This window comes from Mobula hypostoma, chromosome 5, assembly GCF_963921235.1.
Source record: "Mobula hypostoma chromosome 5, sMobHyp1.1, whole genome shotgun sequence".
In the NCBI taxonomy this organism is placed as follows: domain Eukaryota; kingdom Metazoa; phylum Chordata; class Chondrichthyes; order Myliobatiformes; family Myliobatidae; genus Mobula; species Mobula hypostoma.
Window position 1 is genome coordinate 120,214,050 of NC_086101.1, and position 110,731 is coordinate 120,324,780.

Consider the following 110,731-nt stretch of genomic DNA (forward strand, 5'->3'; position numbering starts at 1 on the left):
CCAGAGTTCAGGGTGTGAGTGGAGGAGGAGAGGTTGTGTAACTTAACTGATTGGGTCTGTTAGTCAGAAAGTCCAAGGTCCAATTGCAGAGGGATGAGCTGATACCAAGCTGGTGAAGTTTGGCGATCAGCTTGGAGGGGATCACAGTATTGAATGCTGAACTAATGTCAATGAACAGCATTCTAGCGTAAGAGTTGGGGCTGTCCAGGTGGGTCAGGGCAGAGTGAAGTACCATGGAGATGGCATCCTCCGTTGACGTGTTGGTGCGATAGGCAAATTGATGGGGGTCCAGGGTAGTGGGCAGACAGGATTTCAGATGTGATAGAACTGGTCTCTCAAAGCACTTTGCAATGATGGGGGTGAGTGCAGCTGGGCGGAAGTCATTCAGGACCGTGGCAGTGGAATGCTTCAGCACTGGCACAATGGTGGCGATCTTGAAGCTTGTGGAGACAACTGCCTGGGCCAGGGAGAATAAAAATGCCCTTGAAGACCCCGGCCAACTGCCCTGCACAGACTCTGAGCACACGACCAGGTATTCCATCCTGGACCAGCTGCCTTCCGTACATTCACCCTGCTCAGGGTGGCGCAAACATCGGAGGTGGAAAGTGAGGGAGACAGTTCACCAGGTGGGAGATCCGCTTTGAGGGTGACTTCCTTGTTCTCTCAGTCAAAGCAAGCGTAGAAGTAATTGAGCTCATCAGGGAGGGAAGCAGAGCTGGAAGGGGGCACAGTACTAGGTGGTTTGAAGTCTGTAATGACCTGTATGTTATGCCACATGTGCCGGGGGTCCGAGGAGTTGAAATGCTCCTCGATTCTCTGTTTGCATATGTGTTTAGCCTGAGAGATTCCCCTCCTCAGGTTGGCCCTGGCTGAGCTGCAAACCTCCCGGTCTCCAGACCTGAAGGCTGAATCTCTGGCTTTGAGCAGGAGGCGAACCTCTCTGTTCATCCATGGTTTCTGACTAAGGAAAACTTTTATTTGTTTTTATGATGTCACTCTATCCACACACTTGTTGATGTGCTCAGGGACAGAGTTGGTATATAAGTCGATGTTAACCTGAGAGTCTGTGGTGGCATGGGCAGCAAATGTGCTCCAGTCTGTGTGCTGGAATTGGTGCTGAAGAGCAGAGTCAGCCCCCTCCAGCCAGATCTTAATAGTCCTCATTGTGGGTTTCACACGTTTAATGATCGGGCTATACTTGGGAAACAGAAACAATGAAAGATGGTCAGCCAGATTTGTGTAGACATGATCTAAGAAGGTATCCACCCTGATTTGCCTAAAGATAGCAAACACTTCCTCTTGAATGGTACAAAAGGGACGGGTTGCACCTTAATAAGCGGGGCACCAGCATTCTGGCAGGCAGGTTTGCCTCTGCAACATGGGTGTGTTTAAACTAAGTAGTGGTGCGGGGGGAGAGGGGACGAACTGGAAACATAAGGATGGAGATAAAGGGAAAGTGAGAATAGGAAAAGTTCAGAAAGACAGCAGAATCAACAGAACAGAAAGCTCAAGAAGGGATCGTACAGTATGGCCAAGTGAAATAGGAATTGATATGGGAGGTGAGGGGAGTAATGAATTAAAAGTATTGTATATGAATGCACGGAGTATAAGAAATAAAGTGGACGAGCTTGAGGCACAGTTGGAAATTGGTAAGTATGATGTTGTGGGAATAACAGAGACATGGCTTCAAGTGGACAGGGCCTGGGAAATGAATATTCAAGGGTATACGTCCTATCGAAAGGACAGACTGATGGGCAGAGGGGGTGGGGTGGCTCTGTTGGTGAGGAATGATATTCAGTCCCTTGCGAGGGGGGACATAGAATCAGGATACGTAGAGTCAGTATGGATAGAACTGAGAAATTCTGAGGGTAGAAAGACCCTAATGGGAGTTATCTACAGGCCCCCAAACAGTAGTCTGGATGTAGGGTGTAAATTGAATCAAGAGTTAGAATTGGCATGTCGCAAAGGTAATGCTACAGTTGTTATGGGGGATTTCAACATGCAGGTAGACTGGAGGAATCAGGTTGGTACTGGACCCCAAGAAAGTGAGTTTGTGGAGTCCCTCCGAGATGGATTCTTAGAACAGCTTGTACTGGAGCCTACCAGAGAGAACACAATTCTAGATTTAGTGTTGTGCAATGAACCGGATTTGATCGGGGACCTCGAGGTAAAGGAGCCATTGGGAGGTAGTGACCATAATATGATAAGTTTTAATCTACAATTTGAGAGGGAGAAGAGAAACTCAGAAGTGTCAGTATTACAGTTGAACAAAGGGAACTATGGTGCTATGAGGGAGGAGCTGGCCAAAGTTCAATGGAACAATACCCTAGCAGGGATGACAGTGGAACAGCAATGGCAAGTGTTTCTGGGAATAATGTGGAAGGTGCAGGATCAGTTCATTCCAAAAAGGAAGAAAGATCCTAAGGGGGGTAAGGGGAGGCCGTGTCATGGTCCGGTCCGTGAAGTCCGTATTCCGGTTCACGGTCCGGTCCATCGACCCTTGCTCCAGGTTTTCCTGTTTACCCTGTTTCTGTTCTTGTTTAGCTCTAATTGAGGCAGCTGATGCTCGTTGGGGCTGGCTGCATAAATACCCTCAGAGACCAGGAGATGGTTGCTGGATTGTTCTTGTCCTTACTCCTTGTATCCCTTCCTCTGCCTTCTGTTTCCTCGCCTGAAGCCCTGCCTTGTCTTGCCGGTAACTTACGCCTCGCCTGAAGTTCTCGTCTCACCTTACTTTGCCAGAAGCCATGTCTTGTCTTGCCGGTGACTCTCGCCTCTCCTGAAGTTCTCGTCTCGCCTTGCCTTGCCTGAAGCCTTGCCTTGTCTTGCTGGTAACTCTCGCCTCGTCTCACCTGCAGTCTTGTCCTGGAGCCACCCTGTACCTAGCTCCATTCCTGTACCTAGCTCCATTCCTGTCCCTTGCCTCCACCCAGGTAAGCCAAGCTGTCTTGCCGTTACCTGTGGTTAGTTCTGTCCCTTCCTTCTGTCGGGTGGTGATCCGCGCCCTGCCCAGGAGTACCGCACCCTGCCCAGGAGGAGCCTGCCTAGCCTCAAGCCTGAAGACTCCAGCCTCCTGCCTAGCCTCAAGCCTGAAGTCTCTAGCCTCTAGCCTCTTGCCAAGCCAAGTGAAGTCTCTAGCCTCTAGCCTCTTGCCAAGCCAAGCCAAGTCTCTAGCCTTTAGCTTCAAGCCCGAAGTCTCCAGCCTCGTCCTCCCTGCCAGCCAAGTCTCATCCTTGCCTAGTTCTGGGGTCCGAGCCATAGGCAAGACCCAGGTACTGGGTCCTTGTCCAGTCTCTGGCTCGGAGTCCAAGCCCAGGCCCCTAGCTCTTTTGTCCAGTCCTGTTCCAGGTTCCTGGTTTTCCTGTCCATGTCCTTGCCATCTCCCTGTATCCTAGTCCCGTCCCTAGTACATCAGTGTCTGTGTCTTGCACTTGGGTTCGTTCCCAGCCCCTGCCTTATGACAGGCCGTGGCTGACAAGGGAAGTAATGGACAGTATAAAAATAAAAGAGAAGAAGTATAACATAGCAAAGATGAGTGGGAAGCCGGAGGATTGGGAAACTTTTAAAGAGCAACAGAAGGTAACTAAAAAGGCAATACGTGGAGAAAAAATGAGGTACAAAGGTAAAGTAGCCAAGAATATAAAGGAGGATAGTAAAAGCTCCTTTAGGTATGTGAACAGAAAAAAATAGTTAAGACCAAAACTGGGCCCTTGAAGATAGAAACGGGTGAACTTATTATGGTGAATAAGGAAAGGGCAGATGAGTTGAACAGGTACTTTGGATCTGTCTTCACTAGGGAAGGCACAAACAATCTCCCAGATATAATAGTGGCCAAAGGACCTAGGCTAATGGATGAACTGAAGGAAATTTATATTAGGCAGGAAATGGTGTTGGATAGACTGTTGGGTCTGAAGGCTGATAAGTCCCCGGGACCTGATGGTCTAGATCCCAGAGTATTTAAAGAGGTGGCTTTAGAAATCGTGAACGCATTGGTAATCATTTTCCAATGTTCTATAGATTCAGGATCAGTTTCTGTAGATTGGAGGGTGGCTAATGTTGTCTCTCTCTTCAAGAAGGGAGGAAGAGAGAAAACAAGGAATTATAGACCGGTTAGCCTGACATCGGTGGTGGGAAAGAAGCTGGGGTCAATTATAAAAGATGAAATTACGACACATCTGGATAGCAGTAATAGGATCGGTCTGAGTCAGCATGGATTTACGAAGGGGAAATCGTGCTTGACTAATTTTCTGGAATTTTGGACAAGGGAGAGCCAGTGGATGTAGTGTTCCTGGACTTTCGGAAAGCCTTTGATAAAGTCCCACATAGGAGATTAGTGGGCAAAATTAGGGCACATGTTGTTGGGGGCAGAGTACTGACATGGATTGAAAATTGGCTGGCTGACAGAAAACGAAGAGTAGTGATTAATGGGTCCCTTTCGGAATGACAGGCGGTAACCAGTGGGGTACCGCAGGGTTCAGTGCTGGGACCACAGCTGTTTACAATATATATTGATGATTTAGATGAGGGAATTAAAAGTAACATTAGCAAATTTGCTGATGACACAAAGCTGGGTGGCAGTGTGAAATGTGAGGAGGATGTTATGAGAATGCAGGGTGACTTGGACGGGCTGGGTGAGTGGGCAGATGCAGTTTAATGTGGCTAAATGTGAGGTTATCCACTTTGGTGGTAAGAGCAGGAAGGCAGATTATTATCTAAATGGAGTCATTAGGAAAAGGGGAAGTACAACGAGATCTAGGTGTTCTTGTGCATTAGTCACTGAAAGCAAGCATGCAAGTACAGCAGGCAGTGAAGAAAGCTAATGGCATGCTGGCCTTCATAACAAGGGGAATTGAGTATAAGAGCAAAGAGGTCCTTCTGCAGCTGTACAGGGCCCTGGTGAGACCACACCTGGAGTACTGTGTGCAGTTTTGGTCTCCAGATTTGAGGAAGGACATTCTTGCTATTGAGGGAGTGCAGCGTAGGTTCACAAGGTTAGTTCCCGGGATGGCGGGACTGTCATATGTCGAAAGATTGGAGCGACTGGGCTTGTATACTCTGGAACTTAGAAGGCTGAGAGAGGATCTTATTGAAACATATAAGATTATTAAGGGATTGGACATGCTGCAGGCAGGAAGCATGTTCCCGCTAATGGGTGAGTTCAGAACCAGAGGCCACAGTTTAAGAATAAGGGGTAGGCCATTTAGAACGGAGTTGAGGAAAAACTTTTTCACTCAGAGAGTGGTGGAGATATGGAATGCTGTGCCCCAGAAGGCTGTGGAGGTCAAGTCCCTGGATGCTTTCAAGAAAGAGATGGATGGAGCTCTTAAAGATAGTGGAATCAAAGGTTATGGGGATAAGGCAGGAACTGGATACTGATTGTGGATGATCAGCCATGATCACAGTGAATGGTGGTGCTGGCTCAAAGGGCCGAATGGCCTACTCATGCACCTATTGTCTATTGTCTATTTTGTAATCTGTACAGGGTCCATGACCTCATTTCTGTTTTGCCTCACTTCTATAGACTGTCTCCTGAGTAACTACTGATGCAAAAAGTCCACTCAAGATCATCCCCATCTCTTTTGGCTTCATGCATAGATTACCATTCTAAACTTCCAGGAGACCAATTTTGTCCCTTGCAATCCTTATGCTCTCATCATATCTGTAAAATCCCTTAGGATTCTCCTTCACCTTGTCTTCTAGGGCAATGTCATGCCTTCTTTTAGCCCTCCTGATTTCTTTCTAAAGTGTTCTCTTGCATTTCTTTTTCTAAGTACTTTCTTTGTTCTTACCTGCCTATGCCTGCTCTACATCTCTTTGATGGGAGTTCCAGTGAATATGTAAAAAGTTATAAATATGAGAGGACATGGCTTTAGGGTGAAAGGGGAAAGGTTTAGGAGGAATATCTTCACTCAGAGAGCGGTGGGAGTGTGGAACGAGTTGCCATCTGACATGGTAAATGTGGGCTCACTCTTAAGTTTTAAGAATAAATTGGATAGGTACATGGATGGGAGAGGTCTGGAGGGTTATGGACTGGATGCAGGTCAATGGGACTAGCGGAGTAATGTTTCGGCACAGACTAGAAGAGCCGAATGGCCTGTTTTCTGTGCTGTAGTGTTCTATGGTTCTATGGTTAAAATCACCTACCCTGATATCATTCAGAAAAAACATTATCATTTTTTAATGCATGCATTACTAAATGACAATAAAAGGGGACTGCGTGTCCTCATAATCATAATCATAATAATAATATAACAATCTTATGTGTCTTGCAATAGTCTGTGATCTCTCTACAAATTTGTTGCTCTAAATCCCATGGACTTTTGGTTGGTCTGTAATATTATGATTATAATTATGAGGACATGCAGTCCTCTTTTATTGTCATTTAGTAGTGCATGCATTAAGAAATAATACAATGTTTTTCCAGAATGATATCACGGAAACACATGACAAACCGACTGAAAAACTGACAAAAAACACATAATTATAACATATAATTACAACAGTGCAAAGCAATACCGTAATTTGATAAGAACAGACCATGGCACAGTAAAAGTCTCAAAGTCTCTCGAAAGTCCCATCATCTCATGCAGACGGTAAACCTCCAGCGCCGCCAACTTGCCGATGAAGCATACTGGAAGCATCCGACCACAGTCCAACTCCGAGTCCGTCCGAAAACTCCGAGCCTCCAACCAGCTCTCCGACACTGAGCACCGAGCACCATCTCTGCTGAGCCCTTCGACCCTGGCCCCGGCAACAGGCAATAGGCAATGCCGAGGATTTGGGGCCTTCCCCTCCGGAGATTCTCGATCGCACAGTAGCAGCGGCAGCAAAGCAGGCATTTCAGAAGTTACTCCAGGTATTCCTCCGTGTTTCTCACGGCTGTCTCCATCAAATCCAGATTGTGCACTGCCCCATAGTTACACGTACGATATTCATTTGGAACGGCTGCGCGCACTGCGTCGCGCCACCATTTTCTCCTCCCTTTTAATTAGCCCCATTAACATGATCAAACCTTTTTTATTCCTCATTTCCACTCATAATGCCTTACTGGATGAGTTCTCCAGTCTGTCCTGACTGAGCACTGCTGTGACATTTTCCCCGACAACTAGCAACACCCCTCCCCCTTTAATCCCTCCTGCTCTGTTAGTCCAAAATAGCATAACTCCGGAATATTGAGCTGCCAATCCTGCCTCTCCTGCAGCTAAATCTCACTAATGGCTAAAATATCATAATTCCATGTGTTGATCCATGCCCTGAACTCACCTGGTCTCTCCTACAATACTTCTTGCATTGAAATATATGCTGCTCAGGATGTTAGTCACACCATGCTCAATCTTTTGATTCCTGATTTTGCCTGAGGTCTCACCAATGTCTGTTTCCACAACCTCTCCACTAACTGTTCTGACACTCTGGTTCCCCTCCCCCTACAACTCTAGTTTAAACCCCACCGTGCTGCACTAGCAAAGCCTCCCGCTAGGGTGTTAGTCCTGGTTTAGGCGCAAAGCGTCCTTTCTGTACTGGTCCCACCTTCACTGGAAGAGAGCCCAATGATCCAAAAATTTGACATGCTCCCTCCTGCACCAACTACTTAGCCACATGTTAAACTATATGTTCTTCCTATTTCTGGTCTGACAAGCACGTGGCATGGGTAGCAATCCTGACATTATAACCCTGGAGTCTTGTCCGTTAACTTCGTACCTGAGCTTATTTTGCAGAACCTCATCACTCTTCCTACCCACATCATTGGTACCTACATGGACCATGACCTCTGGATGCTCACCCTCCCACTTAAGAATGCTGAGGACTTGATCTGGGACGCACCGGAGCCTGGCACCCAGGATGCATCAGACCATCCTGGAATCTCCCACAGAACCTCCTTTCTCTTCCCCTACCTAATGCATCCCCTATCACCACAGGTCACAACTTCTCCCCCTCTTCCCTTCTTGAGTCACAGAGACAGAGATCTGACCCACTGTGATTTTCCTCGGCTAGGTCATCCCCACAGCAGTGCTCTGGCTGAGGGATGGCCACAGAAGTACTCTGCACTGGCTGTATAACCATCCCCCACACCCCCACCGCCTCCCGCACCTTGGGTGCAACAACTTCTCTATATAACCTATCGAACATCCTCTCAGCCTCCTGAATGATCCGGACTTCATCCAGTTCCAGCTCCAACTCCTTAACACAGAATGTTAGAAGCTGCAGCTAGATGCACTTCTCTCGGGTGAAACTGTCAGGGACACCAGAGGTCTCCCTGTCTTTCCACATCCCGCAAGAGGAGCATTCAAGTATCCTTCCTGGCATACCTACTGTTCTAACTGTGCAAATATAAAGAAGGAAAACAATAAATAAACTGAGAGAAAAAATATCTGCCTACGGCTTTTTTGCCTTCCCTCACTGAAGCCTTACCTTCCTGAAGCCTTGGAGAGCAAATACCTCAAAATACCCAATCTATCACTGCCTGCTCCAACAAAGGCCACTCTGAATTCCCCTGTCTTATTGTAATTTGTTCTTGCCAATCAATTCTGATCGCTGATTGGCCACTGTAGGAAATACAAAACCGCCACAAATCGATGCCTTATGCACTGAGTGAGCTAAGACTTCTCACATTTCGGGTCACTGATCCCCGCTGTCAAGGGAGGAGGTGTGGAAGAAAGAGATGTGGAGGGAGGAGGTGTCAAGGGAGGAGGGGAGGTTGGGCATGTCAATGGACAAACAAGGTGTAGAAGGAGGAGGTGAGGGGGGAGGAGATGTTGAGGGAGGAAATGTGGAGGGAAGAGATGAGGTGGGAGGGGTTGTTGAAGGAGGAATTGTGGATGGTGTAGATGTCAAAGGAGGTGAGGGTGGTGGGCATATTGATGGACAGAGGAAGTGTGGAGTGAACGGGTACAGACGGAGGAGATGGAGGGAGGTAATGAGGAGGACTGGAGTGAGTAGATGTGGAGAGAGGAGGTAGTAACAAGGGGATGGAGGGAGGTGATGAAGGGGAGGAGTGGAGTGAGTAGATTTGCACAGAAGAGGTACAGAGAGGGGAGGGAGGGAGGTAGTGGGGGAGGACTAGGGTGAAGTATGGAGAGGTGAAGTACAGATGGAGAGGATGGAGGGAGGTAGTGAGGGGAAGGAGTGGAGTGAGTAGATGTGGAGAGAAGGTGAGAAGGAGGGGATAAAGAGAGATGGTGAGTGGGAGAAGTGGAGTGAGTAGATGTAGAGAGTGGAGAAACTGACGGAGGAGATTGCAGGGAGGTGGTGGGGAGAGAGTGAGTAGACATGGAGAGAGGAGATTCAGATGGAGCAGATAGTGGGAGGTGGAGAGAGAGGAGTGGAGGAAATCTATGTCGAGAGATGAGGTACTGGAGGAAGGGATGGATGGAGGTGGTAGGGAGAGAGTAAGTAGCCATGGAGAGAGGAGGTTGATACAGAGTGGAAGGAGGAGGGAGGTGGTGGGGGGGACAGGAGTGAGTATGATTAGTGAGAGGAGGTACAGATGGAGGGGATAGAGGGAGGTAGTGGGAGGAGTGGAGTGAGTAGATGTGGAGAGGAGGTACAGATGGAGGGGATAGAGGGAGGTGGTGGGAGGAGTGGAGTGAGTAGATGTGGAGAGGAGGTACAGATGGAGGGGATAGAGGGAGGTTGTGGGAGGAGTGGAGTGAGTAGATGGGGAGAGGAGATACAGATGGAGGGGATAGAGGGAGGTGGTGGGAGGAGTGGAGTGAGTAGATGTGGAGAGGAGGTACAGATGGAGGGGATAGAGGGAGGTAGTGGGAGGAGTGGAGTGAGTAGGCATGGAGAGGAGGTACGGATGGAGGGGATGAAGTAAGGTTGTGACAGGATTAGCATGAGTAGACATGGAGAGAGGAGGTACAGATGGAGGAATTAGAGGGAGGTGGAGGGAGAGGAGTTGAATGTAGATGTGGAGAATTGTGCTGAAGGAGGGCGTGGAGGAAGTTGTCGAGAGGAGGAATGGAGTGGAGGTAAAGAGTGGGTATGGTGGAAGGTTGTCAGGGGGAGTGGAGTGTGTAGATGCAGTGAGAAAAGGTACAGATGGAGGGATGGAGGGTGTTGATGAGGGGAGGAGTCAAATGATTAGATTTGGAGAGATGATGTAAAAAGGAGGTAGTGGAGGGAACTGCTGAGGATAGTGGAGTGAGTGGATGTGGAGGGAGGGAAACAGGCAGAAAAGAGGAGGGTACTGGTGATAGGGAGGAGGGGAGAGAGTATGTTTGGTGAGAGGAGGCACAGACAGAGGGGATTGAGGGAGGTGGTGGGATGAGTAGATGTCAGGAAATGAGGTACTGATGAGGGGATGGAGGGAGATGGCAAGGGAAGGAGTGGAGTGAGAAAGTGTGGAAAGAAGAGGTACAAATGGAGAAAATGGAGGGGTTGTGAGGGGAGTGGAGGTGTAGAGAGGAGGTAAAGATGGAGGGGTTGGAGTGAGGTGGTGAGGGGGATTGAGTGAGTAGGTGGGGAGCGAGGAGGTACAAACAGAGGAATGGAGGGAGGTGGGAGCAGAGAAGTAATTCAGAGTGGAGGTACAGACAGAGGGGGAAGGGAGGTGGTGGAAAGAGTGGAGAAGCTGTGGAGAGAGGAGGTACAGGCAAAGGGGATTGAGGGAGGTGGTGGGAGGAGTGGAGTGAGTAGATGTTAAGATAGGAGATAGAGACAGCAGGTGGAGGGAGATGGCGAGGGGAGGAGCGGAGGGAGTAGGTATAGAGTGAGGTGGTACAGGTGGAGGAGATGGAGGGAGATGGCGAGGGGAGGAGTGGAGGGAGTAGGTGTAGAGTGAGGTGGTACAGATGAAGAGAGATGGCGAGGGGAGGAGTGGAGGGAGTAAGTGTAGAGTGAGGTGATACAGATGGAGGAGATGGAGTGAGGTTGTGAGGAAATCAGCATGAGTAGATTTTGAGAGATGAGGTATTGGCAGAGGAGGTGGATGGAATTGTTGCGGGGACTGGAATGAGTAGCTGTGAAGAGAGGAGGTACAGAGGGAGGTGCTGAGGGAAAGGAGTGAAATAAGTAGATGTGGCGAGATGAAGGAGAGATGGATTGGGTGGAGGGAGGAGGAGTGGATGGAGTTGATGTGGAGAGAGGGTTACAGCTGGAGGGTATGGAGGGAGTTGATGAGGGGAGGAGTGGAGTGGGTAGGTTTGGAGAGAGGGGATACTGATGGAGGGGATGGAGAGAGGTTTTGAGATGTGGTAAGAAGAGGTACAGATGGAGGGAGTTGTTGAGGGGAGTGGAATGAATATGTGTAGAGAAGAGGTACAGACAGAGGGGATAGAGAGAGGTGGTGAAGGGGAGGAGTGGAGTGAGTAGGTTTGGAGAGAGGAGACACAGAAGGGATGGAGGGAGGAGTGGAGTGAACAGGTGTTGAGAGATGAGGAAGGAATGGAAAGAGTTGGTGGGGGGAGGAGTGGAGTGAGTATGTGTGGAGAGGAGAGGTAGAGAAGAGGGTGGTGGTGAGAGCAATGGACTGAGTAGATGTGGAGAGAGCAGGTACAGGCAGATGAGATGGAGAGAGGTTATGAGGGGAGTGGAATGAGTTGGGTTGGAGGGCTACAGTGTGCATTGTGTAGGATCACTGCTGGGACAGTTACCAAGGGCTTTACAGTGCCTCACCATGAGGAGGTCAGAGCAGAGTGTCCAGAAGGCCTGAAGTAGTTCAGTGAGGAAGTTAAATAGGAACTATGAAATGCAGGGTGAAATCATGAGTAAACATTGACAGTAAACGGAAATAGAAACTTATTCTGGGTTTATTGACCAAAATGCCAAAAATATATTCCGAGAATGTAAACAGGAAAAGGGCTCATGGGAGGGCGCTGACTTGGAGGCAGCAGCCATGGCTGATGCAGCAGTAATAGTTCTTTCTGTCATCGTCACCAAGGAGGATGCTGCTGGGCAGTGACGGACGCTGCCGAGAGCCCCTGATCGAGGAGGAGCTGAATGCACAGAGTGGGTCTGTCATTTTATACTGCAAAACTTATCAATAAGCTTCACCGCCTTGGCCTCCATACCGCCTTGTGTAACTGGGTCCTCGAATTTCTCACTTGCAGACCCCAGTCAGTTTAATCAGCAACATCTCCTCCCTAGACTCCATCAGCACAGGTGCACCCCAAGGCTGTGTGCTTAGCCCCCTGTTCTACTTGCTTTACACTTGTGACTGGGTGGCTAGGCACAGCTCCAATGCCATATTCAAGTTTGCTGATGACACCAATATCACAGGCCAAATCAAAGGGTGGGACAAATCAGCATGTAGAAGGGAGATTGGAAATCTGGCTCAGTGGCGCCATATCAATAACGTCTTATGCTATGTCAGCAAAACCAAGCAGCTGAGGAAACCGGATGTCTATGAGTCAGATCTCATTGAGGGATCAGAAGTGGAGAGGGTCAGCAACTTTAAATTCCTCAGCATTATCATTCAGAGGGTCCAGCAAGTCAGTGTCACTACAAAGAAAGCGCAGCACTGCCTTACTTTCTCAGGAGTTTGCAAAGATTTGGCATGTTGACTAAAACTCTGACAAACTTCTTTCGATGTGTAGTGGAGAGTATATTGACTGGTTGCATCACAGTCTGGTCTAGAAAAACCAATGCCCTTGAACATAAAAGTGTACAAAAAGTAATGGATCCAGCCCAATCCATCACAGATAAAGCCCTCCCCACTAATGAGCACGTCTATGAGGTGCGCTGTCGCAGGAAAGTAGCATCCATCAACGAGGACCCCCACCACCCAGGCCATGATCTCTTCTTGCTGGTACCATTAGGAAGATGATACAGGAGCCTCAGGACCCACACCACCTGGATCAGGAACAGTTATTGCCCCTCAACCATCAGGCTCCTGAACCAGAAGGGATAACTTCACTCAACTTCACTCACCCATCACTGAACTGTTCCCACAGTCCATGGACTCGTTTTCAAGGACTCTGCATCTCATGTTCCCAATATTTATTGCTTATTTATTAATAATGATCTTTTTGTACTTGTACAGTTTGCTGTCTTTTGAACACTGGATGAGGGAGGTCATTCATTGATGCTATTGTGTTCTTTATATTTACCTTGAAGGCCTGCAAGGAAATGAAACTCATGATTATATATGGTGACATCTATATGGTTGATAATAAATTTACTTTGAACTTTGTCAGTTAGATGAAATGATTATTGTATGACAGACCTTCCTGTGGAAGTCAAATCAATTTGGGTGAGCTGAGCACCAACAAAGGCCAGAGACCCTCCTCGAAAGCCTCTGCATTCATAGGGCAGAAAACAGTTGTCACACTGTTGGGCAAGTCGGGAATTAAGATCTCAGGATTGTGTGTGACTGGAGTTGAGCGGTCATCCTGGAGACATTAGACAGGACAAATATGATCCGCTGTAATAGGGTGCTATGTGAATTCAGTATATTATTTTGCTGATACAGTGAGGAATGAGCTTAAGAGAAGTTAATTTTGGACTGCACTTTGTGCAACGGGAAAGGGTTGGACGATGAGCCTGTTGACAAAAGCCCACTTGGGTTTGCAACGGATGTGGCTTGGTATGAAATTTCTACTTCTCATGCAACCAGAGGAGACTCAAGTGGTTTTGCAGATACTGGATATCTTGATCAGCACACATAAAATGCTGGAGGTTGGGCAGCATCTATGGAGGGGAATAAAGAGTTGACATTTCAGGCCTAGACCCTACAACAGGGCCGCTATGAGGTGATTTGGTTGTGGTTGTTTGGAGGAACACATGGGGAGATTTGATGGTGTCTCTCGGCTAAATGAAGAATTGATGCATAACTTGGAAAATATATCTCCATAGAGTCACAGAGCACAAAAACCGGCCCATAGAGATCATGACAACCATCAACCACACATTGTCAATGACCCCACTCAATTTTCTCCACATTCATAATCAGAATCAGGTTTCTATCACTGACCATTGAGTGTGACTTTTCAGGTGCCTGCTTCCCTCCTGACGGCAGTAATGAGAAGGGGGCATGTCCTTCATGATGAGGGTCCTAAGGGATGGATGCCGTCTTCTTGAGTCATCACATCTTGTCCTTAATGTGCTCGATGGTGGGAGGTTTGTGCCCATGTATCTGCAGCCTCTTGCCATCCATCGGAGCCTCCATGCCAGGCTGTGATGCAAACAGTCAGAATGCTCACCACCGCACTTCTGTAGAAATTTGTAGGAGCCTTTGGTGACAGACCAAATCTCCTCAAGACCCTAACAAAGTAGAACCACTGCCGCGTCTCCTTCATGACGGCGTCAACACGTTAAGCCCAGGACAGAGCGCATCAGCACTCCCCAGGTCCTTCCACTTGCTGGGGGCAGTTGATGGCAGCCAATTAGCCTACTGACCAGAGGGCTTCTGGGGCGTGGGAGAAAAGCCACAGGGTCACGGGGAGAACATGCAGAACTCCACACGCAGGGCAGATCAGGATCAAAGCTGTGCCACAACAGCGGCTTTCCCAGCTGCTCGTTCTGCTGCAAAGCTCTAAAGGCTCAAGAGGAAAAGTTCATCCATGGCTGACCCGAGAAGTCAAAGGCAACTTTAAGTCAAAGGAGAAAGCTTGTAAAGCCATTAGAAGAGGCTGGAGGCCCCAGGATCTGAAGAAATCAGAGCTTAATGAAGATTGTGGAGCAGCAAATATTGTGTCACAGATGGGAAGCAGAGCACGGTGGTGTAAGACAGCTTCCTCATCAGTAGGAAGTGGCCAATGGATTTCCTTGGGGTTGTTTTTCTAAACCTTTGCTCAACTTACGAAATATTAATGACTTGGATGTGTTGGGAGAAGACAATTTCCAAAATGACGCAAAACTGTGAGTAATGGTGTATGGTGGCAGCAACGGAGAGGCAGCAGAGTGGGCAGATGATGTTTAATGTGGACAGTCTGGAGGATGTAGAGGGGCTCCAGGGATAGGGGAGTCAGTGAGAAAATGGGTGCAGCCCCATAGCTCCCTGAATGTGATGTACTAAGCTGATAAGGAAGGCATGTTTTTGTCAGACAAGGCATTGAATTCAAGAGTCAGGAAATTGCATTACAGTATAAAATTCCAGTTAAGCCATATCTAGAATATTGCATTCACTTCTGGTTGCCCCATTACAGGAAGTATGTGCAACCTTTGGACAGGGTCCAGAAGAGGTTTACAAAGATGCTGCCAGGATCAGAAAACGTGCAAGACGGCTTGAACAAAGTTGGGTTTGTTTTCTCTTGGAGTGCGAGAGGCCGAGGGGAAACTTGATAGAGGTTCATGTAATTATGAGAGTCATCGATAACTGGGTCGAAATGACTACTATTAGAGGGCAACACACATCAAAGTTGCTGGTGAACGCAGCAGGCCAAGCAGCATCTATAGGAAGAGGCGCAGTCGACGTTTCAGGCCAAGACCCTTCGTCAGGACTATTAGAGGGCATACATTTATGATGACTGCGCAAAATTCAAAGGAGATGTGTAGTGCACATTTTTTTGTCCTTATAGTGGTGGTGTCCGGAATGCGCTGCCAGAGTTTCTAATGAAGGCAGACACAATAGAGGAGCTTAAGAAGCTCTTAGCTAGGTGCATGAATGTGGAAAGAATGGAGGGGTATGGACATTGGGTAGACTGAAGGGATTAGTTTAGTTCAAAGTATATTTATTATCAGACTATGTACACTAAAAACAACCTTGAGATTTTTCCCCTTACAGGCAGCCACAAAACAAAGAAACCCAATAGAATGCGTTAACAAAAAAGTGTAGAAAAATGCCAGTCATGCAAACAATGAAAGTAGGGAAATAGCATTCAGAACTGAAGTTCACGAAAGTGAGTTTCTAGCCACGAAGCCGGTCGTCACTGCAGCTGATCCAGTAGCCTGTTAGTTGCAGGCCACAGCCCCAGTTCAGTGCAGAGATGAGTAAACCTTGTATAGCAGCGAGCAGAACACCAGCCCGTCCCTCACCTTTGTCTCTGACCACCACCCCCCTCCCCCAACCTTTTCAATCTGGCCTAGTGCTTAATTCAGGCAAACTTCACGTTGTCCCTTGCTCTTGGACTCAAGCCCTACCAGTTCACTATGCGCCCAGGTCCAGGTCCCACCGTATCCAGCCTTTCCGATCTGGTGTGGCACTTAAATCAGCCAAACAGCAGGTCATTCCTTGCTCTTGGGCTCGGGTCCCGCTTCCTCGACTCCACCTCACCTTCCCTCAGTTCTGCCACTTCAAATCGCCTCAACGTCCACTCCAGCAACGGCCAAACATTGGCTCATTCTTCACTCTCATGCAAGGGCCAAGCTGCCTCGAATCGGCCTATACATGCCATACCGCAAGCACCCTGCACCTTTGAGATTTCAGTTCACACTGCAAAAATGCCAGGTTTCAAAGCTACATTTTAATGTCAGAGAAATGTATAAATATACATTCTGAAATGCTTTTCCTTTGCAACCGTTCATGAAAAACAGAGGAAGTGCCCCAAAGAATGAACAACAGTTAAATGTTAGAACCCCAAAGTCCCCTCCCAGCTCCCCTCCCCCCACCAGCAAAAAAAAGCGTCGGCACCCGCCACAGAGCTCTCAAGTGTGCAGCAAAAACAATGGTGGAGACACAGACTTCAAAGACTATGCGGTCACCCGGTATTCTACATACCACAGGTTCGCTCGCTCCCTAATAAGGAAGAAAAGGATGTCTCCATTTCACAGTGACAGGGGAGACATAACAAACAACTCACTGGTCTACGATGTTAAAAGTCCATTACGTCGCTTTTTCCAAGCTCTGTGCCCAAAGATCTCAGGTCTCTGGGCACACAGCCAAAGATCTGCCAGCTCCCACGACACACCGGTCTGGGATACAAACCTTTGATCTGCCCGTCTCCAGAGCCCCGAGATCCTAGGCCTCCAAAGGCGAGCCGAGCTCGTAGGCCGCACCCTTGGCCTATTGGATAATGGCCAGTCGTGACACCCTGAGAGCGGGTCCCTTTCCCTCAGAGAACTGAAGTCAGTGTGTAACTCCAGGTCAGGGTTTTCAAAAGAACCCTGAAAGGGAAAAATAGAGATAATAAAGATGGAAATAGAGCTGTTTCTGAAGATGCAAGCAAAGGAGTCGCCGTTTAGTGCCATCTTGACTAAGCTCCACCTCCCAGTTGTACAGATGGTTGAAAGGCTCATCTCTGAAGGGGAAGTTACAGGATTTTGATTGCAGTCCTGGTGAAGGGTCTCTGCCAGAAACGCTGGTTGTTTACTCTTTTCCATCGATGCTGCCTAGCCTGCTGAGCTCCTCCAGCAGTTTGTGTGTGTTGCTTTGGACTTTCAGCAGCTGCAGATTTCCTTGTGTTACTGATAGCAGTGATCACTTTTGAGAAAAAAGTGTGGTCAATAGTGTAAATTATAGCTTTGTTTGCCGCCAGCAAATCGTCACTGTGCTTCACTAGTGCCATCTTAAACCGGAACACTTAATTACTAGGCATTTATTTACTAATTTAATCACAACTTGTGGGCTGAAGGATCTGTACTTTGCTACACTGTCCTATATACGGTTCTATGCTTGTACAGTTTGAAAAGCTGTAGCAACAGCCAACGTTGGTGCTGTACTGTCCTATGTTTTTTATTTACGTTATTTTATTTAGAGATACAGTGTGCAACAGGCCTTTCTGGCCCACTAAGCTGCATTGCCCATCAACTCACCTGTTTAACACTAGCCTAACCAGGGGATAATTTACAATGACCAATTAACCTACTAATCGGTACATCTTTGGACCGTACGAGGAGACTGGAGTACCCAGAGGAAACCCACGCATTCAGGAGGACATATAAACTCCTTACAGACGCTGTTGGAAATTAACTCGGATCTCCGGAATACCGGAGCTGCAATTGTGCCACACTAATCACCGTGGTACTCTGGCAACCATGGCATCGTCTATGACTTGGTGGATGGAATAACACGAGGTCACTCAGTTTAGAAGAAAGTTGAGTGGGAATTCAGAGGCCAGTCAAAGTTTGGGTGCATGTATAGCAACTGTAAGATTTGAGTGAGAAGGAGGGAGACCTTGTTGGGTTCTCAAGGGCCCTGTCAAGACTACATCTGCAACATTGAGCAAGGTCGTGTCTCCCTGCTGAAGGAAGGGAATACTCGGGACAGAGGTTTGACCAGCATGATTGCCAGGATAGTGGGCTTGGTGCGTGAGGAGGGACGAGACAGAATGGGCCTGTACTCCGCAGAGTTTACAAGAATGAGCTGTGATCTCATTGAAACATGGGAAATCCTTAAAGGGTGGTGGTTCACCTGGATGGGATGTCACTGTCTCAGAATCAGATGTCACCACCCGGGGTTGAAGAGTGTCTTCACCCCAGAGGAAGGTGAATCCTTGGAAGCCTCCATTTGAGCGACTCAGTCAGAATGCATCCAGAATAGACAGGGAGTGGTTGTACGAAGAAATGCAATGGGATTGGAACAGGAAAATGGGTAAATTAATGGGTTGTGATCTTACCAAGTGTTGGAGCAGGAGGTAAATGACCAACTCCTGCTCCCATTCCTGAAATGATGGAATGAGGTTATCATATGAGAAGTGTCTGATGGCTCTGGACCTGAATCCACTGGAGTTTAGATTAGGTTAGATTATGAGGACGCTCAGTCCTCATTTATTGTCATTTAGAAATGTATGCATTAAAAAAATAATACAATGTTTCTCCAGAAAGATAATACAGAAGCACAGGACAAACCAAGACTAAAACTGACAAAATCACATAATTATAACATATAGTTACAACAGTGCAAAGCAGTACCGTAAATTGATAAGGAGCAGACCATGGGCATGGTAAAAAAAAGTCTCAAGTCCCAATAGCTCCATCATCTCACACAGACGGAAGAAGGGAGAAACTCTCCCTTCCATGAATCTGCAAGCTCCGCAAACTTGCCGATGCATTGGAAGCACCCAACTGCAGCCCACTCTGAGTCCGTCCGAAAACTTTGAGCCTCCGACGAGCCCTCCGACACCGAGCACCGAGCACCATCTCTGCTGAGCGCTATGACCCTGCCCCGGCCGCCGAGCAACAAGCAAAGCCAAGGACTCCCTCTGGAGATTCTGGATCACACAGTAGCAGCGGCAGTGAAGCGGGCATTTCAGAAGTTTCACCAGATGTTCCTCCGTGCTCTCATGTCTGTCTCCATAAAATCAGGATTGTGCATGGCACCCTACTTGACAGATAACAGATATCATTCACCGGAGTGGCCGCTGTGAGCTGCATCGCGCCGCCATCTTCTCCTCCCGACTACTCCTCCATGTAGTTTTCATTGAAACCTATCAAATATTGAAAGGCCTAGTGAACGTGGAGAGGATGTTTGCCATAGTGGGGGAGTCTAGGACCAGAGGCAACAGCCTCAGACCAGAAGGACATCCCTTGAGTACAGAGACAAGGAGGAATTTCTTTAGCTAGAGGGTGGTGAGTCTGTGGAACTCACTGCCAGAGATAGCTGTAGAGACCAAGTAGGTATGGATAGGCATCAACATTTATAGGGAGAAGGCTAGACAGTGGGTTTGTAGGGGATAATAAATCAGCCATGATGGAATGATGAAGCAGGCTTGATGGGTCAAACAGCCTGATTCTGCTCTTATGTCTGATGGCATGTCTTATGTTAGGCTGAAAGTAAAGAGGAAATACAACTCTATTTACTGCACCCTAATAGTGTGCAGAGACAAAGAGGTCCCATACCACCTGGTTCAAGAACATCCATTTGATTCTTGAACCCTAAAGGCACAAGCTTAATCAGTGGGGATTAGTGACATTGTTCACTTTGCACAAAAATCGACTTCGTTGCCCTTTCTTCGAATTGTGTTCTTTCTTGTAAAGTGTGTTTATAATTTATATCTAGTTTACATTTGTCTTGTGAAAGTTGTGCCTGTGATATCCTGTGCTTCTGCAAGTAAATCTTTCATTGTACGTGTGCATACAGTACATGGACTCGTGCAGATGACAATAAACTCAAACCCAAATTCGAATTCTCAACTTGTCACATATGCCTGTTAGGCTGCATTCTCCAGATACCTTACAAGGTAACTGTAGCCTTCAGCCAGGAGCAGATGTCATCAGGTGGTTCCCAACCTTCACAGAGTGTTTCGACCCTCAACCACGACACTCTCCAGCTGGTGCGCCGGCAGTGGCATCCGCTCCTGGCTTCCAGCTTCCCTCCTCTCGCCTTACCCAAATCCAACAAGAGGCTCGTTCTGCCTCTTCCCCCATCCTACAAGCTGCTTGTTTTTTGCTCCTTTCGTCCAAGACCAGAGCTGACAACAACCCCCATGCTGATTTGGCTGGGAAACCTCTGCAGCCGATCTCCACAGGGAACAAACATGCCTGCCATCCCTTGCCTTTACACCCCTGCACTAAGGGCTGGTATTTCAAGGCCTTTCTCTCGTGGGCCTCTTCCCATCTCTCCTCCCATGGCACAGTCAGTTCAACCAGAATTATTTTCCAGTCTTCCGTTGACCACAGTACAATGTCCGGGCGTAGGTTGTGTGCACCACATCCGGGAGCTGCAGCCTCCTTCCCACATCAACCCTCATCTCCCAGGACCTGGCCGTCAGCAGCAGATTGGGCTTTGGTTGTTTGGTTATGAAAGGCCTGGCTCCCTCTTTGATGAAGGTGATGGCTTTCCTCAAATCTGTGCCAGCCGTCCTCTTCTTGCATCTCTCTCGCTCTAGTGTGTCGGCAAGAGTCAGAAGCACCTTACCATGGCGCCACCTATACCGTCCTTGAGTTAGAGCTGTTTTACACCCAGACAGTATATGAGCCAGTGTCCCCTTTTCACCACAGAGCTTACGGTTTGGGTCCTCTCTCATCCCCCATGTGTACAGGTGTAATGGCGAAGGAAGGATGTCATACACGGATTGCAAGAGGAAGGAAATACGGAAGGGCTCCAGTCTCCATAACTCTGCCCATGAGATCTTGTGCTTGGGTAGATCCCATTTTGTCCAGGCACCCTGGGACCCTTGTTCCACTGCCTTTGAAATCCGCTTCTCTTCCTCACAGATCCGTACTTCTGCCTGTATCATGTCTCACCTGTTCCTTATGCTTGTGTTTCCCTACTGCTGGAAGTGAACTGAGCCGAGGCCTTGCCGCCTGACGCAGGGGTTGCCGATGATGTCTCGCAGCTTCAGAGAACACACTGCCTCTCCACAGCTGCGTTGGCTGCCCACTTGCACCCAGATCTGGTTGTAACGCCTGCTTGCTTTACCAAGACGTCATTAGAATCTCTCAAGCTTAACAAGGCTCTGCATTTTGCCACCTTGAATTCCTCCACAACAGTTGACAGGGGAAGCTGCAGTTGCCCAGATCGAATATAGAGGCCCACTGAAGAGAAGCTTGGGGGAACTCCCAACCATGTCTGCATCTGCAGGTGCTTGTTGGTTTTCCTCTCGATGCCCCCTACGGCAGTCATGGGGAACTCATAAAGTGTGAAGAGCCAGAGAAGGCTGTATTGGTACAGCCAGGTCTTGAATTTACTGGGAAGTCCAGATTTGTTGATCTTCTTCAGCCATTCCTCTGTCTGCTTCACAGCATTGGTGACATTAGCCCCATCTAATCAGTGACACATTAAACCACTTCCTCAAGCATTTTTTTGGGTTATCTTCAATGGAAGGGATGATGTCACCCTGAACTTGGAGGCTAAACTTGCTAGTAACTTTGCCCTTTCTGATCACCATACACCTGGATTCCTTGGCCTTGAAGGACAGCCTCGCCCAAGTGGCTACATTACCCAGGGTTTCCAATACCCATCTTGCTTGGACATGTGACACAGTTGTTATAATGATGTCATCCATGAACCCTCGTAGAGCCGGCTGAACAATATCCGACTCCAGCGTCGGGCCACGGGTTACATCTTCTGCTGCTGATAACAGGAGGTTCATTTTAATAAATAGGGTGGGGGAGATGGTGCACCCTGTTGGAATCCCCTTCTGGAGGTCCTGCCAACTAGTTGTGAAATGGGCTGATGTAAATCTGAGTTTGAATCCTCCTAGGTAGCTGGTGATCATGACATCCTTCCTTCGCCATTACACCTGTACACATGGGGGATGAGAGAGGACCCAAACTGTAAGCTCTGTGGTCAAAAGGGGACACTGGCTCATATACCATCCGGGTGTAAAACAGCTCTAACTCAAGGACGGTATAGGTGGCGCCATGATAAGGTGCTTCTGGCTCTTGCTGACACACTAGAGCGAGAGAGATGCAAGAAGAGGGCGGCTGGCACAGATTTGAGGAAAGCCATCACCTTCATCAAAGAGGGAGTCAGGCCTTTTGTAACCAAACAACCAAAGCCCAATCTGCTGCTAACGGCCATGTTCTGGGGGATGAGGGTCGATGTGGGACGGAGGCTGCAGTTCCCGGATGTGGTGCACACAACCCTATGCCCAGACATTGTATTGTGGTCAACTGAAGACTGGAAAATAATGCTGGTTGAGCTGACTGTGCCGTGGGAGGAGGGATGGGAAGAGGCCCATGAGAGAAAGGCCTTTAAGTACCAGCGCTTAGTGCAGGGGTGTAAAGATGAGGGATGGCAGGCATGGTTGTTCCTTGTGGCAATCAACTGCAGAGGTTTCCCAGCCAAATCAGCATGGCGGTTGTTGTCAGCTCTGGGCTTGGACAAAAGGAGCAAAAAACAAGCAGCTTGTAGGATGGGGGAAGAGGCAGAACGAGCTCTTGTTGGATTTGGGTAAGGCGAGAGGAGGGAAGCTGGAAGCCAGGAGCGGATGCCACTGCCGGCGCACCAGCTGGAGAGTGTCGTGGTTGAGGGTCGAAACACTCTGTGAAGGTTGGGAACCACCTGATGACATCTGCTCCTGGCTGAAGGCTACGGTTACCTTGTGAGGTATCTGGAGAATGCAGCCTAACAGGTGTATGTAACAAGTAATCTCTGGTTTGTACCAGTGGCTTCCAGGAAAGACTGGATGGCAACCAAGGAAGGTCGCTGACACTGGCCTGATCTCCAGGAAAGACTGGCACGGGCTCACAAGGCTAGTTGTGGGCAGCACTTGCAAGAGGGCACCACTCAAGCTACAATTGAACACAAAGAGCAATACCCCCAGAGTCTCCTAAGAGGGGGGAAGGATGAGAGACTCAACTGGACGGTCATACTGGCAATGACCAGGACAGGAAACACGACTATGAGGAAGCTAAAGCAAACAACACTGACCAGAGAGGAACTCACGGTAAGGTGTCATTGCATGAAAGGCTGCAAAAACATCAGAGGGCTCAAGATACATCAGAGCAGGTCTAGATGTGGATCAATGGTGACCCAAGTGCAGCACACAGACTTAGTGTCCAGTTAAATGAAGGAGAATTCCAGCCAGGAAGCACCCCACAGAGCCAAAGATCTCTCCGCACTTGAGTGACCTCAGGACCAAACAACAGACCAAGTGAGTTCCTCTTTGACTACCCCAATCCATTCATCAAGGAAAGACAGGATCAAATGGCCTAGACCGTCAGACAACGTCGCCTGGATGCATTTCGATGATGATCTAGACAGCATCCTGGAAGTTGCCTTAGCAGGTCCAGTACACAGAAAGATCGACTCACTCACAGTCATAGCGTACAATCTAGCTAAGGAATGATTTGGCCCAATGGAGCAGAGAAACTATCCTGAGTTACCGCGGCAACCAAATAGGAGGGAAAGGGAGGTTTGTCGCTTGAGAGGCGAATTAAAGACGCTCAACAAGAGGTTTAAAACCAGCTCACTGGCAGAAAAAGGTATCAAGGACTTAACCAGTATGCTGTGGGAAAAGCTGTGCAAACTCCGGAGGGTGGAACATTTGCGACAGCAAAGAAGGAAGAAAGAGAAAAGGCGAGCGCAGTTTGTGAGAGATCCATTCAGCTTCACCAGCACTCTTCTCGGCCAACAAAAATCTGGTATACTATCCAGCTCGAAGCCACAGGTAGAGGAGTTCCTGTGGGAGGCACACAGCGACCCACGGAGGGGTCAGGGACTAGGAACCATCCGGGCTGTGCGTAGACCGTCAATTGAGCTGAATATGAAGGAGCCTACATGGCAGGAAACCCAAGACATCATCCGGAAAGCTAAAGCATCAGCTGCCCCAGGCCCAGGCGGCATACCTTATAATGACTTGGCCCCGTGAAATCATTGGCACAGAAACCTCAAAACAATTATCACCTCCTACCCCCGCCCCCGCCTCTCCCAGCGATGTTAGACCATAAGACACTACTTGGCCCACTGGGCCTGCTGCATTTTCCCCCATTCAAACTCATTCTCCTGCTTCCTCCTGTGTGTTGAACCATTGCTGGAAGAAGCTCTGAAGACAGCAGAGGGGATGGAGTGCCCTCTGCCTGGAGCCTTCAGAGTGCATTACCAGGACTCACACAGCACAGAAACAAGCCATTCGGCCCAACTCCTCATGTTGACCAAATTGGCCTACTGAGCTAGTCCCATTGCCTGGGTTTCACTCATATCCCTCTAAATCTTTCAAATCCATGTACTTGTGCATGTCTCTTCTGACTGCCAGAATGGTACCCACATCTATCACTTCCTCTGTATCCCTCAGATCCCCTTTAAGCCTCTGTCCTCTCACCCCTGGCTTTTCTGTCCTGCAAACATCCACTTTCAAGTACCTGGGGTGCACCTGGATGACAGACTTGAGTGCAGCACCAAGACAGAGGCTGTGTACAAGAAGGACCAGAGTTGCCTCTACTTCCTGAGGAGACTGAGATCCTTTGGAGTATGCAGGCCTCTCCTTCACATGTTCTATCAGTCTGTTGTAGCCAGTACAATCTTCTAATTAGTGGTGTGCTGGGGCAATGGCATCAACACAGGCAATGCCAACAGTCTCAACAAACTGATTAGAAAGGCTGGCACGAGGAAATCTGCAGATCCTGAAAATTCAAGCAACACACACAAAACATGCTGGTGAACGCAGCAGGTCAGAAACGTTGACTGCACCTCTTACTAAAGATGCTGCCTGACCTGCTGCGTTCACCAGCATGCTTTGCGTGTGTTGCTGGAAAGGCTGGGTCTGTTATAGGAGTCAATCTGGACACACCGGAGGCTGTGGCAGAACAAAAGACCCTATGGAAATTCCTGGCAATTCGGGACAATGTTTCTCACCCTCTGCGTGCCACCTTGGCAGAACAGAAGAGCACTTTCAGTAATAGAGTAAGACAACTGAATAGCTCCATAGAGCGCTATATGAAGGAATTCTTACCCTCGGCCATTCAGCTCTATAATGAACCAACAGGAGGAGTGATGACCTCCTCCTGTTAGACTATTTCTGGTAAGGTATTTTTTATTCTTTCTACTCTTCTTCTAGTATTTATATCTCAGCACTTGTATTGCTACTGTGACACTGTAATTTCCTTTGGCATCAATAAAGTATTTATCTGCCTTATTTATGCAATCTTGTGATCATATATACCTCTTTCAGGCCACTCCTCAGCACCCTGCGCTGAGGAAAACAGTCCCGACCCATCCTCATAACCGCAGCCCTCCGGGGTCAGTATCACCGCCTTTGGCTCTCTTTTTCCAACCACACCACTGGCGAGGTGGCTGTGGCCCGAAGGAGGGAAGGACGGAGCTGCCTTGACTGGCTTTGTGGTGGCGGTGAACGAACCGGCTCTAGGGATACACATTTTTTTCCCAGTCTTGGTAAAGGGTCCCGGCCCGAAACGTCAACTGGTTACTCTTTAGGATGTTTCCAGGCCGGCTGAGATCCTCCCGCTTTTTTGAGCGCATTGCTGAGGGTTCAGCTCCTCGGCGTCACCCTCAGCAGTCTACCTGCGGCGGACGTGTCTGCTCGCGAGAGCAATCACGGCGACCAAATCCGCCTTCCCGCGGAGGCAACCCCCTCCACCCCCCACCCCCATGGCGGTAATCGCTGCAGAGACGGTCTCCGAGAGAGCTGACCTCCTCACCCCCGCGATGCTGCTGTTAGCATAACAGTTGTGATCGCCCGGCCTCTCCCCGCATGGCTTCCTGGACCGAGCGCTACAAATCAGATGTTTCCTGTCTAGCGACACATCAGCGCGGAACTTGCCGTGCTGCCCCAGGCATCGGACGCCCCGACCCGGCTGCCCCTGCCACTGATGCCTTGGGGCAACGTCCGGGCGGTCTGGAGGGTGGAGCAGGGAGACCGGGAAGATCAGAGCGACTGAGCGAAGGTGAGAGTTTAAACGGTCCTACACCGGTGCGGGAGAACTGTTGTTTGGCGCAGTTCGAACTCTTGCAAGCTCATCTCTTTCTGCCCGTCCTCTTGGCAGGTACATGAGCACTGTTGCGTTTCTAAATGTCTCCACTTTGCCTTTATTCCAAGAGACATCCCATACTCCCCAGGCACGCAGCCGCTCGACCATTTCCTGAGGAAGGGTTCACTAGCCCTGGCTGCTAGCGAGCTGATTCCCCCGGGAGCTCCGCGGCAAGTTGTCCACCACTCCCCCGGCCGGCCCAAAAGTTCAGCGACCGCTCACTGGGTTTGTGGGTTTCATTGCAGAAACCGTCACCGCACGCAAGGAATGGGGCCGTTCAGCCCGCCGACTCGGTGCGGGACAGAGCAGTCTGAGGGGGTGGGTGGGAGGGGGAACAGTCTCCCGTTGTTTCGGGGCGTGCGTGGGAGCTTTCGCACAGCGGGAGGGAGAAAGGAGACGTCGGCTGTCAGCTGGTGAGACAGAGGGAGCGGTCTGACGCTGTTATGGAGCTGGTTTCACAGAGGTGAGGAGTGGAGGGAGTGTATGCAGTGAGGGGTGTGGCGGGGGGGGGGGGGTTGTTCGCACCGGTGGAGAAGCTGTATGCTGCTCACACAGTGTCCGACCTGTCACCGCCTCAGGTCCCTGTCGGTCCTTCTATCCCTCCACCTCTGGTGGACCAGGAACGCTGACGTCCTGTGCCTCTCGCAATTAACGCTCAGGACCTGAGTGTTGATGAGAAGCTCAGTGTTTATCCCCTACACCGCACCCTCCCTTGAGAAGGTGGGAGTGAGACACCTCCCGCAGTGCTATTAGGTAGAGCGTTCCTGGGTTTAGACCAGCCTTTCTCAAACTTTCTGCCTTGGAGGAATCCTTAAAGTAATCTTCAAGTCTCAGGGAACCCCTGTGTAAACATTATTATATGTAGATAAGTTGTAGATGTGACAATCCAAAAATAATTGTCTATGCTCTTTAGAATAAAGCATGGATTTTTACCCAGCCTTTCTTGAAATTAATCTCTTCCTTTCCCTTTCATAAATTTTTAAAAACTCTAAGGCAAACATAATGCTTTTCTGTTAAATAACTGGCTTGAACCAAAACGAGATTTAATTTTTCTGAAGGTAGGCTTGGAAGATTTAATTTAAGTAAAGCTTGTAAATTGATTTTAATTAATGCTATTTATAACATGAAAATTTATTGACAATGTTAAATAATAAAGTTACTAAAAACCATAAGCCAAAGCAATATGAGTAAAAATATAGCCTAAAGCACAATTTATACAAGACTTTGAAAAAAAATGTTTTCTTACTAAGTGATATGATCAGGTTCATGTGAAACCTGTGCTTGTTTTTTTGCTGCACAAATACTCAATTCTGGGTTGAACTTGAGATAAGCACACGCAGATTTCACCATCAACTGAAATGCAATGATCTCTATCCTTGCTCTTAATGCTTGTTACACCAGAAAAAGCTTGCTCAAACATGTTAGAAGTTGAAAACTGCAGCAAAACATTCATTTCTTTCCTATGAATGGCAGGATGCTCTTCTTCCACAGAAATCCAGAACTTGTCCAGTGGCAGGTCAGTAAATCTCATCTTGAGTGCATGATCAGACTGCAGCTCAGAAAGTTCCTCCTCTTCTCTCAAAGTCAAGTTCTCAGACTAAGCAGAAGATTCAGAGAGAGGGTCCCTCCACCCTGTCAAACACTTGTGTCGAAAGGGAGGAAAATGCTCTTGAATTTTGTCCTGCAGTTCTTCCAGGTGGTTTTCAGTAAGACTTGAGACTTCTTCACGCTCAAGCCCAAACAGCAGTGGAAATGTTTCACGATTTCCTTTTGAAAAATAATTTTTCCAAAGATTCAGTTTACTTTCAAGTCCAAGAATCTTATCACTTGAAATCAAAATGTTTTTTCCAGGGCCTTGCAGAGGTTTGTTCAACAGGATCATATGATGAAAACTGTCTGTTAAGTAGGCTAGTTACTGCAGCCATTCTTCATCTTTAAAGCACTCGGCAAAATCTGGCCTTCTATTTTCTCGAAAGGACTCCTGCAATTCACCTTTCAGCTCAAACACCCTGTTGAGAATTCTTTCTCTGCTAAACCACTGAATTTCTGTATGTAGCAGGAGATTGGTGTGCCCTTTGTCCTGGTTTTCACACATTTTTTTAAAACATTCTAGAGTGAAGTGGTCTTTGTTTAATAAAGTTAACCATTTTTGTAGCATCATCCAGAACATTTTTCATTTCATTTCCAATAGTTTCTGACATCAGCACCCCTCTGTGAAGAAAGCAGTGTGTTGTGGCAACGTCAGGATTTTCTATTTTTTGCAACAACAAAGTGACAGGCCAGCAGCTGAGTACTGGCACATAAAAACTCCTTAAGAATGAAAATTTCCCTCCAATTTTCTACTATACCAGTAGAGTTTGTCTGCTCCCATAAGTCAGTCAGTGGTGTGTAAGGGAAAGCTGGGGGAGGTAATTCGGGAGGGAGAGGCTGACATCACAGCCCAAGTTGGGCAAGCCTATTCAATGCACCACACTCCACATCAGCCTACCATCCTCCCCTCTGTGCTGTAGCCCTCTGTAGTTTAGACCCAGTGACAGTGAGATGTTTCCAAGTCAAAGCAGTGGGGAAGCTGAAGAGGTTCCCTTCATCTGATGTCCTTGACCTTCTGGGTGGGAGAGGTGGCAGTTTTGGGATGGGGCGTTGAAGTGACTTGTTGCAATGCATTTTGTAGATAGTTCACACTGCAGCCACTAGACGCCGGGGCTGGAGGGAAGGGGTGAATGGGGTTACCGATGGAGCAGGCTGCTTTGTCCCAAAGCTTCTTGAGAGGTGTTCAGGGTTGAAATCCTGGCAAGTGGTACCTTCCTGCGAGGGGGTGACTTGGAGTTATCATGAGGTGAGGAGCCCCCAGTCTTGCTGCTGCGGTGTTTACGTGATGGGTCCAGCTGGGTGTCTGGCCAACACACACAAAATGCTGGAGGAACTCAACAGGCCAGGCAGCTTCTATGGAAAAGTGCGGTAACAGTCGACATTTTCGGCCGAGAGCTGAGCCCCAGGCTGATGTGGTGTGGGGTAGTCACATAATCACAGTTTCACACAGAATGGAAACGGGCCCTGCGGCCCATCTCCTCCATGCTGACCATTGAGGGCATTTGACCCATGGCCCTCTGAATCGGATTACAGTACTGGCTCAGCATGCGTAGATAGTCACCACCAGGGATGAGCTGTGGTTACACGGCTCGCTCCTGGTTTCCGGATAAGTAGTCCTTGCCTCATCCTGGGGTATCACCTTACGGTTTCAAACTGGAATATCCAATTTCCCCCTCCTCCTCTCTCAGCAACCAGCATCCCACTGGAAGCAATACCCCACCATTAAGTGTCTGTCCTTCCTCATCGATGCTCCAAGCTCCAGCCTTCTCCCTGCCCCTGTCTAAACCTCTTTTACCCACCCCTTCTCAGACTGGGTAGCTTCGCGATTCCAAACTCCTCTCCTCTGCCAAGTGCCTTGTGGTGGTATTGCCTCACTGTGCGCTCTCCCCACCCCCCCCCCCCCACGCCGAACAGGAGCAGTTTCTCTACTCTTCACTCAAGGGGCTCCATTCAGCCCATCAGAGAAACAGACCATGCTCTTTGTCCCAACAAGTCAGTGCCGACCATCACACTAATTGCATTTCATCTCCCCTTCCCCCAGACTACACACACACACACACACACACACACACACACACCTCTCCCCTGCCAGGGGTGGGGATTGAACCCAGGACTCTGGAGTGCTTTTACCTGGTAAGTCACTGTACCAGCCACTCAGCTGATGCAGTGACAGATACACAAGAGTAGATTCCAGCCGCACATTGTGCCAATGTGCAGGTTATATTTCCCATAGCTGTTTCTCACAACGTCCCACGAGGCCATTCCACACCCCCAGTCCGTGCTAGCTCTCAGATCATCCCCATCCTTGCATGTTTCCAGGGAACACACTTTCCCACCGGAAACTGGGTTTGAGCTGATGGCTGGTGCAGTAAATGTAGACCATTTGGCCCTGCATAGTGGGTTACCTTAGGTCCCACACCCTGTTCAATCGCCCATCCAACACCCGGTCCGGTAGTTGGGATAAATCAGAGTGGGAGGCAGGAGGGTGGGGTTCAGCATCGATAAAGACCATAAACCCAAGATCCCTGCTTCCCGATCTACCCCTCCATGAGCCCACTTCCCTCTCCCTGTGATTCCAGGAGCACGTTCCACTCCCTGCCCTGGGACAGCAGTCAGGAGCAATTCACATATTTGGTTGCTGGTTGCACCAGAAAGATAACCAGCAGTGCAAGTTATATATCTGCTGGTTACTCGCTGACGACTACCGGTTCCTAGTCCTCCTGTTCTCCCAGTTACGCAGTGAACATTCTCCTGGTTATCTAGAGATGTCTGTGCTGATTACTGAGCACGGGATTATGCTGACTGCACAGTTACCAGTTCTGCTGGTTAGTCAGTGATGGCTCTGATGATTACTAGTTTCACTGATTCATAGTGATTATTTTGCTGCTTACTTAGTTGTGATTATGCTGGTTATTAGTTATGGTTACTGAGCATTGGATTGTGCTAGTTACACTGTTCCTAGTTCTGCTGGTTGCAGTGCAAGTTCTGCTGGTTACTCAGTGTCGATGGTAATCAGAATATGGATTAGAATGTCCCCTCCGAGCAGAAGCTCGTTTGGGTCAAACCCAGGGGTAAGGTCACTGTTTTCAGTGGGGAACCAATCTCGAAGATCCCACTTAACCGGCCACCACACCCCCACCCTTCAACTAGAGGAGCATTTCATTATCAACAGAGTTAAAGCTGGGGGAGTTAATACAGTGCAGCAGGACAACCAGGGGAATAGAGCACATTCGGCCCATCATATCTGTGCTGAACATGATGCTAAATGAAACCAAATCTCTTCAGCCTGCACGTGATCCGCATCGCTCCAATACCCTGCACGTTCATGTGTCTGTCCAACGGCCCCTTAAGAACCTCCACACCACCCCTGGCAGCATATTCCATGCACCCATCATTCTTTGTCGAAAACCTGACCCATACCTCTCCTTTAAATGTTCCCTCTCTCATTTTAGGGTAGGAAAAAGTTTGCCTACCCTAGCTATGCCTCTCCTAATCATATAAGCCTCCATCTGGTTTTTCCTCAGCCTCTGATAAGGACACCCCAAATTTATCCAACCTTCCCTGAAACCCAGTGGCCAGCTGGTGGGATAGTGGCATCAGTGCTGGACTTCGGAGCGAAGGCTCCTGAGTTCGAATCCAGCCAGCTCCCTTGCACGTTTTCCATCCGTGCTGGGTTGAGCGTCAAGCTAGCAACCTAGCAACTCTGCCTCGTAAAAATAAGAAAGCCTGCTTTTAAAAAAAAATGCCTCAAAGAGGGCTTTCTTCTTCTTCTTCTTCTTCTGAAACCCAATAAGCTAGGCCTTAACTGTGATCTGGAGGGAAAGGAGCAAAGAGTGTCCCCTTGTACATTCCATGCACTGCCAGTTTCCTGTAGGACATGAGCTGATTGTCCAATGCCCACATCTCTCCTGCAGAGGTCCACAGTGTACAACATAGAACAATTCATATTGTGCCAATCTCAATACCAACTTATACTAAATGTCCTCCTGTGTAATGCCGATATTGCTTTGTTCTCCTCTTACTCATAGATCCATCTAAGAGCCTCATAGAATCCATCAAACTGCCTGCCTTGCTAACCCATTCCAGGCAGCGATCACTCTCTGTGTTAATAAGACATGCTCCTCTCATTGTCCTTAAACTTACCCTTTCAGCTTGAAAGCACACCCTCCTTGTTTGACATTTCTACCCCCAGGAAAAGATTCTGACTGTATATCTAATCTATTCCTTATAATTAAAGAAAACTCTACCAGGTCTCCCCTCGGCCTATGGTGCTCTATGGCAGGGTTTTTTATGCCATAGACCTCTACCATTCATCAAGGGGTCCATGGACCGTTGTTGGGAACCCCTGCCCTGGAAGAACAAACCAATCGTGTCCAACCTCCTTATAGCTTATGCCTTCTAATCCAGTAATCCATGTCTTCACCTTCTCGACATTATTCCTATAATAGGAATGGCCAGAACTGCATACAGTACTCCTAAGTGTGGTCTAATTAAAGTTTTATATAGATTTCCTGACCTTATACTCAACACTCCTAACAATGGGGGCAAGCACCTTATCCACTCATGTAGTCACTTTCAGTGAACTATGAACTATGGCCTCAAGATCCCCCTGTACCTCAACATTGTTAAGGACTCTACTATTAACTGTAAACCTTCTCCTTTCATGTGATCTCCCTTCTGCCGTCTGCGTGAGATGATGAGGCTATCGGAACTTTGAGTCTTTTTTTACCGTGCCCATGGTCTGCTCTTTATCAAATTATGGTATTGCTGTGCACTGTTGTAACCATATATTATAATTATGTGGTTTTGTAAGTTTTAGTCTTGGTTTGTTCTGTGTTTCTTGTGATATCATTCTGGGGGAACGTTGTATTATTTTTTAATGCATGCATTTCTAAATGACAATAAACGAGGACTGAGTGTTCTCATAATCTAATCTAATCTCCCAAAGTGTAGCATTTGTGTGACGTGACAAGTGTAACCCTCAGATTGAATTCCTTCCAGTGTGACACACACAGTGCTGGAAGAGCTCAGCAGCTCAGTGTCACGTACCCCGTGACGGGGATTAAGAAACCAGCAGAGATGGAAACCACTTTGGAGTCCAGTATTGCTATAAACTACTAATATTTATCAGTAACTACACAATACAGTAATATAAATGCAGATCTATCAAACAGGTTAGCAATGATTATATATAAAAGTAAGTGTGGAATATATATGTATGAAAACCAAGCTTCTTTAAGTCTAGGGGTAAAAAGATACAGTCTTACGATGTAATGTTCAGTTCAGTTCGTGATATTTAGTTGAGTAGTGATGGGGAGAGAATGAGAGAGAGAGAGAGAGAGTGTGAGTGAGTGAGTGAGTGAGTTGAGTTGAGTCGAGTCCTCAGGTGAGCTGATGCCGCTGATCTTCTCGTCGTCCTCCGAAATCCTTTACAAGTCACCGACTGTGACTCTAACCAGGGGGACCGGTCTTCTGTGGTGGAGCTATCACCCAGGCGAGGGTGGACACATAGACAACTCCCCACCAGTCAACCCCTTCTCCTCAAACTGGAATAGCAATTTGGATCGATCCGCCTGATCGATCCTCCAAAACCCACTTTCTCTGCGGGCACAACAATGCTCATTCAGTGTCCAGATCATGTGTCTGAGGTCTGTATCATCTGACTTCCCATTTATTTCTCTGTGCTGAGCATCACCTGTCATTCAAAGAGTCCCTCCCTCCTTTGTCTGTGAAGAAATGCACAAGCAGGCAACCAGTCCTTGAAAGTAACATCAACAACCTGCTGTCAGTCACCATAGCAACCTTCGAGCTGCTCGGTGCCGTCTCCAAACCCAACTCAGTCAAAATCCAAAGTTACTACCAGTGCCTTAAAGTGATAGTCCAACCGTCAATCTTCGTCTCTCTCTCTCTCTCTTTTCAAAAGCAACACATCGGTGGTAAATAACTGTCTCTCTCTGCCTCACTTCAAACAGTTAATAGGGGCGCTCCTGGATCCCCTCGCATCAGACAGCATCTGTGGAAAAGGGTCAACAGTTGATATTTTTGGCTGAGATCCTTCTTCAGGGCTGGAAAGGAGAGGGAAAAATTAGAGTAAGAAGGTGGGGGTGGGACAGGAAGAAGTACAAAGTAGAAGGCGATTGGTGAAATCAGGAGAGGAGGAAGGGGTGAAGTAAAAGAGCTGGGAAGTTAATTAATGAAAGAGATAAAGGGCTGGAGGGGAATCTGATAGGAGAGGATATAAGGCTATGGAAATAAGGTAAGCAGGAGCACCAGAAGGAGGTGATGGGCAGGTAAGGAGAGAAGGTGAGAATGGGAAACAGGTATGGGGAATGAAGGAGGTGGGGGTAATTACCAGAAGTTCGAGAAATCAATGTTCATGCCATCAGGTTGGAGATGACCCAGACAGAATACAAGATGTTGCTCCACAAGGCTGAGTGTGGCCTCAATGCAGCAGTAGAAGAGGCCATGGACTGACATGTCAGAATGGAAATTGGAAGTAGAATTGAAATGGATGACCACCAGGAGGTTCCACTTTTTCTGGCAGACAGAGCGTAGGTGGTCGGCGAAGTGGTCTCCCAATCTACCTCGGGTCTCACTAATATACACTGGGAGCACCAGAGACAATAGGCGATCCCAACAGACTCACAGGTGAAGTGTTGCCTCACCTGGAAGGATTGTTTGGGGCCCTGAATGGTGGTGAGGGAGGAGATGCAGGGGCAGGTGAGGCCCTTGTTCTGCTTGCAAGAATAAGTACCAGATTCAGAATCAGGTTTAATATCACCGGCATGTGTCGTGAAGTTTAACTACAGCAGCAGTACAATGAGGTATATGATAAATAAATATAGAGAAGAAATCTGAATTACAGTAAGTACATATATGCCTATTAGATAGTTAAGTTAAAATAAGCAGTGTGAAAAAAAACAAATAAAGAAGTAGAGAGGTAGTGTTCATGGGTTCAATGTCCATTTAGAAATCAGATGGCAGAGGGGAAGAAGCTGTTCCTGAATCACTGAGTGTGTGCCTTCAGGTTCCTGTACCTCCTCCCTGATGGTAACAGTGAGAAGAGAGCACGTCCTGGGTGGGGGAGGGGGGTCTGTAATGATGGACGCTGCATTCCTAAGGAGGAAGATCAGTGGGGAGGGATGAGTGGACATCCTATGTGATCGGAGACCCCAGCCCAAGGCATCAGCTGCTGGAATAATTCTCTTCTTTGGACTTTCGTTCCCCACCTTTACCCCACCAGTGATGGGACCTCCTGCGTCCTGGTGTGTCCCTTGCAGCACCGGAGTTGCAGGCTTCTTCCTGCTGCATCCGGCACTGGTCCTGACCGCCAGTACAGAGTTTAGTCAGGCACCCCAGATGTGGGCTGTGACACACAAACAACTGTCCACAGCCCCTGGTTTGCCGGTTTCGCTGAGGTTATCTGTTCACAGAAGGGGAAAAGATCGTTATCTGTCACTTTGAGCTACTGACTTCCTCAGTGTTACATGATCAAGGCTCATTTTACTCGGAACTTATCCGCAGACCAAATATCTGTCAAAATGCTCACTATATCCTGGGACTTCACCTCCACAATTTTCGGTTGGGGCGGGGGAGGGGAAAGAGAATCTCAGTGATTCTTGATCCTCTGGCAGAAGAGATTAGAAAGTAGAACATAGAATGCAGAACGTTGCAAGTAAACACAGAACATAAAACATAGAATGGTACATTACAAAAACAAGCCCTTCAGCCCACAATGCATCTGCAGAACACAATACCGGATAAAACTATCGTGATCCACATCTCCACGCATTCTTGTGCCTCTTAAACATATGGGTCACATCTGGTTCCACCACTGGTAACTCGTTCCAGGTACCCACCACTCTCTTTTTCAAAATTAAGATTAATAAAAATTTTTTATTAAGTTTCAAAATTAAGCATACTAATAGGAATGACACATAGAGATCAGGATTACAATAATAACAGTTAACGTGAACAAGCACAGATTCCAAGTAACAAATATAGTTTAGCCTCCCAATCTCAAGTAACTGACCCACCACTCTCTGTGTAAATATGTAAATTTACAGGAGCATCCAGGTGTACCTCTTCTGGACCTTCTCCAAAGCCTTCATCTCCTTCCTGCAATTAGGTGACCAGTACTACAAATGGATGTTGTACTGTATAAGACATTGGTGAGGCCTAATTTGGAGTATTGCGTGCAATTTTGGTCACCAACCTACTACAGGGAAGATGGAAATAAGGTTGAAAAAATACAGAGAAAATCTATAAGGATGTTGCCGGGTCTGGAAGACCCAAGTTATAACGAAAGATTGAATAGGTTAGGACTTTATTCCTTCCAACATAGAAGATTGAGAGGAGATTTTGATAGAGGTATACAAAATTATGAGGGGTATAGATAAGGTAAATGCAAGCAGGCTTTTTCCACCGAGGTTGGTGGGACTACAACTAGGGTTAAGGGTGAAAGGAGAAAAGTTTAAGGGGAACATGAGGGGAAACATCTTTACTCAGAGGGTCATGAGAGTGTGAAATAACCTGCCAGCACAAGTGGTGCGTGCGAGTTTGATTTCAATGTTTAAGAGAAGTTTGGATAGGTACATGAATGGTACGGGTTTGGAGGGATATGGTCTGGGTGCAGGTTGATGCAGTCTAAATGGTTGGGCATGGACTAGATGAGCCGAAGGGCTTGTTTCTGGGCTGTACTTTCCTATGACTCTATAATGGTACACAGTACTCCTGAAGTTTTATAGAGCTGTGACGTGACTGCTTCTCATCTTTCTCTGAACTAGATCATCCTTGATTCTGAAATCGTGACCCTGGTTCTAGCTAGTCCCACGGCATTGGGGAACCTCCACTCAGTACCTCCCCACCTCTATTAGCTCTCCCTCTCTGTTTCAATAGGATCACTCATCAGATGCCAATGTGTATAAACTCAAAGTGCTCACCTCTGTTCACACACCCTGGAATCATCCCATGCACCGTCCCTACCCTTTTCCAAGCACGAACTGTCCTTTCCTATTTAAGGCCAAACCTGTGTGCTGTAAACCCATTCGGATCTGACCACAACGTATAAGAAGCCAATATGTTTGGCAATGGCGTTAGATCTGCATTGCAATGTAGTCCAGTTGGCAGAACATGATGGTCACTGGTAACCCCTGCATTTCCTACCCCCCCCCAAATGCCCCAGGAGCAAGGCACAGTTGGTTACCCACCCATCCTTCGTCACTACATCAGCTCCAACAAAGATCTACTGCTGGATACATCTTCCCCTGTCCTCCCTTTTCAGCATTTCAGGGGGACCATTCACTTCACCTGGTCCACTCCTTCTTTCCTACCAATCACCCCCTTCTCTGAGAACTTCCCTGAACAACCACAGGTGATGCAATCCCTGTCCTTTCACTTCTTCCCACCCCACCAGGGGGTCCATGGATCCCTTGATTATTGGTAGGGGTTCATCGCATTAAAAAAGTTGGGAAGCCCTGCTCCCCACCATCCCATGATCCAAACCGCCTCTCCAAGGGAAGCAGTGGTCCACTTCTTCCAATCTAGTGTCCTGCACTCATTGCTTGCAGTGTGGCTTCCTCAACACCAGATAAACCAAACACAAGTTAAATAAGAGCAGCAAACGGTCATCTACCCTGCCAAGCCTGCTCCACCAATTAATAAGATCACGGCTGGTCTGGACTCAGATTTAGCCTATAATCCTTAATTTCCTTGCTAACAAAAATCTATCAAACTGTGTCTTAAATATATTTAATGACTAGATTCTATGGCTCCCCTGGGTAGAGAATTCTACAGATTCACTACTCTCTGGGAAAAGCACTTTTTTCTCTGCCTTAAATCTATTTCCCTAGCAAGTGTAGTCCAAGGTGGACACAATTTTTCCTCATAACCTAACCATCTCTCCGGAATTTCTGGAATCATTCTTGTGAACCTCCTCCAAAACCAGTATATCTTCCCAGAAGTAAGGAGAACAGAACTGCACGTAGCATTCCAGATACAGCTTCACCATTGGTTTGATTGCTTTGTGGAACAATCGCCTAAGTCACAGGGGTGACCCTGAACTTACCAATCCCCTGTCACTTTCATCCCCCATCCCACCCTCACCCCCCACCTCGGTCCATCAGTCTGTGACCTTTACCTCCTGCGATTTTCATACACAACAGTTTCTAGAGCTTACAGAGAAGGGTACGAAAACCAAACAAAAAACAAATCCAGCGAGCAATGGCTCTGTGGGAGAAAACTCTCTGTTAATGAGAGAGGTCAGAGTAGAATAGCCAGACTGGATCAGACTGACAAGAAGGTGACAATAACTCAAATAACCACAATTTACAACACTGGTGTGCAGAAGAGCATCTCTGGATGCACAACCTATTGAACCTTGAGGTGGATGTTCTAGAAGATCACAAATATACACTCCATGGCCACTTTATTAGGTACAGGAGGACATAGGATCAGAAAATATAGAATCCTTGGGGTAGAGTTAAGAAACTGCAAGGGTAAAAAGACCCTGATGGGGTATACTGACTTCCAACAGTAGCCAGGATGTGGGATACAAATTACAATGGGGGAGTGAAAAGGCATGTAAAAAGGGCAATGTTGCGATAAACATGGGGAATTTCAGCATGCAGATAGAGTGGGAAAAACTGGCTTGTCCTGAATCCCAAGAGAAGGAATTTGTAGAAAGCCAATGTGATGCAGCTTTAGAAAAGCCTGTGGTTGAGTCAACTAGGGAAAAGGCAATTCTGGATTTGGTGCTGTGTAATGAACCAAATTTGTTTAGGGAGCTTAAGGTAAAGGAACCCTTAGGGAGCAGTGACCACAATATGAAGAGGATTCACACTGCAGTTTGGGGGGGGTGGGGAAGGAAGATAAAGTCAGATGTATCAGTATTACAGTGGAGTAAAGGAAATTACAGAAGCATGAGAGAAGAGCTGGGCAAAATTTATTGGAAGGGCATAAGGGCATACTAGCAGGGATAACGGCAGAACTGCAATGGCTGGAATTTCTAGGGAGCAATTCAGAAGGAGCAGGATAGATACATCCCAAAGATTAGGATAGATCTCATTGAACCCTATCAAATGTTGAATTGCCCTGATGGAGTGGATGTGGAGAGGATGATTCCTATGGTGGGGGAGTCTGTGTCCAGTGGACTCAGCCTCAGAACAGAGGGGTCATCCTTTTAGAATGGATATGAGGAAGGGTTTTGTTTTTTAGCCAGGGAGTAGTAGATCTGTGGAATTCATTGCTACAGGTGGCTGTGGAGGCCAAGTCATTAGGCATATATAAGGCAGAAGTTGATAGATTCTTGATTATTCAGGTCATGAGGGTTACAGGGAGAAAGCAGGAGATTGGGGCAGAGAGACAAATGGATCAGCCATGATGAAATGACAGAGCAGACTCGATGGGCCAAATGGCCTAATTCTGTTCTGTATCTTATGGTCTAACAGGAGGGTGAAGTATCCATGGCTAACAAGAGAAGTCAACAACAGCATAAAAGCAAAAGAGAGGGGATAGAATATAGCAAAAGTTAGTGGGAAATTAATATATAGAATGAATATATATAGGAATAATGGGGGAATTTAATAAATATTTCACATCAGTCTTCACTATGTAAGATACTAGCAGTATGCCAGAAAGGAGAGAGTGTCATGGAGCAGAACTGAGTGTCGTAGCTATTACTAAGGAGAAAGTGCTTTGAAAACTGAAAGCCTTTTCTGGTTGGCTGCTGTTGAATAGTGGTGTTCCACTGGGGTTTGTGTTGGGATCGATTCTTTGAACATTTTATGCCAATGGTTTGGAATTGATGGTCTTGTGGCAAAGTTTGCAGACGATATGAAGATAGGTGGAGTGGTGGGTAATATTGAGGAAGCAGAGAGACTACAGAAGGACTTAAACGGATACACTTTGGGAAATGCATGGCATGCACTTTGGTGGAAGAAATAAAATCATGGACTATTTTCCAAGAACTCCCTAAAGGTTAGTTTACAGATTGAGTCGGTAGTGAGGAAAGCAAAGGCAATGTCAAGATTCAATTTTGAGAGGACTAGAATATAAAGGCAAAGGTGTAATGTTGAGGCTTTATAAGGCACTGATGAGGCCTCACATGGAGTATTGTGAGCAGTTTTGGGCCCCTTATCTGAGGAAAGATGTACAGTGTTGGAGATGGCCCAGAGGATATTTTCAGAATGGCAGGCGGTGACTAGTGGGGTACCGCAAGGCTCAGTGCTGGGACCCCAGTTGTTTACAATATATATTAATGACTTGGATGAGGGAATTAAATGCAGCATCTCCAAGTTTGCGGATGACACGAAGCTGGGTGGCAGTGTTAGCAGTGAGGAGGATGCTAAGAGGATGCAGGGTGACTTGGATAGGTTGGGTGAGTGGGCAAACTCATGGCAGATGCAATTTAATGTGGATAAATGTGAAGTTATCCACTTTGGTGGCAAAAATAGGAAAACAGATTATTATCTGAATGGTGGCCGATTAGGAAAAGGGGAGGTGCAACGAGACCTGGGTGTCATTATACACCAGTCATTGAAAGTGGGCATGCAGGTACAGCAGGCGGTGAAAAAGGCGAACGGTATGCTGGCATTTATAGCGAGAGGATTCGAGTACAGGAGCAGGGAGGTACTACTGCAGTTGTACAAGGCCTTGGTGAGACCACACCTGGAGTATTGTGTGCAGTTTTGGTCCCCTAATCTGAGGAAAGACATCCTTGCCATAGAGGGAGTACAAAGAAGGTTCACCAGATTGATTCCTGGGATGGCAGGTCTTTCATATGAAGAAAGACTGGATGAACTGGGCTTGTACTCGTTGGAATTTAGAAGATTGAGGGGGGATCTGATTGAAACGTATAAGATCCTAAAGGGATTGGACAGGCTAGATGCGGGAAGATTGTTCCCGATGTTGGGGAGGTCTAGAACGAGGGGTCACAGTTTGAGGATAGAGGGGAAGCCTTTTAGGACCGAGGTTAGGAAAAACTTCTTCACACAGAGAGTGGTGAATCTGTGGAATTCTCTGCCACAGCAAACTGTTGAGGCCAGTTCATTAGCTATGTTTAAAAGGAAGTTAGATATGGCCCTTGTGGCTACAGGGGTCACGGGGTATGGAGGGAAGGCTGGGTTCTGAGTTGGATGATCAGCCATGATCATAATAAATGGCGGTGCAGGCTCGAAGGGCCGAATGGCCTACTCCTGCACCTATTTTCTATGTTTCTATGTTTCTATGTTTCTATATTCACGAGGATGATCTTGGGAATGACAGGGCTGGCACTGAGAAGTGTTTGATGGCTCTGGGCCTGTATTTGCTGAAGTTCAGAAGAACCTCATTGAAACCTATCAAATATCGAAAGGTCCAGAGTGGATGTAGAGCAAATGTTTCCTGTAGTGGGTAAGTCTAGGACTCGAGGGCACATCCTCAGACTAGAGGGACATCCATTTACAACAGAGATGAGGAGGAATTTGTTTAGCCAGAGGGTAGTAACCTGTGAAATTCATTGCTGGGATGACTGTGGAGGTCAAGTCACTGGGTATATTTGAAGCAGAGGTGAAAAGTTCTTGATTAGTTGGGGCATCAAGGCAGATGAACAGAGTTGAAAGGGTTAATAAATGAGCCATGATGAAGCGGTGCAGGAGATTCGACGAGCCGATTGGTGTAATTCTGCTCCTGCATCTTATGGTGTAACGAAGTGGCCACTGTGTGTACATTTCCTTTTTCCCTCCTCCCTCACAGATGATTTACATGGTCTCCTTGCATCACATGGATATATCCAACTTTGCTTCATCTCTCTCAGGGCCCCAGTGAGGTCTGCTTTCACAAGCAAAGCATTGCATTCTCACCAGCCACATTCATTCACACCTAACTCCCATTCTGACCTGACATCAACACGTGGTCATACTCAAATAACACTGTTATATTTCCTTGCATCACAGCTATGCATTTTCTAATAATGCGAGTCTGAAGTGCCAACTCTATAAATACCTTTCTGAGAAGGTGCAAGAGTCTCGTCTCAGGGAAGATGGCTGGAATCAGTAGGTGTCACTCATCTCCCTTCTGAGTTCAAACCGAAACCATTCCAGTGACATAGTGAGTCAAGGCCCACAAGTAGGGCAAAACATCTAGATTCTGATCAGCTGCTAGCATACCAGGCTGAAATAAATTCAAAGTAGATTTATTTATCAACGTACAGTGCCTATAAAAAGTATTCACCCCGCACCACCACCACCCCACCCCCCTGGAAGTTTTCATGTTTGATTACGATGAATCACTGTGGATTTAATTTGACTTTTTGAAACTGATCAACAGAAAAGACTTTTTCAAGTCAAAATGAAAGCAAGTTTCCACAAATTGGGTCAAAATTTATCACAATTATTAAACACAAAATAATTGATTGCATAATTATTCACCCCCTGGAAGCCAGTATTTAGTAGATGCACCTTTGGCAGCAATTACAGCCTTGAGTCTGTGTGGATAGGTCTCTATCAGCTTTGCACATCTGGACAGTGCAATTTTTCCACTTTCTTCTTCACAAAACTTCTGAAGCTCTGTCAGATTGCATGGGAATTGTGAGTGATTAGCCTTTTTCCAAGTCCAGCCACAAATTCTCAATTGGATTGAGGTCTGGACTCTGGCTTGGCTACTCCAGGACATTAACTTTTTAAGCCATTCCTATATAGCTTTTGCTTTATGCTTGGGGTCATTGTCTTCCTGGAAAATAAATCTTCTCCCAAGTTGCAGTTTCTTGCAAACTGCATCAGGTTTTCCTCCAGGGTTTCCTTGTATTTTGCTGCATTCACTTCACCCTCTACCTTCACAAGCCTTCCAGGACCTACTGCAGTGAAGCATCCCCATCACATGATGCAGCCACACCGTGCTTCTCGGTAGATGGTGTACTTTGATGTGCGGTATTTGGCTTATGCCAAATAAAGCAGTTAGTCTGATGGCCAACAAGCTCAAATAGAACCTTCTTCCAACTGACTTCAGAGTGTCCCACAGACTCGAGCCAAGATTTCATGTGAGTTTCTTTCAGTGGCTTTCTCTCTGTCACTGTCCCATAAAGCTGTAACTGGCGAAGCACCTGGGCAACAGTTGTTGTAGGCACAGTCTCTCCCATATCAGCCACTGAAGCTTAAAACTCCAACAGAGTTGTCATAGGTCTCTTGATGACCTCCCTCACTAGTCCCTCCCTTACATGATCACTCAGTCCTAGAGGACAGCCTCTGCTAGGCAGATTTACAGCTGTATCACACTCCTTCCATTTCTTAATGATTGACTTAACCGTATTCCAAGTGACTTGGAAATTTTCTTGTATCCATCTCGTGACTTGTGCTTTTCAATAACTTTTTGTGGAGTTGCTTGGAGTGTTCTTTTGTCTTCATGGTGTAATTTTTGCCAAGACACCAACTCACCAGCACTTGGACCTTCCAGATACAGGTGTATTTTCATTACAATCAATTGAAACACCTTGACCGCACACAAGTGATCTCCAATTAACTAATTTATGTGACTTCTAAAACCAATTGGCTGCACCAGTGATGATTTGTTGTGTCATATTAAAGGGGGTGAATACTTAAGCAATCAATTATTTTGTGTTTTATATTTGTAATTAATTTTAATCACGCTGTAGAGACACAAAAGAGTTTTTTTTTGTGTTGATTATTGTCAAACAAAAGTCAAATTATATTCACTGTGATTCAATGTTGTAAAACAATAAAACGTAAAAACTTCCAAGGGGGTACGAATACTTTTTATAGGCACTGTATGTATGCAGTATACAACCCAGAGATTTGTCTTCCCACAGACAGCCACGAAACAAAGAAACACTGTGGAACCTGTTCAAAGAAAAGCATCAAATGCCCAACATGCAACAAGTAAAGAACAAATTGCACTAATGTCAAAAAACGAGGGAAGAACACAGAATATAAAACATCAAACCACAAATATACACAGTAATACAGCAGCAAGCAGCAAGGTACAAACGCTGTGGGGCCTTCTCAGGCAGTGCGAAAAGAAATGCTGGTGAGAATAACACAGAGAGATGGAGTTAAGGGGCAGACACCATCTGCAGGCTGTTTGTGGCTTCATATTCCGGTGTCTGTAGTCTCTAGTGGCTCTGAGAATTAAGAGACCAAAACTTAAATTTACAGACTAACATGCACAAAATACTGAAGGGGCTCAGCAGGTCAGACAGCTTCTTTGGAGGGAAATTAAAAGTCACACCAGTGACTGTTACACACCAGCTCACACCAGTGAACCAGAGAACATGTAACCAGCCCTACCTGCAGTTCCCTTGGATGTTGGCAAGGTCTGACTTGAAGATACTTTCCAAATCACACCAGACAATGGTTGATGCAACCAGCACCCCCACCCCTTCATTCAAGGCACTGTCTGTATCCCATCATTCAAAGTTTAAAGTACATTTATTATCAGAGTATGTGTACGATATACAACCTTGAAATTACCCTCCTAACAGGCAGTCACAAAACAAAGAAATCCAATAGAAGCCTTTAAAAGAAGGCCGTCAAACACCCAATGTGCAGAAAAAACAAATTAAGCGAACGATAAAGATATGCAAGTAACATACAGAACTGAAGTTCACAAAAGTGAGTTCACAGCCACAAAGCTAGTCATCACTGCAGCCGATCCAGGAGCCTATTAGTTGCAGGCCACAGCCTCGGTTTAGTACAGAGTATACCTCGTAAGCAGTGAGCTGAACGTTGGCCTGTACCTTGCCTCTGATCCCGACTCCCTGGCCTTTTCAATCTGGCCTGGTGCTTAAACTGGCCAAACAGTCCTCGCTCTCGGAACTGGGCCCTGCTGCTTTAATACAGTCTTGGGCCCAGGCTCCGTCACCTCACTTCAGCCTGTACCCAACCTTTCCAATTCAGCTTGGTACTTAAGTCGGAAAAACATTGGCTTGTTCCTTGCTCTCAGGCCCAGGACATGTCGCCTCAACTCAGCCTTGCCTCGGATCCGTCGCTTCAGGTCCACTCTGGCTCATTCCCCACCCTCAGGCCTGGACCCTTCCGGCTCACCTCATCTCAGTTCTGCCTCTTTGAATGGCCTCTGTGGCCAGATATTAGCTCATTCCCTACTCTCAGGCCTGGGCCCCCACCACCTCAATATGACCCATACACCCCTTGCCCGCAACCATCTTGCACCTTCAGAATTTCAGTTCACTCTGCAAAAATGCCAGGTCATACAGGCGGTCCAAAAGCTCGGCTCCGAAAGGGAAGTTACGGGCTATTGATTGCAGTAATTATTTCTGAGAAAAAGTGTGATTAATAAAGTATTTAATAGTTGTGTTTGCTGTCAACAAGTCGTCACTGTGCTCCACCAGCGCCATCTGAGATCATTGCAAGCGGATTCGATGAACGGCGGTCACTGAGGGAAAGGCTTGTGAGTGCACCTTACCAGTGATTATACTAATTCATCCATGGATCATTGAGAATCAGTCTGGCCCTGGTGAAACTGTGTTGTTAAGTTATAGTATAGTGTCCGAGTAGTTGAGTACAGTGTTCAGTCTGTTGGGACCATAGGGAGCAATCTCACTGGCCCCACTCTGTGTCTCCTTATCTCCTTGAGCCACAGGTTGGAACATACCTGTCGGCTTGTGAGCATGGCTGACAGCTAGGTCACAGCGCTTGCAGCAAGGAAACAGTTAAATTCCCACAGGGTCTATATCCCGTGTGGGCTGGTCATGATATCTAGGTGACTGGATGTGAGATCTGTCCTGTGCGTCTCTCTGTACCAACAGTTCCCATTGTAAATATGCTTGGGCCGGCAGGACATGCTGAGGAAAGAAAGGTACGTGAAGGCCACAAAATTATAGGAGAGCTGGCTGATTCCTGTATGGGGCGTGTGCCCACTCCCTGTACACGACAGGTGCCGATTCTGTTCAGGACAGGTGTCCGATTCTATAAGGTTAGGTGACCACTCCCTGCACAGGACAGGTATCTGATTCCTGCACAGAACAGGTGTCTAATTCCTGTACACTAGAGATGACCACTTCCTGCACAGGACAGGTGACCACACTCTGTATGGTGACCGGAGGACCTGAGATGCAAGGGAAGATTGAATAGGTTAGGACTTCGGCAGGACTGAAGGCTTTCAGCCCAAAACATCGACTGAACTTTTTTTCCATAGACATTGCCTGGCCTGCTGAGTTCCTCCAGCATTTTATGCGTGTTGCTCAGATTTCCAGCATCTGCAGATTTTCTGTTATTTATAGGTTAGAACTTTATTCCTTGGAATGTAGAAGAATGAGAGGAGATTTGATAGAGGTATACAAAATTATGAGGGGTATAGAGAGGGTAAATACCAGCAGGCTTTCTTCCACTGAGGGTGGGTGGGACTGCAACTATATGTCATTGGTTAAAGGTGATAGTGAAAAGTTAAGGGGAACATGAGAGGAAACCTCTTCACTCAGAGGACCATGAGAGTGTGGAATGAGCTGCCAATGCATGTGATTTTGATTTCAATGTTTAAGAGAAGTTTGGATAGGTACATGGATGGTAGGGGTATGGTTCCAATCTAGGTTAATGGGAGTAGGCAGATTAAATGGATTGGCATAGACAAGATGGACCGAAGGGCTTGTTTCTGTGTTTTACTTTTCTGTGACTATGACAAATATCCAAATTATGTGTTGGACAAGTAACCACCTCCTGTAAAGAGAAGTTTCCCATCTCATTTACTTTAAGTACTTGCTTGCTGCAGGTTTGTCAGCAGTTGTTTTTGTCATTACAGGCTGTTGCAGATCTCCTCTGCTCCCGTCCATTCTGGTACTCTCTTTGACGGAGCTTGCTCAGATGAGCCCTGTGACTCATTACTGTACTGCCTGTTGTTGAATCAGTCCAAGTGTCAACGCACTGGTGCCTTTATCAAAGTCTTTTCTCCAGTCTGTGTTTACTGTCTGTTTCTGTTTCTGACAGAGGAAGTGTAGATCACTTTGCAATAATCGGAACCGTCAACAACCTGGGCTCTGACGGCCACTAAAAACACTACCGCTGCTTCCTTTGGGGAACAGAGCACCAAAGTGTGACCTCTCACAGGACAGTATTTGCAATCGTCACCACTGCCTGAAGGGCTCCCAGCTGTAGACACCAGGGCTGATCTGCTGACCCTAAACACTTCCCAATAGAAAGTGCAGCTGAACCTGTCTGGGAACAAACTGCATTCAGACTCATGGATGGCCTCTGCTCCACCACAGCATCTCATGCTGCATGGGTCAGCTGTCGAGTCTCATGCTCCTGCAGCCTCTCCGAGTCACCCTTCCACCCACAAACCTAGTGCAAAATATGGCGATAAATTGCAATGCAAAACCAGTTTAGTCAATGACACCATGCTAGTACTGGTTGCTTCAACTTTCCTTGAGACTCTGCTTGTAATGAAAGGGAGACCACAGTTTCTCCACTATGTTGCTCAACTGGACAACTTCTCTTGGAGCCTGTCAGCGACCCAGACGCTGATGGGACACGTTGCTCCTTCACATTTGAGTTCTCACTCTTTGCCTCCTCTGACCTCTGGGACTGCCAGTTCCACAATGAGTTTATCACTGCCACACATCGTGAAACATGTCCTTTTGTGGCAGCAGTACAGTGCTCATAGATTGATTCATGGACCATTTATAAATCTGTTCCTTAATTCATTGAGTGTGGGTCTTCAGCCTCCTGTATCTTTACCTTAATGGTAATAATGAGAAGAGGATACGTCCCGGATAGTGAGGGTTCTTTCCATCTTCCTGAGGCACCACCTCTCCACATCCGCTCTGTCAAGGCCCTTCAACATCCGACAGGGTTTCAATGAAATCCACCCTCGTTCTTCTAAACTCCGTTCTCCATTGAATAAAAGACCCATCAACTGCTCCTCATATGTTAAGCCTTTCATTCCTGGACATGACAAAATCTGCAGATGCTGGAAATCTAAGCAACACACCCAAAATGCTGGAGGAACTCAGCAGGCCAGACAGCATTTATGGAAAAGAGTGAACAGTCAATGTTTTGGAAAAGACCCTTCAACATCATTCCCAGAATCATTTTCGTGAACCTCCTTTAATCCCTCCAATGTCAGCACATCCTTTCTTAAACAAGGGGTGCAAAACTGCTCATAGTAAACCAAGGGAGGCCTCACCAGTGCCTTATAAAGCCTCGACATTACATCCTTGCTTTTATACAGTATTCTAGTCCTCTCAAAGTGAATGTTAACATTGCATTTGCCTACCTCACCACCATCTAAACATGAACAGTAAGTTAAACACGAAAACTCATGAAGTCCCTTGGTACCTCCGATATTAGAATTTTCTCCTCATTTAGAAAATAGTCCACACCTTTACTCCCTTCTGCCAAAATGCATGACCATATACAGTCGGCCCTCTGTATCCACAGGTTCCGCATCTGCGGATTCAACCAACCGCGGTTTGGGATGGGAAAAAAACCCGGAAGTTCTCTCTCCAGTACTCGTTGTTTGAGCACAGATCCTGACATTAGTACTATTGAGCCTCCTCCAAAGCGTCCTTATTCCCTAAACAAAACAGTGTAACAACTATTTACATAGCAGTTCCATTGTATTAGGTATTATAAGTACTGTAATCTAGAGATAATTAAAAGCATTACTCGTCTGAGCATTGTTCGCCTCGTGTCTCGTTCGTTCCCTACGTGTGTTGTGAGCGAGAGGAAGGAGTTTAAGGCTAGTAGGGGGTGGCTGGTTAGCTATGTAAAGCACTACAGCCTCAAGAACCTAAAGATCACGGGAGAATTGGCATCGGCTGATGCCGAGGCAGCATCAGCGTTCCCAGAAGAGCTACGATGGTTGTGTCTGTACTGAACAGATATAGACTTTCTTTTTTCTTGTCATTATTCCCTAAACAATACAGTATAACTATTTACACAGCATTTACATTGTATCAGGTATTATAAGTAATCCAGAGATGATTTAAAGTATACGGGAGGATGTGCGTAGGTTATATGCAAATACTACGCCATTTTATATACAGGACTTGAGCATCCGTGGAATTTGGTATCCGCGGGGGGTCCCGGAACCAAACCCCCACGGATACGGAGGGCCGACTGTACGTCCCAACTCTTTATGACATTTGCCGCTTTTTTGCCCAATTTCCTAAACTGTCCATGTCGTTCTGCAGCCTCCCTGTATCCTCAACACTACACCTGCCCCTCAACCTATCTTTGTATATTCTGCAAACTTGACCACAAAGCCATCAATTCTATCATCCAAATCATGGATATACAACTTAGCAATCAGCCAATGCTCTATTCATGCTAGTATCTTATCTGTAGTACCATGAGCTCTTATCTTGTTAAGCCTCATGTGCAGAACCTTATTAAAGACCTTATGAAAATCCAAGTACACAACATCCAACGATTCTCCTTTATCTATCCTGCTTGTTATTTTCTCAAAGAATTCCAACAGATTTGTCAAGCAAGACTTTCCCTTAAGGAAACCATGTTCACAATGGCCTATTTTATCATGTGACTCTTACTACCTCAAAAGCACATCCTTAACAATCAACTCCAACATCTTCCCAACCACTGAGGTCAGGCTAACTGGCCAATAATTCCCTTTCTTCTGCCTCCCTCTCTGTTTGAAGAGTGGAGTGAAATTTGCAATTTTCCAGTCCTCTGGAATCATTCCAGAACCCAATGATTCTTGGGATATTGTTACTAATGCCTCCACAATCTCTTCAGCTACCTCATTCAGAACCCTGGGGTGTACACCATCTGGTCCAGGTGACTTACCTACCTTCAGACCTTTCAGTTTCCCAAGCACCTTCTCTAGTAATAGCAACTGCACTTACCTCTGTCCCCTGACACATTCAACTACCAGATGAAGACTGATGCAAAATACTTATTCAGCTTGCCTACCAATCCCCAATTACTACCTCTCCAATGGTCCAATATCCATTCTCGCCTCTCTTACACTTTATATATTTGAAGAAACTTTCAGCATCCTCTTTGATTTGTTAGTGAGATTATCTTCATATTTCATCTTCCCTCCCTGTGATTTTTTTAGTTAGAGACGTTCCCCCCTCCCCCATAGAGAAGTACAGCACAGAAACAGGCCCTTCAGCCCATCTAGTCCTTGTTGAAACCATTTAAACTGGCTAATCCCATCGACCTGCCCCCCCCCCCATATCCCTACTATCCATGTACCTGTCCAAACTTCTCTTAAACTTTGAAAATTGAGCTTGCGTGCGTCACTTGTGCTGGCAGCTCATTCCACACTCTCACAGCCCTCTGAGTGAAGGTTTCCCCTCATGATCCCCTTAAATTTCTCACCTTTCACCCTTAACCCATGACTTTGCTTGTAAAGTCCCACCCAACCTCAGTGGAAAAAACTTGCTTGCATTTACCTTGTCTATTCCCCTCATAATTTTGTTTACCTCTATCAATTCTCCTCTCAATCTTCTAAGTTCTAAATAATATAATCCTAACCTATTCAATCTTTCCTGATAAGTCAGGACCTCCAGGCCCGGTAACAAATTTTCCCTGTACTCTTTCAACCTTGTTTACATCTTTCCTGTAGGTAGGTGACCAAAACTGCACACAATACTCTAAATTAGGCCTCCCCAAAATCACATATAACTTCAACATAACATCTCATCATATATAACTTCAGCATAACATCCAATCTCCTATACTCAGTATTTTGATTTATGAAGGCCAATGTACCAAAAGCTTTCTTTACAACCCTGTCTACCTGTGACACCACTTCTAATGAATTATGGATCTGTATTTCCAATCCCTTTGTTCTACTGCACTCCTCAATGCCCTGCCGTTCACTGTGTAAGACCTACCCCGGCTGGTTCTACCGAAGTGCAAAACCTCGCATTTGTCTGCATTAAATTCCATCTGCCATTTTTCAGCCCATTTTTCCAGCTGATGCAGATCCCACTGAAAGCCATGATAGTCTTCTTCACTGTCCACTACTCCCCCAATCTTGGTGTCATTCACAAGTTGCTTTCTATTGGTTTTTAAAAGTTTCCCAATCCTCTAACTTCCCACTAATTTTGCTATCAAAATTTATTATCAGAGCACATACATATCACCACATACAACCCTGAGATTCTTTCTCTGCAGGCATACTTAGTAAATCTATAGAACAGGAACTGTAAACAGGGTCTGTAAACTGTAAACATCACAAACATAACTGTAAATGAACTGTGCAAGTGCAGAAAATAAATAAATAGCCATAAATCTTGAGAATGAAATAATAGGATAAAAGAGTCCTTAAACGAGTGTAGTTATCCCCTTTTTGTTCAAAAGCCTGATGGTTGAGGGGTGGTAACTGTTCTTGACCTCCGTGAACTGAATCAACACATTGACGTCATGTGGAGACTTGTGTGCTTCAGGGGCTCCATCAGGCGATACCATCTCAGGGCCACCCATGTTGGAATGGCTGTGGACGAGATGCCAGATGAAGATCGATCCAACCCCAGCGCCCAAACGGACAGATTCACCTCTGTCCCACCCAGGCCACACGTCATGACAAAAAAACAATTAAAAGTGTGAAGAGAAAAATACCTACCACATGAAACAACAACTGTTGTTGAACCTGAGGCACTTTGTACCTTCCACCTGATGACAGCAGTGAGAAAAGAACAGTGGTGAGGGTCTTTGATGATGGACCTCTTTTGCTTTTATGTTGGCTTTGACTTCCTTTGTCAGCCATGGCTGGGTCATCCTGCCTTTAGAATACTTCTTCTTTGGGCTCTATCTGTCCTGTGTCTTCTGAATTGCTTCCAGAAACTCCAGCATTGTTGCTCTGACATCATACTTGTTAGTGTCCCCTTCCAATTAACTCCTCTCTCATGCCACTGTAATTCTCTTCATTGTAATATTGATATATCTAACTTTATCTTCTCCCTCTCAAATTGCAGGGAGAACTATATCATATTATGATCATTACCTCCTAAGTTACACCCCGCCTGCCTTCCTGCAGGGTGTGGATATTTCAGTGATGCCTGCCCTCTGTTATCTCCTCTCGTCCTTTCTCGCTCCCACTCCCACCTGAGTATGCAATGACTCTCGAGAGACTCTTGCCTATGTGCTGCCACTGGGTCGGTAGGAGGAGCCTGGCATGAGCATGGTCACTGGTTAGTGAGTTGCTCATGGTGAGAGAAATCAAAAGCAATGTCGTTTATGTCATCTGAACAAACTTAGGTGTAGAGCAAGAAGGCTTTTTCTACCTAGGTTGGGTAGAGGTCATGGGTTAAGGGTGAAAGGTGAAATGTTTAAGGGGAAAATGAAGGTAAATGTATTTACTCAGAGCGTGGTAAGAGTGTGGTGTGAGCTGCCAGCACAGATGGTGGTGCATGCGACTTTGATTTCAACATTTAAGAGAAATATGGTTAGGAAAATGGATGGCAGGATTATGGAGGGCATTTCAACTGGGCTGCTGAAATGGTTTGGCATGAACTAGATGGGCTGAAGGACCTGTTTCTGTGCTGTACTTTTCTCTGACTCTATGTGTGCAAAGGTGTGAAAAACATACTTGCAGCAGCATTGCTGGCACATTGAATCATATAAATGGCATTCACAACATGCATTATAGAAAATTATACAAGAAAGAACTTTCATCCAGGAAAAAAACTTTTTTCCTGTCTATAGATGTCGTCTGACCTGCTGAGTTCCTTCAGCATTTTGCGGGTGTGGGAATTCAGGCTTCCATAGCCCCTGTCCGATGGTAACTGCAAGAAGATGGCATGGGGATGGTGAGAACCTTTGATGATGGATGCAGCCTTCGTGAGGTGCTGGAAATCCAAAGCAACACACACAAAATGTTGGAGGAACTCAGCAGGCCAGGCAGCATCTATGGAATAGAGTAAACAGTCAATATTTCGGGCTGAGACCCTTTATCAGGACTGGAAAGGAAGGGGGAAGGAATCAGAATGCTATCCATCCTAATTCTGTGGAAATTTGCGACAGTCTTTGGTGACATACAAATCTCTTCAAACTCCTAATGATGTACAGCCACCAGCATACTTCAAGACTCCATCAATGTGTAGGGCCCAGGATGAGAGAGAGCTAGCTAGGTAATAAGTGCTCCTGAATATTAGCTAGCAAGATAGGTGGGGGTCAGGTGTGGGCTGGATTGGTGATTGTGGAGAGCTGGGGGTGGAGATGGAGGAAATTGGAACTAGAACTGGATGAGGGATGATTAGAGATGGTTGTAAGGGGTGGGGGTATATCGGGCTGAAGGGTGGATAGGTTGAAATTGTGTGTGGGGAAGGTTAGATTTGAGGTGGGAGGGTTGATGGGAATGGGGAAATTTGTAGTTCCGGGTGGGAGTTTGATGTTTGGGGTTGAGATCTTGGAGATGGAAGAAGGTTGAGTTGATGTTGCCGGTGGAAAGATTGGGAGGGGAGTTGGAGTTGGTGGGGAAGGTTGTTGTTGGGATGGAGATTTTGAGATGAAAGGAGGTTTGAGTTGGTAGGGAAGGTTGATGTTGAGGGGTGGAAAGGTTTGGGGGGTTGGAGTTGGTTGGGGAGAGGTTGATGTTGGGGTGGAGATTTGGAGATGGAAGGTGGTTGTTGTTGGGGGTAGTTGATTTTGGGGTGGAGGTTTGGAGATGGAAGGCAGTTGGAATTGGTAGGGGAGGATGATGTTGGGGTGGAAAAGTTGGGAGGAGTTTGGAGGTGGTATGGGAGGAAAGGTTGGGAGGAGGTTGATTTTGGGGTGGAAATGTTGGGAGGGGTTTGGAGTTGCTGTGGGAAGTTGATGTTGGAGTGGAGATTTTGGAGATGGTAGGGGGTTTGAGTTGGTGGGGGAGATTGATTTTGGGGTTGGAAAGATTGGGAGGCGGTTTGAGTTGGTGAGTGGGTTGATATTGGAGTGGAGATTTGGAGATGAAAAGCAGATTTGGATGTGGTGGGGGAGGAAAGGTTGGGAGAGGGAGGTTGATGTTGGGGGTAGAAATGTTGGGAGGGGCTTGATGTTGGTGGGGGAAGTTGATGTTGGGGTGGGCGGCAGTGGGGGAGGTTGATGTTGGGGGTGGGAAGGTTGGGAGGGGGTTGGAGTTGAGACTTGGATATAAGTGGGGTCGGAACTGTGAAGTTGTCCTGGGAATGGGACGGTTGCTGACTCTCCTCTCTCCTTTCTAATCCCTCCATCCTCAGCTCCCCCCGACCAGCCAGGATGAACCACAACTGTAGTGGGATCAGGAAGTGGAGCGACCCACTATATGCGGCCGCCTTCAGCTTCATCTTTGTCATCGGCCTCCTGCTCAACACGCTGGCCCTGATCTTCTTCTTCCGCTTCACCAAGATCCGCTCGCAGACCACTATCTATATGAAGAACCTGGCATGCGCCGACCTGCTGTTGCTGATCTCACTGCCCATGCGCTTCACCTTCTACTTCACCCGCCCGTACTTCTCGCCCCTCGTCTGCGAGCTCAACGGCATCGTCTTCCTGGTCAACATGTACGCCAGCATCTTCTTCCTCACCTGCATCAGTCTGGACCGCTGTGTCGCCATATGCTTCCCCATGAAGTCGCGGCTGAACAGCCTGCGGAGCTGCGCCACCTGCTACAGTGTGGGGGTCTGGCTGTTGGTGGTGGGCGCCAGCCTGCCACCCTACCTGCACCTCAAGCTAAAAAATATGTCGAACGCCTCCTCCTGCTCCTCCAACTTCTCATGCTTTGAGCAGCAGCCTAAGTTCATCACACAGCCAGCCACAATGGCCGTCACCCTGCTGCTGGGATGCGGGGTGCCGCTCGCCACCATTGTAATCTGCTCGCTGGCACTGATCCGGGCGCTGCAGCGCAGCCCCGCCAGCCGCATGGACTGCGTGGACTGGCGCAGGATCCGCAACATGGTACTGGCCAATGTGCTAATCTTCGCTGTCTGCTTCGTGCCCTACCACGTGGTGCTACTACTGTTGGGGCTTGCTGGTGACAAACGTACGCTGATAAACGTCTACCTAGCCACCATCCCGCTCGCCTGCCTCAACACCGTGCTCGACCCGCTCTGCTACTACTTTGCCACCGAGACCTTCCAGAGGAGCTTGGGCGTCCGGGCGCTCAGGGGTGCGCTGACCTCCAACACCGAGAGCGAGGGCCAACACCACCGCTCCAGGGTCAAAACTTGAGCCCATCAGGGGATGGGCTGTTAGGGGTGGGTAATGAAGGGCCAGAGACTGGGGCATAACCAACGGCATTGGGTGAATTCTATCTCATCAGGCATATGGGAGGAGTGCAATCTTGTATCTTCAGGGATGGGAGATCTTGTCTCTCCAAGAGACACCTCTCATCAGGGGAGGTGGCATATCTGCTGTCAGGATGGGTTTCTTTCTCCCAGAGAGATCTGTTCTCCTCGGGGTGGAGTAGGTTAATCCTATCTTCTCCGCAAGGGCAATAGGGTGTGACCACATGGAAGATGAGAAAGCTCTCCCAAGTACCATGGATGGTGGGTGAGGGTGCCCAACAAATGCTCCCTTCCCTGAGGAATGCCACTCAAGAGCAAGAAGCAATTACACTTTAACTTCGTGGAAGTCTTGTTTCTGGCTACTTGCCATCAAACGGACAGTAGTCTGCACTCTTTCTAAGACCAGTGTGTATGTTTGTAAATTCATGTACATTAAATTGTGTGTTGGATACCTGACTTCAATTAAATGGCTTGTTTCATTGCTCTGCTGCTGTTGTGTGTCTCCGGATATTCTTCATGATATTGTTGTCAACCGAAGATTCCCGAAGGACCTAGCTACAGGGACTAGCCGAGGAAATAGATGGAGGTCAGGCAATTGCCTGCACTTGGTCCAGCAAGGGGTAACCCTCAGCTCCCAAGCGCCTGTCCCCACTGCCAGTCTGACCTTTATGTCTGCCCCATCAGAGCTCAGTCTGAGCTGAAGGGCCAGCACCTCAGTTTCTCCTTGAGTACATGGCTTCCCTCAGGGCTCGGCAGTAGCTGAAATTCAAAATCAAGAAGATGCTGGGTTATAAACTCAAGAGATTGTGCAGATGTTAGACATCTTGAGTAATACAAAATGCTGGAGGAACTTAGCAGGTCAGGCAGCATCTATGAAGGGGAATAAAATTGACATTTTGGGCTGAGACCCTTTATCAGGACTGGAAAGGTAGGGGAAAGAAGCTGGAATAAGAAGGTGGCGGGGGGAGGGAAAGGAGTACAAGTTAGAAGGTGATAGGTGAAGACAGGTGAAAGGGAAGGTGGGTATGTGGAGAGGGAGGGGAGGAAGTGAGAAGCTGGGAGGTGATACAAGGAAAAGGTAAAAGACTGAAGGAATCTGATTGGAAAGAAGAGTGGACCATGGGAGAAAGGGAAGGAGAAACGCCACGGGGGAAATGATAGCCAAGTGAGAAGAGAAAGGATAAGAATTGAGTGAGTTGGGAAATGAAAAAGAAAAAGAGAATGGAGAAATTACCAGAAGTAAGAGCAATTCATGTCTATGCCATCTGGTTGGAGACAACCCAAACGGACTATGAAGTGTTGCTTCTCCAAATGGCAGTTGAGGAAACCATGGACTGACATGTTGGAATGGGAGTGCAGATTGGAATAAAATGGTTGGCCACTGGAAAATCCTGCTGGTTACAGATGGAGCAAAGGTGCTTGACATTGCCAGTTCTCTGCAGGTCAGCCTGTATGAGTACTACCAGGGTCTTCAGGTTTTATTGTTGAATTTAACCATTTCTGATAACCAACTTTTCCAGTTTGTAACTAGAACAGTACAGGAACAGGACCTTTGGCTCATGATGTGTATACTAAACACAATGCCAAATTAAACTAATCCCTTCTGCCTGCACATGTCCTGTAACCCCTCCCTTCCCCACCTGTTTGCGTACCTATCTAAATACTCCTAAGCATCACCATTGTAGGGAGGCACAGTAGTGTAGTGGTTAGTGCATCAGTGACCTGGGTTCAGTTCCCACCTCCATCAGTAAGTAGTTTGTACATTCTCCCTGTGACCACATGGGATTCCTCCCACATTCCAAAGATGTATGGATTAAGTTAATTAGTCACGTGGTGGAATTGGGTGGCATAGACTCATTAGGCCCAGAAGAGCCTGTATCTGTGCTGATTCTCTAAATAAATAAGTAGAAAACCATAGAAACCATAGAAAAACTACAGCACAGAAACAGGCCTTTTGGCCCTTCTTGGCTGTGCCGAACCATTTTCTGCCTAGTCCCACTGACCTGCACACGGACCATATCCCTCCATACACCTCCCATCCATGTATCTGTCCAACTTATTCTTAAATGTTAAAAAAGAACCCGCATTTACCACCTCTCCTGGCAGCTCATTCCATACTCCCACCACTCTCTGTGTGAAGAAGGCCCCCCATAATGTTCCCTTTAAACTCCCCCCCCCACCCTTAACCCATGTCCTCTGGTTTTTTTCTCCCCTTGCCTCAGTGGAAAAAGCCTGCTTGCATTCACTCTATCTATACCCATCATAATTTTATATACCTCTGTCAAATCTCCCCTCATTCTTCTACGCTCCAGGGAATAAAGTCCTAACCTATTCAACCTTTCTCTGTAACTGAGTTTCTCAAGTCCCAGCAACATTCTTGTAAACCTTCTCTGCACTCTTTCAACCTTATTTATATCCTTACTGTAATTTGGTGACCAAAACTGAAGACAATACTCCAGATTCGGCCTCACCAATGCCTTATACAACCTCATCATAACATTCCAGCTCTTATACTCAATACTTTGATTAATAAAGGCCAATGTACCAAAAGGTCTCTTTACGACCCTATCTACCTGTGACACCACTTTTAGGGAATTTTGTATTTGTACTCCCAGATCCCTCTGTTCTACTGCACTCCTCAGTGCCTTACCATTAACCCTGTATGTACTACCTTGGTTTGTCCTTCCAACATGCAATACCTCACACTTGTCTGTATTAAACTCCATCTGCCATTTTTCCAGCTGGTCCAAGTCCCTCTGCAGGCTCTGAAAACCTTCCTCACTGTCTACTACACCTCCAATCTTTGTATCAGCAGCAAATTTGCTGATCCAATTTACCACATTATCATCCAGATCATTGGTATAGATGACAAATAACAATGGACCTAGCACTGATCCCTGTGGCACACCACTAGTCACAGGCCTCCACTCTGAGAAGCAATTCTCTACTACCACTCTTTGGCTTCTTCCATTGAGCCAATGTCTAACCCAATTTATCACCTCTCCATGTCTACCTAGCCACTGAATTTTCCTAACTAACCTCCCATGTGGGACCTTGTCAAAGACCTTACTGAAGTCCATGTAGACAATATCCACTGCCTTCCCTTCATCCACTTTCTTGGTAACCTCCTCAAAAAACTCCAATATCTAATTCAACCTATTTCCCTGGCAGGGCATCCCAGGAACCTGCCACTCTGTATATAAACCTTATCCTGCATATTTCATTAATCTCCTCTTAAAGTTATATTGCCTGCTATTTAACATTTCTTCCCTGCACTGGGATAAAGGATTTATTTATGCTGTCCATTTCTCTCATATTTTTATAAATCTCTATCTAGTCAAGCTCCAGTGAAAGCAACCTTAGTTCATCCTGACTTTCCTCATAGCACATGCTGTCTAATCCAGGCAACATCCTGGTGAAGCTCTTCTGCACCTTCTCCAAAGCTTCCACAACCCTCCTGTCATGGGGCAACCAGAACTGCACATAATTTTCCCAGAGTGGCATAATCAAATTTTCACAGGACTGAAAAAAATTCAACTTCCTGAATTTTAAACCCAGTGCCTTAATCAATAAAGGCAAGCATGCCATATGTCTCTAGAGATGTCCATTTAGAACAGAGGAGGAATTTCTTTAGCCAGAGAGTGGTGAATCTGTCGAATTCATTGCCACAGGCAGCTGTGGAGGGCAAGTCATTGTGTGTACTTAAGAGAGGTTGATAGATTCTTGATTAGTCAGGGCATGAAGGGTTACGGGGAAGATAGAAGTCCGGGGCTGAGAGAGAAATGGACCGTGCCATGATAAAATGGCAGAGCAGACTCAATGGGTCAAATATCTAATTCTGCTCATATGTCTTATGGTCTTCTTTACCACGTGTGTGACCTCTTTCTGGAAGTTATGGACTTGAACTTCAAGATTCCTCTGCATATCAGTGCTGCTAAGAGTTCTATCATTAACTATGTACTTTCCCCTTTCTTTGCAAAAAAGTCATCAGAGTGTAATATTGACGGTTTCTCTCTCTACAGTCGCTGCCTGACCAGCTGTGTTACCTAGTATCTTCGCTTTTATTAAGATTTCCAGCATAATTTATTTTTGTTTCCCAGTATCCTCTGTTTCCATCATCACTTTATGCACCTTCCAAAGACAAAGTGGAATTAACACATTCACCACCTTTCCTCTCGCTCCCTACCCCCTCAATGAACTGACAGCATCACCATTTCCACTGGGGCCCCTTCTGGGCTGCGCTCAGTGAAGGGTCTTGGCATGAAGTATCAACTGTTCATTCCTTTGGAGATGATGCATGACCTGCTGCATTCTTCCAGCATTTCTTATGTGTTATTGGAGAGGTACATGATTAGGAAAGGTTTACTGGGATATAGCAACAGGCAGGCAAATGAGGCTAGCCTAGATGGGAAACTGGGTTGACATGGTTGAGTTGAGCTGAAGGGACTGTTTAAATTCTCTATATGTGAAACGGTCTCTCAACAATGTCAGAGTGAGCTGAGGGCAGTGTGGCACTAATAGTTTTCAATGAGATCTGCCCTCCCGCCATCTTTAATATGCCAGCCCATTAGAGATGAGCTGACATTGGAGAAGGTCCAGGAGAGGTACATGATTCTGGGAATGAAAGGGTTAACATACAGCATGACGAGCATTTAATGGCTCTGGGCCTGCAGTAGCTGGAGTTTAGAAGAATAAGGGGGGATCTCATTGAAACCTATCAAATATTGAAAGGCCAAGAGAGAGTAGATGCAGAGAGAATGTTTTCTATAATGTGGGAGTCTAGGACAAGAAGGCAGAGACTCAGAATAGAGGATCATCCCTTTAGAAAAGGGACAAGGAGGAATTTACTTAGGCAGAGGGTAATGTATCGGTGGAATCCATTGCCATAGATGTTGCAAGGACGAGGCTGAGGACGAACGCAAGTGCAGGACACAGGCGTGGAGGCAGAGTCTTGAGGTGTTAGCACCACCGCGAAGGGGGAACCAGTATCCAGGAGAGTCTTTATACGGAGACAAGGTTTACATAGAGTATCCTGGAAATGATGTGGAGCTTAAAACTTACAGTCCCCAAGAATCAGGAAACAAGGTTTAATCACACTAGAGTCAACCAACGAACTGGCAAAGCATGGCTGTGCCGCCCAAGTTTTATCCCATGTTTGCTGATGGGAACCAGGTGTGCTGTAATTAGTGGAACTGGGAATGCAGGAGTCATAGGGGACTCGATAATTAGGGGGATACATAGGAAATTGTGCGGCAGCAAGAGACACAAGGATAGTGTATTACCTCCTGAGTGCTGGGGTCCTGGATGTCTCTGAGTGGTTGAGAATATTCTTGAAGGGGAGGGTGAGCAGCCAGAGGTCATGGTACATATTGGTGCCAATTATATAGGCAGGAATGGGGTAGAGGTCCTGCACCGTTAAGTTTAGGAAGTTAGGAAAGAGTCTGAAGAGCAGATCCTCCAAGGTGGTAATCTCCAGATTACTCCCGGTGCCACGACATAGGGAAGGTCAGAACAGGAAGGTGGCGCAGGTGAATGAGTGGCCAAGGAGGTTTTGTGTGTGTGTGTGTGTGGGGGGGGGCGGTGCAGGGTTTCAAGTTCTTGGATCATTGGACCCTTTTCTGGGGAAGGGATGATCTGTACAAGTGGGACAGGTTGCATCTGAACTGGAGGGGAACCAATATCCTGGGAGGGAGGTTTGACTAATGCTATTGAGAGGGTTTAAACTAGGTTTACAGAGGGATGGGAACAGAACAGAAGAGGCAGAGGATGGGGCGGTTGGTGGACAAATAGAGACAGCTTGTAGTGAGTTTTTGAGGAAGGATAGGCAGATGATAGAGCAAAGATGCTCTAGGCCAGATGGTTTGAGATGTGTCTATTTTAATGCAAGGAGCGTCATAAACAAGGTGGATGAACTTAAGAGCATGGATCAATGTGGAACTATGATATTGTGGCCACTACAGAGATTTGGATGTCTTGGGGCAGGAATGGCAGCTGCGTGTGCCGGGTTTTAGATGTTTCAAAAAGGATAGGGAGGGAGGCAAAAGAGGTGTGGATGTGGCAGTGCTAACCAGGGATGGCATCAGGGCTGCAGAAAAGGAGGAAGCCACAGATGGATTGTCTGAGTCAGTGAGGGTGAAAGTTGGAAACAGGAAGGGAGCAATAAAGCTGTTTTTTTTTTATTGACCCCCAAATAGTATCAGAGACATCATGGAACAGATGGGAGGCAGATTCTGGAACAGTGTAATAATAATAAGAGTTGTTGTGATGGGTGATTTTACCGTTCCTAATATTGACTGGCATCTCCTTAGAGCAAGGGGTTTTGATGGGGTGGAGTTTGTTAGGTGTGTTCAGGAAGACTTCCTGAAACAATATGTAGATAAGCCAACTAGAGGAGAGGCTGTACCTGATCTGGTATTGGGAAATGAACCTGGTCAGGTGTCAGATCTCTTGGTGGGAGAGCATTTTGGAAGTTTTTTCCCCAGGGCTGAAATGGCTAGCATGAGGGAGCATAGTTTTAAGGTGCATGGAAGTATGTTCAGGGGGGATGTCAGAGTTAAGCTTTTCACACAGAATTTGATGGATGTGTGGAATGCACTGCCAGGAGCGGTGGTGAAGGTGGATACAATAAGGTCTTTTAAGAGACTCTGAGATAGGTACATGCAGCTTAGAAAAAGAGGGCTTTGCGGTAGGGAAATTCTAGGCAGTTTCTAGAGTAGTTGCATGGTCAGCACAACATTGTGGGCCAAAGGGCCTGTAACATGCTATAGATTTTTTTGTTCTATATCCTTAGACACAGATTAGGTACCGGAGGATTGGAGGATAGCTGAAGTTGCTCCATTCTTTAAGAATAAGCCAGGAATTTATAGACTGCTGAGCTTGACATCACTAGTGGGAAAGTTATTGGAAGATATTCCAATGGAGTGGATATATAAGTATTGGGATAGACAGGGACTGGTTAAGGATAAATCAATGTATCTAGTACAGGTGTTGGGATGTTATGTTAAAATTGTATGAGACATTTGTGAGGGCTAATTTAAGTACTGTGATAGCTTTGGTCACCTAAGTACAGTAAAAATGTAAATAAGATTGCAAGAGTGCAGAGAAAATTTACAAAAATTGAGGACTTGAGGAACTGAGTTATAAAGAGAGGTTGAATAGGTCAGGATTTTATTCCCCAGAGTGTAGGATATTGAGTAGGGAAGATTTGATAGAAGTGTACAGAATGATGAAGGGTATAGATAGGGTAAATGCAAGCACGCTTTTACAGGTGAGTCTGGGTCATTGATTAAGAGTGAAGGTAAAATGTACAAGGGGAATATGAACTGGGACTTTTTCAGTCAGAGGGTGGTAAAGCAAGATGCCAGCCGAAGTGGTGGATGTGGGGTCAAGTTAAAAATTTAAGAGAATTTTTGGTAGGGTACATGAATGGGAGAGGTATGGAGGACTATGATCCAGGAGCAGCTCAATGAGAGTAGATGGGCCAAAAGGCCTGTTTCTGTGCTGTAGTGTTCTATGATTTTCAAGAATGCTTCCAAGAGCAGACGGTCTGTGTTATAGAGAGAGCTTGTGCAGGCTAGGATTTTATGTCTTTTAAGTGTAGTAGAAAGAGGGCTGATCTTGTAGTGGTTATAAAAGCATGAGGTGCATCAATAGGTCGAACATGCAGAGCATGAGGGGCATCGACAGGTTGCATGCACAGAGCTTTTCCCAGCTTTGGGGAATCAAGAACAATAAGGCATAAGTTTAAGGTATGTGGGGCATTTTTTTCACCCAGAGGGTGGTCTGTATATTGAATGAGCTGCCAGAGTAAGTGTTTGAGGGAGGTACATTAACAATATTTAAAAAGCTACTTGGATATGAATGGTTTAGAAGGATATGAGCCAAATGTGGGCAAGTGGAACTAGCCTGGAAGGGAATTTTATTTGGCATAGACCAGTTGGACTGACGGAACTGTTTCTGTGCTGTCTGTGTATGGATTGGTAGTTGAATCACCACGGTATGGCAGGCAGTAGATCAAGTGGTCATAAACAGGATCAAAACAGATACGAGTAAAAATACAAACATCTGGAGGGACTCAATGGGTCAGGCAGCACATGTAGAGGCAAATAAACAGCGGACATTTTGGGTTGATCGGGACTCTTCCAGGCTGGAGGCTGTTGAGGGGAGATCCCCTGAAATGCTAAGCTCTCTGACGGCGTTCATTGGTGGGATTAGTCCAAATGAAGGACCTCAACCTCAAATGTCGAATGTCCATTTCCCTCCATAGCTGCTGCTCAATCCATTGAGTTCCTCCAGCATCTTATCCATTGCTCCAGATTCCAGCATCTGCAGGCTCTTGTGTTTCCACCTTCGTATAGATCAGGTGCTTGATAGTTGGAAATGGGGGAGGGGTACACAGCAGGGTCTGTTTCTGTGCTGTGGGGCAGCTATAACTGTCCTCTCTCTGAATTCCCTCAGTCAGTGTGCAGGGAATGCCCTAAAGGTACTGCAGTTACAGGCAGAGGCGACGTTGATCGGATGTTGCAAACAAGCAGGTGAGTGGCTAGCCTGCTCTTGTGGTTGTTTATCGCCTTTGCCATGACCTTCATTTGCAGTAACAAATCAGGACTGCGAGCAGCACCCACCGAAGAGCTTGTTTTTCTTGCCAGTTTCGCTTACGAGTCTGATGAGATAGAAGCCAGCAGCCCACACCCACGTTCAACATCAAGCTAGTCAAATCTTGAGTAACACGCACAAATCTTGCTTTCCCATCAGCAGAGCAAGCAGAAGTGATCTAATATTAGCACAGAGTAATACAAACAAGTCTTCAAGAAGCATTGTGGTTTGAGATCAATGCATTTTCGCACAGTGTGGGTTCTCTGCCATAAACTGCACCCCACTCCATCAGCCCGAATCTAACATTTAACTTCAAGCTTTCCAGAACCTGTTTCTCAGAAAGCCTGACAGATTAGTTTATGATTGTCACGTTCGAAGGTATAGCAAACAACTCTATTTTTGCATGTCATCCATACAGATCACTTCATCACATCTCATTTTTGGAACTGAGAAATAAGGAAGAATGACCACGTTAATGGGCTATATTACAGACCACCCAGCAGTCCGAGGGATTCAGAGGAACAAATTTGCAGAGAGATCACAGACTGTTGCAAGAAACATAAGGTTGTTGTAGTAGGTGATTTTTAACTTTGCACATATTGACTGAGACCCTCATACTGTAAAAGGACTAGATGACTAGATGTGATAGAGTTTGTCAAATGTGTTCGGTAAAGATTCCTTAGTAAGTACATAGAAGTCCCAATGAAACAGTGTGAGATACTTAATCTGCTATTAGGGAATGAGACAGGGCACGTGATAGAATTCTGCATAGGGGAACACTTTGCATCGAGTGAATGCATTGCCTTTAGTTTCAAAGTAATACGCAAAAAGATAGATCTGAGCTGTTCTCTGAGATTCTAAATTGGAGAAAGGCCAATTTTGATGGTATTAGAAATGATCTGGCAAGTCTGTTTTGGAACAGGCTGTTTTCTGGCAAATGGTAAGTGGAAGGCCTTCAAAAGTGAAATTTTGAGAGTACAAAGCTTGCATGTGTCTGTCAGAATAAAAGGTAAAGATAACAGGTGTAGGGAACCTTAGTTTTCAAGATATTAAAGACATAGTTAAGGGAAAAAAGGAGGTGCATAGCAGATGCAAGTAGGAGGAACAAATGAGGTGCTTATGGAGTACCAGAAATGCAAAACATTTAAGAAAAATATCAGGAGGACTTAAAGAAGGCATGGGGTTTCCATAGCAGACAAGCTGAAGGAGAATCCTGAGATACTAGAGATATGGTAAGAGCAAAAGGATTTCAAGGGACAAAATTGGTCCTCTGGAAGGTCAGAATGGTAATCTACGTGTGGAGCTGAAAGAAGTGGGGCAGATCTTAAACTAATTTTTTGCATCTGTATTTAGAAGTGAGGCAAAGTAACATCAACTTCATGAACCCTATACAGATTACTGACAGTGGTCGTGGATGGTTGCCTCTCTGACTGGAGGCCTGTGGAATGCTGCAAATATTGTTGCTGATTCTGTTCTTGTTTGCCAACGATCTGGATGATAATATGGTTAACTGGAGAGGGAGACAGTTGGGGAGAAGGGAGGGGGGAGGGTAGGAGAGAGAGACAGGGAGAGGGTGAGGGACGAAAAGAGGGAAGAGGGAGGGAGTTGAGAGGGGAGCGGAGGGAGGAAAGGATAGCAGGGGAGAAGGGAGGAGGAGGGGAGGAGAGAGAGTGAGGGAGAGGGTGAGGGACAAAAAGAGGGAGGGGGAGATGGGGAGGGGAGGAGAGAGGGGGAGGGAGAGGGAGGAGGAGAGGCAGAGAGGAAGAGGGAGAGGGAAAAAATGAGGATATTCTTCAGGCAGTGTATATCTCCTCCACTTTCCTCTAATTCCAGAACCAGTACAAGTTCACATTCAGCCTTTCGGTTACATTCATTTACTGACTGTTTGCTTTACTTGATAAACTAACAATGTAACAGGAGAAACCATCAGTTTTTAAAGATGTAACAGAAATGCCAATGTAGAATAGCCAATTACTGCTGAGTGCAGGTTCTAACCCAGGGAATGCCCACGCCTACAGATGGTGCACCAGATGAACTACACTACCACAACTCACACAGGGCATTGAACAATAACATCCCGAGAAACAGATACAACTGTGTCACAGCCTCCCGTTGTACATGAGTCAGTATACCCCTTCCTCAGTATTGGTGGGAAATAAATCCTACCCTCATCCAGGGAAAACGAGGGGCAGTGGTGAAACACCACCCCTTGGTGGAGAGTGTGTAGGTGGGAGTATGAAGCCCACTCTCAGTGTATGGGTTGGGGAGAAGAAATTCGGTGCTCAGTTCACAAAGGAGAGGTGATACAAAATACCTCATTTACTGTACATAGGATGAAACGCCTCCCCTAGTATAAAGGGACATTAAACTCCTCCCTCAGTACGACGGGAAGGGTCACTAAATCTTCCACCAACTTGTGGAAGTAGGGTCAGAGGTCACTGTTAGTCTCCTAGCTGAAGGTCAGGGTTCAGCTCTGGGATTTGGGGGGGTGGGGGTTGGAGGAATAGATTGGGGGATATCAGGAGCAGATCCCAGACCCTGTGTTTGAACCAGTAGTTGCAGAGGAATTCCGAAGGGGTTGAGGGCCCAAGCTTGAGTGGAGGGTCCTGGCCAGCACTCTGCTGGATGAGGAAGGTCTGGGTTGGCGGTCGGAGGTCGAGGAGTGAGTTGACGTCCCTGTGGGAGGTCCTGGCAGCGGATAGTCTTGTGGAGGTGGCTGTGGGCCTGGTGTAGATGAGCTCCCAGATCCTGGCGGGACAGTCCTTCCAGCTGTGTCGGGAGAGATAGCAGCAGCTCCAGAAGCACAGCACATTCTGCAGAGAGAGCAGGGGAGAGTTACATCGACCAGCTCAGAGGCGGTGAGTCACATCGACCGGCTCGAGGGGGAGAGTGACATCGACCAGCTCAGAGGGGGGGAGTCACGTCGACCGGCTCAGAGGGGGAGAGTGACGTCGACCGGCTCAGAGGGGGGGAGTCACGTCGACCGGCTCAGAAGGGGAGAGTGACGTCGACCAGCTCGAGAGGAGGGGAGTCACGTCGACCGGCTCGAGAGAGGGGGAGTGACGTCGACCGGCTCGAGAGTGGGGGAGTGACGTCGACCGGTTCAGAGGGGGGGAGTGACATCGACCGGCTCAGAGGGGGAGAGTGACGTCGACCGGCTCAGAGGGGGAGAGTGACGTCAACCGGCTCAGAGGGGGCGAGTGACGTCGACCGGCTCAGAAGGGGGGGAGTCACATCATCAGAGGATGTGGGGGTGGGGGCCGAGAGGGGTGAGAAAACACAGCACTCTGTACGATGGAGATCGTACGGAAATGGGGAGAGGGTGGGGTTGGGTCCAGAGAGAGATCAAAGAACACAGCACCTGCCGTGGAGAGACAGGGTGAAGAGTCACATTTTCTGGCTCAAAGGGGGAGAGTCACATCGACCAGCTCGGGGGGGGGAGTCACATCGACCGGCTCAGAGGGGGAGAGTGACGTCGACCGGCTCAGAGGGGGAGAGTGACGTCGACCGGCTCAGAGGGGGGGAAGTCACGTCGACCGGCTCAAAAGGGGGGAGTCACGTCGACCGGCTCAGAGGGGGGGAGTGACGTCGACCGGCTCGAGAGGGGGGGAGTGACGTCGACCGGCTCGAGAGGGGGGGAGTGACGTCGACCGGCTCAGAGGGGGAGAGTGACGTCGACCGGCTCGAGAGAGGGGGAGTGACGTCAACTGGCTCAGAGGGGGACAGTGACGTCGACCGGCTCAGAAGGGGGGGAGTCACATCATCAGAGGATGTGGGGGTGGGGGCCGAGAGGGGTGAGAAAACACAGCACTCTGTATGATGGAGATCGTACGGAGATGGGGAGAGGGTGGGGTTGGGTCCAGAGAGAGATCAAAGAACACAGCACCTGCCGTGGAGAGACAGGGTGAAGAGTCACATTTTCTGGCTCAGAGGGGGAGAGTCACATTGACCAGCTCGGGGGGGGGGGGGAGGGGGGTGAGTCACATCGACCGGCTCAGAGGGGGAGAGTGACGTCGACCGGCTCAGAGGGGGAGAGTGACGTCGACCGGCTCAGAGGGGGGGAAGTCACGTCGACCGGCTCAAAAGGGGGGAGTCACGTCGACCGGCTCAGAGGGGGGGAGTGACGTCGACCGGCTCGAGAGGGGGGGAGTGACGTCGACCGGCTCAGAGGGGGAGAGTGACGTCGACCGGCTCGAGAGAGGGGGAGTGACGTCAACCGGCTCAGAGGGGGACAGTGACGTCGACCGGCTCAGAAGGGGGGGAGTCACATCATCAGAGGATGTGGGGGTGGGGGCCGAGAGGGGTGAGAAAACACAGCACTCTGTACGATGGAGATCGTACGGAGATGGGGAGAGGGTGGGGTTGGGTCCAGAGAGAGATCAAAGAACACAGCACCTGCCGTGGAGAGACAGGGTGAAGAGTCACATTTTCTGGCTCAGAGGGGGAGAGTCACATTGATCGGCTCAGATGGTGGGGGGTGCAGAGAGGTTCGGGAGGAAAAGAATCAGAGAATGGGGAAGCTGAGGGGGCAGAGAAGGGAGGGTCAATTCAGTCACATTGTCTGGTGACGGACTGAGGGGGTGACGTGAATAAGTGATGAGAATGAATGAGGGGGGTTAATGATCCGATGGGGAGGGGGAATCGGATGGGACGATATTGATCCAATGGGGTGGGCAGCAGTCTGGTGGGGGGGGCAATGATCTAATGGGGATTTAATGATTCAATGGAAATACGTGTACTGTACCCACCCAGTGGTGCCAGCTGCGGTAACGTTGCCCCCCTGACAGCTGCTGACAGAAACCGGTATATCCTGGCGAACTCAACAGGCTGGAACGGGTCGTCTGGCTCTGTCATCCTGGGATCCGACTGTTTCTGCTGGGTTGCATCGTCCACTGGGGGCTGTGAGGGGAGGGGCTCATCTGTCGGATCTGTGGCACCCACCTCTGTCGGCTCTTCACCACAGCACGACATCAGTGGCACCACGTGCTCCTGGCAGAAGGACTCTGTGGCTGCAATCGTCAGTGTCTGGGGTATGAGGGAGATCAATGAGGGAAGGAGGTGGAAGGTGTCAGTGGAGGAAGGGGATGAGAGGGTAGAGGGGAAAGGAGCACGGCCCCCGAGATTGAGAGAAAGGTGAGGATGTGGGAAGGGCGGGAGCAGAAAGCAGGGAGTGTATATGATCATTAAAATGCCTTCACGGTTGTTGGCTCAAAGCAAGCTCTCTCTGATTGCAGATACAGTACCACACCATCCATATCTGTGAACCTGTCCCATTCACATCACAGTGTCACGTCCTCATGTCTCAGCCTATGCCACACACAGAGTCAGATCCCCAGCTCCCAATCCGTTCCATACACCCAGTGTCATGTCCCCAACACTCACAACACGCTGGAGGAACTCAGCAGGTTGGGCAGCATTCGTGGAGAAGATGGGTTGACGTTTCGGGCCGGAACCCTTCGTCAGGACTGTAGAGGGAAGGGGCCCTATAAAGAAGGTGCGGGGAGGGTGGGAAGTAGAAGGCTGGTAGGTTCCAGGTGAAAAACCAGTAAGGGGAAAGATAAAGGGGTGGGGGAGGGGAAGTAGGGAGGTGATAGGCAGGAAAGGTGAAGAAGGAATAGGGGAAAACACAATGGGTAGTAGAAGGAGGCGGAACCATGAGGGAGGTGATAGGCAGCTGGGGGAGGGGGCAGAGTGACATAGGGATGGGGGAAGGGAGGGGGAGGGAATTACCGGAAGTTGGAGAATTCTATGTTCATACCAAGGGGCTGGAGACTACCTAGACGGTATTCGAGGTGTTGCTCCTCCAACCTGAGTTTAGTCAGTTCCACACACACAGTGTCATGACCCCAGCTCTAGGTCAGTTCCACATACACACTGTCATGTTCCCAGCTCTCCGTCAGTTCCATACACACAGTGTCATGTCTCCAGCTCTCTGACAGGTCCACACACACGCTGTCATGTCCCTAGCTGTCTGACAGGTCCACACAGACAGTGTCATGTCCCCAGCTGTCTGACAGTCCCATACACACACTGTCATGTCCCCAGCTCTCTGACAGTCCTATACACACAGTGTCATGTTCCCAGCTCTCTGTCAGTTCCACACACACAGTGTCATGTCCCCAGCTTTCTGTCGGTCCTATACACACAGTGTCATGTTCCCAGCTCTCTGTCAGTTCCACACACACTGTGTCATGTCCCCAGCTCTACATTAGTTCCACCCACACACTGTCATGTCCCCAGCTGTCTGTCGGTCACATACACACATGGTGTTATGTCCCAGATCTCTGTCAGTCCCATAGACACAGTGTCCAGTCCCCAGCTCTCTATCAGTCACTCACACACACACACACACACACACACACACACACAGTGTCATGTCCCCAGGTCTCCGTCAGTCCCATACACACTGTCAAGCCTTTTTTTTCCCCTTTTTTTGATCAAAGTATTTTTATTAACAAAGAAAAATAAAAGAACATATGTTATAATACAACCATTTTATACCAGTTACAAAAAGAACCCTCCCCAACCGTCAGTAAACAAGAACAAATAGAACCAGCCAGACCAGTCAAAAATAGATAGAGGCCTAGTGTACATATGAAGATAGAGCACCTTACACACTCAATATAATATTTTTTTCAGCATCCATATTTTTGACAAAACCTAAAAAAGGTTGCCAAGTGGTGTTAAATCTTGCAGACTGCCCCCGACCGAATAGTGGATCTTCTCATATTTTATAAAGGTACATGATATCTTTGATCCAGTATCCATATGTTGGAGGTGAGGAGGCTTTCCATTTGCACAAGATGAGCCTTCCGGCAAGAAGTGAAGAAAAAGCGATGAAATCGGTTTGGAATTTTCTGATGTATCTGAGAAGGCACTCCAAATAGTGTTACTGACCAAGATAGTGTAATCAATTGTCCAAAAAAAATCAAACCCCAGAAATTTACTAAGTTTGGACATAACCAAAACATATGGCAGAGTGTAGCTGGGAATTGTTTACATCTATCACACATCGGGTCAAGATCTTTATTAACCTGAGCCAATCTAACTGTAGACCAATGACAATGGTGCACAATTTTAAACTGAACAACAACATCTCTAAGACACACAGAGGATGAATAAATTCTATGAATTGCTTTTGCCATATCAAGTCAAGTCAAGTCAAATTTATTTATAAAGCACATTTAAAAACAACCCATGTTGACCAAAGTGCTGTACAAACCATAACAAGTAGCTAAAATCACAAATGCAAGAAACACAGATATAAACAACAAGGCACACAGCTTACAGGCACAAAATAAACAACACGAGCCTAAGCACAAGCCAAAAATCAGCCACATCAGGAAGATTCAAACGCTAGTGAATAAAGGTAAGTTTTGAGCCTGGACTTAAAAGAGTCAATGGATGGGGCAGATCTGATAGGGAGGGGAATGCTGTTCCACAGTCTAGGGGCTACAACAGCAAAGGTGCGGTCACCCCGAACTTAAATTTAGATCGCGGGACAGCCAGGAGTCCCAAGTCAGCCGACCTGAGGGACCTGGAACTAGAACCTGAAGGGGTCAGAAGGTCTGGGATATAGGAGGGGGCCAGCCCATTTAGGGCTTTATAAACGAACAGGAGAACCTTAAAATCAATTCTAAACCGTACTGGTAGCCAGTGAGTGAGGATAGAAGTAATATGGTCTCTCTTCCGGGCACCTGTCAGGAGCCTGGCTGCGGCGTTCTGGACCAGTTGCAGGCGGGACAGAGATGACTGACTAATCCCAGTATACAGGGAGTTGGAGTAGTCCAAGCGGGAGGATATAAGGGCATGGATGACTTTCTTGAGATCTTTGAAAGAGAGAAATGACTTGATTTTGGCAATAGTACAAAGCTGGAAAAAAAACTGGCTTTTACTGCATTAACTTGCTTGTCAAACTTAAAGGCGGAATCAAATATCACACCAAGGTTTTTGACATGGGGTTTCACAAGGGTGGACAGGTAACCAAGACTGTTGGTAATCACTTTGACGGAGTCAAGGGGGCCAAATAGGACAACTTCAGACTTGCCTTCATTCAGCTGTAGGAAGTTTTGTGCCATCCAACACTTTATGTCCTCAAGGCAGTTTATGAAGCTGACTAGATTTGACTGGTCGTTTGGTTTCAAGGGGAGATAAAGCTGTGTGCCATCAGCATAACAATGAAAGGAAATGTCCTGTTTTTGAATGATTTGGCCGAGGGGAAGCATGTATATAGAGAAAAGAATAGGACCTAGGATGGAACCTTGTGGGACCCCGCAGGAGAGACTAGCTGGAGAAGAGGAAAATCTGCCTATGTTGACGGAGGAGCTTCTATTTTTGAGGTAGGATGGGAACCAGTTCAAGGCTTTGCCATCAACACCAACCCTGTACTGGAGACAGTCTGTTAATATGGCATGATCCACAGTATCGAATGCTGCACTGAGGTCAAGAAGAATGAGGATGGCAGTTACCTGAGACGGTAGAGAGAAGGAGGTCATTGTGCACTTTCAGCAAGGCAGACTCTGTGCTATGATAAGCCTTAAAACCTGACTGAAATCTTTCCAAGATGTTGTTTTGCTGTAGGTAGGGCAGCAATTGACTAAGAATAACCTTTTCGGGAACCTTTGACAGGAATGGAAGTTTAGAAATAGGTCTGCAGTTGCTAGGTAAGGTAGGGTCTAAGTTGGGTTTGGTCAGGAGGGGCTGGACTTGAAGCAGGTTGGAACGCACCAGTGGCCAGGGAGCTGTTGATAATAGAGAGGATGCTGGGATCAGCTATGTCAAAGACATCCTTCAGGAGGGCAGTGGGGACAATGTCAATGGGCATGTTGCAGGTTTCATGGTGGAAACAATCTTTGTAAGGAAAGGAAGCGTGATGGGTTGGAAACAGTCCAGTTTAGATGAACAGACCAGAGACAGTTAGGTCACAGGTTGCGGGGGGGCGGGGGGGGGAATGTTCATTCTAATGTCTTCAACTTTACTAATGAAGAATTTTTAAAATTCTTCGCACTTAGCAGGGGACACATCTAAACTAATACTGAGGGTGGGACAAATGACAGAATTTATGGTACTGAACAAAACCTTGGGATTATAGACAATTGGTGCAGGAGTAGGCCATTCGGCCCTTCGAGCCAGCACCACCATTCACTGTGATCATGGCTGATCATCCACAATCAGTATCCAGTTCCTGCCTTATCCCCATAACTTTTGATTCCGCTATCTTTATCTAACTCTTTCTTGAAAGAATCCAGAGACTTGGCCTCCACTGCCTTCTGGGGCAGAGCATTCCATACATCCACCACTCTCTGGGTGAAAAAGTTTTTCCTCAACTCCGTTCTAAATGGCCTACCCCTTATTCTTAAACTGTGGCCTCTGGTTCTGGACTTACCCATCAGCGGGAACATATTTCCTGCCTCCAGCGTGTCCAATCCCTTAATAATCTTACATGTTTCAATAAGATCCCCTCTCATCCTTCTAAATTCCAATGTATACAACCCAGTCGCTCCAATCTTTCGACATATGACAGTCCCGCCATCCCGGGGATTAACCTTGTGAACCTACGCTGCACTCCCTCAATAGCAAGAATGTCCTTCCTCAAATTTGGAGACCAAAACTGCACACAGTACTCCAGGTGTGGTCTCACCAGGGCCCTGTACAACTGCAGAAGGACCTCTTTGCTCTTATACTCAATTCCCCTTGTTATGAAGGCCAGCATGCCATGAGCTTTCTTCACTGCCTGCTGTACTTGCATGCTTGCTTTCAGTGACTGATGTACAAGAACACCTAGATCTCGTTGTGCTTCCCCTTTTCCTAACTTGACTCCATTTAGATAATAATCTGCCTTCCCATTCTTACCACCAAAGTGGATAACCTCACATTTATCCACATTAACCTGCATCTGCCCACTCACCCAGCCTTGTCCAAGTCACCCTGCATTCTCATAACATCCTCCTCACATTTCATACTGCCACCCAGCTTAGTGAGAGTTGTTAGAAATTAGGTCAGAAAAGTATTTTGCTCTCACAGCCTGAACTGCATCCTGATATTTGTGAAGATTGTATCTCAAGATTTCAAAGGAAATTTGAAACCTATCATGCTTCCACATTCGTGGAATATTCTGCACTTCCTCCTCAGGGCTCTGGTGGTGTCATTAAGCCAAGGCAGACCTTTAGGCTTAGGCTTTTTGAATTTAAGGGGAGTAACAGTATTCAGAATAGAAGAGCAGGTGGTATTAAATAAGGAAGTAGGTTCCTCAGTGCTGAGATGGGGAGGAGAAGCCTCAATAGTGCAGGTATTAGGAGCAGCTATGAGAGCCTCCGAGAACTTACTGGCAGTCGGAGGGTAAATGTAATGAGAGCAATGTACAGGAAGATGAAATTTAGTAGGCGAAAAAGGCAGAGAAGCATCAAACATAACAGCACTATGATCCGACAGACACGCATCAATTATTTCCACATTGCAGATCGGAAAACCAGACGATAAGACCAGGTCAAGTGTATGGCCTAGCATGTGAGTGGGTCCGGTGATAAGCAAAGCAGAACTAAAAGACTCCAGCAGATGCATAAAATCACTTACGAGAGGCTTGGCAGGACAGCAAACATGAATATTAAAGTCACCAAGAATCAGAACTCGATCAAAGTTGGGCATAGTATTTGAGAGGAAGTCCACAAATTAAGTGATAAAATCTTTATGTATTTTTGGTGGACGATACATAAGAGCAATTAAGAGAGGATTGACCAGTCCCACTTTAATTAATTGCACCTCAAAGCTGGGGAAATAATCAGAGTTCAGTAGACGGCAATTAAAATGTTTCTTAAACACAGCGGCTAGACCCCCTCTGCGTCCAGAGGGTCTAGGCGTGCTAAAAAAGTTACAGTCATCCGGACAGTCCAATAAGTGGAGCAAGCTCACCAGCGCTTAAACAGGTTTCCGTCACCAGTAAGAAATCCAATCCTTAGGTGGTGAAAAAGTCATTGAGAATAAAAGTCTTATTGGATAAGGATCTCAGAGCTATCTTGACTGGGATAGCAGTATAATTCGACAACGGCTCCCTCGCCAGAGGGCGGAGGTTGCGGAAGACTACTCCACCGTGCTTGACAAATGGCCTGGCAGGAAGCACACAGGGCAGCGGTCTGGCGTCCAGGTCTGTGTCTGGGATAATCGGTCGGAGAAAGGCGTACCTGGTCTGGAGGGAGCGCCGAGGAATGGAGCGACATGGCCGATCAGGTCCAACATTGTCGAGCTGCAGAAGGTAGACCGGTGCCAAGCGAGAGTGGGCAAGATTCCTCAGCTTAACCGAGGTTCCTGCACGTTTACTCCGCCTCCTAGCTCATTTCCTACAGTGGTAGCCACAGGGCCGTGCCCATATACCTTCAGGCTGTTGGGAAACTAGAGAGCGGTGGAAGCTCCTTTGTCTGGAATCCCGAGTGAATAAGTCCACGACAGAGGCTCGAATATTCAGTAGTGTTCGATGAGCGTAGACAATAGTGGCTTGCTCATCATCTATACACAGAGACACAAACAGAGCCAGGACAAACAAGAACGGCAATAGGCGAAGACAAGCAGCCTAACACAGCCATCACGTCATCTGGAATTTGTTCAATATTCTCTTCCCATTTATGTTTAATAAATCCAAATTCTCAGGATTAACTACATTAAAGTAGCTCATAGATTTTGCTTACAGATTGTTTCACATCAATTTTGCACTTAAGGACTGAATCTAAGAGCGATGAAGGTGGGTAGTAGGGAAAGCACTCAAGAGGAGAGGCCATAAAGCTTCTGAGTTGTAAATATCTATAGAAGTGTGTCCTAGGGATATCAAATTTCTTAACCAGCTGTTCAAAAGAGGCAAAATTGCTCTCAATGTAAAGATTATACAATGAAGTGATACCATGTTTAGACCAAATATCAAACGCTACATCCATTATTGCTGGGGTGAACATGTAATTTTTTGCTACTGGTGCAGCGAGTGAGAGGTTATTAAGTGCAAAATGACATCTAAATTGGAACCAAATTTTAATGGAGTACATCGCAACTGGATTCAGGGTGAAACTAGATACAGGTTGTGAGAGTGGTAGTTTAGCATATATAACTGAAGAAGAGGTAAACTCTAAGGATGACTTCTCCATAATCACCCAGCTAGCAGCAGCAATATCATCTCTTGTCCAATATAAAATTGCTCTTATACTGGGCTGTTTTTTATTCCAAATAAAACTTGAAATTTGACTATTTCGGTTATTGAAGAAACTCTTTGTTAGAAAAATTGGGAGGCTTTGGAACATGTATAAGAATCTGGGCAGGCCAGTCATTTTAATTGTATTAATCCTCCTGCTGAGGGAAAGAGATAAAGAATTCTAACATTCAAATTCCTGTTTTAAGATTGGAAAGGAGATGTTGATAGTTGGCTTTATAAAGGTCCTTGTAATTATGTGTTATCCAGAGCCCCAAGTTATTTAAATTTCCTATAGCTGATTCTAAAGGGGGTCACGGAAAAAGAAATGTCCAAACATGTGGTCCCAACTAGCATCATTTCACTCTTTTGAAAGTTAACTTTATAACCAGATATTTGACCAAATTTAGTGAGCAATATTGATAGATTTGGGAGACTTCAAGTTGGATCTGAGATATACAATAGCATATCAACTGCGTACAGTAAAGCTCCCCTGTGGATGCCTTTGATACTAACTGATGTTCTCAGGGCTATGGCAAGAGGCTCAATTGCCACAGCAAAAAGGAGTGAAGATAAAGGGCATCCCTGTCTTGTGCCACGTTGCAGTTCAAAAAATGATGATATACAATTACTAGTATGTGCTGCTGCCAGTGAGGACCAGTAAAGTACTTCAATCCATGAGATGAATGTAGAACCAAAACCACATTTTTGGAGAGTATAGAAAAGAAAGTTCCATTTCACCTGGTCAAATGCCTTTTCAGCATCAAGTGAAAGAATAATCTCTGGGGTACTAGATTCAGAGGAATCATATAGTACACTTAGAAGACATCTTATATTAATAAAAAAAGTACCGATTTCTTATAAAACCTGTTTGATCGAGTGAGATAATTAATGGTAGAATCTTCTTCGATTTTGGTATCCGTATTTAAAAGAGAGATTGGTTGGTAAGAACTACATTCAAGGGGGTCTTTGCCCTTTTTCAAAATTAATGAAATAACTGCTTGATGCATTGTGGGGGATAGGGAGTGGGATAAAAAAGACTCTTCAAAAACAGATAATAGTAATGGGGAAAGTTGAGTGGAAAACTTCTTTTAAAATTCAGAAGGATATCCATCTGGGCCTGGGTATTTTCCACTCTGCATACTCCTGATTGCTGAGTCTATCTCCAGAGTCGTGATTGCCTTCTCCAGATCAGTAGCTACATGCGGATCTATATATGGGATGTTTAGCTTTTTAAAGAAATCTAGATCTGATGGGGTGGTGGATGATCTGAGGAGTACTATGATTGGTAAAAGCTATGGAAGCATGAGTTAATTTCTACATTATCTGTTTGTATTATGCCCTGTTCATCCCGTATCTCAGGAAATACCGTGACTGGCTGTTTTGTGACACAGTTGATGGGCTAGCAGCCTCCCTGCTTTTTCTCCATGTCCATAAAACTCACATTGCAACTTGGAGATAAGATATTCAGCTTCTTGAGTTGTTAACAGATTGTATTCGGTCTGAAGTAGTAAACGCTGTTTGAGCAAAGCTGATGAGAGTGCTTGGCTATGCAAGAGGTCTAATTCCACTATCTGATCTGTCAGTTGTTTAATACGTTCAGTCCTTATTTTCCTCCGACGTGCGTAGAATGAAATTATTTGGCCTCTTAAATATGCCTTTAGCGCCTCCCATACAATTGATAGAGACATCTTCGGTGTCTGATTAATTACCAGAAAAGATTCTCAAGTCAAGTCAAGTCACTTTTTATTGTCATTTCGACCATAACTGCTGGTATAGTACACAGTAAAAACGAAACAATGTTTTTCAGGACCATGGTGCTACATGAACAATACAAAAACTACACTGAACTATGTAAAACAAAACTACACTAGACTACAGACCTACCCAGGAATGCATAAAGTGCACAAAAGTGCATTACAATAAATAATAAACAAGACAATAGGCACAGTAGAGGGCAGTAGATTGCTGTCAGTCCAGGCTCTGGGTATTGAGGAGTCTGATGACTTGGGGAAGAAAATGTTGCATAGTCTGGTCGTGAGAGCCCAAATACTTCGGTGCCTTTTGCCAGATGGCAGGAGGGAGAAGAGTTTGTATGAGGGGTGTGTGAGATCCTTCATAATGCTGTTTGCTTTACGGATGCAGTGTGTGGTGTAAATATCTCTAATGGCGGGAAGAGAGACCCCAGTGATCTTCTCAGCTGACCTCACTACCCGCTGCAGGGTCTTGCGATCCAAGATGGTGCAATTTCCAAACCAGGCAGTGATGCAGCTGCTCAGGATGCTCTCAATACAACCTCTGTAGAATGTGGTGAGGAAGTGGGGGTGGGAGACGGACTTTTCTCAGCCTTCACAGAAAGTAGAGACGCCGCTGGGCTTTCTTCGCTATGGAGCTGGTGTTGAGGGACCAGGTGAGGTTCTCCGCCAGGTGAACACCAAGAAATTTGGTGCTCTTAACAATCTCTACGGAGGAGTCGTCAATGTTCGGAATAAATATTCTTCTCAAAATATTCATCTGAAAGGAGAGTATGATTTAGCCTCCAAGGATGGTAACCTGGCTGTGTAGTAGGGACACGTAATATTAAAGTCAGCGGACTATGATGAGATGTAACTATGGCTTCATAATCACACTCGGTTACAGAAGACAGAAGGCTGGTGTCCATACAAAATAACTGACACACGAATAGGAACCGTGTACTGGGGAGAAAAAAGAGCAACTCCGAGAGGTAGGGTTACAAAACCACCATACATCAGCCACTCCGTACGTTTTAATAAAATGTCTGATAGACTGTGCTGACCCATGGATAGGGACATTCCTCGCCGCACTGCGGTCCAAAATTGGAGAGAGGACACAATTAAAATCACCTCCGAGGATGAGCTTATGCGCGACCATGTTTGGCAACTTGGAGAAGAAATCACTAAAAAACATATGGTCATCCCAATTCGGTGCATAAACATTGGCAGCCTATATAGCCGCCCAGTTACAATTAAAAACCGTCCAGCTGGGTGGGGGGGGGGGATCACGTGATGACGTGGGATTGAGACGTGTAAATCCAGCTCTCCCGTAAAAAGTCAGCAAAGTACCGTTTAAACAAAGTAAAGTTAATAAATACTTTCCGAAAACTACTTATAAACTTCGTAAGACTACTCTACGATATGCCTCGTACACCGCAACAGAAGAAGTCTGTTGTTGTGAAGTCGCCACGAGATGGGAAGGAAAAAGAGCCTACTGCAGTGATGGAGCCTCGGATTCAGGTTGGATCTCCTTCAGAGGAGACGCATTTTATCTCTGGCGTAGAAGAACAGGGAGCAATGGCGGCGGTAGCGGTCTCTCGGAAGAAGATGCCGGAATTGCGCATGCGCAAAGAGGTACGCATGCGCAAATTGACACAACTTAAACTACAAGAACCGACGGCAACTGCAGCTGAAAGCAACTCAGATTCAGAATTGGATACCGCAGAGAATACAGATGAAGAAGGGGAGGAAGAACTGGAAGAGACTGGAAGTAAAGGAGACGACGGAGACATAAGGGAGGCTTTATTGCAATTAACGGCTGGACTAAGAAAATTAAGAACAGAGCTTAGAAACGTGAAAATGTGCTATGATAAAGCTATGAAAAGACAGGATAAAATGGATAAAAAACTTCAGAAGATGGAAAGAACAATGGAGCATATTAACGATAGAGTGGAAAAAACAGAAAATGATGTGCTTGTCTGAAATACGGAAAGAAATTGACTCTTGGAGAAAGTGGACGTGTTGGAAAATTTTAGTAGACGTAACAATATTAAAATTGTTGGTCTTAAAGAAGGTATAGAGGGAGATAATCCAATTGAATTTTTTCAAAGATGGATCCCGAAAACCTTGCAAATGAAAGAGGAAGACCGATCGATTGAAATTGAGCGGTTACATAGAGCTCTAAGACCAAAACCACAAGATGACCAATATCCACGATCAATTTTAATAAAATTCTTAAGATTTCAAGACAAAGAAAGGATTCTACAGGCGGCTGCCCAAGCTGCCAAGAAGAGAAAAGGGCCACTGATGATAGAAGGGAAGAAAATTTTTTTTTACCCTGACATAAGTTATGAACTTTTGAAGAAAAGGAAGAAATTTAATCCAGTGAAAAAAGCCCTATGGGATCACGGTTATCAATTTATATTGCGTTATCCTGCAACCTTGAAGATTTTTTTGCCTGGTGGAGAAAAAAGATTTTTTGACGATTACCGGAAAGCGGAGGAGTTTGTACGAGATTCTTTGAATATTCACCAGGTACAAGAACAAACCCAGGGGACCGAGATGGATTGAAGATGAAGACTGGATCAAGGATTAGGCCTGTTGGATTTTTAGGCGGATGAATATATAAATATATTATTAATTATATGGGGGAGGGGAAGAAAGGTTAAAATTTGAGGAAAATTAGCTGGGAATGATGACATTTAATTTTTTTAATATATATATATACAATTTTTTGTTACGGGGGAGCTGGAAGAAACACTGACCAATCGCTACATTATTCATGTGTGCAAGCGTGGCAATAGCCACGACCCGCACAATGGAGGGGGGTAGTGTTGTGTATCTTTTCATTCACAACATTAGTGGGGGGGTATTTTGTTTTTTCTTTTTTTGTATCTTATCTATCTTTTTTTTCTTTTTGTCTGGATGATTGGGAGGGAAACGCATAGCAATACGGTGAAGTTCAAAGAGGTTCCCCAGGGAACTATGAGAGTTGAGAAGCTGAGTAATGTTTTAGATTTTAAGAGATAAATATGAAACATTTTTGAATATTTGGAGCCCTTATTTACAGCTCCGATGATAAAGATCTTGGTTCCTTGGGGAAAGTAACAAATATATATTAAAGTTATTTTTAATCCCATGGAGCATGTGCAAACCTTCCAATATTCAGGCGGTTCTTTTTTTTTTCTTTTTTTCTTTTCTCTTTAGGTAGGAGTATAAATCGGGCGGGGGAGGGTTAAGGGGAGGGGGGAGGGTAGATATTATTTTCTCATGTATTTACTTTGAAAACTCAATAAAAATTATATTTTAAAAAACCGTCCAGCTGGATCAGATTCAACACTCGTTGCCACGGACTGCATATTTTTTCTAATTATTATAGCTGCTCCTCTGGCCTTTGAATTAAAATTAGAGTGCAGTACTTGACCAACCCATCCCCCTCTTAGTCGACAATGAACAGAGATACACAAGTGGGTCTCCTGTCGGAATGCTATATTAGTCTTAAGGTGATTCAAATGAGTTAAATACCTTTTTACGTTTTACAGGGTGATTAGGAGATTTAACAGAGCGACCATTTGTCTGAGATGAAATATTATTATTAACCATATGGAACTGAAGGAAGTAGAATATCACAAGGGTATCTCCCAATATACATAGATAGAAATAATGATAGGCCTAAGTATGAAACAAAAAGAAATAGTTTGGCAATTTCCCTACCCTCATCACTGATACAAACACAGTGAACCCAAAACCCCTTATTACCATATCCACACATTAAGTGTTTACTTGGATGCCTTCTGAGCTAAATCAGGTTGAGCTTCTGCCCAACCCATCCTAAATTATGAAACCAGAAAAAAAATAGCACTAGAAATTCCCCCAGCTTATAAATATCAACATTGTTTGGGATTTTAACATAGTATATATATATATACTTACAGCCGGTATTATGAATTTGCTAATTAACGAGAGATGAATCCTATTTGGTTTAAGCATATTGAAGGATTCAAAATTAAAACTAATCTTGAAAAGATTTCCCCTCCCAAAAAAAGCTTTAACATCTCAACGACAGTGACCACAAAGAAAACATATTTCCACGACAAAAGACTAGAATAATCATAATACTTTTCCTGGGCACTGCAGAAAACTATCGATTCCGCAACTGTTTGTGAATAGCCCACTGGAGTCCCACATGTGAAAAATGCATTACTGGTCCGTGATCATGTTCTGTGTTTTGCTGCCGTGACGATATGCTCTGTTACGTAGGCCATGGCCTTCTCTGGGTGCAGAAATTCTTTCTCCGTCCCGTTGTGTGTAATGTGGAGTCGAGCAGGGAACAGTATACCATATCGGATATCTGGCTGGTCACGCAGCAGTTTCCTGACATCCGTGAACACAGCTCGAGCTTTGGTGACCCTTGCGGTGTAGTCTGGAAAAATAGCGATGAGTTTCCCATTGTAGTTAAGCGGAGCCTGGTTTCGAGCTCGACGTAAAACATCGACACAGTCCTGATAATAATGTAGTTCAACTACAATTGCATGCAGTTTATCGTTGTTTTTTTTTGGTCTGAGACTCCGATGCGAGCGGTCGATAAGAATACCTTTGTCCGGTTTAAGCACCTCTGACAGTAATTTAGAAATGGACTCCGCGGAACTTGACCCGGGCCCCTAAGTGACCCCCAAAATACGGATATTGCACCTCCGCAATCTTCCCTCCATGTCTTCACATTTATCATTTAAGTCCTTCAGCTCCGACTTCAGGGCGTTACTGTCAAGCCTTTTTAACCTCTCCCTGTCTCAAAGTGTTTCTACTTGAAGACCACTACCATCCTGGCACCACAGAAAAACAAGTCAACGTGCCTTAATAACTACCACCCAGTAGCTCTGACATCCATCATCATGAAGTGCTTTGAAAAGCTGGCCAAACACACATTAACTCCAGCCTTCCAGAGAACCCTGAGCCACCTGCAATTTACCTACCGCATCGCCCTGTTGCTAGCCTCATTTCAAGAGCATCTGGACAGCAAATGCACCTATGTCAGATTAGAGCTTGCTATGTGCTTACAAAGATGTATCAGACTAATGTTTATCGACTACAACAGCACCTTCAATACTATAATTTGAAACAAACTCATCAAGTTCTAGACCCTGGGGGTCAACGCCTCCCTCTAAAGCTGGATCCTTGACTTCCTGACCAACAGACCACAAGCGGTACGAATACGCAGCAAGCACCACGATTATCCTCAAAACTAATGCTCCACAAGACTGTGTCCTCACTCTACTTTCTGTAACTCACAACTGCGTAGTTAGATTCTGCTCTAACACATTCTACATGTTTGCAGATGATACCATTATAGTAGGTCATCACTCAAATAACGATGAGACAGAAAAGGAGATTGAGTTTAGTGATATGGTGTCATAATGACAATCTTTCACTCAATGTCAACAAAAGCTGGTCATTGACTTCAGGAAGGTGGTCGGTGTACATGCTCCTGTCTACATCAATGGACATGAGTGTCAGAAGGTTGAGAACTTCCAGTTCCTGGGAGAGGAACCTATATCCTATCCTGGTCTAACACATTAATATCATGGTGAAGAAAGCTCAACAACATTGCTACTTCCTCAGGAAGCTAAAGAGTCGTCTCCGTCCACTCTAATATTTATCAATGCACCACACAAAAAGCATTCTATCTGAATGCATAATGGTTTGTATGGCAACTGCACGTGACAACAAAGAACTGCTCAGAATTGTGCTGAGCTGTGTTCACGTCGTGCACCAACCTCCCTCCTATGAATGCCTTCTGTATTTCTTGCTGCCTCAATAAAGCAGCCAACATAATTAAAGACCCCACCCACACCAGAATTTCTCTCGTCTCCCCTCTCCTATTGTGTATTAGAAGCCTGAAAGTACATATGACCAGGCTGAAGCACAACTTCTATCGCGCTGTTAGATTCTTGAATGACCTTGTGTACGATTAGGTGGGCTCTTGACCTCACAGTCTACCTCATTATGATCTTGCACATTATTGTTTACCTGCACTGCCCTTTCTCAGTAGCCATTACACTTTATTTTGCATTCTTATTGTTTTGGCTGGTTCTACATCAATGCACTGTAATGACTGGATCTGTAAGAACAGTATGCAAGGTAAACTTTGCATTGTATCTCGGTACATGTCACAATAATAAGCCAATTCCAGTTCCTCAATTCTGTCACAGTCCCCAGTGGTCTGCCCAACCAAAGCACACCATCAGTCTCCAAATCTGTCTGTCCTGTACACACATTGGCACTGTCGCTGCCTGTCAGCCGGTCCCCCACAGTCCTCAGCAGTCTCCCTGTGTTTCACACACACTGACTCAGTTCCCGCACGCTGCCTCAGTTCCCAGCTGTCTGTCTCCCCCACGCACAGCAGTTCCCAAGTGTCCGCCTCCCCTATGCACCATAGCGACAGTGGCACATACCTGAGAGACCGTGTTTGAGATCACCTTGTCCAATGTGCCCGTCACTGCTTCTGCCAATTCTGTCCAGATCTGAAAGAGAGGATCGCACCATCAACCTGACTGCTAGGGGAATATTCAACCTCAAACCATGCGGCCACCACACTGATATTGACATTCAACGACTTCAGCTCACTCTCAAGCCTTCCTGACCTTGGCCTCCACAACGCCATGGAGTGAAGAGGAGCGGTGCAGAACAATCCTACCACTCTCTGAAAAGGTTCATCTCTACACAACAGTATAACATCAAGGTCACCTGCCCTGGTTCTGTGACTGCACAGCAGAGAAGGGTGTGGTGCGGAAGTGACTTACTTAGGTGAGGTACAGACGCAGGTGGTTGTCCATCGTGTCTGACAATGACGGGAAACCTGTGCAGGAGAGTTTTTAAAATGGAAAAGCCATTGCACTGGGGCAGTTTCACTCCCTCAACCTCCGAAGTCCGGGTCCAGTGGGTGATCACAACTTCAACTGTGCCTCGTCATGTCCTTCACTCTCCATGGAGCGGTACAGAACTGCCTTCCTGGCCGTTGGATCTCACCGAAGATCTCATCCACTCAGTCCACCGGAGCAGACTTCGTATGCTAGGACAGGTATGAGGCCAGCTGGCTACCCTCACCTGGCTTAGACCGTCTGTCGAAGCTGTGTACTGGGGTGTGGTTGCTATCACACGCAAACAGCTACTTGGAGCTACAGGTGAGAACTGGTGGTTCATACATCTGGTCCTGTTGTGTTGTGGTACATATAGTGAAACTCTCGTAACGCTGGCAACCATGAGACTTTGGCGGTGCTGGACTGTCAGACTTGCTGGAAAATTGGATGTTCTCCTATTAATACCTCATACATAATAATTAATTTTTTTGGAAATAAATAGCGGTAATAAATAATAGAGATAATGAAAATAATTATCATTTTCATTAACGGAGTAATACATAAATTCTCCAGTGGAGCAGGTGGGTTCATTGGAAAATTGAAAGGAGCACAGAGCTCTAGTGAGTTTAGAGAGCATTGGAAAAGGGGCTCCGGTGAGTTTAAAGAGTTGGTAAACAGAACCAGGAAAGTCAGATTCCAATTCATCAGATTTTTCAGAAACAAAGCGATTGGAGTTCTAGTGATCGGCTAGAAACAAAGTGGTAGCAGAACCCAATGTCATTGTGTGATTTAATGTCCTCTAGAAAAGGCTGGGTGAAGAATTTACAACAAGAAGGGATATTGATCTCTACTGAAAAAATCCTTTGTCGAAACACAAGAGCAATGCAGAAGCTGCAAAGCTGAAGAGAAGAGCTCCTCAGCGAGTGAGGTAGTCCGATCCTGGCAGTGGTCCGATGGGAAGAGGAACACTGTGAGCACTCCATGATATTTTTTGAGAGAGGAGTCAATGGACTTTAGCAAAGCTTTTCACGAGAAGTCAATGAAAGGTACACAGAAGTGTGGATTTGGACCCAAGTTGCCAGCGACAAGAGTTGAGGCACCTTTGATTAACTATAAAGGCAAAAGGCAGAGTGCTGTCCTTCAAATTTCATGATCTACATCAGGACGACTCACACACGTGCGTTACAATTCAGACCAGTGCTCAAAGGATTACACCAACAGATGTGGCTTTCAGTGCACAACAACCTCTGTAGGTGTGTTTCAGGCTGAGAGCAGCAGGCCTGTGACATCCATCACAAGACTCCCACAAAGCAGCATCGCAGGTAGACACGGTGGTGAAGGCTTTTGGCACACTGCACTTCATCAGTCAGGGAAGCTGAGATGTTATGCTGCAGTTGCACAAGAGATTGGTGAAGTTACATTTGGCATTTTGCGTTCAGTTTTGGTCAAATGTTACAGGAACATAACATTTCCTGACCTGCAGAGCAGATTTACGAGAATGCTGCCAGGTTTCAAGGGACAGGTTGAGCAGGTTGGAACTTCTTTCATTGAGGCGTGGGAGAATGTGTGTGATCTTATAGATGTGTATAGAATTATGAGGGTCACAGACAGGGTGATTGCACAGTCTTTTTCACCAGAGGTGGGAATCAGAATTTAGAGGGCATAGGTTTGAGATAAAAAAATGATATTTAAAAGGGCAACATTTTCCACTATGGGAGCAGTCGGTGTATGGAATAAATTGCCAAAGGAAGTGGTTGAGGCAGGTGCATTAAGAACACTTAAAAGAAACTTGGACAGCTACATAGAAAGGAAAGGTTTAGAGGGATATGGACCAAATGGGATTATCTAGGATGGGAACATTGGTCGACACTGACCAGTTGGGCAGAAAGGCTGTTTTCCTCTTGTATGATTCTATGACCAGCATAAAGCAAACACTGCATGTAACACCATGACACCAAGTTGAGTAAACTCTGTGTACCGCATGTGGGGTGCCTATAGCTTTGGAGAGTGCAACATCCTGGGTTACATAAGTGATAATACTTTGTGATAAGGATCGAGTTGTTCCACACTGATCTTTGTAATGATAGTAATATCAAATTTGATAAAAGGCAAGTGCAAAAACAAAGCAAAATTTCAGATAGAACAGAAATTGAGTTTGTTACGTGAGGTAGCAAAGCTGAGCATCTCTACAAAGCAACTTGAGATGTCGCCACAAATCATCATAACCTTTGCATTTCAGTACCCTCCTGCATCAGGAGGAAGGGCAACTGACTTAAAGGCCTGCCCAAAATGCTAACGTGGTGAAGACAGACAGAAACTAGCTTTGTCATCAATTGAAACTGATTCACCCTGATCATCTACACACTGATGGCAAATTTGATAATCAGCTGCTGAAGTGGCTGCTAATTTCAGTGCTAATGATAAGCCTCAGTAAATTCAGCAAATTCCAATAGAAATCAATGAAGCTGAGGTTACCATATACCCCAGAGCTACTGATGCAAAATAACTTCAGATTCTGCCAGCATCAGCTTTGGTAGAGAAACCACAGCCAGTGATACTTGCTTGATGTGTTCTGCAGATTAAAATGGAACAGAAGAAAACTGTGGGGTGAGTAGTGAGTGGCGGCAAATGTGGAGGAGGCCATATTGGGTTGAGTGGACGAGGGAATCGCGGAGGGAGTGATCCCTGTGGAAAGCTGAGGGGGAATGGGTGGAGGAAAAGGTATGTTTCGTGGTAGGATCCCTTTGGAGATGGTAGGAGTTGTGGTGGATGATGTGATGTCCAGAAGTTGCAAGTTTTTCACCATGCCCTACCAAAGTAACCACAGAAATCTCATGTGCAAACACTTGAGCTGTTTGATGTGTTTCCTGTAAAGCATCCAAGTCTCACAGCCACACAAAAGGAAAATGCAACTGTAGTATGCACTTTGATCTTGCACGTCTGTGCCTGTGGCTCATCAAAAGTAACAAAGCGACCGTGTCCAATCACTGAGCGGGAGTACGAGAAGAGATACATTTTCACTTCAGTTTGCACTTAAGATTCAAAAGGCAGCACTTTGCTGCATTTTTTTGGAGTTAAACTGTGACCAATCACTGAATGGGATTCGTTAGAAAGGGCAAATAACAATAAGACAGATATAAGCGGAGCGGTCGTTGTTGTGAGTGGGCCAGTGTTGGAGTGGCTTCGGCTATCAGGTTTAGGCGAAGTAAGTATCTGGTAAATTTCTCTTTTACAGTTAGTGCAGTGAGAATGGCTCCAGGGGCAGCGTTTTGTTCAATGTGTGAGATGTGGGAATGCTCAGAGACCTCCAACCTCCCGGATGACCACATCTGCACCAGGATCACTGACCTCCAGCTTCTCAGAGAAGGTATCAAGGAACTGGAGCTGCAGCTCGATGACTATCAGCTCATATGAGAGAATGAGGAGGTGATAGATAGGACCTATATGTAGATAGTCACCCTTGGTTGCAAGAGACAGGTAACTAGGTGAGTGCCAGGAGGAAGGAAGGGAAATGGGCAGTCAGTGCAGAGTACCTCTGGGGCCATTCCCCTCAATAATAAGTTTTCCACTTTGGGCACTATTGAAGGAGACAACCTAGCAGGAGGTAGTTGCAGTGACCGGCTCTCTGGCACAGACCATAAAACAAAGAAGCAGAATTAGGCCATTCAGCCCATCAAGTCTGCTCCACCATTCCATCATGGTTGATCCCGGATCCCACTCAACCCCATACCCCTGCCTACTCGCCATAACCTTTGATGCCCTGACCAATCAGGAAACTATCAATTTTCTGTCAAATACCATGGTCTTGGTCTCCACAACAATCTGTGGCAGAGCCATTCCACAGATTAACTACACTCTGGCTAAAAAAAATTCCTCCTTACTTCTATCCTAAAAGGGTCGCCCTTCAACTTTAGCCCTGTCATTTGAGAACAACTTCTTCTGTGGAACACATCTATCCTACATCTTGTGGACTATTCCCAGAAACTACAGCCACCTCTGCTCTGCCATCATCCCCGCCAGTATCCTCCTCCAATCTACTTGGGCAAGCTCATCTATCATGCCTCTGTAATTCCCTTTATTCCATTGCGATAATGATACATATGAATTATTCTTCTCCCTCTCAAATTGTGGTATGAATTCAATCATATATCGATCACTGCCTCCCAATCAGCTTTCTGGATTTGGTGCTGTGCAATGAATCAGAATTGATCAGAGAGCTTATGGTAAAGGAACCCTTTGGGACCAGTGATCATAATATGATAGAATTCACCCAGCAATTTGAGAAGAAGCTCAGATGTACAATACCTGTAAAAAATACTCCCCACCTCCTCCCCCGGAACTTTTCATGTTTTATTGTTTTACAAAATTTCAAATATGTAACACTCTGGTTAAGATTTTACTGTTAATGTTGTAGGGTACTTCATTTAATGGCTTTCTGTAGAAGCACTGTATTCTGCTGGTACTGATTTGGCTACTGTTAAAGATAAGGGGTTGTGATGTTCATGCTTAGGAATGTTGTGTCATCCAATCAGGATGATGGAATTGGGACAAGGTTCTAGAAAGCACTGGGCGGAAAGGTTTTGTAATGGACATTGAGGTGGCCCGAGGTCTTTTTGGTGGGAGATGGAGAGAAAAGAAGCTTGAGAGAACTGGCCATAGCATTCAATCCGACTGGAATGTGTGATTCGATGGAGTCCAAGAAGAAGAATCCTACCAATGATCAGTGAATAGGAGTTGTTGCCATGAGTACATCGGGAACATCAGCTTTTGGAAGATTTGATCTCCAACCTGTGCACATTTGACTGTTTTAATTATGATGGGCCCTTTTGTTTTTCTTTTTCTTCTTCTTTAATAATGGTTTGATTAAGTTAACATCCATAAATGTACTTTCTTTATAACTGTATGCCATGTATAGTCTGTTATTTCATGCCAACAGGCGATTGCATGGGGGCAGTAATAACACAGTATTCAGACAGATCAGGGTTCAGGTGAACAAGACATCCCAATCTCCTGGGTTTGGTAGGGCCCAAGTCATATCAATCCTAGACGTATGGAGTTTGAGAAAGGTGGTTTTCTCACATTTGAGACGGCTGGCTGTTAGTGAGAGGCTAACGATCCGCATCTCCAGAGACACCCGGTAAAAAGGGGTTTCAAATATAAAACTCAAAATAATTGATTACATAAGTATTTATCCCCTTTAATATGACACACCAAATTACAGACTCGTTGAATATCCCTTGGAGTACAGTTAAGTCAATCATCAAGAAATGAGAAGAATATGGCACAACTGTAAAAATGCCTAGAGCAGGCCGCCCTCAAAAGCCGTGCAAGAAGGGGACGTGTGAGGGAGGACACCAAGAGACCTATGACAACTGTGGAGGAGTTACAAGCTTCAGTGGCTGAGATGGAAGAGACTGCACATACAACAGCTGTTGCCCGGGTGCTTCACCAGTTGCAGCTTTATGGGAGAGTGGAAAAGAGAAAGCCTCTGTTGAAAAAAACTCACAGGAAATCTTGGCTAGAGTTTGCCAGAAGGCACGTGGGAGATTCTGAAGTAAGCTGGAATAAAGTCCTATGGTCTAATGAAACCAAAGTTGAGGCTTTTGACCATCAGACTAAATGCTATATTTGGCAAAACCAAATACTGGACATCATACTATGAAGCATGGTGGTGGCTGCATCATGCTGTGGGAATGCTTCACTGCACTGGAAGGCTTGTGAAGGTCAAGGGTAAAATGAATGCAGCAGAATACAGGGAAATTGTGAAGGAAAACCTGGTGCAGACTTCCAGAGAACTGTGACTTGGGAGAAGATTTGTTTTTCAGCAAGACAATGACCTCAAGCATAAAGCCAAAGCTACACAGGAATGGCTTAAAATCAACAAAATTTATGTGGTGGAGTGACCAAGTCAGTATCCAAATCTCAATCCAATTGAGAATTTGTGGCTGGACTTGAAAAGGGCTGTTCACTTACTATCCCCATGCAATCTGACAGAGCTTGAGCAGCTTTGTAAAATAAAAATTGCAGTCCCCAGATGTGCAAAACTGGTAGAGACCTATCCGCACAAGGCTGTAATTGCTGCCAAAGGTGCATCGATTAAATACGGACTTGAAGGGAGTGAGTAATTATGCAATCAATTATTTTGTGTTTTATGTTTGTAATTAATTCAGATCACTTTGTAGAGATCTGTTTTCACTTTGACACGAAAGAGTCTTTTTCTGTTGATTAGAGTCAAAAAAGCCAAAGTAAATCCACTATGATTTAATGTTGTAAAACAATAAAACATGAAAACTTACAAGTGGGTGAATACCTTTTATAGACACTGTATCAGTATTACAGTGGAGTAAGAGGAATGAGAGAGGAGCTGGCTAAAATTGATTGCAAGAGAACGGTGGCAAGGATGATGACAGAACAATTCTGGAAGCAATTCAGAAGGCACATGACATATACATCCCAAAGAGGAAGAAGTATTCTAAAGGCAGGATGGCACAACTGTGGCTCACAAGAGAAGTCAAAGCCAACATAAAAACCAAAGCGAGGGCATATAATAGAGCAAAAATTAGTGGGTAATTGGAAGCTTAAAACCAACAGAAGGCAACTATAAAAATCATAAAGAAGGAAAAGATGGAATACAAAGGCAATAATATTAGAGAGTATACCAGAAGTTTCTTCGGATATATAAAGTGTAAACCAGAGGTCAGAGTGGATATTGGACTACTGGCAAAACAGTAACTCGGAACAAGGAAATGACGGACAAACTGAATAAGCATCTTACACCATTCTACACTGTGGGAGACACTAGAAGAATGCCCAAAGTTCAAAAGTGTCGGGGCAGAAGTGTGTGAAGTTGCCATTACTATGGAGAAGGTTCTTGGGAAACTAAAAGATCTGAAGGTAGATAAATCGCATGGACCGAATCATATACACCCCAGAGTTCTGAAGATGTGGCTGAAGAAACTGTGGAGGCGTTAGTAATGATCTTTCAAGAATCAGTTGACCCTGGCATTGTTTTGGGGGACTGGAAAATTGCAAATGTCACTCCACTCTTCCAGAAGGGAGAGAGGCAGAAGAAAGGAAATCACAGGTCAGTTAGTCTTACCTCAGAGTGGGGGAAATTGTTGGGAGTCGATTATTAGGAATGTGGTTTCAGGATACTTGGAGGCACATGATAAAATAGGCCAAAGTCAGCATAGTTTCCTTTAAGGAAAAATCTTGCCCAACAGATCTGTTGAAATTCTCTGAAGAAATAACAAGCAGGATAGACAAAGAAGAATCGGTTGATATTGTATACTTGGATTTTCAGAAGGCTTTTGACAAGGTGCCACACATGAGGCTGCTTAACAAGTTAAGCGTCCATGTTATTACAGGAAACATACTAGCATAGATAAAGCATTGGTTGATTGGCAGGAGTAGGAATAAAGAGAGCCTTTTCTGGTTGGCTGCCAGTGACTAGTAGTGTTCCACAGGGTTCTGTGTTGGGACCACTTCTTTTTACATGATATAGGTCAATGATTTGGATGTCAGAATTGATGGCTTTGGAGCCAAGTTTGCAGACAATATGAAGACTAGGTGGAGGGGCAGGTAGTTTTGAAGAAGTAGTGAGGCTACAGAAGGACTTAGGCAAATACAGTGTTCAGAAGTATATGGTCATGCACTTTGGTAGAAGAAATAAAAGCAGAGACAATTTTCTAAATCGAGATAAAATTCAAAACCCTGAAGTGCAAAGGGACTTGGGAATCCTCGTCACAAGGTTGCAGTTGTCAACAAACTATATTCAATTTCTGAAATGTCTTGGCCCTTGAAGAGTGAATTGCCTAGATTGTATAACAAGTGCATTCCTCTCAGAGGTCATGCAGGGCATGAGAAACACATTGAACAAGACTGGAGCAATTTGACTAATGGGAAGTATAAAATGATAAGAGGCACAGATAAAGTAGGTATTAAAGTCTTTCTCCCAGGGTGAGGAAGTTAAATATTCGAGGGTATGGGTTATTGGTAAGAGGGAAAAAGCTTAAAGATGAATGGAGCAAGTTTTTCTTTTACATAGAGAGTAGTAGGTGTCAGGAACTGTCTGCCAGGGGAGATGGTAGAAGATGATACAACAGCAAAATTGAAGAGACGTTCAGAGATGCGCATAAACAGGCAGGGAATTTAATGGAAGGAGGCTGATGGGATTAGTTTAATTTGGCAGGATGGTCAACACAGACATTGTTGGCTGCAGGGCCTTCTTCCGTGCTGTAATTTGTTTTCTGTGTTAAATTAATACCATCTGCTCTTCATTTTCTGCCATGCAGACAAGATTCTTGATTTCTACCTAACAATGCCTCCTAAAACTTTGTAATCCTCCCTCAGGTCCCTCCCAACCACCAGTTCTTCGCAAACCTTTCCACTCACTCCTCATAACTAAAATACACCATCCTGGCAGATCTTCTCACTCTCTCCAGTACAATCATATCCTTACTGGTGCGGTGATAATAATAAGAAATAATATTCCAGTTGTGAGTGAATAGTTTATAAAGTTGCACTGAGAGCTTGCACTCATGCTCTATGCCCCAGCTAATGAAGGCAAGCACCCCTAAGCCTTCTTCAGCACTCTATCAATCTGTGCTGCCACCTTCAGGGATCTTTAAACTTACACATCAACATCCTTCAGTGTTTGGGACAGTCTGCAGACCTCATCACAAAAACAGCACTGTAAGAAATTAACTGACAACTAAGCAAAGCTGGCAGTAAAGAATGCAATGATTGCAAATGACTTTAACCTTCATGAAGACTGACAAATGAAATACCCTGGCAGATTAATTACCAAGCTTGACTACCACGTAGTCCCACTTCTGTTGTAGCTAACTTATTAATTTCAAACTGTGACATTATTTTCCTGTTTCATTATGAATGCTTTATAACTTTGTTCTCTAAAATTCACTATTGCTATTAAATACTCTGTTCAAAAATGGAATTCTGTTGCACAATTGTGTAGACTATCTGTCACACAATGCTCTCTCTGATCACTGTTTCCTGTCCATTCTCCACACTAGCTGGTCTCTGACAGAAGTGTGATTACTGTTTCTTGCAGACACTGTTTTTTATTTGCCAGTAAGTCACTGACCTAACTGCTATTTTTGCACCTCCCTAACCGTTCTTGAATCGAGGTGACAATTAACAGTCAACTGATCCAGGGAACTGAAACTAAATGTGGACCAGGTCGGGCTGGGTCGAGAGACATAAGATTTTCTTCCATGAAGTACGCTGCCACGGCAGCGTAGGGGTTACCATGATGCTTCTGCAGCTCAAGTCGCCAGAGTTCAGATTTCAATCCCATCATTCTCTGTAAGGAGTTTGGTCATCCACCCTGTGGAGTGCATGGTTTTTCCTGGGTGTTCCAGTTTCCTCCCACAGTGCAAAGACATACCCGTTTCTACGTTAATTGGTCATTGTAAATTGTCCCATGAGTAGGCTAGCGTTAGAGGTTGCTGGACGGTGCAGCTCAAAGGGCTGAAAGGGCCCATTCTGTACCGTATCTCAATAAATAAATATATTTATGAAGTAGACTGCTGTTACAATAACCTTACAGCTGCATAGTACTCTGACTGGATTGTCCTTTTACTCCCAGATCTACCTTCTCACAGATGAGGATGGTAAGTCTCTGGAATTCTCTCCTCCCGGAGAATTCTGGAGAGTAAAATATGCTAGAGAATGTTTGTGTAAAATTAGAGAATTAAGGGCACAAGAGATGAACCCTACATCAAAATACAAGGGGAAAAATACTCTAATCTTGCTCCTGTTTCCGAAGGTATATAATTACTTAAATTGAAGTTTTCCAATCACCAGAATAGAATTTGAACTCACTAACCTGCCTTCTTTCTTAAGACTCACAGCCCTAACCTCTGGTCCAAATATTCTAGTTCCCCAGGACACCAGATGTGCCCAGGTGCCATGGAGAAATGGCACCCCATCACAGCACTGCTGGCAATTTCCCACAAAACCTTCTTTCCTTCTCCAATCATTTGCCACAAGTTTGCAAGGCGTGGTACAGCCCTAAAGTTGGGGTTCTGATATTAATTCCAATCCCAATTCTCTCAGTAGATGGCTCTATTCATGGAGACACAAGAGATGGTACATGCTGAAATCTGGAGTAATACAAAGAACATTGGAGGAACTCAGTACATCAGGGAGTCTCTGTGGAAGGACACTGGCAGTCAACATTTCATTTTGAGATGATAAAACAATCCATGTGAAAGGTCTTGGCCCAAAGCCCTCCAAAGATGTTTCCTGATCAGATGAGTTCCTCCAGCGTTTTGTGTACGGCTGTACCTATGTGCAAGTGAGCAACTAGACCATTCAGCATCCATTCCAAATTTCAGCCCAGACACAAGGGAACCCGGGCAGCGGGCAGAAAACAGTGCCTTCAGGGCACAGAGTTGGAGCAGTGCCATTAACAGCAGAGTTCTTCAGTCACTAGAGACGAAAATAGCGTAGTAAATGGAAAACCTCAGAAAATGACAAAACACTCCACAGACCTCCACCTCATTTCGCCCTCTGCAGATGCTGCTCGACCTGTATGAGTACTTACGTTGAATGTAATATCACTGTAGATGCTGCACATACAAATTTAAATCAGGAAACTATCAGCAGGTCAGGCAACATCTGCAGAGAGAGAGAGAGAGAGAGAGAGAGAGAGAGAGTGAGAGAGAGAGAGAGAAATACCTAATGTTTTGGATTGACAGGATTTTAAATTATGATTGGGCTGAACCTTACACTTTGCCTCTATCTATAGACCACCTGTATTATTTTTGGTGCAGACACGGAAATATCTGCCAGACAACATTCTCTCTGACACTGTCCTGTTTTCTTTCACTCTCCACAATGACCAGCCTCCCAGAATCTGTTTGATCTCATGCATCCTACAAGCGTGCAATATCTGCTGCACAACGGTAAAGGCAGCTACAACAAGCATGCAGTGTCCCCATTCGCAGCTTGACTCCCTCCCACCCCTGTCCACCGACCCAATCCAAATGTCATCATCCCTTTTCGTCAGAACAATATCCAGCACAGCATTCTCCACAGGACGGCACAGTGGTGCAGGAGGTACTGCCTCACAACTCCAGTGGCATGGGCAAGCCAGACTTCCTTCAAGGTGTCCCTTAAGAAATATATTTAGCCAGAGGGTGGTGAATCTGTGGAATTCATTGCCACAGACAGCTGCAGAGGCTACTGGTTTGGGAATATTTAAGGCACAGACTGATGTTCCTGATGTAAATGGGTGAATGAATGGTTGATGGTCAGCACCAATTATTCTACGGGCCCAAGGGCTTGTTTCCGTGCTCTTTATTTCTGCAATCACTCAGGAGTATGACCCGACACTCACATTCCCCAGAGGCGGGCCAGCAGGGATTCTATCCCGTCCTCTCCCTCCACCCGAGGCTGAGCACTCACCTCTGGAATTCTTGAAGACTCATTCCAGCCTCTTCACTCCCCATGCTGGACTGTCTGTTTCCCCACAGCTTCAAATCCTGCCCCAAAGGCACTTGTTCAGTCTCACTTCCCCCTGACCTTTCCCTCAGCCTCACTCCCCAGCCCAGGGAGACTCCCCTTGGCCTCGCTCCCCGGTCCAGGGACTCTCCCACCACCTTCACTCCCCAGCCCAGGGACACTCCTCAGCCTCACTCCCTGGCCCAGGGACACTCCCACCACCCTCACTCCCCGGCCCAGGGACACTCCCACCACCCTCACTCCCCGGCCCAGGGACTCTCCCCTCAGCCTCACTCTCCGGCCCAGGGACATTCTCCTCAGTCTCACTCCCCGGCCCAGGGACACTCCTCAGCCTCACTCCCCGGCCCAGGGACACTCTCCTCAGTCTCACTCCCCGGCCCAGGGACACTCTCCTCAGTCTCACTCCCCGGCCCAGGGACACTCCCACCACCCTCACTCCCTGGCCCAGGGACACTCCCACCACCCTCACTCCCTGGCCCAGGGACACTCCCCTCAGCCTCACTCCCCGGCCCAGGGACTCTCCCCTCAGCCTCACTCCCTGGTCCAGGGACTCTCCCCTCAGCCTCAGTCCCTGGCCCAGGGACTCTCCCCTCAGTCTCTCTCCCTGGCCCAGGGACACTCCTCAGCCTCACTCCCCAGCCCAGGGACTCTCCCCTCAGCCTCACTCCCCAGCCCAGGGACATGCCTCACTGCTTCACTTCCTTCCCCAGTGACACTCCCCACTGCCTCACTTTTTGTCCTGGGAATTCTTGGCATGTCCCAAGCTCAGCCTCTCTCCCACTGCCCTCCCCCCCACCCCCAACTCAACACACTGCGTCTGGTTTGGAGCCCTCACCTGCAGTGGGGCCCGCAGCTGCTGCTGCCTGCGCCTCTGTTCCTGCAGCTGCTGGCTGTAGACCTTCTGGATGGCGCTGCGAGTCGACCTCTCCTTCAGTCTCTCCATGTAGGCAGCAACCTGCGGGGTGCAGGAGCAGTGAGAGATGACTGGCACCATCAGGGGCCATGCACGGGTGGGAAAGTGATGCAAGGCGAGGGGCTCACAGCAGGAAGGAGGAGAGTGGTGGGGTGCACAACAGGCAGAGGGAAGCAGATGGGGAAGGGGTACAAGGTGGGGAATGCTGGAAGCGATACATGTAGGGGGAAGGGGATCTGGAGGGGGGTGGAGTGACACCGTGGGGTCGGGTGTGTGTAGGGGGATTGAGACGATGGGGTATTGCTGCGGGGAGAGAGTGGAGGTGAGGATAGGAAGCGGACAGAATGCCCACTGGGTACCCACCTCCTGTGAACTGCGGCTGGGCATGGCCAGTTCGATGGGCAGCAGGTCGATCTCCCGGGCCGTGCTCTGCTTGCGCAGCAGCCGCAGTAGCAGCCGCCGCTCCTTCTCGCTCCATTCGCCACACTCAGTCTCACTGTCCAGGGCCGCCTCCCCCCTTTCCACACCGTAACGGCGGGGGACGGCACGGACTCTCGCTGGCGGCTTCATCACCACACGGGTAATCTGCAAACAAACAGTGGTGGGTTAGGTCACCACAGCAAGGTGGGAATGGGGGTCAATGGCACCAGGGAGGAGCAGTGGGCTAGACATGCATCCTTGAGGTGCATGTGTTGTTTATCAGTGAGCTGGAGATGTTACTTCCGCTCTGCATAGACCGTGGTCTCCTTGTGAGAAAGTCAAGCAGCCAGTTGCAGAGGAAGGTACAGAGGCCCAGCTATTGGAGCTTGATGATTGGAACTGGGGGTACGTATGTGTTGAAAGCTGAGCTGTAATCAATAACAGCAGCTTGATGTAATTGCTACTATTGTCCGAGGCCGAGTGGAGAGCCAGTGAAATTGCATCCACCATAAGCCTATTGTGGCAATAGGCAAATTGCAGAGAGTACATATCCTTGCTGAGGCAGTAGCTGCACTTCTTAAAGCACCTCTTCACAGTAGATGTGAGTGCCACTGGGCAATAGACAACTCGCCCGGTTCCCTTTTCAAGCAGGTGGGAACCTCCCACTGCAGCAGTGAGATGGAAAATGTCCTTGAACACTCCTGCTAGTTGGTTGGCACAGGTTTTCAGAGTCCGACCAGGTACAGCACCAGGGCCTGACGCATTGTGAGGGTTCAACCTTTTGAAAAACGTTCTGATGTCAGCTTCTAAGACAGAGATCACGGGGTCGCTGGATGCTGCAGTGATTTGCACAGATGTAGTTTTATTCTCCCTTTTAAAGTGTGCATAAAAGGCGTTGAGCTCATCTCAGAGTTGGGTTCCACTTTGTAGGAAGTGATAACTACAATCTGTCAGAGCTGACGTGCATCTGATTCTGTCTCTCACCTCAGTTGGAATTGATTTATATTTTTGCTTTTAAGAAAGCCTTCTGTATGTTGTACCTGAACTTCTTGTATAGTTTTGGATGACTGGTCTTGAATACCACAGATCTAGCGCTCAGATTATGAATCCTGTGGTTCATCCATGGCTTTTGATTTGGGTATGTCGGCTATGTTCTTGAAGGCATGCACACATTCACACAGACATTGGTGAAGTCGATGACAACTGTGGCGTATTCTTTAACACTTGATGATGAATCCTGAATATTGTCCAGTCCACTGAATCAAAGCAGTCCTGTAAGTGCTCCTCTGCCTCCCTTGCCCATACTTGCTTTAGTCTTTGATTGGACTTTCCAAATTGTGGGCATGGGATGGCACAAAGATAGCGGTAAAACAGTGGTCTAGTGTGTGAGGTACTCTGGTTCCACAGGGGATATGTTGGTGTAGTTGTTCAGAGACTTCTTTAAGCTGGTCTGGTTGAAATCCCCCATAACTATAGTGAGTGTGCCATTTCATGCCTGCTGATTACATTGCTCAGTTCTTCCAGAGCCAGCCTGACGTTGGCCTGAGGTACACCGCCACCAGGATGACGGTGGAAAAGTCCCTAAACAATTAAATTGGATGACCTTGACCACTAGATGACCTGGGACAGGTGAGCAGGACAGACAAACTGCCACGTCTGTGCATCACGATAAGTTAATCGACCACCTCTGACTTTAAAAGACAGTGCAGACCTGTGTTTGGGGAGAATGGTGAAGCCATCGGGCTGCGACACCGTGTCCGAAGTTGCAGTTGTGAGTCATGTTTCCATAAAGCAGAGTACACTGTAGTCCCTGACATTAACCTAGTACTGCAATCATGCTCTGAGACATGCAATTTTATTTTCCTGCGACTGTACATTTGCCAGAATAGTCGGTGGTGGAATTTTATTTTCCCGAGACTGTACATTCATCAGGATAGATGGGGGGTGGAATGTTATCTTCCCCAAACTGTACATTCACCAGGATCCTCGGGGGGTGGAATTTTATTTTCCCGAGACTGTACATTCACCAGGATAGTTGGGGTGGAATTTTATGTTCCCGAGACCGTACATTCATCAGGATACTCGGTAGTGGAAATCTGAAGCCTCTATATTTCAGTGAGAGTTCTAGACCGGTAAGACATTCCCTGCTTTCACTTTTTTAAGGGGAGAACTGAACTGAAAGCCAAATCTGCAGCCTTCATCGATTCTGGGTTGGGGGAGAAGGTGATCAAGGGGTTGGGGGAGTGGGAGAGGGTGGGAGGAGCCATAGGGGGGAGAGGAGACAGTGTGGACAGAATGGATTGTTGATGAGAGCCCATTGCCAGGATGAGGAGATTGAGGGGAAGGGGGAAGAGGGGAAGGGGCAGTTTGTTGAGGTGAGCCCACGGCCTGGGGATGGAGGGTGCGGGGAAGGGGGAAGAGGTGGTCAGAGGGGTTGTTAAGCACAGCCCGCATGAGGAGGAGGAGGGTGAGGGGAAGGGGGAGGGGGAGGTAGACAGGAGGGAAGGGAGGAGAGGAAGTTGAAAGGGGATTGCCAAGGTTGGATGGGTTAATGGAGTGTAAAGGGTGTGACGGGTTCTGCGTCAGGATTTGAAGGGGTAACGGAGGAGAGCCCATGGCTGGGGGGAGGATGAATTCAAAGTTCAAAGTAAAATGTATTATCAGAGTACATACAACCCTGAGATTTTTCTGGGGGCACACTTAGCAAATCTTTTAACAGTAACTGTAAACAGGATCTGCAAACTATAAACAAACTGTGCAAATCTAGATAACAAATAAATAGCTTTAAATAATGCTCATGGAATAACAACATAAAAGAGTCCTTAAGTGAGTGTAGTTATCCCCTTTTGTTCATGTGCCTGATGGTTGAGGGGTAACTGTTCTTGAACTTGGTGGTGGTGTGTGTCCTGACAAGGAAGACTGGAATGCTGGCTGCCTGCCTTTTTATCACTGGTGAGATCACTCTGGAGAAGGGAAACTGCCTTTTATCATGTGTGAGATCGCTCTGCTACAGAGAGGGCAAATGCTGCCTCGGTTTTCTGTGTTTTGGGTGTGGATATGAACTGCGCACTTTTTTTTTAGTTTTACTGTTTTTTTGTTTTCTGTAATTTTCGCCCAATCTCTCTCATTTTTTTATGTGCATGGTAGGGGGATTTTGGAGGCCAATGTACCTGTTCCATTTTTGTTTGTTTTTTTTGTGGGGTGGAGTGATTTGGGGATTGATGATCGTACTGCTTTTCTTCTCTTTCATGGTTTCATGACTACCTGGAGAAGGATTTCAGAGTTGTATACTTCGATAATAAATGAATCTTTGAACATGTACCTTCTACCTGATTGCAGCAACAAGATAAGGGCATGACCTGGGTGGTGAAGATCTTTGATGATGGACGCTGCTTTCCTATGGCAATGTTTCATGTGGCTGTGCCAACAGTTGGGAAAGTTTTACCCATGATGTACTGGGCCAAATCCACTACCTTTTGTAGGATTTTCTGCTCAAAGGCATTCCCGTACCAGGTGTTCCCATACTAGGCCGTAATGTAGCTGGTCAGCAAACTTTCTACCACACATCTATAATAGTTTGCCAAAGGTTTGGATGACATACTGAATCTCTGCAGGCTCCCAAGGAAGTAGAGGCACTGCAGTTCTTTCCTCACAATGATATTTAAATGACAGGTCCCCTGAGATAGTGATACCCAGGAATTTAAAATTACCGACCCTCTCCAATTCAGCTCCTCCAATGGTTACTGGCTCATGGACCTCTGGTTTCCCTCTCCTGAAATCTACCAGTTCCCCAGTCTTATTGACATTGAGTGAGAGATTGCTGTTATGACAGCACTCAGCCAAATTTTCAATCTCCCTCCTGTATGCTGATTCACCACTACCTTTGATACGGCCCATAATAGTGTTGCAGCTGTACTTAGCCACACCGTCATAGGTGGAAAGCAAGTACAACAGGGTCTATGTACACAACACTGTGGTGCTCCTGTGCTGATGGAGATTGTGGAGGAGATGTTTTTGCCAATGCGAGTGAGTGTAACGGGGAGAGGTGGAGGGGAGGGGTAGTGGAAGGGGCATTGCCAGGATTTGAAGTAGTAATGGAGGAGTTGTTGAGGGGAGCCCGAGGCCAGGGGGAGGAGAGGGAGGGGAAGGGGAAGTGGGAGGGAGGAAGGTGGAAGGATTAATGGAAAGTGTAGGGGAGGGGTAGTTGAAAGGGGAATTGCTGGGTTTGAAGTGGTAACAGAGGATACTGAGATGAGCCCGCAGCCAGGAAGGGTGGGGAGTGGTTGAGTAGAAGGGGGAGAGGGTGGAGGGGAGGAGTACCATTACTAGGGAGAAGGTTCTTGGGAAACTGAAAAATCGGACCATCAGGCCGTACTCCTCCTGGCTTACAAACAGAAACTGAAGCCAGAGGTCACGGTGTCAAAAGTAGTGTTGCGTTGGACAGAGGAAATTGATGAGGTTCTCCGTGACTGCTTTGAATTGGTGGACTGGTTAGTATTCAAGGACTCGGCAGCTAACCTCGAGGAGTATGCCTCAGCTGTCACGGACTTTATTTGGAAACGTACGGAGGACTGTGTGTCTCGCAAGATGATCCGGGTATTCCCTAACCGGAAACCTTGGATGAATTATGAGGTCAAGTCCCTTTTGAAGGCTAGAGCTGCGGCTTTTAGGTCCGGAGATACCAGTCACTACACGGAATCCAGGCATGAACTCCGCAAAGCCATTAAGGGCGCCAAGAGGCAATATTGAGACAAGTTGGAAGCCCAGGCTAACCAAAAGGATGCCAGTAGACTATGGCAGGGTCTAAATGAGATCACTGGGCGCAAAGAAAAGGCTGGGAATATCAATAACTGTGGCGCCTCTCTTCCTGACGAACTTAACGTATTCTATGCAAGATTCGAACAGAAGAAGAGCGTCCCACTCCCTCTGGATGAACCGGACCTGGAGGCATCAAGATTCATCGTCACCGAGGAGGACGTTAGAAGGGCCTTCCTGAAGATAAATCCAAGGAAGGCGACAGACCCAGACGGCGTCCCAGGACGGGTTCTCCGGGCCTGTGCAAGCAAGCGAGCTGAAGTGTTTGCTGACATCTTCAACTGCTCCTTGCTTCAGTGTAAGATCCCCTCATGTTTTAAGAAGGCAATGATAATCCCAGTGCCGAAGAAGAGCAAGGTGGCATGCCTGAATGACTATCAACCTGTGGCTCTGACATCAATTGCTATTAAGTGCTTCGAGAGATTGGTTATGGCACACATCAACCACAGCCTACCGGTCAACCTCGACGTTTTGCAATTTGCCTAACGGAGCAACAGGTCAATGGCAGATGCCATCTCTCTGGCCCTACATTCCTCCTTAGAACACCTGGAGAATAAAGACGCATATGTAAGGCATTTACTACAGCTCTGCCTTTAATATCATCATTCCAAATAAACTGATTCCTAAGCTCCAGAACCTGGGCCTTAGCACTCAGATCTGCAGCTGGATCTTCAACTTCCTCACAGACAGGACCCAGGCTGTAAAAACAGGGGACAAGCTCTTCGTTACAATCACTCTGAGCACCGGTGCCCCACAAGGCTGTGTACTCAGCCCCCTGCTGTACTCACTGTACACCCATGATTGTGTAGCCAAGTTTCCATCAAACTCAATATATAAGTTTGCTGATGACACAACAATTGTAGGCCATATCTCGGGCAATGATGAGTTTGAGTACAGAGAGGAAATTAAGAACCTGGTGGCATAGTGCGAAGACAATAACCTATCCCTCAATGTCAGCAAGATGAAGGAATTGGTTGTTGACTTCAGAAGGAGTAGCGGACCGCACGACCCAATTTACATCAGTGGTACGCAAGTGGAACAGGTCAAAAGCTTTAAGTTCCTCGAGGTCAATATCACAAATGACCTGACTTGGTCCAACCAAGCAGAGTTCACTACCAAGAAGGCCCACCAGTGCCTTTACTTCCTGAGAAAACTAAAGAAATTTGGCCTGTCCTCTAAAACCCTCACTAATTTTTATAGATGCACCGTAGAAAGCATTCTTCTAGGGTGCATCACAACCTGGTATGGAAGTTGTCCTGTCCAAGACGAAAAAAGCTGCAGAAGATCGTGAACACGGTGCAGCACATCACACAAACCAATCTTCCGTCCGTGGACTCACTTTACACCGCACGCTGTCGGAGCAGTGCTGCCAGGATAATCAAGGACACGACCAACGCAGCCAACACACTTTTTGTCCCTCTTCCCTCCGGGAGAAGGCTCAGGAGCTTGAAGACTTGTACGGCCAGATTTGGGAACAGCTTCTTTCCAACTGTGATAAGACTGCTGAACGGATCCTGACCAGGATGTGGGCCGTACCCTCCAAATATCTGGACCTGCCTCTCGGTTTTTTTGCACTACCTTACTTTCCAATTTTCTATTTTCTATTTATGATTTATAATTTAAATTTTTAATATTTACTAGTTTTTACTATTTTTTATATTTAATATTTGTAATCCAGGGAGTGGTATGAGCAGAATCAAATATCGCTGTGATGATTGTACGTTCTAGTACCAATTGTTTGGCGACAATAAAGTATAAAGTATCTGAAGGTAGATAAGTCACCTGGACCAGATGGTGTACACCACAGGGTTCTTAAAGAGGTGACTGAAGAGACTGTGGAATCATCAGTAATGATCTTTCAAGAATCACTACAGTCTATATTGGTTCCAGAAGACTGGAAAATTACAAATGTCACTCCACTCTTTAAGAAGGGAGCGAGGCAGAAGGAAGGAAACTATAGGCCAGTTAGTCTGACCTCAGTGCTTGGGAAGATGTTGGAGTCGATTATTAAGGATGAGGTCACAGGCTACTGGAGGCACATGATAAAATAGACCATAGTCAGCATGGTTTCCTCGAGGGAAAATCCTGCCTGATGGCATGAACATTGACTTCTCTAACTTCCGCTAATGCCCCACCTCCCCCTCTTACCCCATCCATTATTTATTTTTATACACACATTCTTTCTCTCACTCTCCTTTTTCTCCCTCTGTCCCTCTGACTATACCCCTTGCCTATCCTCTGGGTTCCCCCCCCCCGCCTTGTCTTTCTCCCAGGGCCTCCTGTCCCATGATCCTCTCATATTCCCTTTGCCAATCACCTGTCCAGCTCTTGGCTCCATCCCTCCCCCTCCTGTCTTCTCCTATCATTTTGGATCTCCCCCTCCCCCTCCCAAATCTCTTACTAACTCTTCCTTCAGTTAGTCCTGACGAAGGGTCTCGGCCTGAAACGTCGACTGTACCTCTTCCTAGAGATGCTGCCTGGCCTGCTGCGTTCACCAGCAAATTTGATGTGTGTTGCTTGAATTTCCAGCATCTGCAGAATTCCTGTTGTTTGACAAATCTGTTGTATTTCTTTGAAGAAATAACAAGCAGGCTAGACAAAGAAGAATTGGTTGAAGTTGTGTACTTGGATTTTCAGAAGGCCTTTGACAAGCTGCCACACGTGAGGCTGCTTAACAAGTTACGAGCTCATGTTATTACAGGAAAGATTTTAACATGATTCATACAAAGCGAAACCCAATGGTATGAATGGCAGTGATGCTTCACTACCAGATGAACTCAACACCTTGTATGCACGCTTTGAAAGGGAGAACCCATCTACAGCTGTGAAGATCCCTGCTGCACCTGATGACCCTGTGATCTCTGTCTCAGAGGCCGATGTTAGTCTGTCTTTAAATAGAATGAACCCTCGCAAGGCAGAAGGTCCCAATGGAGTATCTGGTAAGACTCTGAAAACCTGTGCCAACCAACTAACGGGAGTATTCAAGGACATTTTCAGCCTCTCACTGCTACAGGCAGAAGTTCCCACTTGCTTCAAAAGGGCAACAGTTATACCAGTGCCAAAGAAGAATATTGTGAGCTGCCATAACGACTATCGCCTGGTAGCACTGACATTGACAGTGATGAAATGATTTGAGAGGTTGGTTATGACTAGACTGAACTCCTGCATCAGCAAAGACCTGGACCCATTGCAATTTGCCCATCGTCACAATAGGTCAACAGCAGACACAATCTCCATGGCTCTTCACACGGCTTTAGACCACCCAAACAACACAAACACCTACATCAGGATGCTGTTCATCGACTATAGCTCAGCATTTAATACCATCAATCTCACAATCCTCATTGAGAAGTTGCAGGACCTGGGCCTCTGTATCTCCCTCTGCAACTGGATCCTCGACTACCTAACAGGAAGACCACAGTCTGTGCGGATTGGTGATAACATATCCTCTTTGCTGACTATCAATATTGGCACACCTCTGGGGTGTGTGTTTAGCCCACTGCTCTACTCTCTGTATACACATGACTGTGTGGCTAGGCATAGCTCAAATACCATCTACAAATTTGCTGATGATACAACCATTGTTGGTAGAATCTCAGGCGGTGATGAAAGGGCGTACGGGAGTGAGATATGCCAACTAGTGGAATGGTGCTGCAGCAACAACGTGGCACTCAACATCAGTAAGACGAAAGAGTTGATTGTGAACTTCAGGAAGGGTAAGACGAAGGAACACACACCAATCCTCATAGAGGGATCAGAAGTGGAGAGAGTGAGCAGTTTCAAGTTCCTGGGTGTCAACATTTCCGAGGGTCTAACCTGGTCCCAACACATTGATGTAGTCATAAAGAAGGCAAGACAGCAGCTATACTTTATTAGGAGTTTGAAGTGATTTGGCATGTCAACAAATGCACTCAAAAACTTCTATAGTTTTCCCATGGAGAGCATTCTGACAGGCTGCATCACTGTCTGGTATGGAGGGGCTACTGCACAGGACCGAAAGCAGCTGCAGAAGGTTGTAAATCTAGTCAGCTCCACCTTGGGCACCAGCCTACAAAGTACCCAGGACATCTTTAGGGAGCGGTGTCTCAGAAAGGCAGCGTCCATTATTAAAGACCTCCAGCACCCAGGGCATGCCCTTTTCTCACTGTTACCATCAGGTAGGAGATACAGAAGCCTGAAGGCACACACTCGGAGATTCAAGAACAACTTCTTTCCCTCTGCCATCTGATTCCTGAATTGGCTTTGAAGTTTTGGACACGACCTCACTTTTTTGTATTTCTGTTTTCGCACATTTTTTTAATAATCTATTCAATATATGTCATTGATTTACTTGTTTATTTATTATTATGTTTAATTTAATTTATTTTTTTCTCTCTCTCTGCTAGATTATGTATTGCATTGAACTGCTGCTGCTAAGTTAACAAATTTCACATCACATGCCGTTGATAATAAACCTGATTCTGATTCTGAAAACAGTGGCTGATTGGCCGGAGGCAAAGAAAGGGAATAAAGGGAGCCTTTTCTGGTTGGCTGCCGGTGACTGGTGGTGTTCCACAGATGTCTGTGTTGGGACTTATTTTTTTTTACATGTTAATGATTTGGATGATGAAATTGATGGTTTTGTGGCAAATTTTACAGACGATATGAAGATAGGTGGAGGACAGATAGTTTTGAGGAAATAGAGGCTACATAAGGAATTAAGACAGAAGGAGAATGGACAATGAAGTGGTAGAAGGAATAGTGTCTGGAAATGTATGGTCATGCATTATGGTAACAGAAATGAAAGGGTTAACTATATTCTAAATGGAGAAAATACAAAATACAGAGGCACAAAATGGACTTGGGAGTCCCTGTATAGAATTCCCTGAAGGTTAATTTGCAGGTTGAGTCTGTGCCGAGGAAGGCGAATGCAATGTTAGCATTCATTTCAAGAGGACTATAATACAAAAGCAAGGATGTAACATTGAGACTTTATAAAGCACTGGTGAGGCCTCACTTGGAGTATTGTGGGCAGTTTTGGGCCCCTTATCTGAGAAAGGATGTGCTGAAACTGGAGAGGGTTCAAAGGTGGTTCACAAAAATGATTCCAGGATTAAACGGCGTATCAAAGACCATTTAATGGCTCTGAGCCTGTATTCGCTGGAGTTCAGATGAATGAGGGGTGACCTATTTGAAACTTATCGAATGGTGAAAGGCCTTGATAAAGTGGATGTGGAGAAAATGTTTCCCACGGTGGGAGAGTATAAGACCAGCCTCAGAATAAAGGGGTGTCCTTTTAGAACAGAAATGAGGAGGAATTTATTCAGCCAGAGTGGTGAGGCTGTGGATTCCTTTGCCCACAGGCAGATGTGGAGGCCAAGTCTTCACGTGTATTTAAGGCAGAGGTTGATAGATTCTTGATTAGTCAGGGCATGAAGGAATACGGGGAGATTACAGGAGATTGGGGCTGAAAGGCAAATTGGATCAGCCATGATGAAATGGCAGAACATACGCAATGGGCCAAATGGCCTAATTCTGCTCCTATATATTACGCATTGGTAATCATTTTCCAGTGTTCTTTCGATTCAGGATCAGTTCCTGTGGATGGAGGGTAGCTAATGTTATCCCACTGTTTAAGAAAGGAGGGAGAGAGAAAACAGGCAATTATAGACCACAAACATGAGGAAATCTGCAGATGCTGGAATTTCAAGCAACACACATAAAAGTTGCTGGTGAACACAGCAGGCCAGGCAGCATCTCTAAGAAGAGATACAGTCGACGCTTCAGGCCGAGACCCTTCGTCAGGACTAGTTCTGACGAAGGGTCTCGGCCCGAAGCGTCGACTGTACCTCTTCCGAATTATAGACCAGTTAGTCTGACATTATTGGTGGGGAAGATGCTGGAGTCAATTATAAAAGATGAAATAGCAGCATATTTGGATAGCAGTAGCAGGATAGGTCCAAGTCAGCATGGATTTACGAAGGGGAAATCATGATTGACTAATCTGCTGGAAGTTCTTGAGGATGTAACTGAAAATGGACATGGGAAAGCCAGTGGATGTAGTGTACCTGGACTTTCAGAAAGCCTTTGATAAGGTCCCACATAGGAGGTTAGTGTGCAAAATTAGAGCAAATGGTATTGGGGGTAGGGTACTGACATAGACAAAAAATCGGTTGGCAGACAGGAAACAAAGAGTAGGGATTAATGGGTCTTTTTCAGAATGGCAGGCAGTGACTAGTGGGGTACTGCAAGGCTCGGTGCTGGGACCGCAGCTATTTACAATATACATTAATGATTTAGATAAAGGGATTAAAAGTAACATTAGCAAATTTGCAGATGACACAAAGCTGGGTGATAGTGTGAAATGTGAGGAGGATGTTATGAGAATGCAGGGTGACTTGGACAGGTTGGATGAGTGGGCAGATGCAGGTTAATGTGAGGTTATCCACTTTGGTGGCAAGAACAGGAAGGCAGATTACTATCTGAATGGTGTCAAGTTAGGAAAAGGGGAAGTACAACGAGATCTGGGTGTCCTTGTTCATCAGTCACTGAAAGTATGAATACAGGTACAGCAGGCAGTGAAGAAAGCTAATGGCATGTTAGCCTTCATAACAAGGGGAATTGAGTATAGGAGCAAAGAGGTCCTTCTGCAGTTGTACAAGGCCCTGGTGAGACCCCACCTGGAGTGTTGTGTGCAGTTTTGGTCTCCAAATTTGAGGAAGGATATTCTTGCTATGGAGGGAGTGCACCGTAGGTTCATGAGGTTAATTCCAGGGATGGCGGGAATGTCATATGTTGAAAGACTGGAGTAACTGGGGTTGTATACACTGGAATTTAGAAGGATGAGAGGGGATCTGATTGAAACATGTAAGATTATTAAGGGATTGGACACACTAGAGGCAGGAAACATGTTCCCGATGTTGGGGGAGTCCAGAACCAGAGGCCACAGTTTAAGAATATGGGGTAGACCATTTAGAACGGAGTGGAGGAAAAACTTTTTCACACAGAGGGTTGTGGATATGTGGAATGCTCTGCCTCAGAAGGCAGTGGAGGCCAATTCTCTGGATTCTTTCACGAAAGAGTTAGATAGAGGTCTTAAAGATAGCAGAGTCAGGAGAAGGCGGAACAGGGTACTGATTGTGGATGACCAGCCATGATCACAGTGAATGGCGGTGCTGGCTCAAAGGGCCGAATGGCCTACTCCTGCTCCTATTGTCTATATCTTAATGGTTTTATGGTAGGTGAAGTGGGATTGGCGGGGTTTGAAGGAGTAAAGAGGGAAGCAGTTGTTGAGGGAAGCCCGCGGCCGGGGGAAAGGAGTGGCAGTGGAAGGACAATTGCCGGGGTCTGAAGGAGGGGGATGCTGAGGGAAGCCCGCGGCGAGGGGAAAGGGGGCAGTTGAAGGACAATTGCCGGGGTCTGAAGGAGCGGGATGTTGAGGGAAGCCCGCGGCGAGGGGAAGGGGGCAGTTGAAGGACAATTGCCGGGGTTTGAAGGAGGGGGATGCTGAGGGAAGCCCGCGGCCGGGAAGGAGGAGGGTGATGAAATCCCGCGCCGGAATTTGGGGCGCGCGCGGTCCTACGGGTCGGTAACGAGAAAACCACTTACCTTGCTTTCCGCCACGAGCAGCTGAAACGGAAATGGCACCGGAAGTACACTGCGGCGCCAAGAGAAAAGATGGCGGATCCTGGCAATATCTGCGTGGTGGCTCCGTCTCTTTCCCCGGTTATTGGGTAGAGGGTCGGAAATATCAGCTTTATTGGGAGAGCCAGACAGAAGTAGGCAGTCCGCAGAAGCCTTAGACAGATTAGGAGAATGGGCAATGAAATGACAGGCGGAATACGATGTCGGGAAGTGTTTGGTCATGCACCTTGGTAGAAGAAATAAAAGGGTAGACTATTTTCTAATTGGAGAGAAAATTCAAAAATTCACATCACTTTGTCTGCCTGTGTCTCCACTTTCAGGGAATAATGTACCTGTACCCCAAGGTCTCACTGTTCTTCGACTGACTATGTAAGACTTGCCCTGTTTTAAGTTCCCGAAATGCAACTTGCTCAAGTTAAATTTCTTCTGCCTCTCCTTGCCCCAGGTTCCCCTGTTCACGTAGATCCTTTTGTAGTCTTAGATGAAGTATTTCACTGTCCACTTCACCACTATTTTTGGTGTCGTCTGAAAAATGTTGGATTAGAGTGTGGAATTATTATTTTTCTTGTAGTTTAGTTTTCCCACGCTTGCTTATAATTTTATAGAATTACATGTAGTATTTTCTAGAAATTTCTCAGTTGTTCTGCAGCAGGTGTCACACCATTTGAAACTGGCTGTTTTATTGGTTAAATATTATTGCTGTGATGTTGGTATCTGTAGTCAGTATGAGATGACCACTGTTGTTTTTTCCTTGGTCTTTTGTTCTTTATTCTTGTAACACTGAACGAACCAGTAACAATCAACAAGTCTTCTTGATTTGCCTCTTCTTGTCTTGCAAAGAACCTGTAGACTAGTGTCAGTAGATCCAATTAAACCTGCTAACCATGTTAATTGTCATCCACTACATTCAGATAGTTGACAAACAGCACTGTTGGTCACCACTTTCCCCATCACCTCCTCACTCACCACCATTCAAATATCGAAACAGTCTTTTCAGCTGAGAAAAAAAAACTTTGCATGGATCTGCCTCAAACGGGCGTATTAGTATTGAGTGCTCCTGACACGGCCTGCCTTGTATCAGCAAGATCATTCATATTCAGTCCATAATGGCCACCTTGCACTTCTGGTTACAGTACATTTCATCTCTCCTTCCCATTCCTGCACCAACCTGTCTGCTTGTGAATC

The 110,731-nt window shown here is 46.4% G+C and overlaps 2 protein-coding genes across 4 annotated transcripts; one reads left to right on the forward strand and one right to left on the reverse strand.

Moving 5' to 3' along the window:
• The first annotated feature begins 25,749 nt into the window (after nucleotides 1–25,749).
• On the forward strand, nucleotides 25,750–55,409 carry LOC134346282 (lysophosphatidic acid receptor 6). Of its 3 annotated transcripts, none has more exons than XM_063047632.1 (2): nucleotides 25,750–26,103; nucleotides 53,908–55,409. In XM_063047632.1, the coding sequence occupies exons 1-2, from the start codon at nucleotides 25,914–25,916 to the stop codon at nucleotides 54,876–54,878; spliced, it is 1,161 nt and encodes a 386-aa protein (XP_062903702.1). In that variant the 5' UTR covers nucleotides 25,750–25,913; the 3' UTR covers nucleotides 54,879–55,409. The 3 variants fall into 3 exon arrangements, with proteins under 3 accessions (XP_062903702.1, XP_062903701.1, XP_062903699.1); XM_063047631.1 differs by having other exon boundaries at nucleotides 25,756–26,106; nucleotides 53,909–55,409; XM_063047629.1 differs by lacking the exon at nucleotides 25,750–26,103 and adding an exon at nucleotides 26,544–26,653 and having other exon boundaries at nucleotides 53,909–55,409.
• Nucleotides 55,410–62,928: 7,519 nt separating this feature from the next.
• snapc2 (small nuclear RNA activating complex, polypeptide 2) lies at nucleotides 62,929–109,607 on the reverse strand. The gene is made up of 6 exons (XM_063047633.1): nucleotides 109,511–109,607; nucleotides 97,052–97,273; nucleotides 96,611–96,730; nucleotides 83,881–83,949; nucleotides 68,278–68,554; nucleotides 62,929–66,342 (listed from the first exon to the last, which is right to left on the reverse strand). The coding sequence occupies exons 2-6, from the start codon at nucleotides 97,256–97,258 to the stop codon at nucleotides 65,990–65,992; spliced, it is 1,026 nt and encodes a 341-aa protein (XP_062903703.1). The 5' UTR covers nucleotides 97,259–97,273; nucleotides 109,511–109,607; the 3' UTR covers nucleotides 62,929–65,989.
• Between the last annotated feature and the right edge of the window lie 1,124 nt (nucleotides 109,608–110,731).

Coding starts and splice junctions, on each gene's coding strand:
- LOC134346282 (XM_063047632.1), top strand. CDS start 25,914: ATGGCTTCCTGGACCGAGCGCTACAAATCAGATGTTTCCTGTCTAGCG. Junction 26,104..53,907: donor AAGATCAGAGCGACTGAGCG/AAGGTGAGAGTT, acceptor CCTCCATCCTCA/GCTCCCCCCGACCAGCCAGG.
- snapc2 (XM_063047633.1), bottom strand. CDS start 97,258: ATGAAGCCGCCAGCGAGAGTCCGTGCCGTCCCCCGCCGTTACGGTGTG. Junction 83,950..96,610: donor AGCTGCGGGCCCCACTGCAG/GTGAGGGCTCCA, acceptor CCTCTCTTTCAG/ATCTGGACAGAATTGGCAGA. Junction 66,343..68,277: donor ACCGCAGCTGGCACCACTGG/GTGGGTACAGTA, acceptor CTCTCTCTGCAG/AATGTGCTGTGCTTCTGGAG.